Source organism: Nilaparvata lugens, chromosome 1 (genome assembly GCF_014356525.2).
Source record: "Nilaparvata lugens isolate BPH chromosome 1, ASM1435652v1, whole genome shotgun sequence".
NCBI classification, from domain to species: Eukaryota; Metazoa; Arthropoda; class Insecta; order Hemiptera; family Delphacidae; genus Nilaparvata; species Nilaparvata lugens.
Genome location: NC_052504.1, coordinates 25,308,787 through 25,452,197, shown reverse-complemented (window position 1 = coordinate 25,452,197; position 143,411 = coordinate 25,308,787). Strand labels below are relative to the sequence as shown.

The 143,411-nt window shown below is 34.7% G+C and overlaps 7 protein-coding genes across 11 annotated transcripts; 3 read left to right on the top strand and 4 right to left on the bottom strand.

The window, feature by feature from the left end:
• Positions 1–10,696: 10,696 nt before the first annotated feature.
• On the bottom strand, positions 10,697–33,991 carry LOC111047499. The gene is made up of 2 exons (XM_039423496.1): positions 33,096–33,991; positions 10,697–11,462 (listed from the first exon to the last, which is right to left on the bottom strand). Exons 1-2 carry the CDS (start codon positions 33,465–33,467, stop codon positions 11,070–11,072), a joined length of 765 nt encoding a protein of 254 aa, XP_039279430.1. The 5' UTR covers positions 33,468–33,991; the 3' UTR covers positions 10,697–11,069.
• A 4,596-nt stretch (positions 33,992–38,587) lies between these two features.
• Positions 38,588–98,527, top strand: LOC111047500 (solute carrier organic anion transporter family member 74D). Of its 3 annotated transcripts, XM_039423489.1 has the most exons (12): positions 38,588–39,061; positions 52,222–52,281; positions 79,815–79,870; positions 84,811–85,077; positions 85,822–86,887; positions 87,741–87,866; positions 88,748–88,817; positions 89,645–89,795; positions 91,449–91,686; positions 92,661–92,792; positions 94,095–94,225; positions 95,349–98,247. In XM_039423489.1, exons 4-12 carry the CDS (start codon positions 84,835–84,837, stop codon positions 95,406–95,408), a joined length of 2,217 nt encoding a protein of 738 aa, XP_039279423.1. In that variant the 5' UTR covers positions 38,588–39,061; positions 52,222–52,281; positions 79,815–79,870; positions 84,811–84,834; the 3' UTR covers positions 95,409–98,247. The 3 variants fall into 3 exon arrangements, with proteins under 3 accessions (XP_039279423.1, XP_039279415.1, XP_039279412.1); XM_039423481.1 differs by lacking the exon at positions 52,222–52,281; XM_039423478.1 differs by lacking the exons at positions 52,222–52,281; positions 79,815–79,870 and having other exon boundaries at positions 38,607–39,061; positions 95,349–98,527.
• Positions 98,528–100,358: 1,831 nt separating this feature from the next.
• LOC111047501 (glycine-rich cell wall structural protein) lies at positions 100,359–106,905 on the bottom strand. The gene is made up of 3 exons (XM_022333263.2): positions 106,380–106,905; positions 101,999–102,392; positions 100,359–100,672 (listed from the first exon to the last, which is right to left on the bottom strand). The coding sequence occupies exons 1-3, from the start codon at positions 106,462–106,464 to the stop codon at positions 100,654–100,656; spliced, it is 498 nt and encodes a 165-aa protein (XP_022188955.1). The 5' UTR covers positions 106,465–106,905; the 3' UTR covers positions 100,359–100,653.
• Positions 106,906–111,346: 4,441 nt separating this feature from the next.
• Positions 111,347–117,030, bottom strand: LOC111047502. 2 transcript variants are annotated; one of them, XM_022333264.2, is made up of 3 exons: positions 116,878–117,030; positions 114,949–115,386; positions 111,347–112,498 (listed from the first exon to the last, which is right to left on the bottom strand). In XM_022333264.2, the coding sequence occupies exons 1-3, from the start codon at positions 116,954–116,956 to the stop codon at positions 112,257–112,259; spliced, it is 759 nt and encodes a 252-aa protein (XP_022188956.1). In that variant the 5' UTR covers positions 116,957–117,030; the 3' UTR covers positions 111,347–112,256. The 2 variants fall into 2 exon arrangements, with proteins under 2 accessions (XP_022188956.1, XP_039279405.1); XM_039423471.1 differs by lacking the exons at positions 114,949–115,386; positions 116,878–117,030 and adding an exon at positions 113,466–113,913.
• A 5,119-nt stretch (positions 117,031–122,149) lies between these two features.
• On the top strand, positions 122,150–127,501 carry LOC111047503. Of its 2 annotated transcripts, none has more exons than XM_022333266.2 (3): positions 122,150–122,309; positions 123,334–123,592; positions 126,484–127,501. In XM_022333266.2, the coding sequence occupies exons 2-3, from the start codon at positions 123,487–123,489 to the stop codon at positions 126,744–126,746; spliced, it is 369 nt and encodes a 122-aa protein (XP_022188958.2). In that variant the 5' UTR covers positions 122,150–122,309; positions 123,334–123,486; the 3' UTR covers positions 126,747–127,501. The 2 variants fall into 2 exon arrangements, with proteins under 2 accessions (XP_022188958.2, XP_022188957.2); XM_022333265.2 differs by having other exon boundaries at positions 123,241–123,592.
• A 1,094-nt stretch (positions 127,502–128,595) lies between these two features.
• On the bottom strand, positions 128,596–133,825 carry LOC111047495 (putative lysozyme-like protein). The gene is made up of 3 exons (XM_022333257.2): positions 133,346–133,825; positions 130,933–131,266; positions 128,596–128,708 (listed from the first exon to the last, which is right to left on the bottom strand). The coding sequence occupies exons 1-3, from the start codon at positions 133,431–133,433 to the stop codon at positions 128,693–128,695; spliced, it is 438 nt and encodes a 145-aa protein (XP_022188949.2). The 5' UTR covers positions 133,434–133,825; the 3' UTR covers positions 128,596–128,692.
• Positions 133,826–134,559: 734 nt separating this feature from the next.
• Positions 134,560–139,061, top strand: LOC111047505 (keratin, type I cytoskeletal 9). Its single transcript, XM_022333267.2, has 2 exons — positions 134,560–134,797; positions 137,363–139,061. The coding sequence occupies exons 1-2, from the start codon at positions 134,644–134,646 to the stop codon at positions 138,679–138,681; spliced, it is 1,473 nt and encodes a 490-aa protein (XP_022188959.2). The 5' UTR covers positions 134,560–134,643; the 3' UTR covers positions 138,682–139,061.
• Positions 139,062–143,411: the final 4,350 nt, after the last annotated feature.

The following is a 143,411-nucleotide window of genomic DNA, read 5'->3' as shown; positions in this document are numbered from 1 at the left end:
TCACTCAAGGGCCACTATTTGATAAAATCACGATGTCAATAGATCTGAATCATTCATTCGAACAATTCCATTTGGTGATATTGAGTTATTTTATACCCCAAAGATTAATGTCAACTATAATTAAAGATCACTTCTATAGGTTGCAAGCTCCTTCAGAGCCCATTTCCGCGTACGTCGATTCGATCAAAGAAAGTGCAGTGTTATTGAAGTTGGATAAATTAGAATCCAAAATAGTATCAACCATATTAAGTGGAATTATAGACCCCGCGAGAGGTCAAGGTTTAACTTTCATGAACAAACCAGCCAATTTATCTGAGTTAAATGAGCTGTGCATACATTCTCAAAACGTTCAATTCGCTGATATTGAAAGGAATTCCATCTATCAAGTGAACAGAGGAAACACTTCTACCCAAAATAATAATAAGGTGACCCATGATAATTCAAACAGTAATTTTAGACGTGATATTAAGTGTCACAAATGCAACAGAAAGGGCCATATTGCCAGAAACTGTAATTCAAAAAACTTGACTCTAGCCTCCTCAACAAAAAAAACTTGAAACTCAAATCATAGATGAAGAATCCAATAAAACCATCAAATTCTCAATACAGATTAATCCCGTTGAAGAATAAAATCACTTACAAAGGTTCTATTGCTTACATTTCTGTAATGTTGTTTTATGGCCAGTAAAATTCTTGATTCTTGAATGCAATGGCAAGGCAGAGAATCGCCAACTCTGGTCTCGTATCTTTCACCACAGTCCTTATAATGTGGACCTCATTATAGTGCTATAATAGCTTTGAAAATCTAGGTGGTAGTGGTAGTGCCATGACGTCAAAGGAATCGGTAAGTTCAAGTGGGGTACAGCCAATAGCTTCGTAAAATTATTATTTTTGTCATAGTCATTCAATTTCAGCTGTTTTACATCCATGAAATCGAGCCGGTAAACAGCTGATTGTAGAACAAATAAACATATGATTCTCATTACAGCATACTATACTGTAATAAAATCATGTTTTCCTCCACCTACTGTCTAAAGTACTTACTTTACTCCCTGAAACCTAATACTAAAGTGTCACTTTTTCGCTCTCGGTAGTAGAAAACAGAAAAACTCCCTAGGGAGTGAAAGTGACTCCATTTGAATAACATGGGGAGCATCTCTATTTTGAAACTTACATTGTAATAGGTTAGTAGGTCTAAGCTCAGATGAGAAAGCATAATAGAGGTGTCTGTCATTGAGTCAACTGAATTCAATACCACAACCAGAAATTTGATTAACTCATGAAATATATGTTTGTATGATAATTATTATATTCTTAATATTAGTAGACGATAAAAATTTATACAATTTTTAAAATATTTTATTCTATTCAAAATACCAGCCAACAAATATTTTTGATCTGCAATTCAAATCTGAGCCGCGTGATCTGGAGTCAGCCATTTTTGGTAGCTGCTCAGCTGATATAATTGTTACAACTTTTGCCAATAGATAGCGCAATCGGCAGTGCCAATCAGACGACCAGTTTTTATGTTTTAGATTTAGGTTATGTTGTTAGGAATCATTGTCACCAATACATAAGTTATTAGAATGATTTTATTTGCAGTTTCTATAAAAAAATGTAGATGGAGGAAAAATGTTGTGTACATCACAAGCGAAAAATACTTTTTCCTACAGTTACCTTGAAAAGTGGCCATTGCTGCACTGATTACAGAACGCAAAGAATCACTTTTCCACTCTAGTGCAGGAAAAATTTTTCCTGCACTCCAGATTTGCAACATGGCAACACAAATAACTATTTCCTACAGATACCTTGAAAAGTGACCATTTGTGCACTGATTGCAGGCCGCAAAGAATCACTTTTCTGCACTAGTGCGCAAAGTGAGTACTTTGCGTACTCCAGATTTGCAGCATGACAATGCAAAATAGTTAGTAGGTTATATGGAGCACCAGTGCAGCAAAACCAAAATTAAGTTGGTAACACTCATAGTGAGGCCCACGTTATAATATGGCAGTGGAGAACAGCGGTGCCTTGCCATTATGTGCTTTGATTATAGTCATTTCAATGCTTACATAACATGAACCCCCTTCAAGCAGTCACATAAATTTTCAATTGAATTACTAATCATTATAATTCAATTATTATTATTCAATTTAAAATAAATTAAGGTTTTTATTAATAATAAAATTACACAGGAAAACATTTGATGGATTTCAGGGAATTTTACCCATAATTACCCACTTTTCATATTCAATGGTAACTGTAGGAAAAATTTAATGTGAAATACGTGCTATTTGAAGGTTTCCAAGTGTGTTCTGAATGTTCTAAAAGTTTTCTGAATTTTATGCTGATCCTTCCTTTAAATATTTATTGTTATTTATGATCAACTTCTGAGAAATATCTATGATAATTTTCAATTCTTTCTGAAATTAGAGTCCTTCAAGCTCCTTATGATGTCATCTAAAACGTTTTCAATGTAAAGCAGACAGAGTAGGATACTATCGAATTAGCTATATCGAAGATAATTTTCTAAATTTAGTGATTCTATTTTCGGTTTTCATGATGTAACTTCATTTTGTTCTATTAACTGTTGAATTTAACTGTAAGAGGTGACAATATATTTGATATCTTCTCTCTATTTCGTTGTCTCTCTTGTCATTTCTGGATTCCCGTTCTCTAGCACTAGGTATGTTTATCAAGCATCCCTTTTATTAAGTTATATTGTGTGTGCTTCTAAATTCCAAATTAACTCTCTAGATTCATAGCACGGCACAAAATTCATTATATTGCTGATAGCTCATATCAATTTTAACCTTAATATTTTCATGGAGAGATTCATCCCCCATGCTTAAGCTTTTACATCAACTAAACATGTTTTTCCAAAAATAAAGATTTGAATAAATGAGACACAGATGTTATCAATACCACTTTAATTTTATTTTAGCAAAAGTACAATGGTTTCGGGGCTACACCTGCCCCATCCTCAGCTAGACTGAGAGATGACTGCTAGATGGGGCAGGTGTAGCCCCGAAACCATGGACCTTTTGTTAAAACAAAATTCAAGTGGTATTGACATCATCTGTGTCTCACTTATTTATTATGGAGAAATACCACAATATCTCTTCAAAAACAATCAATTTCTTAATAAAGATTTGATTTGAAGAAACGAGCAATCCTTTTTTCTATATTCAAGAGCTGCAATTGCAATTTGCAGAGTCTGAGAAAAAACTTATAAACCATTTATATAGAAAATTCAGAATAAATTTTGAAAATTCAAGCACCCCGCTCAAATACAATAATTAATACAGCACCCCGCTCAAATACAAAAATTAATACAGAGTCACAACAATTAAGACTTTTGCACTGGTGAACTGAGTGTGATGACCGCATGGAGACTATAGATGCAGAACGTGTTGAGGTGCGCTAAAGAAAGGTTGTATTAGCTAGAGGGTTTATTGGGAAATAATGTGATAAGTATTTCAATACATAAAAGTATTCCAATATAAAAAAGAGTACCTATTTCAGTATGTTAGGGGGAGAGAAAGAGATTGATTGATTGAGTACTTGTTTATGTAGATTACAATATACACTTATATACAATAGCTTACAATACAGCAAAATTATAGATGAATTTACATAATATAGATTTAAGAAAATAATAATTATTGAACTGTATATGATATTAAAAAGCAATTTATAATATAATAGCTATAGATAATTATATTGTCATGCATCTAGATAAATTGGCGGAGCTTTGGACATATCAATGTCCATTCTTTGGAAAGAATATTAAAAATATCCTCCCCACTAACTCTCTACCAAAACGTTATAATTTCATTAACTAAACTAAGGATTTATTTATTAATGGAAATATTGTAAAAGTTTTAATTGATTTGAATATTTAAGAGGAAAAAAACAGAAAATTGATAAAGTAAAATAATTATATAGGTAGATAAGATCAAATTATTGATTAATAAAATGAAGTAGGCTGAAAGTAGATCAGGGTTATCAACTTCCAGTAATATACAGCAGTATGCAGTGAATAATTAAAATAACATGAGTTTATATTATATATAAACATGGTTATATATATATATATATATAATATATATATATATATATATATATATTATATATATATTATATATATTATATAAACAGGAAACACACGACATGGATAGATTAAAAACTTACATTTAAACGAGAATTTTCGAGAGCTGGGCCCCTTTTGTCAATCAACCAGGAAGTGAAGTGTTGATTGACAAAGGGGGCCCAGCTCTTGAAAATTCTCGTTTAAATGTAAGTTTTCAAGTGTTTTTAATCTATCCATGTCATGTGTATCCTGTTTATATTTATATTATAAAACTTGTGTTTTCTGTATATATATATATATATATATATATATATATATATATATATATATATATATATATATATATATACAATTCATTCTATAACAGGTTTAAAGGTTTATATTGGAGGTGGGATGGGTGAGGGATGGTTGTCATGTGATCGTATAAAGCTCGCTCAGCTCTCGATGGACCTGAAGGTAACGGGAAGTGCATTCCATGCTCGACAGGCACTAACTGGAAAGGATTTTGTGAAAATGGTAGTTCGATGATTGGGTATCCTTAAAGTACTTTCTCTGGTTCTAGTATGTGAAGCATCTATCCTCCTACCTTCAGAGACAAATTTGAAATCATCTTCAAAATAGTTCGGATTACCGTATTTCAAGATATCTCTAACAAGCTTGACTATTCAAAAAAGCCTTTGATCAGGAAGCTTTAATGTTGAACTAGCAATGTGGGCTGGGGTGATATGATCATGGCGTTGGAGAGAGTAGATGAAACCTAGACAATAATTTTCGCAACGCTGTAGTTTATCATTCAGAGTGACATGCATATCGTTAAGAACAGAATTACAATACATTGAATGTGGGAAGATGAGAGATTGAACCAATAATAATTTAATGTTTCTAGGGAGGATATCATGCAATTTCTTCAATGCATGCATGGCTGAGAATACCTTTTTACAAGTTTTGTTCACTTGTTCTGACCAGTCAAGAGTATTATTCATAATAATGCCTAAATTTTCAACTGAGCTACAGTGAGGAATGTCATTACCGTCTACACTAATTTTGTGAATCGATTAAAGGTCAATATTGTTTATAAGACAAGAATATCCAATTTTAATGGGTTGTGTTTTGATGGGATTAAGCTTAAGGCCATTTTTCTTTGTCCATTCCACTATCGAATTGATATCCTGATTCATTAATTTCTGTTATGGGACAGCTTGAATAGATTTGAAGGTCGTCTGCATAAGTATGGAAACTGGCGAATTTGATAATGGAAGAAAGGTCATTAGCATACAAAGTGGAGAGGAGAGGGCCTAAAATTGAACCTTGTGGTACTCCATGCATAACGTTTTTCCAAGTTGACTTTTTGTCACCGACAGATAAACATTGTTTCCTACCTAATAGATAGGATTTGAACCAAACTAATGAGTTGTGACTGAAACAAAGAATAGCCAACTTATTCAAATGGATTGTATAATCAACAGTATCGAATGCTTTAGAAAAATCAAATAGGGTGAGGATGGTGCATTTTCTTTGGTCCATAGCTAACCTTATATCATTAGTGACACGAAGCAGAACTGTCTCAGTTGAATGGAATTTCCTAAAGCCTGATTGAAAGTTATGAGAGAGAGGATGTTATTATATAATGGGATTTATTAATAGAGATTGCTTGAATCTATTTCATAATCATCTTATATACTTAGGACATTCTTAAGTGAGAGAGGACAGAAAGAGACAGACAGTTATACTTAGGACAGAGAGAGAGAAGATGTTATTATATATAATGGGATTTATTAATAGAGATTGCTTGAATCTATTTCATAATCATCTTATATACTTAGGACATTCTTAAGTGAGAGAGGACAGAAAGAGACAGAGAGTTATACTTAGGACAGAGAGAGAGAGAAGATGTTATTATATAATGGAATTTATTAATAGAGATTGCTTGAATTTATAAAGTTGTGTTTTATTTCATAATCATCTTATATACTTGGGACATTTTTATTATTAAAAACTTGAAAATATTTAAACGACTACTTTCGACCATAACTTAGGTCATTTTCAAGTTGAAATATAGAAAATAAATAAACAAGTTGATACTATCCAGAGTGGGTGAAAAGTCCGAGAACGGCTTAATATCTCATACACAAAGGTTATTTGAAGGTGGGTATGATTGGGGATCCTACTCAAATTGAAAATACTACTTTACTATGACTTCAAAAATCTGGTCCGTCATCTTGAATCTGCTATATTGAATGCAGCTTTATTTTTTCAAATAGGAAGATGGTCATGCGATACATGGTGTCGATAGGGAATTTCAAGAAAAAAAGAATGGCGAAAACCGCATATCGATATCTCAAACCGTTTAGAAGATATCCACATTATTAATCAATACTATTCAAAGCAGAAAGGAGAGAAAAAAGTCCTAGAATGGCTTCATATGGTTTTCACCCATCCTGTATAATATGAACATATTATGCTTATTTTCAAATGATTAATTCATTTCTTATTCATTATTTTTAGTTGAAGTTATTAAATTTTAATAAATTTAAATTTTATTTACTTTTAATTTCATAAAAAAGGATTATTCAAGTCAAATTGAATTATATTTATTAAATTATTTCTATTTAATTTCGCAGTTTTATAGATATAAAAAATTCTTCTTTTACATTAAATTTATTACTTTCATTAAACTTTACTTTTTTACTTTTATTTAGGATACAAAACAACAAATAATAATGCTTTTGAACTGATAAGGAAGATTTCTAATAAAAAAATACAACAAGAACAATGTCAAAAATCAGGCGTTTATAAACTGGAATGTAGTAATTGTGAAAAATTTTACATTGGTCAGACGCAAGGATAGTGTATAGTCTATAGGCCTATAAGTTACCATTCTTGGATCAGATGTAGATTTTTTCAAAAAAAGTTCAATGAACATATCCTATACTATTAAAAGAGCAACTTCTGTTTATATGTTTGTATTTCACCTGATCTCGAAAACGTCTCTAACGATTCTCACGGAATTCAGAGCATAGTAGGTTTATAATATAGAGATTCGATTGTACTAGGTCTCAACCCTAGGATAACTCGCTGAAGGACATTAGAAGGATAAATACGTACTTGGAAAAACAGCTGGAAATTTTGTCGTCTGTCGATACCTTAATGGAAGTGAGTGAACGAGTGCATGTGTCGGATAATTCAGCTGATCTCACGAGAAGAAAAATTCAGCAATGAAAACTTATTTTCGTTTATTTCTCTTTTTTTAAGAAAACATGTTTACTTCAGAAAGTCCAAAATAGTAACTAGATGCTGTTAGTGAATAATAGTACCGTACATAGTATATTAACAAATATTGTAGCAAACATAGTACATCATTCTAAATCAAATTAATAGAATATCTATTTGTGATTGATGATGTGTTTGTTTTTTAAAGTGTGAATAAATTGTTATTATGATGAGTGATAGTAGCTTAACCTAGATTTTGATTTGGACTGTAGTATAAATTTGAAAAGGGACAGATTTGGGCATAAGCCTGTTGTGCCTCCTAATATAACTGTAAAAATAATTGTACGACTGAGAAAATGGATAAATAATTCATTATCATTGAATTCTCATGAAATTTTTGAAGATGTTTTCCAATATTAAAATCCAGAATTCGATTCATCTTGGTCGAATAAAATAAACGAATAACTGAGTTTTTTACTATGAATTCAATCTATCGTTACAAATTTTCTATGCTTTTACACTCCAGAGCAAAGCTTGATCCCCCGATATTGAAAGTAATAAATTGAATGTGAAAGAAGAATTTTATATCTATAAAACTGCAAAATTAAATAGGAATAATTTAATCAATATGATTTAATTTGACTTAAATAATCCTACTTTTGATAAAATTAAAAGTAAATAAAATTTAAATTTATTACAATTTAATAACTTCAACCGAAAATAATTAATAAGAAATAACTTAATCATTGAAAATAAGCATATTATGTTCATATTCCATATTATGTAGGGAGCAGGGACATGGGTTTTGACAAAGAAGGATGAGGATCTATTAAATATTTGGGAGCGAAAGGTTTTGTTCAAAGGTATGTTCATATTATCATAGAGAAGCAATAGTGTAACTTATAACAATAGCAAAACTTATGCTATTGTTTCTCTATGATATTAAATTGTAGTCCAGGCAATGAATGCTCAAAAAAGGGTATAGAGGGAAAAGTTTGGAAGACAATTTTTGACCCCGCAGTTCTGTTAAGGGTAGTGAGGAGGTAAAAATAATATCAAAAGTCCCCACCCCTACCCACTGTGCTAAGGGGGTGGGGGTGGTTCAAATAAGGTACCATTTTTTGGTTTCTCGCATATAACTAGAAAATTATGCATTTTACAGACATTACTATTTTATAAGAAATTAAAGCTTACATAATTTCATACAATATTGATTTGACAACTTTTTCTATATCTCTTTCACTTTTCGAGATAAATCCGCTTTAAAAGATGTGAAATTTTTGAAAAAACACATTATCCTTCAACTTTTTTCTATTTTTGCTCTTATAACTTTTTGAATATCGATGGCAAAAATCCATGCTGATCATATGCTTATAGACCATCAAATTCTCTTCAATTTGATGTATAATTTCACAAGTTTACGCACATCCCCACGACTGTTGCAGCAGCTTCAGTGTTGAGTGTGAGATCTTCAGTTATGCAAAAATAGACCAATTGGCAAAGGAATTTGGAGAGAATGTTTTGAACACAGTTTTTGACTTTGCAGCTTTGTTAGGACCAGTTAGGGGGTGGAAATATCAGAAGTCCCCATCCCTACCCCTTGTGCTAAAGGGATGAGGGTGGTTTAAAAGTTGAATTTTTCAATGATTTGCTTACAGGCTCATATCTTGAGAAAAATGCGTTCAACCGACATGACTAACTATTCAGAAATGAAGCTTGATAAATTCTCTTCAATATTTGTTGTGTGGTGATTTGTGATATCTCCAGCAGTTTTCGAGATATACGCTCTTAAAAGTGTAAAATTGTTAAAATAACAGATTTTAATCCTATTTTTTTATGTTTGAGGGCCTACAATTCTCCAACAATGCATCGTAAAGATAGATGCTCACCGTAGATTTGTAGAGCTTTGTTTTCTCTTCAATTTAATGTATTATTACACTACTTAAATTTTTCCTTCCATTGTTATAGCAGATTCAATGTGGCGGTTGAAATTTTAATTTTGTGAAAATTGATCACTTGACAATGAAATCTGAGTCTGAAATATCTGGTACACAATTTTTGACTTTGTAGCTCAATGACGACTAGTTGGGAGGTAGACGTAGTTGAAAAACGCATCTCTAGCCCGTCTATTGAAGGTGTGGAACTGCTAAGTTGACACTTGTTGCAAAGTTGAAAATTTCACCCCCCCCCCACATTGAATCTGCAATAACAATAGAAGGAAAAAATTAAGTAGTGAAATACTACATCAAATTGAAGAGAAAACAAAGCTCTACAAATCTATGGATAGCTCAAGATATGAGCCTGTAAGCAAATCATTGAAAAATGCCACTTTTATACCACCCTCATCCCTTTAGCACAAGGGGTAGGGATGGGGACTTTTGATATTTCCACCCCCTAACTGGTCCCAACAAAGCTGCAAAGTCAAAAACTGAGTTCAAAACATTCTCTCCAAATTCCTTTGCCAATAATTGGTCTATTTTTGCATAACTGAAGATCTCACACTCAACACTGAAGCTGCTGCAACAGTCGTGGGGATATGCGTAAACTTGTGAAATTACACATCAAATTGAAGAGAATTTGATGCTCTATAAGCTCATGATCAGCATGGATTTTTGCCATCGATATTCAAAAAGTTATAAGAGCAGAACTAGCAAAACGTTGAAGGATAATGTGTTTTTTTCAAAACTTTTAGAGCGGATATCTCGAAAAGTAAAAGAGATATGGAAAAAGTTGTCAAATCAATACTTTAGGAAATTATGTAAGCTTTAATTTCTTATATAATAGTAATGTCTATAAAATGCATAATTTTAGAGTTATATGTGAGAAACCAAAAAATGGTACCTTTGAATCACCCCCACCTGCTCAGCACAGTGAGTAGGGGTGGGGACTTTCAATATGTTTACCTCCTCACTACCCTAAACAGAACTGCGGGGTCAAAAATTGTCTTCCAAACTTTTCCCTCTATAACACTTCGTTGACTGGGCTAATAGTATCAACTTGTTTATTTATTTTCCACATTATTTAAACTTGAAAATGACCTAAGTTATGATCGAAACTAGCCGTTGAGAAATTTTAAAGTTTTTAATAATAAAGGGCACCTACTACAAGTTTTTATTGATTTTTACAGAATTAGCCCATATAATTGAAGTGTTTTTACCATTAGTATGTTTTACACTTGCCATGCATACATTATAACAAAAGAAATTGTTATAATGTGTTAATTATTGTTATAACAATAGAAATTGAAAACATTGACTCTTTCTTATTATAAATAGAAAAATTAACTAACATTGACTTAAGTCATCTTATACGTTCTAAGCATCTTGTAATAACAAATATTATGGAAACCGAGATTCGCTCGAAAGTACTAAGGCACAGGTATAGAAAATACGAATCTTATAAGAATAACATTTTATTAAAATCAACAACTTAATCACAGTATGAAATACTTACGGTATTGTGTACCTTATTGCATATATTATTATAACCTCAACTCAGGGGAAAATACACGTAATGAGAAGTGTGAAGTTATCCAAACAGTAATGAATAAGTTTATTCATTTTATATGAGTACTAAAACAAATACTAGAATTTTATATAGTAAAATTTGTATTATAAAAAGATGAACAGAATAATTGGGAAAATTATTAAGCAATGCTCAGTTGAACAGTAACCACAGCATTTGTTTGATTGTCCTTCAAACAACGTCTTGCTTCATGCAAATGGAAATCGTACTAAGTTGTACTCTGAGAAGGACTTGAAATCATACCTCAGCTGTTAATTGTGCAGTCGAAGTTGTATTGATGTGTAGGCGCGTCAAGATCTTCCATTTCTGCTTCAAAAAGAATATCATTGATGTTTTTTTCAACAATGAGTCGCTGACGTTTATTTAAAGTTCTAATCCGGCATGCGATAGATTTTCCCAAAAGGTCATAGCGGTCTTCTACCTGAGAGGAAGAGTCCTTCTGAACTTTATCACTCACTAAATAAGCTTCGTTAGCTGCTTTGTCGTTAGTCGTTAGTAAACTTCTCAGTCGATTTGCTGTAGGCCCATCTGACGACAGAGGCGCTTCACACTCTGATTGTGTACGGCTTACAGGATTGGGAGGTATTGACGATGAGTTTTTACTTGGAGTTTCTTGGAGTGAGTATTCATCCCAATCCTGAAAAGAAACAATAATAATTTATTAGAAAAATAATATGTAATTCAAAACAGTAGACAAGTTTTGAATGAAGTCAAAATTAGACAAGTTTAGATTGAAGGAAGTTTTTCGATTGGCTGATTATCAGCTGATTCCCGAACGCCAACCCAATCAGCCAATCAGAGAGCTTCCTGCCCTGCCGGATCGTCTGAGAACGCCTAATATGGTCTCTTCCTAACTATGTTTTACATTTGCCATAAACACAGTGTGATGTTACATTTTCTCCATAAAAAATCGAATCTCCGATTTGATATTCAAAATCAATAAAACTCGATAGTCGATATCAATATCTGTATAATCGATATGTGGACATAACATATGCTTGAAATTTTTATAAGCTGTTCAATGATGTTGGAATCTATTTATATAAAAGCGAAATGGCACTCTCTCACTGACTGATTGACTGACTGACTCACTCACACGCAGAACTAAAAATCTACTGGACCAAAAACGTTCAAATTTGGTAGGTATGTTCAGTTGGCCCTTTAGAGGCGCACTAAGAAATCTTTTGGCAATATTTTAACTCTAAGGGTGGTTTTTAAGGGTTTAAAGTTCGTCTTTTAGCATGTATATTCTTTTTATTCTCTTAATTATAATTGAAAAATGTCCATACCATATGTTAATATAGAACTATAATCTAGAGAGAGTACCTCTTCGAAACAGTTGTTAATTAACTGGCAACTAAATTAATAATTTTGTCAGGTTGGCATTAAGATGAGTTGACTTTGTTAGGTTGGCACCAAGTTGGAGATTGAAATGCATTTGTCGTGGAAAAATTGAGTGAGCACTGCTACTTCAATAAGAGCGTTTACACCGGAGTTAATAACACAAGTTTTTAACATATTTGTTATCAACTGATGTTAATTACAAAAGTTAATAACATCATGTTGAGTTGCGTTTACACCGGAGTTGATAACATGAGTTATTAATAAAAAGTTGTCAACTTGACTGAATCGACAAAAAAAGTCGATTGAAAAAAGTTGATAACTCGTGTTTTCAACAGAAAATTCCTTGTTATTAACAAGATTCATGTTATTCATCGAGAGTCGGTAACTTTTGTTAATAACAGGTTACTATCTTCCCCGCAACCCCCTCGCCCAGCATCCCTACCCTACAACTACAGCTGTTCCCTAATATAACTACAGCTGCAGACAAAACAAGTGACAAAGTTATTAACTTTTGTTGATAACAAAACTAGCAGCCAAAAGAAAATGTTATTAACTTATGTTGAAAACTTTTGTTTTAAACTCTGGCATAAACGCATTATAATTTATTTACATTAGATCAGAAGATGAAGATCATTATTTTAATGATCACACACATGTTTCAATTCAAATTTGAAGACAATTTTTTGCTTTTTATTCCAGCTGTTATATCATATGAATAGTCTCGTTAAATGAAATCATATGGAAGTTGATTATATTGATAAAAAGATCCTGTTAATAACAAGGAATTTTCTGTTAGAAACATGAGTTATTAACTTTCCTCAAGAGAAATTTTTGACGATTCAGTCAAGTTAATAACTTTTTGTTAATAACTCGTGTTATTAACTCCGGTGTAAACGCAGCTTTAGTCTCCAACTGAAATCATTATTTCTAGTTTTGATAAATCCTTTGAGCTTATTCAAATGATTGACATATTCGTAATTCTAACGATGTTCAATCTGTGTGATTGGTTATTCTAATGTAATCTGAAATTTTCAAATGACCAAGAAATCATGAAATTATAATTTTATTTGCTCTAGACTGAAGTTTTTATTCAAGAACAGTAAACCCATTCATAATTTCTATCAATATTTAGTGATAGGAACTGATCGCCTTACTTTAGGTGAAAACTATCAAACCAATTTGGAGAAATTTGAGAGTATGCCAACAGAGGTAATGTAATAATAAATAAATGCTCTAACTTTAATTATTACATTTTGAGATCCATGGACAAAATTCAGATTATAATAATTGATGGATCAACTTGTACAGAAAATGCATTGAATAGGTACTAGCCAGCATTAATATTGTGTATATTTTTACCTTGTATGTGAAGCTTTTGTTCTTTGAAGAATTTCAATAAAGCTTATTTATCAATTTGTTTTGTGTTCAGTGGTTGTAAAATCAACTTTGGTATCGTGGATAAGTGTAAACGCATTACAAGAAACATTTTCATAATTTTGAACTGAAGTTATTCAATTCATTTGACATTAGTCTTCCATTAAGAGCTGCAGCTCTCAGCCTCCCTGATATCATTAGGCAAATTTCTATAGACGATTTGTGCAAGATAGTGTGGAGTCCTAAGTTCTATATCACGTAATAGAACCAGGTCCTTCCAAATACCGGACCTGAGCATACAAACAAGATGGCTGCCGTAGGTGGTGGACTAACTTACTGCCATCAGCTAGGTTCCAGTTCTCTCTATTAACTTATATTAATGCTCTAAATCATTTTTAAGAATTTGAATAAGGTTCCTATTAAAGAAGTAATTATTTGATAGGATAACTGGACTTTATTTATTCTCATGCACATAGTATTGAATAATTCACGTGCACTGAGAATGCACTTTACAAGTGGAATTCTCTCCACAGCAATTACAATAATTAGTGAAGTGGGCAACAAGCCCCACTCACCTAAAAAAAAAAAAAGAAAAGAAAATCCCAAATAATAATCTGGCCCCGGAGGACCAAAGAAGATGCAATACTAAGTTTGCTGGCCTGCCATACTCCAATATCTCCAACATGACAACATCTGTGAGGCCACATAACTTTGCAAATAGCAATTCCTACAAACTGAATACAATTAGAGCATTATGTCACATTTCTGACTCACTTAATTTGTCTTTGATTATTTCCAATTTCAATTAAGATTAAATTTGCAAATTTTATATCTATGTTTATTATTCATTCCATAGACAACCTTGTCTTTTCAATTAATTATTTCTCTCTCTTGTATGTGTTCATTTCGTGTTGGGCTCTATTCTCTCATTTCTATCTCATGTTTATTCTCTCTAATTTGATTATCTCATTGGCTGGCTGTGCGTTCACTCTTTCAACCTGATTCTGTTTATTGGCTGTGTGTATCTTCCAATCGTTTCACTTTCTCATTTTCCTTACAGTGGGGCATGCTGATAATAACAAATAATATACATTTAAATAACATCTAGCAAATATAATAATAATCTTAACAATTATACTAATCTTAATGCTAATAACAATAATAATACTGAGTTAGTTTACAATATATCACAGACATTTTTCTTTGGTTAATTTTTATTTATTTTTTTGCTTTGTTCTGTTATTTGATTTTATTACTTGATGCTTTTGTTCATTTAAGTAATTTTTTTCAATGTGTTTATTTATTCATTTTTTTTTGTTTTGTCTGTGTTGATAACATTTTCAGTTTATATAAATATAAGATCAATGAGTATCATTGTTCATTCATGCAACCATGTGCATTGCATGTTAGTTCAACGTTTTGTGCAGTTATCCAATGCAAAATCTTCACTAGTATTTCGAAAAGACAAATTTCAGATTCGAAATTAAAGCTTTGGTTCTATAATGTTCCATTTTTGAAAACCAGAAGGGCTACTCCTAACAGTGGAGCGCACTTAGGCTGCTGATAACTGCACTGGCACATGGTTAGAGAGTCCTGAAGCAAGAATTATCAGCCACTCGTGGAGAAAAAACGACATTAGGCAAGTCCAACCGCTCACAGACAGCAGGGCTTTGAAGAAATCACACTGGCTTGAAATTATAACAAACTACCGATTTTGCAGTTACTATTTGGTCCAAAGGCTGTAGAAGCCACGCGACGATTGGTCAAATTGATTCCTTTCGCCCAATAGGAGACCTGTTTCTAAATACAGTAGTGGGGATTCCCCAGTCGAGAGACCAGATTACGTTCCGGAGGACACTTGCTAGGAGCACTACAAGAGTAAAGATGTAGTCATTATGTTTCGCCCTTTTTGGGCAAGTTTACAAGTTTATATCATTAGTTAGTTTATTTTTATTAAAGTTTAAATTTACTCGTAGTGCCATGTCCTGAAAGGTTCAATTGTGTTTCTTCATCATGTACGAATAATTGTTTCTTCAAATAACCGCTAAGGTACGTAAAATAAGGTTAAAATATAATTTAGGGAATTTTCAATCAATTTTGAAACTTCCATAGAGTATTGAATTAATTAAGCCTGTTATTTTCAAGTTAATAATATTGATTGAGAATAATCCTTTGATTTTATTAGTGATGGAAGATAATTATAAATTTTTTTCTACAGAAGTATAGAAAGTTTTCAGTTATGTTACATTTGAGTTATTGTTCCTGGAGATATATTATCGTAGAGTATTGCTGAAAGTCAGGAAGATAGCTTTTAAATTGAAATGAAACTTTTAAGAATTGTTCATATTGAGTTTATGACATTTTTAATTATATTTTTCAGACTCTGTTTTCTTATGTCATTAAGGCTTTGAATGATTTAGTAAATTTTTTATGATAGAAATCTTAATAGATGAAGAAGAAAGTTTTTCTTCTCCAGGAAATTAATATTAATGAATGTTCAAATTTTAATATTTTTTTCTTTTATTGTGTTATAAAGTGTCTTGTTTTATTAGGTGATAAATTCATAATTTCAGTTGATACTAGTTTTGGACTTGTATTGTAGGTAAATCAAATCATAAACTCTGGAATGTTCATTTTTAATTAAGGTTCTGAGCAGTTTTGGGCGAATGCCCGTTATTTACACTTGGATTGCGTCCTATAGTTCATAAATAATAAATAAAATAAATGTTGGCTGGCGCACAAGTTTCCAACAATACTAGCCGAGCTACTATATGAAAAATTATATTGATTTTGCAAACCAAACGAAAAATATCATAAAAGTTAACATCATAATTAATGAAGTATTCATTTTTCTAAAAGCATTATATTAATTTATTACGAGTGTTTTCATAAAGTTGTTTGTATATTAATGACACTCTGGCAAGTAAATTTGTTTTAGATCTGTTAAATTTGAGAATGAAATCAGAACGTCAAGATAAAATCTAAATTGAATAACAGAATAAACTCCTGTTTTAGCTTTTGATGAATTGTAGGAAGAGTTAGAAATTAATGCTGTAATACATTTATTTACAGCGGTTCATGTGTGTCCCCAAACCAACTTCTTGTACTACCACCCCTTTGGTTCCGCAACTTTATGTAAAACCGCTTCAAGACACCCGTTCAGACGACAGGTCTAGGGACGTAAGAGGACGTCGCCGTCAAGCCAAATTCAACCGGTAAAAGCTCACCGCCAAAAACAAGGTACTGTAACCCCGACGATAAAGCAACGTACAAACCAACGAAAGTGCAGTGTAGTGAAACAAAGGTTCATTCGAGAATGTCAATAAAAAGTGGGGATTCAAAATTATTATGAAATGGGTTATATGGGTTACTATCGACGAAATTTGGGTTCAACGGGTTTTTTCTTTCTTGAGTAATTTCATGTTGAAATTGATTGGTTATTTTATGACTGATCTTGTTTGGTTTTGTGACGTATTGCTATCTAAACGGGGATAGTAATGCGCCCCCGAATCAGATGAAGAATGTCAACAAAGTAACATGATATTGTTGTTTCTGTTGTTCGATTTTAGCTGCCAATGTTTATTGAAGCTGTTTGTATTTTTCTATTATTTCAAATTGTAGTGTTATTCTATAGTATAAACCTATTAAATCAGGCATGGCAAGATTAATTGAAGTTTTCTTGACTCTAGCCCGTTCACCTGCATGAATTAGGTATAGACTCAGGTATTTTCTAGATGTGTCGGCCTATTTCTAAATTCTAAATTTTATTCAAAATTATCTTATCTATTATCTTTTAAAAGGTGCAGGCACAGAAGAAAGGACACACACACACACACACACACCAACACACACTTACGTTAAGATTCAGTTAACATTCCAGCCGAGTCCACCACCTCTGATCACCACCGCAAGACAGCCGCGCCGAACCGACGATGTCCCTCAACAAGCCTTAGCTCAGAAGGCAGAGAATTCCACAAACTACAGGCTGTCACAAGAAACGACTTGTTGTACATAACAGTCCTATGTGTTGGGACAGCCAGCAGATGGGATCCATGCCGCGTTCCTCCACGACCAAAATCACCAAGTAACGGTACTCTACAGCCAGATTTGGCCAGACAGCCAGTTTTCAATATCTTATAGAAGAAGCACAAAGCATGATATGATCTACTCTCACGCAGCTTCATGAGTTCAAGTCTGTTGAAGTATTCAGTTACATGGTCATCACGTCTCAGGTTGAAGATAAAGCGAACACAGTAATTATGTGCACGCTGCATCCTCTGCAGAAGTTGAACTGTCATGTCAGGAGTCACAATGTTACAGTAGTTGAAGATCAGGAAAATCAGAGTCTTGACCAACATAACCTTCGTTGAAAAGGGAATGAAGTCAGAGATCCTCTTTAACGTCATGATCCCCCAATGACCCTGTTACAAGTCTGAGTCACATGGTTTGTCCAGTGAAGAGTCCTTGTCATTATCAGTCCTAAATTTTTCACGTCAGAGCTGTATTGCAATTGTATGTTATTCAATTTTATATATGGTCCGTTAGTTATGTCAAGTGTGTTTAAAAGTCTTGAGTAACCTATTACTATTGATTTTGATTTAGTCTCATTAATTTTCAGTTCATTATTCTCAGTCCATCGTACCAAATGAGTCAAGTCAGCATTGACTTCATCAACTGTGACTTCGAAGTCATTTTTCTTACAGTGCCGGTATATTTGTAAGTCGTCGGTGTACAGGTGATGTCTGGTCGTAAGTAAAGTGCTTGTCACGTCATTTATGTAGATGCTGAACAGCAGAGGACCCAATACCGAACCCTGAGGAACTCTTCTGTTCACTTCACGCCACCGTGAAGAGGCATCCCCAACTCTCACACGCTGACGCCGACCCTGAAGATAGGACCTTACCCATGCCACAGTGGAGTTGGAAAAACCTAAGTTTCTGAGTTTATATAGTAAAGTAGGATGGAAAATGCTATCGAATGCCTTGCTTAAATCTATTAGGACTAGAACTGTTAACTCTCTACTATCCATGACTCTACAGATGTCGTCAGTGACTCTCAGGAGTGCAGAGGCGGTGCTATGACCGCCACGGAACCCTGACTGAAAGTCACCAATCAATCCAGAACCATGGATGAAAGTGCTCAATTGGGAGTGTACAATAATTTCCAGAACCTTAGACATGACAGACAGTAAGCTAATAGGCCTGTAATCAGATGGAGAGAGAGGATTAGGGATCTTGTTCAAGGGAATCACTATGGATGACTTCCAGTCATTGGGAAAAACGGACGTTAAAAGTGAGGTATTGATCAAATGAGTGAGGAAAGGAAGGATGAGAGGGAGGATAATTTCTATAAATTTGATTGGGATACCGTCTGCATCAACAGCATTACTCTTCACTCTATGAACAGCAAAAAAGACTTCCTGCTCTGTCTTCATTGGGATGGAAATCAGGCAGAGAATCGAAGTGGGCACGAGCTTGGTCCAAACTTACAGGGATGTCAGTGAAGAAATCATTGAGATCATCCAGCGAGTGAGCAACAGTCGGTACCTTCCTCTCCTTGCCAGCCCCAATCTCCCTTAGAGTACGCCATAGAGATGTAGTTTATGATCGTTTTGAGGAGATCAAGTTTTGGTAGAATGTAGCTTTAGCATTTCTAATTGTTTGCTTGCAAGAGTTTCTCAACCGCTTATAATGATTGAAGTCATTGGGACTTTTTGACGCTCTTGCTTTTTTGCACCAATAATCTCGATCCCTCATTAGCTGGCGTATCTCATCTGTGACCATGGAGCAGGATCCCTGGTTACTCTGCGATTTTTTAAAGGAGCATGCTTTTCAAAAAGAGAGATTATATTGTGATTTAGAATGTCCAACATAACATTAACATTGTTAGTATGGAATATGTGCAGCCAGTCTAGATTAATTGCATCATTGAACAAATTGTGGTAGTTTATATTCTTATAATCTCTGTAAGTGATTATTTTAGGTTTGGATTTGGGCCTCTCAATATGATAAACTAGAAATATCATATCATGTGCAGAAAGGCTTGGAAAGGGGATCTGCCCATGGCACACAGCTGCTCTCTTATCAGCAACTGCAATAAGATCAAGCAATGTGTCTGAAGTGGATTGGAGAGGCAGCTACTGAGCCAGCTGGTGACAGGACAATACGCTGGAGTCACAAGACGTTTGCTATCTCTTCATAATGAATGATTTAATTGAATGAACAGTTGTCAACAGTTTGCAATTGAATAATCACATTTTCTCGAATTTCAAGCTTATTTTCAATTTTAGGTAAAATGTTACTAAACATTAACTGTAGAGATTTTCATGCTCAATCTTCTCAACTTAAAATTTGTTGTTTAAATTGTATCTGAAGCCTGATTATTGAGAATCTAATATCAAACTTTGCATAGATGATTAAGATGATTAATAGAAACTTTGCACAGGAGCTCCTGAATTTTTTACAGATATAGGATTTGTGGCAGTTGATAGAGCTTATCAATGACTATTTTGGGTATAAATTTGATCAAAATCGTTGAAGCTGTTTTTGAGAAAATCACGAAAACCCCTGTTTTTGACAATATTTTCGCCATTTTAGCTGCCATCTTGAATTGCATTTGATCGAAATTGTTCGTGTCAGATCCTTATATTATAAGGACCTTGAGTTCCAAATTTCAAGGCATTCTGTTAATTGGGAGATAAGATATCGTGTAAACAGACGCCCATACACACACACACACACACACACACACACACACACACACACACACACACACACACACACACAACACACACACACACACACACACACACACACACACACACACCACACACACACACACACACACACACACACACACACACACACACACACACACACACACACACACACAACACACACAGACCAATACTAAAAAACCCCTTTTTGGGCTCAGGGGACCTTGAAACATATTATAGAAATTTAGAAATTGGGGTACCTAATTTTTTTCAGAAAGCAATACTTTTCTTACCTATGGTCATAGGGCAAGGAAAGTAAAAACTGATGACAGCATAGCCTGAGTTGAGACTCCACCACATATCGGCGCCATTTTACCTAGATCAGCCTTGTACACACGCCTACAAGATTCGGATGAACAATTGTATGGAAACATGCCTCAACATTCATTGTACGTCCTTGTGGACGCATTCCACGTATGCCTTGGCATTCAAAAAGTTATCTGATTTGCAGACGACACGAAGACATGGTAGATGTAAATTTTCCACATCATGACAACAATGGCGTCATTCCATCATTGGAAAAAATAACAAAATGCAGCTGTATCATTTATTTTAATGACTAGTATAATAAAATCGAAAATAAAACAACAAACAATGTTGGTAGATTGAACAATTGTAGGTTAATAGATTGAAGTAAGAAAATAAATTGCTACATGACATCCTATTATATTAAGCAAGCAATTTCTGTATTATTATTATATCTGGTTATTTATATTAATACCTGGTTATTTATGTTCAACAGATCTCGAAAACGTCTCCAACGATTTTCACGAAATTTGGAACATAGTAGGTTTGTGATATAAGGATTCGATTGCACTAGGTCTCATCCTTGGAAAAACTCGCTGAACGACATTAAAAGGATAATTCATCCTTGGCTGAAACAGCTGAGACTTTCGTCATCTGTGGATAGTAAAAAGTGAGCTAGTGATTTTGTGGAAAATCAAAATATTGCATCCCCGAAATTCATAAGCTGACGTATAGCCAGCTGTGAAATATAAACACAATCATTTTAGAGAATTGTGTTCTGTTTATCTATGAATAAAAGTAACAAGCAAAGCTCATGGTCACTAGATACTATACATGTTCAGCTAGAGGAATTAGATCAATAATCAACTATATCTTGGTGAATCAGCGAGTGGCAAAGCAAGTAAGAGATGTAAGAGTTTTCAGAGGTGCAGATATCCACTCTGAACATTATTTGCTGGTAGGGAAAATCGATGTGTTTGCTAAATGGTACCATTCATCATCTCCAAGAAAATCAACCGAAGAAATGGTTTTCAAGGTTGGTCTTTTGCAAGAGGAGAGTGTTGAACAATTGTACCAAAATCGATTGAATACCTACCTATCTAGAATGCCAACAAAGGACACCATAGATGAGGAATGGGAAAATCTACGGAAAGCCATCAAACAGGCAGCCACAGAAGCACTTGGCACAATCATGAGTAAAGCGACAAAACTGGAAAGGATTGAATATTTGGAATAGTGAAATCAGAGATGCAATAAATGAAAAGCAAAAATCTTACAAGAATTGGCTTAACAACTAAACATATATGAATAAGGAGATCTATAAGCAGGCAAGAAATTGTGCAAAAAGGATTACAAGACAAGCAACCCAACAAGCTTGGATGTCTTCATATCAAATGTTGAGACTGATATACATGGGAGACAAGAATTTGCTTATAAACTTCTTAAATCATTGGGAAAATCAAGGAAGGAGAATGTGAAAATTGATTTTATCTCTGAAGCGTAGGTAGTGGATAAGACATTTTAAGGATTTATGGTTAGATGAAACAGTGCTCAACAGTGTAACACTACAATGTGCTGAATGTCAAGTTGACAATATCACCATTGATGAGTTGTTGCTAGTGATTGAACTGTCAAAGAACAGGAAAGCAAGTGGTCTGGATGGAATAAATATGGAACTTGTGAAATATGGAGGTATTTTCCTGCATTTGAGACTACTAGCTTTGTTTGATATGTGCTGGAAAACTCACAGGATCCCTACAGAGTGGGAAACCTCAAATGTGGTGTCGATACACAAGAAAAATGATAGAGCTAACCCAGAGAATTATCGTGGAATAAGCCTCTTGAACACTGCATACAAGTTATATGCTGACATCCTGAATAGACGCCTGAGAGTTATTGCAAAAACACTGATAGGAGAAGAGCAGATGGGGTTTCGTCGAGGAAGATCATGTATGGATGCTGTATTCACCTTAAAGCAGATCATTGAGAAAAATCGTGAATACAATTGTGAAACTCACATGGCGTTTATTGATTGGCAGAAAGCATTTGATGTTTCAAGGGCCAAATTGTGGGACATAATGCTCGTAAAAGGATATCCCAAACATCTTGTTGCTGCAATTGCGGGTGCATACACCAATGCAGATATCGTTATCACGTCCTGCAATAATAGAAAATCGGGAAAAATCAAAATAAATAAAGGTGTAAGACAAGGGTGCCCAATGTCGCCTACTCTCTTCAATATATACACTGACGAGATTCTGGAAATTTGGAATCGATATGTTAACGAAGGGATAGAGTAATAATGAAAAATGTATGTACTCTCTCTGCAATAATGTTTTTATGAATTCTCTACTATATGCTGATGACACTGTGATCATTTTCAACACGGAAGATGAACTACAATATGCTCTTTTCAAGTTAAACGAAATTGGGTTGGACTTTGGCATGAAAATCTCACCTCAAAAATCCAAGATAATGGCATTCAGGGGAAAGTGGCCAGTCAGATCAAAAATCGTGATAGACAATCAAGCATTAGATCAAGTGAGAGACTTCAGCTACTTGGGATGCCGTATTTCATTCGATAAGGATAAAGATGTTGGTGAAAAAGTGGCGAGATTCAGTGCGGTCTGTGGCACTATAAGACGAGCTATAGGAAGGCGAACGAGACAAGATACCCAGCTGAAATTTGACAGGTATGTTTCTTTTTAAATTGTGCATCGACGTATATACAAGGTTTTTGGAAATTTTGCATTACAAGGATAATATAAAAGGACAAGCAAGAACCCGTGCTCCGCAAGGATATAATTTCAAACTTGACATAATAAAATTTTGAAGAATTGAAAATAGGCCTATAACCATCCTTGGTTAATTAAGAATCTATATGCGAAATTTCAAGTTAATTAGTCCAGTGGTTCAGACGTGATGATACACCAAACATAATTTTCCTATCCCGTACGTGTATAAGCCAGCTCTTTACTTTATTACAGATATAGTTAACGACTGCAAGAGATAGGACTGTGGAACAGAATAGTGGTAAAACTATAACGCCAGAAGTGTCTCAAACACAATAGTAGGTACTACATGAACTTTTTGAAAGTTTTTGAAAAAAAAAGTTGAAACAACAGAACTGAAAGTTGTCAACCTTATCATTCTAGCTCCATTTAGAGAGGCTCTTGTTTGAGCCAAATGAAAATCTATATATGTATAATATATATATATATATATATATAATATAAATGAATGTCTGTTTGTGTGTATGTTTTGTTTGTATGTTCGTTTGTTCCCTATAGACTTGAAAACTACTTGACAAATTGACATAAAACTTTGGGAATATGTTGTGTGAATATTGGGGATTGTTTCTTAACAGAAATTTTAATAGTGGGGGCTTTTGATAATAATTATTTATTAATCCATTTCACAGTCTTATGTTTTCAAAATTTTCGGCTGAGCGGCTAGTGAAGAACGGAAAGATGATCATGATTCAAGATTATTATTGTGATAATAATGATTTAGCACCTAAAGTTACCAGCAGCATGATAAACACGTCACCTTGTGATAAATTATGTACTGGTAATAAAACGGTAGTTTGGAGTCGAAATTAGTGTAGTTGATTGGTACCAGTTGTAGATAATCATTCCTTAGAAGACCTATACAAATAATATTATCACTCCCCTATCATTGAGAAACTGGAAAATGTTGGAGAAAAATTATTCACCTCATGAAAGAGAGTTGTTCATATTGCATTCATTATTTACTGAAGAATGACATACTAATTTACATTTTTTTTTTAATTTAGCTTAGCTTATATTCATCCTAAAATGGGAGATAGAAAGGATATGGAATTCTTTGTAATTCATCGTGCATTGCATATTTCCTGGACCATCTATTGACAATTAACAACTTTGAAAACATTAAATTCATCTTTGAAACACTGACTTAACTTATCTAATTTTTTTAATTCAACACTTTACTGATAGATATTACTACCAATTGATTGAGAAGAACATGTTTTCGGAATAATGAATGCTGCATGACTAAGCACATAGGAAGACAAAATTTTGATTGCTGTGACCCTAACTACTACAATATGAATAACCATTTGGATCAAATATAAGGAATTACTCACATCTCTGATCAACTCGTACTTTTTATTCACAATATATTAACAAAAAAATATATAAACACAGCTAGTACTCAAGTTTGTCTTTTTCTGGCTGTGCTACAAATAAATGTAGGTATATGTTTGACATTTTGTTTTTGTAATCTTGTTGTCTTTGAAAAAAGAATTATCAACAAACTCCTAACCAAAGAAAATCTCTGTGCTCTGTTCTAATCGGAATGTATGAGACTCCATATATACAGCTGATAGAAGGCGCAAACCGAACAGGCCAAGCATACAACAATGCAACACACACGTGGCAAGCTCGCGCACTCGATAAATGCAAAATTATTTCAATCAGCTAATTGATAAAATTATTTTAAGCTTTCCAATGATCAAAACATATGTTGGAATATCATGAGTCAATTATCTCAGTCCCTTCCATATGGCATTCACCTTACAATGTTCATATGCTTACTTAATAGGATCCTTTTTAATCCTTTGAAACCCTTAGAGACAAAATATCTCAAAATCTGATCTTAGTGCGCATCTAGCATTTTTGAAGAATATTTGTGCACATTTTCAAGTCTGTAGGCCAATTAGATTGAGCTGTAGTGTGATTTTACATCAACATTTTCAAAAAATGCCCTCTCCTGAATCCCCCTGTGCTCCTGATTGGAATTTTTCATGCTTAGATCTAATTTTTTTTGTAGCTGAACAAAAAATTTCCTCATGACTTTGCTGTACAATAAGCGATTGAAAAGTACAAAATTTTTGGGGGGCTCCAGCTCCATCAGTCTCCATCTATTTTTCCATCCTCAGAGAACCACACACCCAAATACTCATATTTCGACACCTTTGAGACTACCATCACTTTGCTCTTCCTTACATTGATAACCATTCCTTTTTCTTTCAGTTCTTCTGACCATTCCGTCACAGCTTTCTGGAGTTTTTCTGAAGACTCAGAGATCAGGACAATATCATCAGCATATAGGAGGGGGCTCTTGTACCAATTGGCCTCATATTCAATATCCTACTATCATGTTCTGTAACCTTCTCTTGCATACCTTGTGCATATCATACATCACTAAGATGAATAGAAAAGTACTGAGGCTGTCTCCCTGCTTTACACCCTTCTCCATTTGGAATGCTCATGATACATCTCTTCCAATTTGTACTTTGGCTGACATCCCTTCATTCACGCTTCTGATGGCTTTCACAAGTTTGGAAGGTACTCTTCTATTACTCAACACCTACCATATCCACTTCCTTGGAATTGTGTCAAATGCGCCCTCAGATCCAAAAAAGCCAAGTAAACATTCTTCCCTCTTTCAATGAATTTTGAGCATATATTTCGGAGAGAGGAAATATGCTCCTGGGTCTGCCTACCTTGTCTGAACGCCGCTTGTTCCTCTTCCATATCCTGTTCCACCACCCTGTGTAAGCGTTTCTCCAGAATGACTGTGTAAAGCTTCATACTCAGCTGGGACAAACATACAGCTCTATAGTTTTCACAGTCTGAAGTGCAGCCTTTTTTGTGCAGAGGAGTGATAATGTTTTCCTTCCATTGTGAAGGAACTCTTTCTTGCTGCCATATTTAATACAACAAAATCAGCAGTTTCCCTGTCAGCATATCAATTCTGGAGCAATCCTATCACCCCCTGCTGCCTTACCAACCTTTATTTTCTTCAAAGATTCTTCAACCTCATCTCTGGTAATATCTGATGTAATCCCATCAATTCCATCCAGCATAGGCATATCTTCATTTTCTTCAACCATATGCTCATTATTCTCCCGGAATTCAACTTCATAGAATCTTCTCCATCTCTCCAATACTTCATCCATCTGTGACACCAATCTTCCATCCTCATTCACTATTGTTCTTACCTTCTTCCCAAACTTTCCTCTCGCGTGTTTTACTGTTTTCCAGAAGGCTCGGCCATTATCTTGCCCATGCTGGTCCTGTAGATCTCTATCAAAATCTTCCCATGCCTGTATCTTCACCAATTTTACACTTCTTTTAGCATCATTTCTCCACATACGTTCTGAAATCTTCCTGCCTCTTAGAGATCATATATTTCTCATATGTTTTTCCTTCTCTTTAACCTTTCTCTTCACTTCTTCTGACCACCACCTTGTCCTCTTTTCAAACTTTCCAACTTTCCTCTCACCACATACCTCCTTGGCAGCTCCAGTCACGGCTTCTTTCAAGTCACTCCAGAATTTATCCACATCGGTGTATCTTTCTTCCTGGGTTTGCCAGTTCTCTATACGGGCTGAGAGCTCTGTCTGGTACCTTTCTCTATTCTCCCTGGATCTTAATTCTTCATGCTTGATTCTCATGTATGCCCTCTGCCTGCCGTCCTTTCTCTCTACAAAGCCTGTGTCTGCCACTAGAAGCCTATGATCAGTATCCAGCTCAGCTCCTCTGATCACCTTGACATCCCTTACAGCATACCTAAGATCTCCTTGATACAATATATAATCAATCATACTTTCTGCTTCTCGACCTTCTCCTACAAATCTCATTTTATGAATTTTTTGTGTATGAACCAAGTATTTCATATAACAATGAGAGGAAAACATGGAATAGTGAAATAATAAATCGAAATTAAAGATAGGCCTATAGTCCAGTCAAATGATCGTTTTTAAGGAAACAGCTCCAAAATAATTTTTCTCAACAGTTCTATATATGTATTTTTGGGCGCTAAATTCGAATCACAAATTTGCTGACACGCCAGGGGGCGGCTCCACCCCCAAAATTTCGGACTTTTCTTAATTTTCCATTCAATATCGAGTTTTTTGAGAGAAAGTATTCTCTACAAAATTAAAGATAAAATTTCCAATAAATTGAGTGGTAGCGCAGGACTCTCACATTTATGGCTCCGGAGCAACACGAGGTAAAAATGCAGGATTATTCCAGTTCCCTTTCCATAGACTGACTCTTCTCGAAAAGGGACCGTATTATTCAGAACTCAAGTGTTTTAATTGCATTCTAGAGGATGAAAGGCTGTGTAGCAGCTATAAGTTATTCGTATCAAAGATAATTAGGACACTGGTAGAGGCTTGTCCTTATACCATTGAGGTGTATTTTAGAGCATTCATGTGACTCCATTCTTGAAATGACATGTTGTATGCTACTTGAGCATTGCTCAGAATTTGTGGCTTCACCCAACAGAAATATAATAATAATAATAATAATATGTTCTATGAGAATCACCCGTTAGATACACTTCAGTATTTGCTAGTGGTGGGGGGGGGGCAGGCATAAGGATACATCAAGGATTCAAGGATCAAATATTTTAACACTTTTTACAGAATGATCAGATCTCCTCGAACTACAAGTAATTATTCTCAGCTCGTCAATGCGGTTCAAAACCATGTATCATAACTGAAATTTGATAAATAAATAGATAATTCCTCCTTGAGTGTATTTCACCCCTTATTACAATAGGTACCCAAAAGAGTCGCCGATTTCTATATTCAAAACTGTGTATCTCGGTAACCCAAAATGATAAAAAATGGCACTTGGTCTTGATTTGAAGAACAGAATCAACTCTTCCAGTGGGGTGGATGATTTTGTAAAAAAATAATCGTGAAGTAAGATACGATTGTTTCAAGAAATTTGTGATATTTTCCTCCTTTTTACAGTCTTGGCAGTTTTTCGATAATAAATAGTGATAGAAGATGGATTTGAGGCAACTCAGCTTATAGAGCATGACATTCTTCATTTGAGACCAATCGCAAATTTCTTTCATGTATCATAGCATACTCGTTTTTGAGACTTTTTATAACAAATCGCAAAGAAAATGTGAAAATAAAAATAATCATTTTTTTCAATTAGCTGAAACTTTAGAAAGGTATTGAAATCAGGAGTATGATTCATGGGAGTGAGACGGGGAGAAAATTCTCTACAACCTTGACTACTTTTTACTAAGTATCTTGAGAAACTCTTCAGATAAAAAATACAAAAAGTAGTCAAGGTTGTAGAGAATTTTCTCCCCGTCTCACTCCCATGAATTATACTCCTGATTTCAATACCGTTCTAAAGTTTCAGCTAATTGGAAAAATGATAATTTTTATTTTCACATTTTTTTGCGAACTGTTATTCAAAAGTCTCAAAAACGAGTAGGCTATGATACATGATAGAAATTTGCGATTGGTCTCAAATTGAGAATTTCATGCTTTATAAGCTGAGTTTCCTCAAATCCATCTTGTATCACTATTTATTATCGAAAAACTGTCGAGACTGTAGAAATGAGGAAAATATCACACATTTCTAGCAGTGAGCTAAAGACGAAAAAATGCAACTTTTAAATTGCCCTCATCTCCTTTTGCACAAGGGGTAGTGATGGGGACATTTGATGAATGTCAAAATATAAAATGTTACATTGCTACAACCAATATACTAGTTTTGTATTTTTTAATTCAATCATTCATGAACACAAAAATAAACATTTTTTTATGTAGATAAGCTGACTTTAAATTTCTCATTATTAGTTTGAAGTAAAGTAGGAAAACTAGCCCACATTGGGACAACAAATTTCAACCAGCTTGGGCAAAAATAAAAAAATCCTTCATTTTTAAATTTTATATTTATTGTATTTGCGCACACTTTAATCCTTGAGGATGGCAGCTGCATTGATTTTTTTATTGCAAAAACAATTTTTTGAGAGTCCCAACCTGGGCTTGAGATCAACCCACAATGGTACATCCCTTGCCCAGGTTGGGACATCGAATTAAAAATAAGCAATTTTCTATTTTTGTTGAATTATTAAAAACATATTTTAATTTACATTTCATTATAAATAATGATAGTAAATAATCTATTAGAAATTTTTTTCAGTAAAAACTATGCCTATAAAAGTCATGTGTACAGATGATCTCAACATGTGTTTGAATTAGGCTACCTCTGAAGCTTCATTACAGGTTATAATCATATATCATAATATTTATTACATAGATATGTAGCCTACTAGTAAAATAAGATTCAGAAGCAATGCTCATCATTATAATATGATCAATATTGGGGACCGACCTTTGCTCTGGAGTACAAAAGCATAAAAAATGTATTACGAAAGAAGAAATTATAATAACATTCATACAGAAATGTTATATCTAATCACAGTAAATTGAGATTAATTCCCAGAGGAATGCAAAAATTTCCCTCACAAAGGCTCGGTTGCACAAAAGCTGGTTAAATTTTAATTCTGAATAATTTCACGTGAACCAAATCAGAAAAGACCAAAAGATGGATCTACTGGAATTAATCAGGATTGAAAATAACCCAGCTTTTTTGCAACCGGCACTAAGTACCTGATTGAATGATTACAGATGTTCAACAGCTGAGTCATAATTTTGACACAGTCCCACACTGTGCTCACTCACTTCCATCATCATCAACAGATGAGGAAATAATTATTATCAGCTGTTTTTCAAAGGATGAATAATAAATAAATGAATAAGCTTCATTTGTCATAAGGGCCATGCCCCATACAAAGAGTTGCACACTAACAATACATAAATTACAATTACAACATCAACACAATTGATCAACTCCTCTTTGAATTCTGTATAACACTAATGAAGTGAAATAGTTTGTTGTAGACTCCTTAAAATAACAAGAACAGATTAAAAGCTATTAAAATATCCTTGATTGTATATGGGGGAGTAATTTTACATGTCACCGTGACATAAAAAACTGTGCTAGTAAAACAATAGACGATCTTTCAGATATTGACTAGACATTACAACAACAAAAGATGAAAACAATGACCTGCTTCTCAAAAGCACCAACAACTTTTACTACAACTTTATAAACAACCTGTGAAACCACCATTTCACATGTTCATCGCATTAGTCATATATTTGTAAATATCTCTTATTTTATCTGGTGTTACATTTGAAAGGATAACTAGAGCTTTATCGGTGAATAATAATATCCTTTTAATGTCCTTCAGCGAAGGACAGAGATGAGACCTAGTGCAATCGAATTTTTATATCATAAACATACTATGTTCAGAATTTCGTAAGAATCATTAGAGCAGTTTTCAAGATATGGTGAAATACAAACATATAAACAGAAATTGCTCATTTATTAGTATAGGATATATTATCATGATCACAGTGTCCCAATGTGGGCTGTCTCAAGGTGGGCAGATGGTGATGGCTTTGTTTTAGACAGAGTAACTGGATTAAAAATAAGAGTACAATTATAATGTTCTATTTATGTCAAAATATTCATAGAATAATACAGAATGCACATTAGCTCTGAAATTCAACTTGAATGGTGGATTTTTAGAATGAAAATTAAAATTCCTCTTTTCAAAAAAAAAAAACTTTGAGGTTACAAAAATATGTTTTTCCTCCACCTACTGTCTAAAGTGCTTACTTTACTCCCTGGAGCAAAATACTTAAGTGTCACTTTTTTGCTCTTGGGATGAAAAAAGAGAAAAAATTCCCAAGAGACTAAAAGTAACTCCATTGAAATAAGATGAGAAGCATCTCTACTTTAATAACTCACATTTGAGATAATATATGTTAGAAGGACTAAGCTCAGATGAGGAAACATGATAGAGGTGTCTGTCATTGAGTCAACTGCTTTCAATAATAATATGTTTGTTTGATATTACATACAATATTAGTAGACAATAAAAATTTAAACATATTTTAAAATATTCTATTTTATTCAAAATACCAGCCAACAAATATTTTTCACCTGCAATCCAAATCTGAAATGCGCGAACTTGATGATAGACAGCCAGCTGATAATTGTTACAAGGTTTGCCAATAGATAGCGCAATTGGCAGTGCTAATCAGACGACTGGGTTTTAGGTTTTAAATTTTAGGTTATGTTGTAAAAGAAAACATTGTCAGCAATAATGTAAGTTATTAAACTTATTTGATTTGCAGTTTCTATAAAAATAATGTAGATGGAGGAAAAATGTTGTGTATCATGAGCGAAAAATTCTTTTTCCTACAGATACCCTGAAAAATGACCATTTGTGCACTGATTGCAGGCTGCAAAGAATCACTTTTCCGCACTAGTGCGCAAAGTGAGTACTTTGCATACTCCAGATTTGCAGCATGACAACGCAAAATAGTTAGTAGGTTATATGGAGCACCAGTGCAGCAAAATCAAAATTAAGTTGGTAACAGTGAGTGGGCTGCTATAGTGAGCAGAGGTGCAATGAAGCACAACGCGCTAATTATTAAGTAGATATTATAACTGAGGACAACGACAGCACAGTGCCACCACAGCACACACCACACAGCCGCCTCGCCATTCAAACACTACTACATTATTCAGGCAATTTTACCCATAATTACCCACTTTTCATATTCAATGGTAACTGTAGGAAAAATTTAATGTGAAATACGTGCGCAAAGTTCGTTTGCTGCACTCAAGAAACCATTCCGCCCTCGCCTACGGTTCGGGCGTAAACGTTTCTTTCGATGCAGCAAACTGTCACTTTGCGCACTAGTTGCACAAATAACTATTTCTCCTTCAGGAAAATTGTTTCCCTTGGCTTCGCCTCGGGCTTCAAACTTTCCCCTCAGGGAGAAAAAGTGCTACTTTTCAATCTGGATATATGAATAACTATTTTTTTTTTTTAATAACAACTTTTGCTGCAGTTGAAATTATTATGTCTGTAAATAAGGCTAGGAACAGCTGATAAAATAATGCAGTTGTTGCAAGCCTAACACTCACTAATTTTCCACAACTTGAAGTGTCCCAGAGTGGGCTAGTTTACCCTAAAGTTAGGTAATGTATGAAGACAGTATGAACAGAAACTGTGGTTTAATAGTAGGTAGTTCAGGCTATACAAAAGTTTTAAAATAGGGGTATTTAAAGCATGAGTTAGTTGTAGTGTTACAACACAAGTGAGGAATCGTAGCAAGCAAACGCGTGCCTTAAACATCTCTCGTGTGCTTCAAAGACCATATAAAACTTTTGTATACACTATTTTATCTACGACCACTCAAACCAAGTACAGTAGGTACAGTATCAAATTCCTGTTAAAATTTATGTCTTAAAAAAGGCACTCTGTGTGGTCATTTTTGGGTATCAGCCTTGGAAGATGTCTCAATCTTTTCATTAGGTCTAGCATAATGATGATGATACACGATGATGATAAATCGAAAACACAGGCAAACACCTCAAAAACAAGATGGCCGCCAAAATTTCTAGGATCTTGCTATCCTATTGCTTGTATTTCAATAACTGTTCAAGATATTCAACCGTTTTTCAGACAAAAATATTCTACAAATTATCCTCTACAATTTCTGTTCTATAAATTCTGCTCTTAGCAAGAAGTTAAGGTCTTAAGAAGTCTGGATTTATAACAACCGATAACAATAAATGCACTGCTATCTAAATTGCACTAAGAAATATGCTATTATGTTAATTTTTTTAAACTGTGTCATATTACCTCAGTGAGCTCGATCTCATCGTCTGAATTATTGTCCACATTTGAAGAATTATTTTCTTCTAGGAAGTTGAACAGGTCAAAGTACCACAACTTTGGTTTGTAAATATCATCCCCAGTTGCACCAGATTTGATTGACAATTTGCGCTTTTTCATCTCTTTTCTTATGCTGCTTCTAAGGTTATTTATTTTTTTTATCACAGCATTCTTATCTGAATCGGGTTCAATTTCCCTCAGTTTTTCAACAAGCTTTCTATAAGCAGCTTCTTTCAAATGCTTTTTATAATAATCCTTACTTTTAACTTGCCACAAACAGGGTTGTTTTTCGTAAAGTTTAATAAATTCTTCTATAACGTGGTGCTGTGTTCGCAACATTACTTATTATGATAACTTGGCCAACTACTGTACAACTAAACTAAACTAACCAAGTTTCCAAAGGACAAACTGTACAGGCTGTGGTACACGTATCCAAAAATCAAACCACTGTACAGTTGTTGAAAAAATGGCGAACCATCAAGCCCAAGCTAACACGCTCGTCTCTCTGTAGGAATGTTCATGAAGCATAGAGGAGTATGCGCATGCGGTGGTAACAGCGCAGTTCCGTTCACTGTGATAACTGTTACTGTGCTGTGACTGGCAATCAGTGGAACTGCAACTTATTCGCCAATGCACGAAAACACAACATAACCTCTTTACATCAAATTAAGAACTTGTAATATAACCTCTTTATATAATTTAAAAACTTGTAACATAACCTCTTGAATCATTAAAGTCGGAAAATACTTTCATTGATCATTGGACCCTGGAAACATTGCTGGGTTTCCAAGTTTAATGTATCACATTTGTAGAATTATACACCGGCACATTTTATGCTTCTTTAATTTCTGTTGATGGCTATGATGCAATTTATTGTTCTATGTTCTTGAACAAAATAACACATCATGCTGTATAATCTCTAATGATAACAGCTGATAAATTTGAAAATTGGTGATCTAGAACCCCATAAAATGACGATTTTGCAATGCATCACGGGATTGTATCATGACGTGTATTATTGACCGTACCTTGTATATGCTCATTCGTTCACTGGTTCACGAAAACGAAATAACAGTTATTTTTCCAAGTGGCAGGTAACAAACTGTTCCAACGAATGTGTTACTCAACAGATACTAAGCTTGAGCAGTAGAAAGGTTCTACAGCGAGACTCGCCTGAGCATATGGGCTTGCAGTCGCACGTCTGTACACTGTTCGCCAAGGCATGTGGGCGAACCGGAACATGTCGGTATTTTGTCGAGCTCAAAGGCGCCTCGGGCGAGCATTGACTGCACGTGTGGACGCTTTTTGCTATACTGGCGAGGCAAAACGTAAACATAGAAGGCGCCATAACTCACTTACAATAAAATAGGTTATGACAAATCAAATTGTGATCCAATAACGAATATTGTAAATTGTATGATATTTGAAATTTTGTAGGATATGTAAAGTCTCAAATATTTGAAAGTGTTATTTCCAATATGCTATTATAAGTTTTAGATAGCTAGGGTATCTATAGTGAGATTTAGGCTCAACTCACACTTACGCGACTCTGTTCGAGAAGAGACCCGACTCTATAGTGAGGTCCACGTTTTAATGACAGTATTTGATTAACTTTGATGTTGCTATCCTTGTCTATAATTTGACAAGGCAGGTAGTACTATCCTTTTCTAGCTCCGCAATGATGCCAAATCTGTTTTTGACAGTGTAGAAGTATAAAAAATTGAGGCAGAGAAGAGGCAACACTGTTCTTCTATCTCTATCCACTGCCATTATAACGTGGACCTCACTATAGTCACTACCTCCGTAAACAAAGCCGTAGTTCGTTCGTGTGACGTCAGCACAGGTAGGGCTTCTATACCAATAAAAACTCTAGCTGATATAGATCAGCTGAAATCAAAGAATTTTTATTGGTTTAGGAGCCCTACCTGTGATACGTCACACGAATACACTACGGCTTTGTTTACGGAGGTAGTGCTCTAGAGTCGAGAGCAAGTGTTTTCAAATGGGGAGACTAGAATCGACTGGTCTGAGTGTCACCATTTGAAAACACATGCTCTCGACTAGAGTCGAGACTCTTCTCAACCTGAGTCGCGTGAGTGTGTGTTGAGCCTTATTCAAACTTTTAGTATTCCTTAAAGGCAAATCTTGAAGCTAATCTTTTGGAGAATATTGTTTCATCTTTGTGTATGAGCAGAGTTAGTTGAACGTGTAAGCAAAACATTGAAAAATTCAACTTCCAAACCACCCTCATCCCCTTATTAGCACAGAGGGTGGGGTTGGGGACTTTCGATATGTTTACCTCCTCACTACCTTAAACAGAGCTGCAGGGTCGAAAATTGTCTTCCAAACTTTTCCCTCTATACCCTTCTCTGATCATTCATTGCCTGGACTAATTATACAATCTCTATCCAATTGGAGAAATATTAGCCAAATAATTATAATTAGTAAAATTATTATAATTATTAAATAATATAATAGTCCATGCTATGGCTCAACTCTCACTTACGCGACTCAGGTCGAGGAGAGACTCAAATCTAGTCGAGAGCATGTGTTTCCAAATGTTGACACTCAGACCAGTCGACTCTAGTCTCCGCGACTGTCACCATTTGAAAACACATGCTCTCGACTAGAGTCGAGTCTCTTCTCGACCTGAGTCGCGTAAGTGTCAGTTGAGCCTTAGTATAACCAGATATGAACTAAATCTATTGTTTCACTATGGTATAGGAATACAACTCTATGGCCATATAGATTAGATTAGATAGGTCAATATTTAGATGAACTGAATATATGGGTTCTCTATGGTATTCTATGTATTTTTGGAGGAAATAAATTTGATTTGACTTGATAAGAAAAACTTGAACAATTTCAGGGCAATATCAATTGTGCCTGTGATATCCAAAGTATTTGAGGCCATAATGCAAGACCAGATATCAAATCATTATGAAAGCTTTGGTATTTTTACTGAAAAACAATATTTGGCTTCAGGCCATGTATCAATTTCGTACTAGTAATATTTTCCATAAGTTTAGTATTTCTAATACCATAAGTATTTCTCTAAGTTTCCATACTAGTAATGCAGTTACAAGTTTGTGAATAGGCTAGTATTGTTGGTGATTTGGAGAAGGGTCTTTCTGTTAGCTTTAGGTCATAATATCGGGGCACCGAGCTTTGTTCGTTATTTTTATTTATTGATAAACAGAACAGAATTCTCTAAAATTATCGTTTTTATATTTCACAGCTGGCTATATGTCATCTTATGAATTTTGGGGATGCGATATTTTCACATACTCACTCGCTCACTCACTTTTTTACTATCCACAGCTGTTTCAGCCAAGGATTATCCTTTTAATGTCGTTCAGCGAGTTTTCTCAAGGATGAGACCTAGTGCAATCAAATTTTCATATCATAAACCTACTATGTTCCAAATCTCGTGAAAATCGTTAGAGCCGTTTTCGAGATCCGTTGAACATAAATAACCAGATAGAAATATATTAAAAAATATAGAAATTGCTTGCTTAATATAAAAGGATTTATAACAATGAAAATGTCATGTCTAAAGCTTTCGATACTGTACTGTTAAGCATAACATACTCTTGGTAAAAAACTGTCTTATTATGGCTGCAATTCCAAATCAATCAATCTAGTTGTCATATTTAAAGGACCGCAACCAGTTTGTTCACAGAGATGGTCAATTCTCTAAGGGCGTGAAGGTTTATTATAGGGTCCCTCAATGAGGTTACTTGGACCAATACTCTTCAATATATATATATAACTTACTACTTCTGACCAGATCATCAAAAAGTTTGCCCCAAAATCCAATCGTGAACCCAAGTCTCTCCCAGCCAACCACCCTGTTGAAATATTCTGCAATTTACTCCTGAACAAAGTCAGCTCTAAAAAATTCATTGAATCCCTCAATCACTGAACACCACAGATTACATCAATGAAGCCAACCTTTAAAATTTTGAGGTATTGTTCTTGATCCCAAACTTAATTGGCAACCACGTGCAGAGTGCATCAGTAAAAAAATAGCAAAGGGACTGTACTTGCTAAGAAGGTTGAAGTTTAATGTAGACATCAATGTATTATTGAATGTGTATTTCTCTCAAATACAAAGTTTACTGTGCTATGGTGTACTATTATGGGGCTCTAGTACTCATGTCTCAAAACTTCAACAAAAAGCAATTAGATTGATTTGTAATGTTAATATGAGGACCCACTGTAAACCTTTTTTCGCCCCCTGTGGGTTGGGGGAGCTTTGAGTCGAACATCGTACTCAAGAATGATTTGAAAACCGGAATTTACTCACAGTATCCCTGCTTGCGTAGGAGGCTACTAAAAGGGACCCCAAGGCAACTCCAGAAGTTGCCTTGCCTCCAAACCAACTGGATCTGCCCGAGTTTTGGAGAGGCAAAAAGAAAAACCCAAGATACCAGAGATGGGTGAAGCTCCAGACACAAATGTTGGTCAATTGGATCTACTTGGGAACACAATAACCTTCGGTTGACATGTGGGGTTCTTTGAACCTTTGGATCCTTGAATCCGTCCCTTCAAAAATAATAATGATAATAAACCTTTTTTTACAAATTTGGGAATAACAACAACTGTCTATTCTTTCTATATATTATTTGGTGTTAGTTATGTACATAGTAATCTGAATTTTTAAAAATTGAATAGTGACTTTCATGAATATGAAATCAGAAATAGGAATAATATCAGAGTTCAACAGCTCAGGTTCACTACTTCACAAAAAATCTTCTGTAGGCTACACATCTGTTAAAACTGTACAATTCATTACCACTAGAAATTAAGGCATCGCCTCTTACATTCTTTAAAAGGAAATTAAAAACTGTACTGAAAGTTTATATAACGTACAAGAATTTTATGTAGGCTAGTTGACAGGACCAAATATTTGTATGTATTAATTGTATTATGTATTATCTAGTACCTATTTTTGACGTTTATCAATGCATTGTTAACAATGTCTATGTTAATAAAGATTCTTATTCTTATATCCTTATTCATTAAAAATTAACAAAAAATCATCATCATCACGATCCTTATTATGTTAGACCTAATGAAGAAAGTGAGACACCTTCCAAGGCTGTTACCAAAAATTACCACAGAATGCCTTTTTCATGACATTTGCGCCCGGACTATTTAGCGAAGGCACACAGCAGCAGACGGACGTCTGCAGAGGACTTCAGAAATTCGGAGGACGAAGAGAAACTTCCTCGAGTGGAATTTCTCCTTGAATTTTGCAACGCACACAGACGTCCATCTGCCTCCATAATATTTCCTCACTGCCAAATTTGTGCTGAACAACATTTCGCGGGCTAATCTACTGAAGCAGTTTGCTTTGCATCCGCTAGATGGTGGCAGCGTGCATCCATTGAGTGGTGGGGTGGTGGCAAGTGGTGCCAACCTAATCGGCCGATACGATAAGAGCAGCGCGATTACGTAACGCGGCGGAATGTCGTTCTGGAACTGGTACGGTTGGTGAAAGTGGCCGGCCCCCTGTCGTAGAGGGTAGAGCTTCTCACTGGCGCACCGCGCTCACACCAATATTCGTTTATCGGGATCGGGCTGTGGAAAAGGTGACAGGGGGTGTTGCGGCGTTTTCCGTGTACCAGTGGCAGTGTGTGAGTGTGTGTTGGTGATTGATGCGGGATCGCGCGGCCGAGATGGATGCCGCCGCCGCCGGCCCTCTTCAATCTTCAGTCCTCCTCCTAATCGCGAACGCGCCGCCGGCTAATAATCGATCCGCCACCCTAACCTAGCTGTGCCGTGCTACAAATTATAACTGACTATTTTTTACACATCTCGTTTCTTGTCTTACATCGTTCTTCTCTTATCATCTGTGATCAGCTGGTGGTATCAGACTCCCACCACAGTCATAGGGAGACCTGCGCCAACTACCATATACACAACAGGTAGGTGAGCGCATCCCTCGACTGAAAAAACGTCATCCATTTCACTGATTTCAAATATAATACATAATGCATTCTCGGCTCTGCAGCTGATGCCAGTACTCCATTGCAATGGAATTAGTACTATCATCTCGTCATCAACAACCAATAAATTTTTATTATTCAAATTATAATCTATACTTTATGAAATTGAACTCTTATTAATCATGATTACTACGAGTATTTTCAGTGCAAGGGAGATTAGTTGAGGATTATCTCATTATGAAATTGCTACGATTCAATTTGTATTTATGTATGAACATTAGTTATTTGTATAATTTTTCCATCACATCAATAAAATAATCCTTATATTAATGGGAAATGATTACCTTATCATAGAAGCGATTTAATTTTTAAAATCATCAAATATGTTATTAGAGTTTGTCTAATGTTCAATTCTTTTATTTTCAAGACGCAGTTGAATATATGAGCCTAAATTAGTAATCAAATCAAATAACTTCTGGCAGGCTACTTGCATCATAATCAATTTAGGGACCTGACATTTTTAAAATTGTCACACTGTGTTATTGGATGGCCACGTTAAACTGTCGGTCCCGACTGGAGTATGACACTTGTAAGGTTTATTGACGGCTTAATGGATCTTATATTAAGACAAGGTGGGACCCTCCCGCAAGGGACTCCCCATCAACAAAAGCAATAGAAATTTACGTTTTTGCTAGGGATCTGATGATATACAATAGCATTGTGAAAATACATACATCATATTAATGAATACACACACCATGATTTTATGGTGATAGGAACTGATTTCCGGCTCTCATGTCATTGCAGAAAATTCGCAAAGTAACGCATGAATGATAGCGACAAGCCAGAACTCTGCTATATAAATACTCACACGCTATGATACTCTATAGTATTTTTATAGCAGCTTACATGAAAATAGTTTTTCGAGTTTGATGAGACCATCATACATCGATGTTGAGTTTCAGGATCCCATTTTTATTGAAAAGGGAAGAATGTAAATTATTTTCCTTATTCAAGCATTCACCACCGATCTGTAAACTACTAGAAATTATTAAAGTTTTTTCAATAATGATGATGCCGGTATAAGTCGAAGTAAAATGAGAAAGTGACTGATCATAAAAATTTATACCAGATGAAATGGGAATTAAGCCCATGTGTGATTTCTGGCTGAAGTTACGAAGCTGCAGACCTATTTCTAGGTTAAAAACCGGCTCTTCCATATAAAGAATGACATAATTCTTACTATGATATGAGAAGAATGATAACCTTTGATGAATATGTGAAAATATAAATAGGAGATTGCAGTCTTGATACTCCTATTAAGAGAACTTTCCAAAGTTTTTGATGTTACAGACAAGAAAAATCAATTTGAGCTTCACTCAATGCTCGTTCTAAAGAAGGTTCTATATCTGAATTCAAACAACCTTATCTTATATACACACCCACACATGTTGAGATGTGAGTAGGACTAAACTACGATCTTATGAAAACGGATAAAATGCTCGTATTACTGAAAACACTGAAATCACGTAGCCTACAACCCAAAATTCATTATATTTATGCTTTAATGCAGGAATTTCCTCATGACACTATATATTCAATGTAAGTGTAGTCAACTTTTGTCGTAACTATCGATATAGCGTACTTTATAGAGCTAGATCAGCCAAAACATGAAAACAACATTTCTTGTTTTTCAATTTTGATTGAAATATCCTCTTCAACTAGAGCTTCTTCAACTAGCTAAGGTACCACAGCAATTATTTCAAGGAAGGGTACGTTAATAAATACGAACTAAAATAAATTTAGAGTTGTCTGGTAGAAAATTCCTCTAGTAATATCTATTTACTGTATAAGCGCATCGAATTTGGACAGCTTTCGTGAAATGTACAAGTGATAAGGTAAAACCGTACATAATTTGATTATATGCTGGTACGCTTGATATCTTGCTTTTATCGCTGAACGAGTAACTGCACAATAAATACTAAATCGTATTGATTTCTCACTCTCGTGTCATTCAAGTAATACAGCTAATTCGATACAGTATGCTACTTCAAGCTGTTTGGTTTATTTGAAAAATTACCACAAGTCTAGTGTAATTAGAGAAATAGAATTTTCTCACGTTCATAAAAGTCAAGAAGAAAAAAGATTATTCAATTAATAAGCAAATCCAACACTTTTTCGATTCTGTTCAGAACCCAATTTTGGGCACAAACCCCTTCCAATCCTAGTCGATATAGCACAATCGATGAAAAGTATTATATGAATACTTTTGTTTATATGGTAGGTGTTTTAGCCTGGACCAGACTCTAAACTCATCTCACCTTACCTTTATAGTGATTGGTCAAAAATCATAAAACGGATGGTTCCCATCGTAAAAACCGTCAGTTTAACGATCGAAACAGCCTTCTACTTGATACCTGATCATAAGGTTGGGTCAATTTCGTGATTCCTGGTGCAGTATACTGGGTATGAAAATTTAGAATTTATTTCAGATTCGAGAGTTTAGATGTCACTCACTTTTTCTGATAGATATTTTGTGAACCATAGTGTTATCAAGAGTGAAGTATTAAGGCGACAATCGACAACTTCAACAGCCACTTGAGAGATTTTTCAGCGAGAGGCGATGGCGAAATCGTTTGCAGGTATTGGCTGGTTGAGAGGCGGCTAAGTTGTGTATAAGTACGAGTATCAGAAAGAGATACATGACCCACATTCGTCGAGTGCTGCTAAGTGAAAGTACAAGGCGTTTTATTACAGCGCGTGAAATCCAGCGAGTTGCCCAGCAGAAAAGAAACTGTCATCGCCGGTTAACGCTTGCTCACCAGTTGCCAGTTGGCCTAAGTCGATATCGATCATATTCTGTCCTCAACAACTCTCTCCAATGAGGGCCGGCCGTTCGATCAGTGACATTTGAAAATGGGAAATATGCTGGGCTGCGTTCACTATGATCAACTTTGACCTGAAAAATGTTTAGTGGAAAATGAACAATGTTTAATCTACAAGATGCAATTGATGAAATTATTTTTATTTGCATAACATTAAGAAAACCTAACAATAGCAATACAATGAATTGAGAATATAGAATAATTGATTAGCCTACTGATCGAAAATGGAATCAATAGAATGAATTGTAGAAGAACGACTTACAGACTTAGAAGACTTACAGTCGAAGAACGACTTAGAAGCCATTACCGGTAGTGAGAATCAAATGGAATTTTGACATTCAGTTATTTACTTACTTTATCCGGCTCTGAAGTCCTGGGTGGACTTTGGCCTCCTCAACATAGCACCTCCATTCTTCTTTATCCTGTGCACTTCGTCGCCAGTTTGCCACGCCCAGCTCACGAAAGTCACCAATCGTATCGTTCAGCAATCTTGTCCGTGGTCGACCCAAGCATTCTTTATTCCAGCAGTGTTGATGGCACCCTCTCATCACTCATTCTGGCTAAGTGGCCTAGCCATTAAATCCTTTTGACATTCAGTTATCATATCGAATATTGGATTATTGCATATCATTCATTTAATATCCACCTAGCAAATTATATCATACAATGAAATTAAGGTTTTATAGTAATATGAACAGCTAATATGCGTTGTAGAATGCTCTCATATATGATGTGGAAGTGGATGCTAAGAAGAATAATTACGAATCGTGGTAAGCAGGTTCAGCAGCTAGCTTAGATGATGATGTCAATGGAATGAATGGATTAGATATAACGAATATCTCTAAATCGATCTCACGCTTTGTCAACTGCTTTTCTTTAGAAATGAAGGAGATGAGCCACAGAGTAAACGGAGGATATTGCGCACTGAAGATGAATCTTCTCTCATCTGAAGGAACTTTTTCATGCGAATCAAGAACATGAAGCTTTAGAACATATTAGCGCTTTGATTTTGCATGGTGCCCAGTCTTGGTTGCTTACTGTTGAACTTGGGAAAACACTGGAGACAACTAAGACCAATGTAATGTGGACAAACGGTATGGTCTTCGCCTGTATCAAACAATAAGTGCATGGTGCAAGATATTAAAAGTATCATTCTTTCTTTAAACTGTATTGAATCCTATTTCTTCGTTGAATAATTTTTTGTTCCTGCATGTTAAATAAAATATTCCAATGTGGCTGAGGTTGGACCAATCAAGCGAATCATCGTTCTGAACAAAGTTTAATGTTAATAAAAGACAGTTTAAGAGATCTCAAGCTATGTGAACTAACAGTGGATTCATACAGTTTTGGAAACATGATTATTTATCATGATTATCAGAAGTAGGGAAGTCTATATATATTTTATGTTCTAGCTCTGTGCTCGTTTGGTCTGACGCTCTGACCCCAACCTTACAAGAAACACTATGCGTAATATAGAAGCTTATAATTCCATAAGGGTAATATAGCCCAAATTATACCATATAAAAGGTCTGGTGTAAGTTTATGGATGCTCTCAGATTATGAAATGCCACCCATAGCTTTATCAATAGTCTAAACGTTTTTTTTTAAATCATCGCTCTCTTATCTTTGAACTTAATTATTTATCAATCCACTTTAATAAAACATTAATATTCATCGAGGATATGATGAGCTTTTTGCACTTTTTTATACATCCTGTAAAAAACTGAGAATGTCATGCTGATCGCTGTATCTTGTGTACCTATTTTTTATTGACAGCAAAAAGAAGCAGACATTTGGTAGATTGTGCTGTCCTCATGCTGCTTAATCTGTGTCTTGTACATGCCAAGTAGAGATGATGGCCCAATGAAGGCCAGATAGCACATTGAAAAGCCTGATTGTAAACAGACAATGGCCACCGCTCAATCCAATCACCAACTCAAACAATAACGAAAGAATCACCAATGAAATTCTGTTCGACAAAACAGCACGAACATCAAACAATAGATGAAATCCATCAGCGGACGGTCTGATCGCTCGACTTCCATCACGGAAGAAACAATCAAAATTCGTGTTTGCTTCACTTACGGCGAGGGTTGTCGCTTCGACTAAGTTGATCACTCTTTTCCCTCTTCAGAAACTCTTCTATCTCATATCTTTCGAGTTGATATGTGGCCAAGTCAGATTGTACGATGCACGGGTACAGAGGGAGCAGAAACAAGTTTTCTATCGGTTAATAATAAAAAATGAAAGATAAAACTACGAAGAAGATTATTCAACGTTTTATTCCAGACTCATTGAAGAATCTTAACATCCACATAAAGGTCCAATTCCTAAGAGACGATTGTAATGACTTTAGCCACCCACGCTTTACCAACGGCTGGAGTCACTGTTGTCAACATCATAGACTGCGATAATAATATATTATATACTATAGTAATACTATTATTATAATATTATACAGAGTGAGTCATATGTATGGGAACCCTTCAATAAATTGAAGACTGTTGTAGATATAATACTGTAACTTTCAGGATAAGTTATTGGTCAAATACTCTACCTATAGACGTACAACTGTACTTCAACCCCTCATAAGGGGGTGACTTTGGGGTTATAACTCGAATATTTTAAATGTGAACACCCATTGTTTGGTACATCATTTCAAAGGCATTTCTAAAACAAGAGAAAAGGCATCAATGAAAATGTTCTATGATACTTTTGTCCAAAATGGCGGCTGATTGAAGTATTAGTTTTTAGAGAAATGAGGGGTTGAATATAACTTTAATCAGCCGCCATACCCACCAAGGAAGGGTATACCAATGGCAGATTCGCAGATATTAATTTACAATTCGAGCCTATTTTTTCATATATATATATATAGCATACTATTTTTTTCTCTTAGCACAGATCCTTTGAGTACTCTTAGGCTTTCAGCTCAGAGAGAAATAGATTCAGAGAAACGTCATCAACAAAAAATATAAACTAATTAGGTAAGATGGAAATTTCAATCCACGCTTGAAATTGAGGTGAACAAGTTTGGATTCGGTGTAAATTCCAGCTAAAAACTGAGCTGGAAAAAGAGTATCGATATCTCTAATACGAGCAAATTTACAAGAAATCAATTAATCATGAAATTCTGTAATTAAATTTTGATGGAATACAAATAATATATAATTGGAATGACATTTCGAGAGGTCAAAAAACTTTGGTTTATATTTCTTTGAATCAACCGGAAATTGATCAGGATGGCAGTAAAAGTTTCAAGATGATGCTAAAATTGAGTGTGGATGCCAGTTGAGTTGAACAAGATCAAAAAAAGAAGACTGATATCGACGGATGATGTGGATTTACAAGTAGACAACAGCCACTGCGGTACTCAGGAGGAAGGCAAAGGCAAAGGCAATGTCGATGATTACCAACGTTAGGTGAGCCGGTTGAAGCTGCAAAACAAATAAGAATGATGAGAGTTGGAGGTGAACTGAGAAAAGGCGGCTTCTGGATCAAGGTTATTCTGTGAGGAGGAGAGCTCGTCTCTCCTTTGCTCGGCTGGTAGGTCAGGCTGGACTTATTATAGCTACTCCTACTGGAAACTCCGCAGCAACCATAATTTCAGTCATCTGAATCTTCACCACCATCAATTATCCTCTAATTATTAAGTTTTGGTCAACGGATAATTCATTTGCCTACCCAACGAACATTGAGCGTTAGATTTGCTCACTCTGTTGTTGAAATAATTACCAAATCTACAAACAAGTAAATTTCCAATCGAGGCTAAGTGAATGAAGAATTTTTATAGAATTGAAAATAAACTATGATGAACGTACCTTCTTCGAGCTAGTTCTACTACTATATTGAGTTTTTAAAGTTGTTAATTGAGTTGGTTTGAAGATTGAGTTGTCGAATCACCTGTGCCGTATGTCGCCAATGCGTCTTACAATACAAGTTTGGAAATTGCAGTAGGATGAGAAAAGAGACATCGGAAGACCGAGGAAGCGGTGGACACTGGAACAGGCTTCCCACGCCTAGTCCATGATGGATGGATGATGATGATGATAATTGAGTTGTGAAATCTTTAAATATAATTCTTATTATGCAAGGGGTGGAATCGTTTTATAATTGGCTTTGAAAAATAAATTGGAGAGAGACCCGATAACCGAAAATTATCACTCGTTAATTTTGACTTCCTTTAGATTCACATCGATGTATTGCAGTTATTTATAGAGAGTATGAAACACTCATAATACCTCAACAAATCAACAATAGACTGTATCACTGATTTTGAACTTATATTTTCCCTATTTATTCATGCTTAATCTGCGCACATAAAACAATGCGAATAAATGGTCTGAAGGTGAACATAAACCATTTTGAATTATGAAACAGTCTGAGAGAGAAGACATGTCACACATTTCCGCGTTGATGATCAATCTATCAGCTACCAGCCACAAAAAGTCATCTTCAGAAGGAAATAATAATTCATTGCTCTGTTCTCTGTAACACATTTTACTTATTGATGGTGATATATGAGTATCGTAACGGGAAAGCTTCACAAGTGACAGATGTAACAAATCATTTCAGTCGACAACTGGAGTTAGATATTTTATTCAAGAGATAGAGCAGAGTAAACAAATTCATTTTTAAATTCAATACCAAATATTCAGTTGTAGAAAAATGTTCGTGGAAACCTAGCATCATTTTCCCCAAACAGTTCCAGCATTGCTTCAATACAAAGTAAGTAGCTTGTAATAATATATCTTCAGGTCTCATAATTTTAGAGACTGTTTGAATATATTTTCAACATTCAGTGAGTTCTGTTCCAATGAGACAAACATAAATAAGTTACAATTTTCATCAATAATAATGAATTGTGATATTTGTTTACTAAAAATTACTTGATAAGCGGGTAGAAATAGAACGGTCGTCGTCACGAAAGCTCTGATTGAACAAAAATCAATAATTAGAAAGATGACTCTTTATCGTAATATGGGGCAAACTTGAACTTATCATTAATATGCGATGACCCTGAACATCGGAACATTTCAAATGTTGAGCAAGCGTAGTGTATCCTAATGCTTACATTATTAGGTAGAAGGTCAACTATTATTATTATTTATGCTCGATAATTTCTTCTTTAATTGCTCAGTGAAAGATTAATCTGGCATATTATTATCTCAAAAACACTCATTTCAAATTAGAATATGAATAATCATTTTTGTTTAAAATGGAAACTTGAAAATGGGAAGATAATGAAGAAAAATAAAAAATAATCTGGCAATATTTACTTGAATTAAACACATAGAACAGTTTTAGGGATTAATATTCAGCTACTATGCTGAGGATGTTATTAAGAAAAATGAAAATCATGATAGTGAATTATGAAGAAAGTCGGTTCATCAATGATAGCCTACGAGCATAGGATTTTCAAATACTGATTCCCATTTTAGGACATACATTGATGAAAGGACGAAAGGCAAAGAGCTAATATTCACGTTAATGAATTTCTCTCACATTTCGTACTCTAAGCAGAGTTGTTGCTAGTGGTCCAGTCACTATACAGTATACATTGGTGCATGCAATTTATATTGTAGTTCTGATTTTATTCTTTAATATATTATTTGGGTACATAAGAGAAGTCCAGAACCAATTTCTTCATGCAAAATTTCCTTGTGCTAGATACAGAATGGCCCAGAAACCTCGTATTTTCGGCTCATTTTCCAGTTTTCAGCTATTTCTGCCAAATCTCGTAATCGGACAGAAAAATTTGCTCTCGCCTTTTTTTAGATTATAAAATGATGAATGAAATGAGATCATTCGGAACTCTCTATCTCCAATGAGTATTGAGTAATGATTTTTCAAAAATGAGTGAAATTTGAAGAAAAGATCAATTTTGATGAAGTTTAGTTTTTGATCAACAGTATCTTCCGATTGTCACCATTTTGTCCCTCTGGGCGTATTTTTGTACTCTACAATGTGAGATCAGGTAGAGCGCTCTATCTCATATAAAGTTCCATGCACACCTGACAACAATGCTCCTTGTATTGTGAAAAACACCTAATTTTCAGCTTCAACCACTAACATCAACTACATAGTCTTCACATTGATATTTCGCACAATGACATAAGTTCATGAGATTATGTTCTATGAGAATCACCCGTTAGATGCACTTCATTCCAGTATTTCCTAGTGGAGAGGCGCGCTTAAGGACACCTCACGGATCAAAATTTCAAACACTTATTACTTTTGACACAATGCTCAGATTTCATCGAACTACACTTCATTCTTCTCGGCTTGTCAAGGCGGTCCAAAATCATGCATCATAAGTCAAATTCGGTCGAAAAGTGGAAAATTTATTGTTGAGTGTACTAAAGCCCATATTCCAATACACAAAAAATGGCCAATTTCTATATTCAAAGCTGCATGTCTTCTGAAATACTTCTGTTAAAATTTCCAAAACTATTTAGGATGTGAAAATTATACCCATCTACCCACTCCAATAAATAATACTTTCAATTCCAATATCATTACAAAGTTACATAAGATTTTAAAAATGGCGATTTCAGTTTTTACATTTTTTTCGTAATTTCAATTTAAAGAGTTTCTAAAACGAGTCTGATATATCATAGAAACTCTCGATTGATTCCAAATTGTAGATAAATTCATCCTCCACGAGCTCAGTTGTCTGACATCCATCTTGAATCACTTTTCCCTATCAAAGTACTGCCAAAACCGTTCATATGATAAAAATATCTACAATTTCCGGATTTTTTCAACAATCAAATCTCACTCTACGAAAATATTTTACCATAAATCGTTTACAGCAGGTGAAACAGGAAATTTTATTGTACATTTCAAGATCAATTAATGATTTTTATATTAAGGGGTTATCGAGATACATAGCTTAGAATACAGAAATTGGCCATTTTTTATGTATTGGTATATGGGCTTTAGTACACTCAACAATCTACCTGATCTCAGATTGTAGAGCACAAAAATTCGCCCAGAGGGATTTTGAATTATACATCTAAATGGTGACAATCGAAAGATATTGTTGATCAAAAACTAAAATTCATCAAAATTGATTTTTTTCTTCAAATTTCACTCATTTTTGAAAAATCATAACTCAGTACTCATTGGAGATAGAGAGTTCCGAATGATCTCATTTTATTCAGAATTTCATAATCTAGAATAAATGCGAGAGCAAATTTTTATGTCCGATTACGAGATTTGGCAGAAATAGCTGAAAACTGGAAAATGAGCCGAAAATACGAGGTTTTTGGGCCATCCTGTATCTAGCACAAGGAAATATTGCATGAAGAAATTGGTTCTGGACTTCTCTTATGTACCCAAATAATATATTAAAAAATCAGAACTACTTTATAAATTGCAAGCACATCCATTTTTTTATGTCTATATTGACTGGACTATAGAAGCAATTACATTTTCACCCTGGATCTATGAGTAATTCGTTCAATTCCTCATTTATCATGAATTTGTTCAATAAATGTACTTCATTTGAACAATATAAATATTTCAATATCATTCTCCAACTATCACATTGAAACGTTGGCTTTTCAATCAATGAACTCAACCTTCAAAGTTCAACATATTCCTGACTAGTATTGATAGCTCATTCAAAAACTTTTAAGTGCTTTTTTCCAGGAACATTCCTTCAAAACACTGTTTGAATGTGCAGGTGCTCATTATTACACCCGCATTCGGATAGGACATTAAATAGGAGCAAGATAGTTTTAAAAGTATGAGAGAGATGGAGAATCCAAAGAAAAGTGTGTGTGAGATAGATAGAGCTAATAAAGATGGTTGTGTAAGGAAGATAGGAGAAGTAGAAAAGAGTGACGTTGTCGTCATGTAAGTGATAGTTTGTGCTTCAGCCTGGACTAGTAAAGACTAATATTGGGCAACTACTTTGGGGACATTGCTCCCTTACTATACTCCTCACTCCTTACTCAGCCTTATCGTCGAACGACGAACCGATAACCGAAACAAGGGCGTGATGAGGAGGGGGGCAAGAGGCACAGGGGGGCTCATGAATATGGAAGCTTTCAAAATTTCACCTTTTCGTGGCTGGCAACTATTCGAAGGTCATTCAATGTCTACGCGAGAAAATCTCTTGCTTCGGTAAGTTAAAACATAATGTCAGACATTTGAAATCGAAGAAAGAGATTAGAATCTCGCTAATTCACACATAGTTCTGAAAAACATATGGAGAATTTTGACGCATTTTTTGAAATTGAGTTATTGAATTGAATTTCAATTTATAACTACTTACAAACGCAAAAACAGTTTTTAAAATAGTTTCTATTAGAGAGAGATGTTGGAAACTGATAAATGCGTTTATCCCCCCACACACACATCGGTTTTGGACGATCGATTTTTTGCCGTCCTTACGAATTCTACCAGATCAAACGAAACTTGACAAACATAACTTGTTTGCAATCATCTGTTTTATCTAAAAGAATTTATAAGGACGACAGAAAATCGTCCGTCCAAAAATCGATGTGTGTAAAGTAGCCATACAGCTGCATTAGGGAGCAGTGTTATACTGCAAGAAATTTTGTAACCAGATTTTCATGATATTGTTACAACTCGTTCAGAAATTATCAGTATCCCCTTGAATTGTAGGAATGAATGTCGGCGTTTGAGGACTCTATAACAACACTTATCCTTGATTCCTATATTACTGATTTTAATTATTTTAGTAACAAGGGTATTTCTTCTCAATCATGAACACCGAGGGTGTTACTGAAGCATGTTTATCATAAGAGAAATGAGCACTGGGTCTGAATACATGAGTTTTGTAATTCTCAGAAGTTTCTATAAACTTCTGTTTAGTGATAATAATTGTAAATAAAGCCTTTATTTTTCGAGAACCTACAAAATTATCAATGCTTGAAATAATATAATATTAAATTAATACGATTCACAATTTGAAAAAAATGCGATAATCAAATTTTTCAACAGTCTTTTCTTATTACATGCTTTTGAAATTGAACCCGTCACCTAGCATAGAACTTCCCCAGAAGTTCTGTCCAGTGCTAGCAAATTCTGTCAATAAATATTTTTTATTTTTTCGAAGATCGATTGAATTCTCTTATTTTCAAAGTATGAGTACTTTTAGGACTCCCAGTCTATCAATCCAAATAATCAGTGGCGGATCACTTGCTTAGGTAGATGGGATAATTCGGCAAAGGAACACACAGTCTTCCTGTGTAGATTGATTTTCTCAGCTCGTATTGGGTGACTGGAAGAGTGTGACACTAATTAGGCTAATATAGAGAGCGGGTTAGATTTTCTAGTGCGAGTGGGTTGTGTAACCATTTCTCTATGAATTCTAGGTCAGCCGATACGCTTGCTAGCTGCTTTGCTGAGAGCTAGAGTGGTCTAGAGTCCAGAGGCTGCTGTCAGCTGATAGCTGAGCACTGAGTTGCACGAGTCCTTTCTGTTTCTATCACTTTCTGCGCGACCAGATTTCCTTTCCGTTCCATTGTTACTGGTGGGAGTGGGAGTGAAAGGGTGAATGAGAGTGTTGCTGTAGGTCATGCACATCAGCCATGCTGGCTGGGAGAAATCAGGATACGTCAACGTCTCTTTCTCTCTTCCTACTTGCCTGCTGGTTAACCAATCTCTTAATACGCCCAGCAATCAGACGCAAACGCTCCTCCTCGCCATCTCTCAATTTACAAAGACAGTCTAGATCCTCAACAAATTACTGCTGCTCTACACTGCCCCAATGACATCCAATTGTGATTTTGTTCTCGTATAAAATAATATGGGGCTCATCAAGGTGAATTTTTGGTCTACTATGTCCTTCTCTAAGCTCTCAGTCAATTCTATTCTCTAAAGAATCACGTATATCTCATGATATTTAAATGATCTTGAAGAAATTACATTTTTCAGTTACCATTACCAATAAAATATTTGCTCAAAAGATATAAAACCCAATTCAATCGTATTCAATTATTTTTCTTGCACCTCCGTTAAAAATATACCTCTATTCAATGTTATGTTAATAAATGGACAACATCAAGTGAAATTTTCATGTAAGCCTACTTTAGGACTTTTCATGATTGATCCTCTCTGCTAACTCCACTTCATTTCACAATAATAATTGTTATTTCTCTTTAGGCACGAGCTATGCATGATGGCTCGTAATGACAGTGTTCATAGATGTATGCTGCTAATTGAATTTCATTCGCTTTTCTAATCTACACAATTGAATAAAATTATTTTTTTTTCCAGGTAAAGAAAGTTACATGCCTCTGCCGATCAGAATGATACTTCTTACGTAATTGATAGATGGTAAGAGAAAAATAGCTTCATTTCATATCATCTCGCATATCATCCCGGTCGTGTGTTAATGGGAAGGATATTTTATATCCTTCTTAGAGAATCGACAATTATTTGTTGAAACACCGCCGATTTATGAAGTTACATCACATTATTATATTATCGTTATTTTAATTGCATTCAATCTTCATTCTCATTGATTAATCATTTATACTTTGTAAAATTCTTTGAATTTCTCTGACACACTGAGCTCTGAATTAGAGAAGGGTTTTTCTGAGTTCAGAGAACTGTGAACTGCTGGAATGACGCGGTTACCAGTGTATAAAGCCTATGTTATTTTGTGGCGCTATCAAGACCAGTCTGGAGAGCTGTGTTATAAGTTCCAAAAATACCCTGTCTCTATTTCGAGTCTTGAGGCTTGAGAGATGCATCCACGAGACGAGGAGATGAACCAGAGACAAGCCGACTTAGACAAAGATAAAGGGTTGGAGAGGGTGAGTAGGCCCAGACAGAGAGGGACGACTCTACAGCAATGAGAGAGATAAGATGATCGCAGTTGGAATGAAACAAAACGCAGAAGAACCTCGACGAGAAAAGAGACGATAACAACAACAACAACAGAGAGCGAAGAAGAAGTTAGGTATGTAGAGAGGAAAAGAAGATAAAAAGACTGCTTTTGATGGGAAGGCAACAGCAGTAACAATAATTCTCTCAAGTCCTCTCAGTGGCTCAGTGCAGTGCAGTGCAGTGGGTTCTGACTATCTGTCTTCTCTTGTGCTCTGCTCTGGTCCTGCGTAAACGTTCCTAATAGTATGCGAGTGTTATACAACTTGACTCTACGTTCTAAATGGACTCTAAGCTATAATCCCCAATAGTTCACAAGCAAATAGATGATCAAAACTTTGAACGCATTCAACTATATTATTCGAAAGTACAAAATGATGAATGAATAACCATCACTTGAAAGAAAATTACAATATTACTAAATCCAATTTTTCCACGGATTTGAGAAACATTTATCAGCGCACTTTCACTATCATCATCCTACCCTTATTATAAATATTAATTGATTGGATCACTGTTCAATAACCGTGAATTCCCCCGAATTCACGTAGTAAAGACTAATCCTGTAGCTATAAATATTTTATATTTTGATAAAGTAATTTCCAGAGCTCCTTAAAACATATTTGAAAGATTATCACATTCAAATTATCAGTTAATAGTTATGAAATGTTTGATATGGAAATTGGAAAATCATCTGAGTATTGGAGAAGGCCATTGAAGTACAGAGAATGGAATATTTTACTATCTCAACCCCCAATTTGTAGGAACATGATGGAAGCCCACCTATTCTCACCACAACATGTTACTTTGTACATGTGACACAAACCTGAAGCTTGGAAGGCACTCATTCTATTCCTACAAGGTAACATTATGGTAATAAACACGTACTTAATGGTTTCCGCTCACTCTTTTCCATTGAAAATAAATGGATTCTAGTGTGGGAATGTTTTCAAGAATGAAAAGTGATTAGATGTTGGAAACATGTCGAAACATTTGATTCATTGGACAAAGGATTGAAATAAGTCAGTAAACTGAAAGGAACTGGGGGTTTTTGAGTAGTATCCTGCAGATTGTTGTTTTAGAGAGGACCTGTATTCAGTAACATTGCTTTGTACTGAACTATAACTATATGGAAAGGATTCGATAAGCTCACGAAAATTTCAATATTCTAGACTATACTAACTTTCATTTCAAAGTTGAACTACTTGGCACAATTATTAATAATAAAAAATCACTAGATTTACAGAATTCAGATTATTGCTTCAATCACTTGATCAATTTCAACATGAACACGGGATTTAAATCAATCAGTGGCTACTGTTTACGGATTTCTGTTTCAATGGCTAAATCGTAACCAATAAAAGTCTGATTGTAACTTATTCATCAATAGAATCCTCAAGCATATACATTGTTGAGAATAGACTCCTGAACCTTTCATAATGGTAGGTTATTCAAGGCATGCTGAATCCAAACTTTCTAAAATCACTGTTTGTATAACTCACTACACAAATCACTAGAATAAAAGGCCATTCTGAAAAATCGTAATAATATATTCTATCTGATACTTCTATATTATTTCATGTGTTTCAATAATATCTGATGCATAAAACTTCAAACATGTAGAAAGCTTCTGCTCGATTTTGCATCCATTGAAGCAAATACGTTTATACATTTTTCCTTTTTTCATTGATGCTCTCACTCAAATCAATCTTTCACTTTGTGAACTTCATTTCACAATACTGTAATTAATTAAAAGTGGAAATACCTTTGTTCAAGTGGATTCATCAATCCAATTTCGGGACAATCATGGAACTATCCTCAGGAATATGATCTAAAAAAATAATGTGATTGAATTGCTTGTTTACAATCGTATTCACCTTATCACATCTATAGCGTTCAACGAAAAATTGACGTGAATTCCTTCCTAACCTGGAAAAATCCATGAAACTTGAAACAGTACAGTATCATAGCTCTTATGTTGCCGCAGACAGATCGCATTACTTATGTATGGACCGTCTACCTCTCTCATTTAGTAGGAGCGCTCTCTCACTCTCTCAGTCTCACACTCAATTCCTTCCTTCCTTGTCACTGCATTCCTGTCCCGCTGCAGACAGGGAGAGGAAAGGAAGCAGCAGGTTATACGATGCTAGTTATTGCTTTTTTACTATCGACGACGACGACAACCACGAGTGAAGAGCGAGACGGACGCAGTGATGGAGCGAGACGGACCGAGTGATGGACCGCTGTCTAGGCAGGCAGCTGAAGAATGCACCGCACTGCAGTCAGCAGTCTGCACTCTGCACATGTAACCGCATGCGTCCCGGTTTCTCACGCCACCACTTTTCCTTATTGCAGCAGCTAGTTCTCCTAGTCCGGTGAAATGCATTGTTGCCAAGTGAGCCGCTAACGATCTGCTATTTTCTCTCACTCTTATAGGATTTAGAATGGTTTTTGATTCATTTTCTTCTGATGAACTCTTTCAATTTTTTGTTGGAACTATTTTATATTAGTAGTATAGTAAGAGTTCTGGAGTGATCCGTGGTCTAGTGGATAGAGTGCTTGCGTAGCAGCATAGAGATTCCGGGTTCAAACCCTCTCACAACCAAAAGATTTTTAACCAGATCACTCCCGCGGTATCGGATGGGCACGTTAAACCGTCGGTCCTGACTGAATTATGAAAGTCGTGAGGCTCATTGACGACTTAAATTATATTTTCAGGCGGTGGGATCTTCCCGCAAGGGACTCCCCACCAACAAAAACCATACGAATTTACTTTTTACTTAGTAAGAATTCTCATTTAGTTGATTTTGTAATCCTTTTTCATCACTCTACACAAAATATCTAAAGGTGCGAACAAAACGAGATAGTCGCTATGGAGATGAATGACACTAATGCGATGATAAAAACATTTGGAGTCATTGATATAAATGAAAAATAAGCTTAGATGTAGAACACTAGCGACTTGGATCACTTGAACCGATCGTTCTGATCGTACCCTTAAGGGTCCATAACAAGTAAAGGAATATTATGAAAATTAGTATACAAGCATCAATAAAATTCTTCTTCTCTTAGAATATATTTCAATTATCTTGTTCTAAAACTTTGGTACGTAGTGCTCTATATTGTGAATACTCACAATTTTCACTAAAGACTGTAGTCTGTATTCTGTATTATATTATTTAGGCTGTATTTCCACCTAGTCCGTTGACTTGTAGTTGTATTCCATCTCATAGTTAGCTTAAAGCATGACATTTGTAATTCAAGGATTATTTCAGCCTATAACTTAATTGAACATAATTATCTAAAGACTAATAGATCGAGTTCAATGTTTTTAGACGTGAACTAGGCGCATATTGACAGGTTGTTGGCACTCATGGAACTATAGCTAGACCAGTGAGAGTGATGATCCAACATTCTTATGAGATACTACTCTGAGCAGGCAACATGTTCATCACTAAAGATCCATTCAATGAGTTTTTTAATTGATGAATTTATCATTAAATAACCAAACAATTCAATGACTTATGGAAGATTTGATACAACCTAGTGAATTATAATAGTTGGAAAGTTGTAGTTTCAAGAATTGAACTAGCCACGAACCACGGTGATATCATGGAAGCCAGGCCGACAATCCAACTGATTGAGTTCTACCTCCAGTTCTCAAAACTTTTTTCCAAATTACGTGGCTTCTTCATTGGTGTTGCCATCCTGGTAAGTAGTTTGAGTTCATGGAAACCATCATGACTTCATGGGAACCGTGAATGTAACTAATGCCAAGATGCACATCCATTTGCTGACCCAGTCGCAAAAGCTGTTGTTGACTGTCACACGCGCTGCAGCTAACAAGGCACGTGGTAGGCACTCAGTGGAACTATGGCCAGGGCAAGCTAGGCCAGTAAGAGTGAAGATCCAACATCCAAGCACGAGTAGGCGAGTCAAACATAAAGCATTACCGAACTTGACAGCCTTGACTGTACTGTCATGGCTTCCCTCACCTGGCTTACGCGAACAACCGCTCCCAATTGCTTACCACACTCATATATGGAGACTCACACACACACTCACACAGACGCATCTCACAACTCCGTCTTCGTTTTCCACTTACTATAGCCAGAAGGCACGCCCCGTCCCCGTCCCCGTCTCATTGTCGATTCCAATAAATTAATCGTGACCTCTACAAATTGGCCGTAATTTGTACACGCGACCCCGCGCGCATCCACCTCCTCTCTCACTCTTTCTTATTTTCTCTTCAAAGGAAGAAAGATCAGAAATCGAGAATCTTTCTTGTATTGACCTCACTATTATCGTTGATGTTCAGATAAGTTGTCTTTTAAAAGTGTTCACCTTTTCAATCCTAATGGAAGTAAGTGTTGAATGAAGTGTTCTCGATGCGTAGTAAATGGACACTGAGCAGCAATCACAGCCTTTATTGATTGATTTATTGATTCATACAATAAGTACATCAATGATAGGGAAAGAAGAAATGAGGTAACCTATGTGCTATTCCTCTCCCGAATTTAGATAAGGTTACACATAGTCCGAATTAGGTTAAGTCTTGTTGTTGTTCACTTGACAAAATTTTAAACCTAAAATTGGAATTGATGTATGTACAATATTGAATTGATTGTGAATGAAATAGAGTGTTATTGCTAACTTGGAAAATACGAAGATCTTATTTCTACAATTAAATTTATTTAAAAGACGTTGATTAGATACTGCAGGTATGATCATAAACGCTCGAACTGCTATTGTTAGATTCACTTAATACTGTTACAATTCCTTACGAATTATATCGACGACTACTATTCAAATACTTCTGACGGTTTAAAGTGAATATCAATATATATACCTGGTTCCATTGAGAAGTATAACCTCTCTACTTCTCCTTTTAGAATGTATGCCCGTTACGAACGCTGGTGATTTGCTCTGATATCGTAGTATGTGCCCCGAGTGTTTGAGCTTTCTAAATTCGATGAGACTGAGCAATTATGCGTGGTATTTGTCACTTTATCGGTCCATGATATCCCCAAGAACCCTTAATTCTTTGTTAATTCTTTGGAGTCCATGATTCAACACCACACAAGAACACCGAATACACAGAGAACTTTGGAAGCCGTAGCTTAGTATGTAAGGTGAGCTAATGGCTCCGGAACTCTCAGTCACTCACCCCATTGTCAAAAAAGTATTTTTGTCAATCCTACTGCGGATTTCCTGATAATTATCCAATGACTCAATTGCGACTCAATCAAGTAACTATTGGTTTATCAAAACAGCTCCCAGGTATATGGGAACAGTTTCCAGGTTCAAAAAAGGAATTTCAGGTCCATTCACCAAAGGAATTGATTAGAGAAGACGTTTCTTATGATCTTGACTTAGGCTTCTTCTAATGGTCGGTAAAATGTTTCAAATACATGTATACATAGGAGAAATGGAGGATTCGGTTGAATTAATTACAGTAATAAGTTGCCTACTTGGCAGATTTAAAGCTCTATATACATCATCTAACAAGAATCCTACACAATATATCCTCACATTGTAATCTTACTATAAGGCATTTGCCTTATTCAATAAACCCAAGGCAAACCGAATGCAGTAGAATATATTCAAACTCTTGAACTCATCATACATTCACTTTGAACACAATCAACCCAACTCCTTTGAACATAATTAGAAAGAATCTTGGACAGGGAAAAAAACTTTTGGGTGGGGAAACAAGATTCAGAAACAATAACAGAAGAAATTTTCATTAATAATTATTGATATTTCAATATTACATTGTCGATTCTCTCTACAAATATAGGCTAATAGTTCTCTACAACCTGCTACCTCTTTTTGTCTCCCCCGTCTCATCTAGCATCTTCTACTGCATAAAAGTATGTTTCATCCTTCAAAACTTGATCTGGATCAAATGATAATGATGTTATACATGCGAACTCGCATATTCTCCTCACTTTTTTCTATGCCTACAACTGAACACAGCCCACACATAGATAATAGAGTGCTCTCTTTTTAGCCTTTCACTATTCAAATACACATACGCACCGGAAGAAAGGAAAACAAAGATCATGGCGTTGCAAGGTCAACCAGTTTACTAGGGACTATTTTGTCCTCGTGTTTTGTTATTCAAGTAGTTTGAGCTGTTCGCTGAGAGCTCATCCTTGTCTACTTTGTTATCTTCAAAAGTATTTCTGTTGTTGAGCTGGAAAAATCATACGAAGTTACCTATTCTTCGTGATCTAGGTGCGTCCCCAACTCGAACCTCAATTCAGCCCAGACCGAAGTGAAATTTTAGTTTGTGAATCCTATACAAAAAAGGCATTCACAAGTTTTTTTCTAAAAAGAGATTTTGAAAGGAAATGATTAATAATTGTGAGGGAGATTGATACCGATCTAATAAAGGTGTTTGAAATTTTGAATCCTTAATGTGATTCAATCCAAATTTGAAACGATATTGGCAAAATTATATACTTGTTACACGAATGATGATATAATAATCTTCAAATCCAGTTGTTATGAGCTTATAAATATGGAGATGGAGAACCAACTCACAGAATGATAAGAACTACATGAGAAAAATCGGAAAAGAACATCACTTCACTTCAAATTTGAATGAAAATATTATTTACCATTCTAATAAACAAAATGTTAAGTATTGAACTATAAGCTCATTTCTGTCACAACAGTCTTATATCAATATCTACTAAAACCACAAGCCTCAATGAGGAAATCCTCTCAATAACACAGCTTTTATCGCCTTCCGATTTTTGGAACAGCAGAGATGACTTATACAAAGACAATCCTTGTTTGCCTAGACATATTGTTCGTAACAAGAATATTACAAAATGTTTGTTTACAGCTTCAATCATTAACTGAATGATTTCCAATCACTTGAAATGAGTGTAAGTGGTGGTTACTTATGAAATATATTGGAACATTTGACTAGAAGTTTATAATCCTTTTACAGTAATGGATAGATTATAACGATTGATTGATTGATTGATTGAGTACTTTATTTATGTAGATTACAATATATACTGGCTTATACACTTATATACAATAGCTTACAATACAGCAAAATTATAGATGAATTTACATAATATAGACTAAGAAAATAATTATTGAACTGTATATGATATGAAAAAGCAGTTTGTAATATAATAACTATAGATAATAATCATATTGTTATGCATCTACATAAATTGGCGGAGCTTTGGACATATCAATGTCCATTCTTCGGAAAGAATATTAAAAATATCCTCCCCACTAACTCTCTACCAAAACGTTAATTTCGTTATTTAAACTAAGGATTTATTTATTAATGGAAATATTGTAAAAGTTTTAATCAATATGAATATTAAAGAGAAAAAAAAACAGAAAATTGATAGAGTAAAATAATTATATAGGTAGATAAGATCAAATAATTGATTAATAAAATGAAGTAGGCTGAAAGTAGATCAGGGTTATCAACTTTCAGTAATATACAGCATTATGCAGTGGATAATTGAAATAACATGAGTTTATATAATATATATATATATATATATATATATATATACAATTCGTTCTATAACATGGTTTAAAGGTTTGTATTTGTGGGATGGGTGGGGGATGGATGTCATGTGATCGTTCTAGGGCCGGACAGTTTCAGTCATTTGTTCCAAAAGATGTTTTTTTAAAGTTAGGATGAAGCTCGCTCGGCTCTCGATGGACCTGATAGAAACAGGAAGTGCATTCCATGCACGACAGGCACTGACTAAGAAGGATTTTGTGAAAATAGTAGTTCGATGATTGGGTATCCTTAAAGTACTTTCTCCGGTTCTAGTATGTGAAGCATCTATCCTCCTACCTTCAGAGACAAATTTGAAATCATCTTTAAAATAGTTCGGATTACCGTATATCAAGATATCTCTAACAAGCTTGACTATTCGAAAAAGCCTCTGATCGGGAAGCTTTAATGTTGAACTAGCAATGTGGGCTGGGGTGATATGATCATGGCGTTGGAGAGAGTAGACGAAACGTAGACAATAATTTTGGCAACGCTGTAGTTTATCATTCAGAGTGACTTGCATATCGTTAAGAACAGAATTACAATACATTAAATGTGGGAAGATGAGAGATTGAACCAATAATAATTTAATGTTTCTAGGGAGGATATCGTGCATTTTCTTCAATGCATGCATGGCTGAGAATACCTTTTTACAAGTTTTGTTCACTTGTTCTGACCAGTCAAGAGTATTATTCATAATAATGCCTAAATTTTTAACTGAGCTACAGTAAGGAATGTCATTACCGTCTACACTAATTTTGTGAATCGATTCAAGGTCAATATTGTTTATAAGACGAGAATATCCAATTATAATGGGTTGTGTTTTGATGGGATTAAGCTTAAGGCCATTTTTCTTTGTCCATTCCACTATCGAATTGATATCCTGATTCATTATTCCAACTGTTTCATTAATTTTTGTTATGGGACAGCTTAAATAGATTTGAAGGTCGTCTGCATAAGTATGGAAACTGGAGAATTTGATAATGGAAGAAAGGTCATTAGCATACAAAGTGAAGAGGAGAGGGCCTAAAATTGAACCTTGTGGTACTCCATGCATAACGTTTTTCCAAGTTGACTTTTTGTCACCGACAGATACACATTGTTTCCTACCTAATAGATAGGATTTAAACCAAACTAACGAGTTGTGACTGAAACCAAGAATAGCCAACTTATTCAGAAGGACTGTATGATCAACAGTATCGAATGCTTTAGAAAAATCAAATAGGGTGAGGATGGTGCATTTTCTTTGGTCCATAGCTAACCTTATATCATCAGTGACACGAAGCAGAGCTGTCTCAGTTGAATGGAATTTTCTAAAGCCTGATTGAAAGTTATGAAGCTTACTATTGTTGTCTAGAAATTTTACAACTTGAGCATGAATGAGTCTTTCTAGCACTTTGGACAATGCAGGTAAAATACTGATTGGTCTAAAATCCTCAACTTTATTGGGTGATGGAACTTTATTTAGAGGGCGAACCAGAGCAATCTTCCAGTTTTCAGGGAAAATGCCTTCTTCAAGTGACTTGTTGAAAATGTATGTAATGGTTGGTAAAACAGCAAATAACATCTTCTTGATAAATTTAATAGGAATTTTGTCTACACCCGTAGCATTACTATGAATACGTTGAATTGCTCTGAAAGTGTCTTCTTCTGAGATTGGATGGAAATGAAATTGATCAGTGATTGGTAAATCTAAGTTTGTAACCTGCTCTTCAAGATCATCGATGTGATTAGCAATGACAACTTCGTCGCGTTGGTTAGAGTGTGAAACGAAATGGTCATTTATATTATTCAATGGTAAGTCAATTTGTGGATTCGATTTCTGTTTGCCAAGCCCGAATTCTTTTATTCCCTGCCAAAGTGATTTAGAGTCTTGTCTATTGTTTGTCATAAACGAATTCAAGTACCTAATCTTTGAGTTCCGTAATTCCTGTTTAACCCTATTTCTAAGGCTCCTATACTCTATCAAACTGTCCAAGTCAAATGTCTTTTTAATTTTCTATGTGCTTTGTCTCTACGTCCCATCATCTTAAGTATGTCTTCAGTCATCCACGGTACTCGTCGTTTTCTATTAATCCTCCTTGTCACATAAGGTGCATGTTTGTCATACAAAGTCAAAGTCCAATTCTCGAAAGTCTTGACCATGTCATCAACTGAGGGTAATGCTTCAATTTGATGCCATGGAGTCTGAGCCACATCAGTCAGGAAGGCGGCTTCATCAAAGTTTTTGAAGTCTCTATAAGTGATAATTTTCTGTTCTGGCTTGGGTATCTTATGGGAAAGTACACAGTAGATCAAATCATGTCTAGAAATAGCTGGGACTGAGATTTGGCCTGCTTGAACAACCTCATTGGGATCACTAACAATGAGAAGGTCAATGAGTGTGTCTGATTCATTAGTATGATGAGTTGGATCGAGAGGTAAAATAGTCATGTTTAGGCATTGGAAAATTGTAGTCAGTTGAAAGTAGTCAAAGTTACGATTTGTCATGTTCAAGTCGGTGTTCATATCCCCCATAACTAGTATACGGTTATAACAAGGCATAAGAGAAAGCAAGGCACTTTCGAAATCTGTGAAATGACCTATTTTTGGTGGGCGATAACAGATACCAACGAGTAATTTATCAGTACTAGATAAGGATAATTCAAGTAGCATAAACTCTGGTCTGGAACAATACTCTTGTTTAGATGTGATTAAAACTTTTGTTTTGATACCTTCTTTCACATAAATTGCTACACCCCCACAAGCTTTATTTAATCTATCATTCCGGAAAAGATTATATCCAGGCAATGCAACAAAATTTGATGAAATACTAGGCTTCAAAAATGATTCGGAAATTCCGATTATATTGAAGTCCTGAAAACGGAAGATTGCTCTGAGTTCATCAATGTGGCAACTGAGGGATTGTACGTTAAGGTGAGCAGCCTTGAAAAGTTTTTTGAAAGAGTGGAGCTTATTTGCTAGAAACATACCTGCGTCATTATTACTATTATTGAAATAATCATACCTACTTGAGGGCGAGCGAGCTGACGTGTCAGTGAGAGGCATCATGGAAGCAGCAGACCAATCGTGAACCGACCTCAGAACAACACATGACGGGGAAAATTAGGATGAAACTGATAAAACTTAACCTAAATGAAAAAGTCTCTTGATTCGAGTGCATTTAGCATGCCTTGACAGTTCGGCTCCCTTCACTATTTAAAGCACTAGTTCAAAACAAAATTCACTAAACACAATAAGATGTAGATGTGTGGAGTTCCGGTGATGAATAATCCTAATGGTGAATAAGACGAAGATTGAGGAAGAACTGGTAGTGGGAGATCTGGTCCAAGTGGTGATAGAGCGAGTAGGTATCCAGTAGTGGAAGAATCGGGTCCAAGTGGAGGTAAGCGAGAAGGAATCCAGTAGTGGAAGATCGAGTCCAAGTGGAGACAGAGAGAGATGGAATCCAGTGGTGGAAAATCGAGTCCAAGTGGAGATAGAGAGAGATGGAATCCAGTAGTGGAAGATCGTGTTCATGGTGGAGATAGAGCGAAATGGGATCCAGTAAAAACTGAAAAAGAGAAGAAAAAGCCAGCAGAAAAACGAAAAATCTTTGAAGAAAGTTATCAATTGAGAAAAGATACATAATACAACTGATAATGAATAATATCCCCATAAAATTGAAGAGAAATAGTATGATTCAATGTGGGAAAGAATCGAATATTATATGGATAAATATATGGATATTATAATATAATATATGGATACTAGTAGAAGGTAATCAGATAGAAAGAGAAAAGGTAGGAAGATAAATAGATATAGAAAGAGAAATAAACATTTGAACATGCTGGATAGCTAGTGAAAAAATCACAGGGAAAATAATGATAACAATGGGGAAGAAAAGAAGAGAAAGAAGGAATGTGCACAAATTGAGAAGAACTTATGAAACTGAACTATAGAATAAAAAATAGAACATCGTATTGTGATCTTGAATTAATCAAGGAGAGAAGAAGAAGAAGAAGAAGAAAAGAGAAAGAAAGAGAAGAAGAAGAAGAAGAAGAAGACGAAGAAGAAGAAGAAGAATAGAAAAGAATAATAATCATCATCGCAAACAACAATATTCAAGTAATCATTATAAATATGAGATCAAGAAGAGAAATTAGAAAGAAAAATAAGAAGTAGAGGAGACGATTGAGAAAGTGCTAGATTATTTTAGATGAGTTTTAAATAGGATTGAACGGTGAAGTGTGAAAAATATTATATAGTATTAGAAGTATAATTAACTATTGGGAGTTGCAATAGCAATAAAAGTAGTAAATTGAGAACTGTAATATTTTAGTGATGAATGTCTAAGATAACATTAAATGAAACACAGCCCCTATATAAGCATATGAACAGACTACCCACCCCTCCGTTCTATCAATAATTCTTCACACATTTGCTTCTATTGCTCGAGCTGTGGCAACAGTAGGAGATATCATTATGTACACCTAATATAGAAGAGATTACTATCTTTACCTATAGATTACATCCATATCTATAACGTATGTTAATCATCCAATTTATTTGAAATTCAGCATTTCGAAAATTATTAATTATGGAAATAATTTTGGTAAGAGATGTAATAATTATTAGTAAGAATAGAGATAATGATTCTCTAAGTACCCTCTGGAGTATAGTAGTTGATGCATTGAACGTAGTTTTGGGAATTAATATCAAGATAAATTATTAATCAGTATTAACAAATGTGGATCTCCTTAGTTTGAAATAATTGCCTCATACATAATCATAAAAAGCAGTGGAAAGATTGATTTATAGAACAGAAAGCCAGCTCATGAAAAATGCCAAGGTATATCTATTGTGAAATGTTTTAATACGAATTTCCTATTTTTGTAGTGAAGGGCACCTTAGTAATCGAATCCTGAAATGATTTAATTTACCTTTATTTTTTGAAGGTCGGTCATCCTCTCGACTGTGTGGACCCTCTTGGATCCTCCCTCGCCGATAGAGATCTTGATCCTCCCGTCCGATGACCAGACATTCCTATGCCCATGACGGTCGGCCGCAGCGTTGAGGATCTTGAGGCGCTCCGCAGTCAGATCCTCGCGAATGGTGACGCCGGAACCCTTCAGCTTCCTCTTAGCGTCGAAGATCATCTTCCTGGTCCGGTAGCTGCAGAGTCGAACTATGATGGGTCGGTCCTTGGGTTTAGCTTGCCCTTGTTGAGGTGGTTGACGCCTTCCAACGCGATGCGAGCGGTTGACATCCGCCAAAGTCACGGGCACGTTCAGCTTCTTGTTAAAGACATCGAGCGCCAGCAGGTCCGTGTCTTCTTTGTCACTCTCCGGGATCCCAAAAATACGTATAGAATGTCGGCGCCCATATTGCTCGAGGTCGTCGACCTTCAGGTGACAAGACACCTCCAGCTCACGAATTCTATCGTGCAGCTGTTTGTTCTCCTCCTTCAATGCCTGAAGTTCCTCGAAAATAGATTTCACAGCCATTGATACAGCACTGTGGACAGACTCTTCGATTTGCTGTCGAATAATGAGGAGGGTCTCTTCGGACAATGCTCCAGAAATAGCTGGCTTCGGAGCATTGACCTCATTCCTCGGTGTGCCTCTATTCGGTCGAACCATCGTGTACCGTTAGGTGGATTTACACTTTTATAGGCGAGAAGGTGAACTGAAGATTTAGGAATGTTTTTTCAAGATAAATAAAAAGAGTGTGAGTTAATCAAAAATATAATTTCACTATTGAATTAAGCTCGAGAAACTGAATAACTAGATGTATAATTTGAAGTGAATTGAACTGTATAACCCTACGAAATATCTGTTAGAAGACGGAGCCGAACTGACACACGTTTACTCACTCGACATAACCGAATGGAGAGGATGGATATTATTAGTGAGAAAATTTCAGAGCCCGTTAATAGCATCTAGGTCATTGCTCTTATGCGCTAAATTTAATTAAAGAGAACTAATAATTATATCTAGAATGTACCCAATTATTAGACTACACAGTACGATTCATTCATCAGTTATGGATTCATTTGAATTCCTAGAATATAAAAGTACAGAATAATAAGGCAAATAATAAACAGCTAATAACGAAAATCAATACTGGTTTATAGATTCAACTAAAAACATGACGTTTAGACTTATGGAACAAAAAATATGAAATTTTCTCTAGTCCAGTAAATATAGACATAAAAAAGGGGGTGTGCTTGCAATTTATATTGTAGTTCTGATTTTTTTATATATTATTTGGGTACATAAGAGAAGTTATGAGATAGAGTGCTCTAGCTGATCTCAGGTTGTAGAGCACAGAAATAAGCCTAGAGGGATTTTGAATTATACATCTAAATGGTAACAATCCGAAGATATTGTTGATCAAAAACTAAAATCTATCAAAATTTATTTTTTCTTCAAATTTCACTCATTTTTGAAAAATCATAGCTCAGTACTTATTGGAGATAGAGAGTTCCGAATGATCTCATTTTATGCAGAATTTCATAATCTAGAGAAAATGCAGGAGCAAATTTTTCTGTCCGATTACGAGATTTGGCAGAAATAGTTGAAAACTGGAAAATGAGCCGAAAATACGAGGTTTTTGGGCCACTCTGTATCCAGCACAAGGAAATTTTGCATGAAGAAATTGTTTCTGGACTTCTCTTATGTACCCTAATAAAAATAATATTAAAAAATCAAAATTAGAACTACAATATAAATTGCATGCACCAATGTATATAGTGACTGGACTGCTCGTATTATGTCAGAAAATAGAGTTTATTCAATTTGAACTATAGAGATTCACTTTTTGTATGACCTTTCAAAGATTATCATTTTCCAATAACTGTAATTATTCGATTATTTTTATTATCAATCCAGTAATAAAAACTGTTCAGTAAATATAGAGAACTCATAATTCATTCATTTCTATATAATAGTGATTTGGCTAAGTAATGTTCTATATCCTGTAAATTTGATGAATTAGGATATCCAACCACAAGAAGAAGATGTCCAAAGGCTTTTCACTAACTTGAAAATATTTGGAAGCTAAACTAGAAGATTAGGAGTCATTATCAGCCTATCCTTGAAATATAATTAGATATAGAGTAATAGGTACAATATTGTCAGTAATAACATTACTTTTTTATAATATCCACCTCTCGTATACAAGTCATTTCTTTGAGAATATTTGTAATACTGTTTTAATTTGGATAGGCAACCAGCAACACTATCATCAAGCCAATACTATGTTCTCCAGTACGTAAACGTATAAGTAGGCTATGCAGGATGCGAATGTGTGGACACTCCCATAAGAGTCTGAACTATTTTCAGCCATAGATGTAAAAATAAATGATAATGCTCGATAACAATAATTAATAGTAGCCTCTTTTACAGTTACAATATAGTAAACGAAGGGTGAAATTTTCGCAAATTTTCATGGTGTTGTCGAGTTTTGCTATTACGCTCCGTCTAGCATATTGTTAAATCGACCGTTAACTAGGTGACGTATTCAAATAATTCCATGCTGACGTGGGACTTATACCAAGGTAGCTAATTACTTGTTGAACATATACTAATTGAGCTCACAAACAAGATTGGAGTCATTGTACGCCAAGTATTATTACCAACTAAGCTAAGCCTAAACAACTTATTTGCTAACAAAGGACTGGTATTCATTGCTAGCATCGTTCATTCTGAAATTTAATTATTCCTGATCATAAATATACCGTAGGCATTCAATTTTTACAATAGATATTGACAACGAAATTCTTATTATTCCAAGGAGAAGGCTATAATTATATCCACCTCCAGGCATTAATACCTTTAGGTTATAATTTGATACTCATTTGTATCTATTTTCATTCACTAAAATATTCATACATCAACCGATAATATTATCAATTTATATTAGTGCCGATTTTAAAGGCAAGATTTGTATAATACGCATATACGAGGGGTAAAGTTGTTAGGATTTATTTTCAGTTGTATTCAATTCATTATTTCTTGGCCACTTGGGTGATTCATGTACTTGAAGGCTGATTTAACCCCCTTCCCTTTGATTTTCCCTTCCTTCAATCGATTTGTTTATGTAAAAAAAATGTTCAGACCAAAACTTAAGTGTTGAATAATAATTGAACATGGCATAGCCAAGCTGAGAAAACAATTATCAATTTCAAGTGAATCATTGAAATTGAAAGGGATATCGATGAATACAGAACAATCACAATAGTGCGAGGTACTGCTTCACACATTTTAGAAAAATCTTTCTCATACATTTGTTTGTTAGTGTTTTTGTTAAATATTTCGAAATAACTTTCTTATAGTTGTAGGTAATTGCAGATTGATTCCTTGAGAACATACAAGAGGATACAACTTTTTAGCTCATTAGTAAATCAGTTGAGCAGTTCACCGTGACTTTCCCACAGGGTGTTCTTAGAATAGACAGACACATCATGAGAGATTCCAAACCGGGATCTGCTAAAAGATTCATACAAGAACATTTTCTTATTGGTAATTATTGTCTCAGGTACATCCGCACCCGCATTCACCGTCTCGACAAAACATGCTCAGCATGATTCTGTACTTGAAAATTTCAACTCATCATTGGTTCGCCAGCCGAGACGTTGTTTCCTTTCCTTTCTATTGTTACAGTTTGCTGGCTGGCTGAGGAGCTTTGTGCTTAGTTCGTGCCGCGTTCGTTGACTTTGCCGCGAAGAAAGCGCACCGCATACCAAACTAAGCATCATCCCTTCTCTAGGCTTCGCTTTTCAATCAAACGAGAGTGAAAATCTCTACACAATCCGCCTTGTATGTTTTCCTAATGAGCACATCACTCGAAGCATCGCACAGACAAAATTTACATTCACAAAAGATGATTCCACTCAGCATTAACTGTGGTTACATGGTTGGTATCCAGCTCTAATGTATCGTGTAATGATTCATCTAAAGTTCACTTGAATTATCATTTCTAATGAGCGTGTCCTACCATCTCGAGGAGAGCAGAATGCAGTGAATAGTGAGGTAGAATAGAAGAGTCGTAGATCAACGCTGCTCTGCTAGACCCCTCATTCTTGGATACTAATGATTGCAATCTCTGGTCATGAACCAACCCTATTCATCTTACTAGAGACTATGAAGTAGTCGTTGACGTTCATCCAAATTTTATTATTTGGAGGAATTAGAATCTCAACTCAATCTATTCTACTGTCTTATTACTCAAATAACAACTATCCAATTAGGATTGAAATCGCGTCAATCAATTGAAATTGCTTCACTGCTATTGATCAACTATTCATCACGTTCTTCTATATTTAAATTCAAGACAGCTTGTCTAGGTGGTAGAGACGAAATCCATTCATCGAAATAGAACGTTAATTATTGAAATTGATAATACTTTTTTTGTAATTTTGATTTTACATGTAAACTAAGTGTTGTAAACCAAGCAGTGCTGGATAAGAAATTGAATCGACATGCAGTGTGAGTATGTGACTAGTAGCTAGGCTAGGCAGTAGAAAAAATTGATTTCCCAAGCAGCGGCAGTCGCGTTGCCGGCGTAAACGTTTAACCTAGTCCAGTAGTGAAATGTATTGTAATGAATTCATCGAGCGTTCATTGATGTCGAGCCATTAGCATAACGCTATCTAGGGGTCGGCGACCCCCGTTTTACGCAATAACTTTTGACCTAGCTTTTCGGGCCGACATGTCACTCGCTGCTCTGCTCTGCTCTGCTCTGCTCGGCTCGGCTCGCTTTCGACAGTCTTTTCGTCAACTGTTTTAATTCGCCGATTAAGCTCGAGTGATAACTGAGGAACAGTTGACGCCTGTGACGTCACGGGAACACGTGAGTCGGGACTTGAGACTTGGATGCTTCTTCCGCTTGATTGTCGCTGCCATTCAGAAGGTCTCCTGTCTACCTGTCTGCCCGAGGGTGAACGGCCCCAAGTCCCAGCTCTTCACTAACTCATTCAACTTGCTATTCATTGTGCGTGTGCTTGTAAAGTTCTCCCCTCACTCCCTCGTTCAACGTCAATTTTCTCCTTACATGCCACTGCACGTGCTCAGGTTAACGTGGCTTATGAAACCAACAATTCATTCGCAAACTACATTAAATATACCAAGCTCCATCAAAACAATTGGGGCTGAAGCCACTTTATTATTCCATAAAATTTGGAAAATTTCCTTCGTTCTCTTGAATTGATCACGTTTTGCTGTTGCGCCACTCTGCATGTCATTAGATCAATTGTTTGATGGAAAATTGTTAGATAGGGGAGTAGTGATGAAATAATTTTCAAAGATTGCTTTGCTTGAACCCTTTTTATGATGTTGAAGAGTTTCTTCAACTGCCTGAATCCAGCAGCATAGACCTGCAATGTACATGTCTGATGAATAAAGATTTTTTTATTCTTTTTCTATTCTATGCTCTACAACCGCTGAAACCATGTAGGCATAATACCATTCATTGATATTATTACTTATTGACTTGGACTCCATCATATGTGTAGATGTTCTAGTTTTTGGCGTGAACTTATGCATTTATATATGCTCATGAATCAAGAAAGTTCTCTATCTATAAAGAAAAATCTATCTATCTTTTCATCCCGAACAATGAGCAAAACTTTGTTTATCCAATAAGTCTTGATATCGTTCTATGAGGACGATTGAGTAGTCGAGGATAGTTTGATTATTTCAAAAAATATCTAGAATATTAGAGATCGATTAGAATCTCTTCATTACTTTCTTTATTCAAGTAAGTAGATGATCAAACTTCTAGATACAGTATATTCATTTGCATTGATCTTATTTGAAAAAATGAAGAAGCGTCTTGGAAGAATCACTGTTGTCTATTGAACTGTGATTCTTTCATGTACTTAAATTCCATAATTATAAACTCGTAGGAAAGACTGACTATTCAATGCTATTTGACCTATCCTCTCCTTCTCAATCAAGCTTAGTAATAATTGTACAATATTATTCTGTGACAGACATGTGACCACCCTGTGTGATAGGAGAAGTGATGATGAGAAAGCTTAGTTCTTATTATCGAAATAGATAATTTTTGAAATAGAGCAGGTGTTCTCTGTGTCCTCATTTCAAGACAGCTGCATCAATTTCATAATAGCTGTTGATTAGTATCGTATTACTTCCGTTCCACATTCTATTGGCATGTCATTACTGGTAGCCTCACCAATTCATCCTAGATCCTTCATATATTCAGAAATTTCTTATTTAGCTTCGACAATTATTCGACGATTAGAGCTACATTGTCTTGATAAAAATTCTGATAAAGTTACATGACTAGAAACCTTAAATGATTTCCTGGGAGAGAAATGGTTCAAGGTTCTTGCTCCCCAATCTTTACAAAGATAAATGTCATTCGTAAAAATGGATAACGAATCAAATACAGTATTAAAGTTGCATTTCAAAATTGATCATCACACTTGAGCATGATGTAAGTAGGCCTACTTATTGATTTAGAAAATGAAAGCATAACCATTTGCCGCAGCAGTGGGCTACAAAAGTCCTGCAACGAAATACGCTGGAAAACATGTCAATGAAAACACTATTTTCCCTGGCAATGGATATCAATTAGAACCTGGAAGTAGAAAGCAAGTAAGAAGCTCTAATGTTGTTTGCGAACCGCAATACTGTTTTGAGACACATTAGTATGACCTTATTACGCTGTGTAATTGAGTTCACCGCTGTTGGCAGAATTGCATAATTGACGCCCACATCAGTTTGCTGGAATAAAGAGACTTGAGTCGCGTTTGTGAAAGTTTTGCATGCCTGGCCTTGATTGGCAAAGTGGATCCGGGAGTCTTTACTACTGCTACTTGACATATTCTAAAAATAACCTCTATTCATTTCTGTCTATCTGTTATCTCTGTCATGATGCTGGAGAATAGTTCGACCAGTTATATTATGACATATCAATGTTTGTCCTATTTTCCGAGAACTGACAAATTCGTACTTTCATCCATCATTTTCATTATTTTGTTTGTATGTTTTCCTGATTTGGCGTAAGGATAATTACACCTGATTGGACGTTTCTCTTCTAGGAACGTGATTGTTTGAATTATTATGAAAATTCAAGCCATTGGTAGTTTTGGAAGTGTTTTCCATTTTCTTTCAAGACTCGAATAGACATTTTTTTGATACCTTCATACCATACTACTTTGATACGTTGAAAGTTGCAAGACAGCTAATCCCCCGCACTGATAATATTACTGGAACTGGAAACTCAACAGTAAAAATAAAACAGTGGTGTCCTCATCTGAATTATCACAGTTATTGTAAATTGTCATCCATTTTCATAATCATGTGGAAAGCTATTTTCTTAGTTGAAGCTGTATGGAAAACTGAATTAAATATTTATAAAAGCATTTTCTCTGCTCAAATTATATTATCAACAACCTTTGACATAATGAACATTCTGAAATGATTGATCCTCATTGAATAATTCATCAGAGTCAACAACTACTCATTCTCTGAATCTTGATTGAATAGTTCTGAACATCTAATTACTAATCCTTTTGTTGGAACGGAACTCACTCTATTCACTATCCAGTCATGAATAAGTTTTACTATGAGATTAAATAAACTTGAAGTCTCAAACATCAATCAATAACATCAAATTATCCTCATAACAGATAAATTCATAGAAATGTTCTAAAAACTATTTCATAGAGCACTAATCCAATTTCAGTTCAACCATTTTCTGTAGAAACTTTCCATTGTAGTACATCCACTAGTAATAAAGTGCCTTTGAGTTTCACAATTGGAAAAAGATGAAAGATGAATCTATCAATAACTTTGAATTGATTTTAACTTTGAATTGAATTCTGTAATTGATTTTTCAAGTAGAAAATAAAGTATTCCATTCTCTTCTCTCAAATAAGCATTCTCTCAACATTTTTTATTAGTACAAGTTCATTGTCCTCCTGGATGATCAGTAGACGCACGGTACAAACAATCGTCAGACTCAGCTGGAAATTCATGTTGTTTTCCGCAGCACAGGAAATTGCCAGCTGACCAGACTTGGGGTGGAAATTGGAAATGTAGCCGGCAGAATGTCAACAGCGTCTACAGTTCTGTATAGTCGGCTATCGACCGGCGTTTCCCTCACACACAAACGCAAACGCACCGTGCTCCAAGAGGGTTGATGGAGACACGCAAACGCGAATGTTCCTCCTCCTTCTCCCTCATCGCCTCATCCTTCTCTTCCTTCTTCTTCATCTCCTCCTTTATCCAACCCCCTCTTCCTATTTCTCTCATTCCCCGAATTTTCCCCTCGATACCTCCTCATCCTCATTGCTTTCATGTTCTGAGGACTTTAAATAGAGCTGCTGTTCAAGATTATACGTTTTCTTTGCGCCTCTATTCCCCTCCTCCTCATCCCAACACACGCAACCCAATCCCCTCCACTGGCCAAATCCCAAGAATAGACTAGCAACTGAACTATCTCAACTATTCACTGAATGAAATCAACAACTCAACTCATCAATTGGGATTCTAGATTTCTATTTCATGTACAATTACTAATATTATCAGTTTCGACTTGTGTAGTCAAACGTCATCAATATTTCAGGGAATTCTATATTTGAGACTCCAGTTCAAACGAGAAAAAAATGACTTGAACAAAATGAGTCTTCTGAGAAACCTTTTACTTTTGTGATTTGTAGAGGTGCTCTGAAAGTCCACCTATTATTTTTATTGCATTACATTTGCATTTGCATATTATTCAATCTAATCAAGCTCAACGATGGAGATCTCTCTTCCTCATCTTCGAAAAGGGAGAGGATTAACTCAGATTAATTTATGCTAAGATTGAATTCTCGCTCCACGACTCCACCTACATAACAGTTATCAAAGCACCTACGTGTAGTCTATGATTTTAGTACCCTCCAGTGAATTCTAACTTAGCGGGGTAAATGGTGCTCAATTTTCTATGCTGAATTTGAATTGCGAAGCATTTCTTTTTCGTGAGTCTAACACGAGTTCAATACGTTAGGTTCAATATTAACAGTTCACCATCAGGTTACCTAAGAGTGCCCACAAGGGATGGTGAATACATTTTTTTTGGGGGGGGGACTAAAAATCGAATGAATCTTAGGGGTTTCCAAAAAAGTAAGCATAACAGAGTTTAAGATGACTACTGACATTATTTTGTAATTGAGGGAAAAAAACTTAATTTTTCCTAAATTTAGGGGGGCGCCCATTCACCCCTGGGATACCATCAACAACTGTGTGTAAACAGTCGTTTGTTTTGTTCAGATTTCATTGTAACAAAAATGAGGCAGAGAGGCGCTTGAGTTGGTATTGGACAACCTATAGTTACAAGGAAAGTTGTAGAATGGAAATGCCTAAAATAAATGGAATGCCTCAACTGTCAATGAGAAATGATCAGCATCATGATCAATGAAAGTTTGTTTATAACAACTCAGATATCACAGAAATGTCAGAACTATTTCAATCTTCTTATATCAGCTTCTACTGGTTCTACTATTGAATCAAAATCAAGCATTATGAATAAATAACTTGTCCAATTCACACATTTAGATAAGAACTATCATCATATTTATTATTGTTTACACACATAATTACAAAATTCTGGGATTGTATATTTTTTCTAAACATTCATAATAAATTGATCTTAAAATTGTTTAGAACTTAAAGATGATCCTTCGAATCGTATTATCTTCGTCTAACTCATAGGATATTCCAATCTTATTTCAAAATTCTTGAAAAATTACTAAAGTAGGCTGCTATCACTAAAACCTTACATTGTTGTTATCATCTTGAACATTATTTTCTATAGAATATCAAACACTCAAGTTTGATGTATGGTTTGAATTTATTCTATAACTATAAAGTTTCCGATAGTACCTATCGACATTTTATGTTCCATCTCTCCACTTTTACTGAATCTTGAAAACAACAAACATGTCCCCATTGAAACTAAAATATTACGACTTGACGACAGTAAAATTTCTAATTTCAAAAACATGTATCTGTTTCCGTATCCTGCATCATACTGGGCCTATAAGCTGTAAAATAAATGCTTCTTGCGTTTTGTTGGTCTGGGAAGAGTAAATCTCGTGGATGGGAATGGAACACTTACTGTAGGTGGTCTCCAGTCTCCACCAGGTGGGCTTTTGCCATCGTTGTCACATTCGCCCACGCCTGCGTTGTGCCTGCGTTTTGAATTATGGAGGCGCATCTCATTCGGAGAAGGATGCTTACAGCATTTTCAAACTTTAAAACTGGAAAAGTACAGGTTTCGTAATTCAATACGCTTTGATATTATCAACCTCAGAGATCTAGACGATGTTGGTGATTGATTGACCATTATTACTATCGTTCGAAATCGCATGAAATTTGTTCCAATTGAATGTGAAATGAGAAATCTGATCATGTTCGCATCAAATTAAAATCTCCATATTGAAATTGATGGCTAAGATTGAGACTTGATATTGAATCGATACATTTTTTCTTGAATACGCTTGAATGAATTGTATACGCATCTTGAATCATTGCATGAAATTTCTTAAATCTATCGATGAGAATATAATTTTGATTCATCTTCTATCTGTTTGATGTGATATGTTATCTCAATTATATACTCATCTATGATACCCTAACAACCAACGTCAACAAGTTATTGTTCTATTTCTTAATTACTGTCGATATGTCGATATCACAGGGGAGTATATATACGAATAATCGTTTTCCAGATATATTGAGAGGTAAAAAGAGGTGATCAAAAATATGATTGGAAAGATTTGAAATATAATTACTCCAAAGAGAATTATCATCTCTAATAATCCTCGTTAGGATAAGACAATAATTTGGTGAAATAAGTGATGAATTTATATTTCATTTTTACTGAGCTCAACGTTCATTGATCAACATCTAATGGCCAATCGTAGGGCTTCACCAGTATTCTATATATTTTTGCTGCTTAATGTTTATTTATTCACAAGCAAATAATAATTTTTTATGGTAGTTCGGAACTGCGTTGATTGAATTCAATATTGAATAATAAAGTTGATGATTTATATTTAGGGATAAGATTAAAAAGCGATCGACATCAGTGATTGTATATTTTTTAGACATTTGTCAAGCATTCCAATTTATTCTCGAAGAACCAAATTAATTGCTATCAACTACCCGGAGATCTCTGCTACTGCAAATCAAATAGGCAATTCACATTACTTCCCTCTTCCCTGTTATTGGATACATTCGCATAAACATGCGTGCAACAGCGTACTTTATATCCTCCAAATTCGCCAAATGATATTTTTCATGGGAGGTCAGTTTGATGAGGCACTGATGTGGAGCTCATGGCAGGATGCACCACTTTGCAGTCGGACATTAATGCAGTGTTAACATCCATTCGTCGCAGACTTCAATGTCATGAGTGAAACCATTGTCATGGTTATACTTGAATAATGGAAGGTTGTCTGGGAAGGAGAGGGCAGGCCAGGGGGAGAAGAGAAAGAGTGCTATTGGAAGTCGTAAAGTTTGTGCGTCCAATTGGTGTGTTGGGCCAGGTCAGGGATTTCCAGACTTCAAGGATGTCTGCTCCACCAAATGGGAAATAAAAGTGCAACTGGAAAAAATGTCCAGGAATAGGTCGGCGCTAGGCTTAATGTCTCTTACACATTGTTCGTTTATTCTTAACCTTTTGCATGAACGTGAACACTCAGTGCAGAGTCATGCCTCCTCATAAAATAATTCACATGTTTTAAAATACAGTATTCATTTTGAAATAATATCGCTATTGATCAGAAACATTCTGTTCCATTATTTTACAGAGTTATACTTCAACATAGTGATACTATTGTAATACTTTAATGACCACGCGTGCACTTGCATATATATATATATAATATATATATATATATATATAATATATATATATATATATATATATATATATACGCATCCAATGTGACTCAGCCACAGAGCAATTTTCCATAGACGAACAAAGCTATCTCTTCTTCTTATTCCTTTCACGCTTAAGGCATCATTGCCTGTTCCAAACCTCTTCGCCACTATAATCAGACCATCTTTTTCTTGGACGTCCTTTATCTCTTTTTCCAACTTAATACTGGAATAATACCACCATTAACTTGGCAAATAGAGAATTATTGAGAACTTTTCTGTCCGTGTTACGTACCGTAGTAATTAGACTGCATACTGGATAGCATGGTTTAATAAATGCACCATTCTAGATGAATTTCAATTTTTCATGAATATTACAGATAATAATCTTCGGAAGCTTCCAAATCCGCTTTTCTGGGGAAGATCCCTGGTGCAAGATTCTCTATATACGTGGCCCCCACTTTCTCAAATTTTAAATTCTGATGATTTAAATATTTTCTTCATTACAACCATTCAATTCACATCACTCGATACCTCAAAGGCGCTGAATCTGACAAAATGTTTCAGCCAATTAGAGGTCAAAAAATCTAGAGGATTAGAAAATGAATTCAAGATCATATTGAATTCAACCATTCAAAAGAAAATTGTTCTATATATCTTTGTAAATCGATTCAATCATAGTTCATGGCATGAATGAAAACTTTTCGAGTGACCCCATTCATATTGTACATTTTTTCGTTTCCACCACTTGAAAGCTATCTCAGTTGATTCAACTCTCTCATCTCGTGGCTTCAGATAAGAGCTATGACGAGCCAAGTTTTTGTGTAATCGAACATGTAATTAGGTGAAAAATACATATTTGAGATATCCCCATTCTTGTTGAGTTCAATGACCGTAGTTGGCATCATTTTTGTGTATTCCATAATCAGTCGTTTCTTGTTAAAAATATTGTTATCGAATAAAACAGTTTTCAACATCCGTTAAATACTTCGTACGTTGTGGAATAAGATAAGTGGATTATGAAAGTAGTCAATGTGTTTTAAATAATCAAAATAATTGACTGAATGTCAACTCATTCTATTTGAAAACAATATGATTTATTGTACTAATGATATTGATGCACTCTATTTTATTCATTACACAACCACCTCTTCTTTTCTCGTTGTTTGTATTACTTTTTCTCTGTATGTTTTCTGTAAATAATATCATTATCCATTATTATTCACAGTTTCAACTTATAATTATGTGCATTATTCAAACAGAGAACTTCAAAACTGGAAAAGCAGAAATTTAATCTACTAGTTTGAGAAAATCGTTCATGTGTCCTCATGGGGTCCTAACAACCGTTTGTGAAATCAGATTTCACAAGTGAAAAAGGAAATTAGAAAGAAGAAGTAAGAATATGGCCAAGGAAGGCCGACAGATAGAAAAAAAGAAATAATAACACACAGCTAACACAATCGTAAAAGTGCCATTCTCGAAATGAAAAGTTCCAAAACATATTATGAAGAAGAAGAATGGTTTTGGAAGAAGGGCTTTGGAGAGGGGGTCCCTTTACTCGCCTCCTACGATAAGCTGGGATACTGTGGGTGTCTTCTGGTTTTTACCAAAATCTTGAGTCCAATGTTCGACTCAAAGCTCTCCCAACCGACAGGGGGCTACACCATTATCAATTGATTTATTCAATTATCTCATACACCAGTATCAAACGAATTGAACTTGTCATAAATCTCTGTTAGTTCAAATTCTTGGCTGATAATAAGATTATAAGAATAATAAGATTATTTGACGCTACACTTTCATCGATGATCTGGAGTTGTTTCCATTGAATTTGGTATTTCTATTATTCACTCTTACAGCTCTTGTATTGAGTGAAATTCTTGGATAATGCTGTTTCTATCCAAAACTAGAAACGCTCAAATACACATCAGACTAACTAAACAGATACTTCATCAAGTGAGAAGTGATCCTCTTTTCTACTCATCAAATGGCAGCTGGGGTCGGATAGAATATTTGTGTTAACATTGACCCTGACCTTGAACAGAAACAAGGGAACTAGAGAGCTCTGTCACAGCCAACCACGCTCACGCTCTTTGGCCTTCATTGTTGTTTACCCTGAGGAATACACATAACTAATGTTATCGATTGCATCCCTTATCCATCAAACCCTTCCGAATTCCCCAGACAAGCATCAGAATACTAGACAGACTATTGATATACCAGACAGATAACACACAACAAAGTCTCATATTTTATAGATGAGCCCATGTATGTAAATTCAAAAGACTACAACAGGAGGTATACTTCACCTATAAATTTGCTCTTAATGTGCACATGAGAATTGTTTTTCTGATGCTTATACGTTACTTATCGATTAATTCCGCCTCTAATAATATAATCGATTGATTGTTTCCATTAGGTCACGTGTTGATTGATATTGAATTCGCCTCTAACAATAAAACTGTGAATTATAAGTGATTGAATGTAACTTCTGTACGGTATTATAAAACTATTAAAATTAATTCTTCATTTTTTACGTGAAATTTTATTTGTTACAGGTAAATTACTGGGTGACGGATGTCAAACGATGAATGATAAGCAATGATTAATTGGGGTACGTAGGTTGGAAGATAATATATTTTATCAAATTGAAGAATCATGTAGAAACTGTCAGGAAAATATGTGAATCCACACAGATATAAAACTTAAAATCACAACATTTATAAGATGTCATTTATGTAGACTTGTATGTTTCTGAGAAACGATTCTACTACAGTAACACAAATTTTAATCCCGGTTGAATTCCAAGAAAACCAATCAGGGAATCTTCCTTCTCATAAAAACCTTCTCTGATTGGTTCTTGTGGGATTTAATCATGATTAAAACTCAATTTGTGCAACCTGGCCTAAAACTCCAATTCTCCGTACTCCGATTATCCGAATCGCCAATAACTCGAATTGCTTGTAGAAGAAAAAAGGCAGAGTTATCGCAAATCTCTGATATTTTCAGAAAGCATCCACCCATTTAGCAAAGTTTGATCCATATAATAGAGTATTCAACCTGTTATAATCAAAGTAAATACTGAAATATATTTAATGTAGGATTGTTTTCTAAATGTCCCGTTTTTGTTTGTGAAAAATCCAACTATCCCAATATCTTGTATCTATCAATTTATAAATAAAAAAAAATTCTTACCGGATTGTTCCTCCGGTCCCGATTAATTCGGATGATTGGAATTCTACTGTACTTCAATTGCAAATGAACGTTCTCTCATTCCACGTTCAGATCTAGTATATACAATTTATATGAGTCTTTGCATCCATTTATTACTTAGGGCTGTTTGAAGTATCTGTTCAATATCATTGTTTTTTGAGCATTTTTGACCTGAAGAGAGTTCATTGTTCTAATGCGATGCAGTCCTCCAGTGAAGTTGTGTACTGACTTGGGAATAAAAAAAGCGTGTTCTTGCACAACCAAGTCAATTCATGCCTCACTGGTGACTCTGTTTAACCCACTTGTTCTGATCTCGGACTCGGTTCATTGATCTTATAGCCAGCTGAACTCTCACCCATAAAAATCTTTGCTCTGTCTGCAATAGATTGTGGCCAATATGACATCCAATGTGAAGGATTGATTACTTCAATTACACTTGAGCAAATGTGGCTCTTTATGATTATGAAATCTTCCTATCGAAAAGCAGAGGTTGGAAGTATATTAGAGAAAATAGACTCTCAATTGTTTTTCACAAGAATTTTTTCTTTACAGTTAGATTTGTTACAGCAACAGCATCACATTTTCATTTTTTAGCATTCTTTAGTCAATAGCTTCATATACCATACTCCCATGAGATTTATCATTCATACGTTATTTTACCAATCACCAATTTCACCACTCCAGGAGGAAAATCACATATTATTGGTGGTAATTACTGGAATATCGCAATTATTCAAATGCTAATGAATTAATTTGGATTTTCGTTTAATAATAATCACATATTATTGTTTCACGAAGGACTAATAGAATACTCCTTGAAGTTTTACTCCGAGTTCAAGTTTCTATTAAGTGAGATAAAACAGTGGAGTTGATAGATCTGAACCATCAAAATAAAGGATTTAGAAGAGAAGTAAGATCGAAGAGAATTTATTAGTATATCTTTTACGAGTCCAAATAACATATCTAATATTCAAAACATCGTAATCTATCCAAACAATTTGTTTATGAGATTGACCTACACTCAATTTTCAACACTGATTGACCATTGGCGTCACTGATATCCAATACAATCATTGTGGTATAAAACTAATATCAAATTGAGAATTGGAAATATATATCGAATAGAAGTGACTGAGAACGCAAATAATTATTTGAAAATGGGAAGTAGCTATTGGCTCCGTGGTCGCTCGGATTTAAATCGCTCAGGCCCGTTTGCACAAGAGCCGGTTAAATTTTAACCGTGATTAACCTGATTTCACGAGAACCAATCAGAGAAGGTTTTTTTGATTGGTTCTTGTGTCATCAATCACAATTACAATTTAACCGACTTTTGTGCAACCGGCACTCAGATTTGAAAAGAAAGTAACGTGCGCCTGCTAAACCCGTCCCATGAGTTAACACTAGAACGTCCCAGTGAAGAACCCACGTAACTATATAGTATTGTAAGAGAAACTTCGAAAACACGTAAAGCTGTATAGGTCGTTTCATTTCTTATTCACATCATTCCCAACTCAAACACAAGCCTAGAACTCATGTTGAAATAACCCTTAGCAAAAAGTTGCTATATTACTATTTATAGATCAATCCAATCATTATCAGGAATATGATAATGTTCCTAATAATAATACGCGTATAGACCATAGTGTTTTCTTACTTGCTTCCTTACATATTTCAAATAATGAGAAATTCTATTTTCTTTAGTTGTATCGATAGAAAGTTCATGCAATCTTGAGACTCTCGATAATCTAGCGAATTTGATGAAATAATCTTGATTGAGTCCTGTAAAAGTATCAAGTAGACTGCATGCTAGTGCTAGGAGGATGAGAGGAAGCATCTTCCAATAGTTCAACAAGTTAATTTACGAAAACGTAAATTATGATAAGGGTAGTTTTTTAAGGGTAGTAAATTCTCAATTTTGAATACAATATATCACTGACACAACTTCTTATATCTCATAGAGGTCATTGTAGTGATTTTAGTAACAGAGTTCTTCAGTGAAAAATCAAAAGTGAAGTGCGGACATCACTTGGCTACAAAAATACTGTAATTATTATTATTGAGCGTTGTAGTTGTAGTAGAGCGTAGTAGCTTGGCTGTAATATGACTTGTAAGCTGGCATTGAACTCGATCAGGGCCAAGGTCGTGAGTCGGAGACGGCGCAGCGCACTCAATGAGCCTGCACAACCGCCAATAAACATGTAAATAGATAGCTTTTTTATTATTTAATTCGGAAGAAAGCTACGTCATCACTGCTAGGGGCGGTTCCACCAGTCATACATCAATTAACATTAGTGTATCCTTCATCAGAGACAGACACAACAATGATGAACAGTAGTGAGCTAGACATGTCTACTGTTTTTTGCATTTGTTGAGAGCTTAACATGATTGTCTAAGCGCTGTCTTCTAGGCAACTGGGGTTTCCCAGAACATAAACTTGTGTGATATAATTCAATTTCATGAACGCTGTATTTTATTCTCATTACTTTGCAATTCATTGAACACCGTATTATGTATGTTAGATTTTCTTCTCAACTGTGTACTGAATGGGTTATTAAAATATTCTGAGAAAATGTTATCATAGAACATGAGAATCTCCGATTTGATAATGATGAAAAACGAACGTCTGATATTTCCTGGAATTATTGATACCTATTGATTATTGATACTCCTGGCTCTTACAGTATTTGCTCCATACGAATCCATCAACAAAATATATTATTGAAAGAAACTGAAAGAAATGAGTGAACTCACTGACTGGTAAATGATGAATTAATACTACCGTAAGTTATCAAGTGCGACTGCACTTGACTCTAAACTTCTAGTCCTTCCCACTGTAGTCAATTGTCATTAATGCGAAGATTCACCAGTTCATTAAAAGAGAAAAGATGGTCATGAGATAGGAATTTGCCTAGGGGAACGCATTCCATAGTGTCAGGTGAAGAGGCCTCTCTGGCAGGCAAAGTTGGCTTTGCTGCGAGTCTGCCAATATTCTACACGTGCATTCAGGACCAGCCATCAGCCAGCAAGCTCATTGATTATCTCCAGCCAGCAGATCCCCACAAAGGATTACCACCACTCACGCACATCATCACCACACACGATAAACTTCATTTGAAATTCTTCAAGGTGATGTGATGGCACTGCTGCAAGATCATCGATTTTCTTCCCCTATCACAAGAAACACAACTTGGACTTCTAATACATAAATATTATCATGCATACTTTGATGTCGATTCAACGTAATATTATTAGAAGTGAGCACATCGTAATTTATTCTTCTGGGTCCTTGACTATTCATGAATGTCTGACCAGTTGTTTCTGGTTATAAAGATTATACTTTGAATATTGAAGAATTATGTAACTTTCATCTTAACAAACGATTTCATCCAATGTAGGATTTTTGAAATGTCCTATTCAATAGTGAAAAAAATACTCAAAAATTGAAAATAATAATGATGTTAATCAAGACTTATATTGTAGCTTGGAATAATTATAAACCCTTGAATACGTTCTCTTACAATAATATGAATAATAATAATATTTGTAAAATATAATTTGTAATATTTCTAATAATAGTTGTCAAACCAACATTGAAGAATAATAATAACTTATCATAACTTGGTCGTCAAGTTGAAACCTTCTCTTACAATAATGCCTCATCCTTATACACCTATCCTTATACCCTTATGCCTTATCAGATAACAATGTAATCTTATTATATTAAAGCTGCAAATGACAAAAATTGGCTTATAAAAGTACAGGATAGGAAATACACGAATGACGCATTATCACGTCTGAACTACTTAACTAACTAAAACTTACTACTTAACTAAACTAGTTAACTTAGAATTTTGCAAGGAGACTCATATTTTTTCCAAGGTTGGTTATATGTATATTTTCAATTCTTCAAGTTTTCAGTCCGTCAAGTTTTAAATTCGTCAAGGTTTCAGTTTGTGATATTTTTCTTTAGTTGTTATCCATCTATCTTTGATATTATAAAGGAAGGAATTGGCTTATACATGTACCAATCCAACTCTTTATTTTTTTCAAGAATGACGGAGATTATTCAAGTAATTTCGACAAAATATAGATTTTTTCCATGTTTCCTGGACATAAGGAGATTGCAATTTAAAATTTCCTCAGTGCAAAGCACGGGATACCTGCTAGTGCCAAATGAGGTATTCTAGTTTTCAGATAGCCAATAAAATCACATTACTGAACTTTATTTCTTCATTGCCCATTTATATTACAAATATGAATTAGATAAAACAAAGACATACGTAGTTATACATCACTTGATTGGATAACATCTTAATTGTAGGTCTAAACTGTGTGTTGCAGAGCCTGACCGAATGGTAGGCGAGAATGGTGACGAAGGAAGCGGTAGTCGAAGTGATCAAGGATCCGGTGCAGACAGATGTGTCGCTGTGGAGCGGCGACAAGGAGGCGGTGAATGGCAATGGAGGCGGTCCACTGCTGGCGCCGCAGAACGGCTCATCGGGGGTGGCAGCAGCCCAGCGCGGGGGCGGTGAGCGACTGCCCCTCGACACTGAGGACGAGGACCAGTTGCAGTGTGGACTGGGACCATGCAGTCCCTGGTGGATGCAGGTAACTTCCATTTCAATATTGTCCAATATTGTCCAATATACTCAACGAATGAAAGGATATCCCCATAGATCCAAGAAGATGAATATATCTTATATTATCCAAGATATACGAATATATATATATATACTTAAATCCCATATATATGAATAAAGAAATATAAATATAATATTTACCCTATTTAATAAATAAATAGAGATATAGGGAAAACTTTAATATTTTTCAACTACCCCGTTTTGTACTATTATTGTCGATTCCCTCATAATCATGATACAAAATATAATACTATGGTCCATACACTTGTCATAAAATTTTATATAGAGTGGCCTAAAAGAACCCATAAGGTTTGCTTCAGTTTGACCTTGTTCAAATATCTAATTTGTCGAATTCACCCATAGTATTCCTTGAGAGATTCCATAACTCTATAAAGACGAAATTAATTTAAAATTATGCGAATGCAGGGAACTATCAATACAAACCAAGCTACGATAAGAATTTCTTATCATACTTATATTCCAGTATCTTTTCTGAATTTATAAACTGATAAACATACTTGGTGACACTGTACCAATGTGTCACAGTATCACTGTTATTGTAGGTACCGATATTAGAACCCATACGGAGAATGAAGAACTCTTTTAAATTATTTAAGTGGGTTACAATAACAATTTTCACACAATACATACATTTAATTGCTTGTAATAAAGTACATGCATTTATATTAAACTAATTTTGGTTTGATTTCAGATCTTCGCGTCGAAGCAGGCATTCCTGGTGACATTCTGCGTGACGTGGGTGCTGCAGGGCATGTACTACACGTACTTTGTGAGCGTGATAACAACGATAGAGAAGCTGTTCCGTCTGCAGAGCAAGACGACGGGCATGATAATGAGTGCGACCGAGATCGGCCAGATCGGCTCGTCGCTGCTGCTGACCTATTACGGCGGACAGGGCCATCGGCCGCGCTGGATCGCATGCGGCATGGTGCTGTTTGCAGTCTGCTGCTTCGCCTGCGCCACGCCGCACTTCATCTACGGCCAGGAGCTGCTGCAAGCGAATGACGCACTGTATCGCGCCGCGGCGCCGCCGGTCAACGCAACCTTTGACGCCACCGCCGTGCAGCCGAACGTGTGCCGCGCACCCGAGTTACCCATGTACCAGAACTCACAACTCACCAACCACGAGACCTGCGAGGACAGCACCCGTGCTCGCGAGGACGCCCACTCCAAGATCACCAACGTCGTCCTCGCCATATTCTTCGTCAGCCTGCTGGGCGTCGGCATGGGCCAGACAGCCGTCTACACCCTCGGCATCCCCTTCATAGACGACAATGTCGCTTCTCGGGAGTCGCCTCTCTACTTCGCCATCACAATCGGCGTGCGCATCCTAGGTCCTGCCCTCGGCTTCATCCTGGGCTCGCTATGCACCCGACTCTACGCCGACCTGTCGGTCACCCCCCACATCACCCCCAAAGACCCCCGCTGGGTGGGTGCCTGGTGGCTGGGGCTGGTGATCGTCTCCTCCACCCTCATGCTCGTCTCGTCCGCCATGTTCATGTTCCCCAAGCGACTCGGCTCGCACCGACCGACAACTGCCCTCGCCAAATCCGTGGAGCCGAGAAGTGGCCGCCGAAACCCTAGTCTCAGAGATTTTCCCAAGGCAGTCAAGAGACTGCTGAAAAACGATATACTCATGTTCAGAACGGCAAGCAGTGTGCTGCATCTGCTGCCCATTGCCGGCCTCTACACGTTCCTGCCCAAGTACTTGGAATCTCAATTCCGACTGGCTGCTCACGATGCTAATCTAGTTTCAGGTAAATAACAATAAAGCGCTCTCGCTCTCTCGATGAAATCAATATCAAATAGTTTCCACTATTATATCCGTTCAGGTTTATTTTTGCTGAGTATAGGCCTATATACCCCCTACGTAAGTTTCATGAGTTGAGTATCATGTGTAATTATCATCACCATTGAAATGGCAATGCGATGATTTAATAGGGTCTTGAACTTCTATACCTGTAAACTTATTCATTGATTTTATCATTCATGTGCAGAGTAATCTGAGAGATTAGATATGGCAGTACCTCCTCCCCGAACAATTTGTTTGTTGTAAAATTTCAATAATAATTTTCAAACATTAAATAAAATGGTTGTCAAGTTTTGTTATTCCCTGTGTGTCTAATCACTACAGGTTTAAGGTATGAAAAAGACTATTTATGGTGAACGAATGGAATTTGAACCTAGTAGGCCTATGTATGGAGTATTGTTGTTATGTGTTAGTTAATTTCCCGTATGAACTAAATGATCTTCATCAAAGTTGAGTATAGCGAAGAAGGTGTCATACGATTATTGAAAAATATATACGGTAGCTAAAAAAGCATCCAGTCACAAAAATTCATTTTTATAGACCCATATTCCAATACTTCTAGAGGTTGAACTATCTTCATGAGTTCCATTTTGGGATCATTCAATTCAAAAGTTTACATAATTTTTGGGATGTTCTTGAATCAGTGAATAAGTGCATGCTTATGTATTTGAATAATAGGATTGATAAGTACAAACTATTCTGCTAGTGATAGGCCCAGATTTCCAGGAGAACAAACAGTTCAGTGTTGTTCATTTCTGGTTTCAAAAACGTTTGTTTCTCATTGTTTTATTTCTTTACAGGAACTGGAGGAATATTGGTGATGGGCCTGGGAATTATCCTATCAGGAGTATTTATCTTGAGAGTGAAGCCAAATGCGAAATTTGTTGCTGGATGGATTGCATTCACTGCTGTCATTTATGCTGTTGGTAAGATCATCCATTACAGTACACAAAAGTATTTCAGATTGAATAAGCACAAATTTCTTGGTAAATAAATTCATAGTTTTGAAACTAGTTGTGTATTGAAGAAAGAACAGCTTTTTTGTAGAATAAGACTGAAACTCAACTTCAGTTTGAGGACCTCCCTTCTCTTAAGTTTAAATCTCAATAGTAAAAAGTTATTGGAATTCAAAAATTCATTTTGAGTACCGTTCATTATAATTTTTCTTCTGATCATTACTTGAACACCTTCCGAACATGTACGTCCAGCTAATTGAATAGTTTTGTAATTATTATTCCTTATGTGCAGTTCCTACAAAAATCATTACCCTTTAATCACGGCATTCACTACAGATAGCTCAGAAATTAAATATATACAATGATAACTCCTTCCGAAATGTCATTCTAAACAATTTGGACATCCATTTACTCTAATAACGTTTCAATTTCTGTTTCAATTCTTAGATCAAAGATCCTTGAAACCTTTCAAATAATATGACAGGAAAGACTCATTCAGGATAATATCTTAGAGATTGAAGAAGAATGCGTATATTTGGCTATGCTTTCTCTATGATGAAACATATAAAATGCGTATTCGCCTATGCTCTCTATTATGATAAAATCAACAATTGATTTAGAAAACCTTTTCTTTTTCTTCGACAATCGATGGGTTCTTTTTCCAACTTGTGTCAATATGCAATTTGAAATAAACATAATTATTGTATTGAATGACGAATAATTGTTATTTTTGTATATCAATAATTATTGAAGAGGAAGTTATTTTATTCAATTCAGATAATTTTTTTATCAAATCTTTAGTATAATACAAATCGGTACAAAATCTTTGAAAATTAATATTTATTTTTCAGGAATGGGGATACTAATGGCTGTTGGGTGTCCAATGAATGACATTGAAGGTCTACATGAGACCGATGATGGGTGAGTTATTTTTCCATTTATTTTGTATGTTTATTTCATGAATTATTTTGTTTCATTATTCATTATTATGATCAATTCACTCATTCCATATTTGAGGCTTAGAGTTCACAAGAAATCACATTATGCGCAATCAAATAGCAGGAGAATTGTGAATAGTGAGAAAAATTACAATAAAATAATAATAAATATAATTTCCTTAAGAAATCTCAAAGTGGATGTACGAATATTGATGTACAAGAAATACTACAAATATTGATGATAGTGTAACACAATATTGAATGAGACTGTACTACAAATATGTATTGATCGATGTTTGGATATTTTTCTAATTTTTAAAATGCTTCATTTATTAAGTGAAAAACATTTTATAGGAAAACAATCATTATTATACTGATGTTTTATTTATTAAGAGATGTTATGAGTGGGGTTCTGTGATTGTCAATTTTTTCCTGTATTTTATTTTTGCTATTGTTATGATTTGTGTATTGTTGGTGTGCAACTCGTTGTATGGGGCATGGCCCTGATTGATAAAGCTTATTTGTTTATTAAGAGAACATGAAACATGGTAGACTAATTTAACACAATTAAAATCCTTTGCAGAACAACTGATTGAAGAGCAGGTTTCATTTTTTAATTTTAATTTTGCCAACATTCTGAAAATATATCCTTCCGGGAAATTTTAATAATTTCCCGGATTTTGGTAAAATCTTTCAGTCAATATAAGTAGGCTAAACAATATATTTTTTCTATCAAGTAATTGACTTTATAACGGCGATTAAATGACAAAAATGTGTAAATAACCTATACTTTTTCTTGGTTTCTTTCAGAAGACTCATGCTACAACCTGTTTGCAATACTACTTGTGCATGTGACCGCAAAAAATTCAGTCCAATTTGTGGCTCTGATGATCGAACCTATTTCTCAGCATGCTACGCGGGATGTCAAGATGTCACAATAGAACAAGGAAAAGTTACAAATGTGAGTTTACATACTATTTGTTTTAATTACCGTGTAGTCTATTGCCTATATTGCATAGAAATTTCAATTTATCTCTTGTTAAATTCACTCCTAATTTCCAATAATTGATAACTCTCAATTTATTATCTTTATAATTTTCACATTATATTTTTGCAAGTATCTTTCGCCCTCATTTCACTGCAGTCATCAATATTATCATTGTTGACTGAGTTTCTCAATTGGTGAAAATTGAAACTTTTTATTGGCAAAAATTGTGTAGTTCACTATCTTGAAAATAATACATGAATTATTAAATGTTGATGTATAGTTAATAACAATTCTCAGAATCATTTGGCAAAGCTATTGAATTAATCACAACCTAATTGCATGAATTTCATTCATTATTATGTTATTTATTATCGAAAATAACTTATTTGTGAATTAATAGGCTAATAATGGAATTATCTCAAGGTCATACTCTTTCTCGAAAAAGGAAATGAATGTTACCAATATTTTTATTTTCCCAGTCAAACACGATATCATAGAACCACATAATAGAAAATAATATTTTTTTATCAGATAATTTAGTTGATCTGTGTTCGAATGAATATTGTTTTCACTCATGATTTGAATAAAAATTTATTAAGCAATTGCTTGATTGCAGTATTCTTTGTTTTCATATCAACATTCATTATTCCCCGCTTCCTATTTTAATCAATATAATCTGCATTATTTGATTCAATTTAAGTTTGTTGAAATTAAGAATTAAAAAACTTGAATGATGAATGCATTTTTGACTGACTAGTTCAAAAATTGTTATCCCAGGATTTATTTATTTACATACAGAAATCACAGAATAAATCCATGAACAGCCTTATTGACATCAACTAGCGTAGTCACATATATTTGTTGCAAAAAGAATGAAAAAAAAAACAATAGTAAACAATATTTTTGAATACTAATATGATAAGAAGAGGCGAAATGAGGCCAAATGAAAAAAAATCATGATAATAGTAAAAATAAAAAATAAAATAATAACAGTAAAATAAAGTTAATGAAGAATAGAGAAAGGATAGGACTTGAAAAGAAAAAAAATTGAGGGAGTTTAGCATATTATTTTATTTTTCATCAATCATGAGTCAGCTATAGAGCGATATGCTAGGATTTCTTGAAGGTTTGGAAACGGTCTGCAAACGGATCAATGCCGTGGCTTTCTATTGTAAAAACCTAAAGTTGGATTCATAGTGATGAGAAGTTCTATTCACTACTGTACCATTCTAGATATTCATGAAAATATCTTTCGAAGTTACAATATTTCTCGGAATTCAGTTCTCTCTATTCCTTTGAAAACGTTTAAGAAATCGCTATTATGATCTGCTGAAATACTAACATATTACTTGAAAAACGAACAATTAGATCTCAATAATTCAAAATTATTTATAAGTGAAATAAAGTATCATATAAATAAATCTATTGAATAATGAGGTACTAGTTTTACGAATCAGTATCAAAAGCATATAAAATTGCTGTCACGCAGTGTTATATTGGGCTAATCTCTCTGAATGAAATCCCATCAATAAAATAATGGATTTCCTCTAACTGTAAAAGTATCATACACTGTAGATTGTACCTACACTGTTCATTTCTTACCTAACATGTTGATTTTGATTGTAGTTCACAGGCTGTTCATGTATGCAGCCGAACGAGTTGAACAGTAGCAGTGCAACGGTGGGGTACTGCAAGCAGAGTTGTCATCAGGACACATTCGTGCTCTACATAATGCTCTTCTCACTGTTCGTGTTTGTGCATTCCACATCAGAGGTGGGCAGTATGCTGCTCATTCTCCGCTGTGTCGATCCCAGGGACAAAGCCATGGCTTTGGGTCTGATACAATTCGCCATAGGATTATTTGGTAAGCATGGGCAAATTTGGTAATTATGCTCCAATCAATTATGAGCAAATTTGGTAATTAGTTTTTATTAAGTGCATGTACTATATTATGATATATGTAGACCTAGTGACTATAGAAACTCCATGTATATTTAAAAATATATACTGGATTAACACGTGTATGAAGATGTATTTAATAAATATAAGATTTTTGCTCACATATATTGTCTGATATAGGACACGCCTATCTCTATTCTAGTTTGTAATAACCTAGCAAAGGGAAAATTCATTTTGTAATGTTTAGTAATTTCACCATTTGACTGAGCCCATTGTATATATTCAGACCACAGTCCTCCATTGCTGAAGTCTTAGAGATATTGTATAAATTTCAATTTTTTCTGTTAATAAAAGTTATTGAAGCAAAATGTATTCAACGTGATCATATAAGCCTTAATATTCATGTTGATTGCACAGGTCTAAGAAATATCTATCTGATTTCTTGGACTGCAAGTATACAGAGTGAAGGTAGATTCATATTGAAAGAAGATACTTCCTATCGTGGTATCTAATTATTTCAACCACTGCAATACTATAAGAGTGACAAATTCCAATATGTTCATTGAATATCAATAGGACGATGCCACCTTCACTTTTATTCAGAAAGTCAACTTTTCACAGATCTTTCATGAACTAAGAACTCTCTGACTGATACTATTTTTTTATAACTCAAAGTAGCCTCGAAATTTGATTATATAGGATATATCTGGGCTTCATTGGTGGGTTATATGAGTGACTTCATAGGTGGATTATACTAGAAATAATACTCCACGTATGAATATGTTTTCGAACTGTATTCTCCAGATGCGGATTATATAATTTAGAAGCTCCATAGTGAACGGAGAAGGCCTTATCATAATTCTGTACCAACAGTATTTGATTGATTTTGCTTGCGTGATATAATGTGTACGGTATTTGATTTTTTGTGTGTAATTGCAGGTAACGTGCCATGTCCAATAGTTTATGGAGCAGTAGTGGATTCCACTTGTCTCTATTGGGAGGACATCCCTTGTAATAAGAAAGGAGCTTGCTGGCTCTACAACACTAAAGTGTTCAGGTGGTTCTACCATGGTAAGTGAAGTAGAATTTAAAATCAGTATAATAAACACTATTAAGCTCTCATACTAATAACATTAATAACATGGTTACCCCTAAGCCTATAATGACGCACCCCTTCCAAAAGTAGTACCAGCCCCTCATAGATAAGGTACTCTCGCAGTCAATCTTTTTTGGAACCATAAGAATTATTTTCATTCCCCCACTCCCAAAATTTTCTCGCCTCCCAGCCTCCCTCCTCTCTTCTTATACTGTTCTCTATGTAACGTGTAGAATGTTATAATTTATTCATAACTCCACAAATATTTGAATATTAATGTATTTGTAGTCCTACTGTATTCATTGATTTTTCAATTAAAAAATCGACAGGAATTCAATCTTCTCCACAATTTGGAAAACGTTTATAACAAATCAAATTATTCATCTCTTTCCTGTATAGGGCTACTTGTAATATAAATATAAAGAAAATAAAAATCTCAGTACCCTTTTTTTAAATATTTTATCACAACATGTTTCGGTAATTTATGCCATTTTCAAAAATAAAAAAAAATAATAATAATTATATATATAATATAAATATATTTTAAAAAAAGGGTACTGAGATTTTTATTTTCTTTATATTTATATTACAAGTAGCCCTATACAGGAAAGAATTCATATCACTTGAAAATGGCATAAATTACCGAAACATGTTGTGATAAAATATTTTAAAAAAAGGGTACTGAGATTTTTATTTTCTTTATATTCAAATCAAATTATTCTAATATTTTTCTCAGCATGCTCTGTTCCAAAATCTTAAACCCTTAACGTTTATCTATAAAATGTTTGGAAAATCAAGCAATCTAGTTGAAAGAAAATAAGTGAAAGTGAATTACTGTAATATTTTAATGAATCGATTGTGATGATACATGAAATGAATATAATACAATAGAGAGCTTGTTTCACAAACTTCTCGGTTTGTAATTATCAGTTTCTGTTTCTCTCATATTTTTTCTTTTACGATACGACTCTGTGAGTTATTCGCCGTCTATTTATATGATTATACATCATTCCTCCGTGAATAATTTTCCAAATTATTCATTCTCCTAGATGAAATCAGTAATGCCATCTCCATCTATTTTTTCTTCATCATGAACCCTAAAATATTCCAAGTTTTTGTGGTGTTGTCACTCAAAGATATTTTTTGGACTCGCCTCCATCAGAGGTTGTAGCAAAATCTTTCACGAGACAACACTGATAGCAATAGGACACACACTCATCTTAATGAGAGGATAGTGTGCAGGTTTACTTATAATTATCAAATCTTAATTTCTACAGGAACGACGGGTGGCATAATGATGTGTGCTTTCCTTGTGGACATAATCGTTTGGTACAAGGCTGGAAACATCAACTTTGTGGACGAGCAGGTGCCTGTCCAAGAGGAGGAACTCAACCCAATAACTAGGAAGGTAATATCGCATTCCAATCTGAGGTTGTAGTCTTTAAGTCAAGAAAATTTTTGGGAGATATTCCGCTGGCTCAATTTGGCCAAAGTTATAGAGATTAATTAATTTGGATAAACAATAAGATATTTGATCAATTAAAGTAACTTACGGTATAAATATTAGTCTGAATATTACATGCATGTGAGATTGTGGTATGAAAAACTATAAAACTGTTGGTTAACTCCAGATTGTTCAGTAAGCACATTGCAGAATAATTATCATTGTGCAAACTAATGCCTCTGTCTCTCATTCTGTAGGCGGTGAAGCTATTTCGTATATTCACATCCAGGTATTCCTTGATTGACGACATTTTTTGAGTCTAAGACGATATTCTAATCTTGACTATCTTGATATGATTTATCTCCTCATAGTCGAATGTTCATCCACAAAAAATCGCTGAAATGAATAAATTTATAGATACAAAAAAATATTATATATCACTTTCTTTCATTATTCCGGATGATGCCAACATGAGCTTTCCGCTTGCACATGGGTAATGTAATTTTGTGCGAGAGTCATTGATGAAATAATCAAACGTTCATGCCTACCGGCGGGATTCGAACACGATCAGGCAGAGCGTGGGAGGCTGAAATTGCTACACCACTTAAGCTATTCCACCACCCAAACTCTATTCATTTATCATATCTTAAAAAATGGGAAAATGGAAAGTAAGCATCAATAGAAATTGTAGCAACGATTTATTTCTTCTTTTGTCTTCATCCTACTTGAACTGTTGATATACGGTATATTTTGTAAATAAAATTTATCAAAATAATTAATAATAATCTTATACATTCACAAGCCGTGAGTACTGTTGTAAAAGTGCAAGATTAATATTAATTATTTTAATGAATTATTTACAAGATATGAAATTTAATATAAACATGTATGCCTCTCTACTGGTGTAGGCCTAACCCAGAAAATGATTGGGTTTCAAATGAATAAACAAACAAGAGGATAAACCACTTTTATATTTTGTATTCAGGCTACATATAATATTGAATTTTATTATTAAAATGTTTATATGTATTATATAATTACCATTATGTTTATTGATGAATGATAACATTAATTCGTTATCCAACAGGAAGAGGAAACGAACAGCTCAAAGTCACAAATCACGTACCTCGCTGAGTCGACTGCCTGACATTAGAAACATTTCTCGATAGATAATCGTTGACTACCTCAAACCATTTCTACTTGCTTGAGATCACCACATTAGATGGACCAAAGGAGGACTACGAGCAAATGAGAATCGATTCGTATAAATTTGATACTGGCTCCATTGATTCCGATGTTTCTCAACACATTGATGTACTAGTCATGATGAGGGTAGCCTGAATTTGTTTGTGAGAAATTATCGTGGATCAATTGAATGGAGACAAGTGCTGATAGAGGCGTTATCCTGGGTGAGTCTCATATACCCACAACGACTACGGTACCATTAGTGTTTCATTGAACGTCAAAAAGTAATTATAAAGCTGTGCTATCAAATTGGTTGTGCTCTCAAAAATGGAATGCTGATGCTGAATTTCTATCTAAGACCTGATTAACTTATCATGAAAATTCTGATTGGAATAGATTTCAAATTTCATATACGGTAAGGTTTATTGAGTAAAGGGTTACCTTGAGTAAAGGGATAGAAATTGAAATCTTCAGTAGGCAGGCCTACTTGACTGATTTGAATCTCTATTGAGGTGTGAATAATAGTAAATTTATTTCAAATAACTCAGTGCTCAACTTTGAAGGCCTAATATATTGATGATCCTCTACTAGAAACTAATCAAGGATAATCAACTGTTTGAGATTTCCAGAAATCAATTCAAGAGAGACCAAGTACGAAATTGATTGGTGTAAATACCGACTCTACAATTGTATAGAAAAATACACTATTTGATGCATATTTTCTTCAAATGACTATGTGCATGATGATAATAATATTCATTATCATTACTAACATGATTTATCATCTTTCAATTTTGGCGAGACAGAAATTTTTAGCCTTTCCACTTTTGAGGTTGAAATCTATAAAGTAAGCCTCTGTACCAAGCATCACACTTCTTATCAAGACTGTATTCTGTTCCACTCAAGGCTGGATTAAAAAAAATAGGTGCGAACCAACTATTTAGAGTTTATAGGTACTCGAATAATTTATTATATAATATTATTATAAATTAAAATATGTTTATATTAGGATGTAGGCTCTTAGTCCAGAACTAGTTTGAAGAGAGCTAGAATAAACAAATTTTATCAATATTCTACGATTTCATATATCATGAAATTGTTATATTATTCAGCTCTAGATAATATAAAAGTGTGTTTTTCAAATTTCAACTCCGAAATTATGAATATATTCGTGGGATTAGAATTATTTTAATATATCCTTGTTCAATACGTAGTATGTTTATGAATTAGGTACCACACAGTATCAAGGAAATATTAACCGATATTTGAATTAATTAATCAAGTTCATTCTGGAATTGCCTTCTGAAAGCCTCAAAGTTATCAATAAAAAGGCAGCTTTTATTGCGTTTTGTAGCTAATGATTACATTTTCTTAAAATTTGCATTTTCATTCAACAATTAGTTTTTTATTGAAAACTGGAAAATGGCACTAGTCTATCAAATTTACACTGAAAATATATTTTTCAATATTACCAAATACTATCAAATAGTAATCATAAGAGTCATAAATTTCTGAAATTATAATGAGACTTGATATGGATGAATTCTCATTCATTCATTGATTTAGATACCGCAGTATAACTCTATATCTTGGGGAGATATTGTACGATTTTTTACAAATTGACCAGTTTACATTTCAAAATTCGATTTTCTAATATATTTTTTAATTTGTTGGTGATCACTACAATGATGTTAACAAGTGCCTTTCTAGAAAGATTGAAAAAGCTTTGCTATAAATTTCTAGTGTCAAGAGTAATAGAGTACTCTTTATTGTTAAATTTCTATTGCAATTTGTGAAATTCAGTTGATTCAAAAGAGCAGCTTTGTCTATCAATTATTTAGAGAACAATTGTTATTTTCCAAGTTTTCAATTCTACTGTACTGAGAGCTGGATTCATATTAGGCTTACAATAGTTTTAAAGAGAATAGAATGATGGAAATCATAATTCTCATAAATCAATTGAAGAATACAAATTTAGACGTAAAAATTATTTTTGAAAGGCTTTAATGATATGATTCCAATTTCAAACTATTAAGAGATATTATTATACATTTTATTATTTCAAAAGTTATTTTTATTTCGAGCTCCAGGTCTTTCTTAACTCCACAAAGCTATGTGTTTTGCGCTGTGTGAGTCAGTAATAAAAAATCATTTTTGTCTCTCATAACTTGTAATCTGATAATTCATTTGGGTAGAGCTGGCTGGCATCAAAGCAGGTTATACATATATGGCAGAGTACTTTTTCAATAGGGAGACGATGACTGATCTAGTTTGTCCCAACTGTAAATTCATTTCTGTAGGGAAAATGTACATCAGGGATATTTTTATCACTTTTGACGTATTTTGATAAATGCTAACTTTTATATTTTTATATATACAATGTATATTATCTAGCTTGGTATAATTTTAGTCATAAACAAGTAGGAGATACTGCTGAATCTGTGATTGTAAGTAATTATTCTTATGCATAATACTGTAGTTATATTCTAAGTTGAATGTTTAAAAGATGTTCTATTCACATAAGGTCATAAAATTAGATCAAATGCTTTATTCGGTTGATATATTGTTTATTTATTGTTAGTTATTTGTATAATAGGTTTTGTTGAATAAAAGTGATGGTGGCTATTAGGAGTAAGCTGCAAAAAACATATATTTAAATTGCATGTGAACATTTCAAATGTGCTTCATTGTTCATTAATATATGTCTTATGTAGTAGAGTCACTTCTATGATTTTCATAGGAATGTCTATAACTTGAAAAAAATCATCGAAGATATTTTTCACCCTTCAAAATTATTTATACTCATTCTATCAACTATTGTATTTCTCCTGAATTATTTCATGAATCTCTGTATTGACTATACATAGTACAAATATTGCTACTCATAATGTTTATTATGTAAAAAGCTCATTACAATGTTTTTTAATATCTTGCTGTATATTCGATTAGTAATATCTGTGAATGAATACTATGTTGAATGTTGAAAATTATATTCTATAGCCTATTTACTTGAAGTAAATTCTATTATAGTTGTTTTGATGTTATATATAAAGAGATTATATATGATGTACCTTCAACAAAGCTGATTTTTTTTCGCCAATTTTCTACTACTTAACTTGATACGTCAACTGACAGTTTAGTCCAGTCAAGGAAAGGTTATAGAGCGAAAAGTTGGGAAGAAAATTTTTGACCCCGCAGTTCTGTTTAGGGTAGTAAGGAGGTAAACATATCAAAAGTCCCAACCCTTACCCCCTGTACTAAGCCACCCCCTTAGGGTGGCTTAAAGGTACCATTTCTTCGTTTCTCGCATAAAACTCAAAAACTATGTATCCTAAGGACTTCACTGTCATATATCAAATTGAAGCTCACATAATTTCCTGAAGTATTCATTCTACAATTTTCTCCATATATCCTCTAGTTTTCGAGATATCCGCTCTTGAAGGTGTGACATTTTTGAAAAAAACACGTTTGCCACCAATTTTTTTCTATTTGCGGTCTTATAACTTTTTAAAAATCGACGGAAAAAATCCATTCTGATTATGAGCTCATAGAGCATTGAATTCTCTTAGATTTGATGTATAATTTCACACATTTACGAATTTCCGTACACCTTTTGCAGCAGCTTTAGTGTTGAGTGTGAAATCTCCATTTTTGCAACAATAGACCAATTGACAAAGGAATTTGGAGGGATTGTTTTAAACAAAATTTTTGATTTTGCAGCTTTGTTGAGACTAGTTAGAAGGAGAACATATCAAAAGTCCCCATTCCTAACTCATGTGCTAAGGGAATGAGGGTGGTTTAAAAGTTGCATTTTTCAGCGTTTTGCTTCGACGCTCATATCTTGAGAACAATGCGTTCAATCGACGACATAACTAACTATTCAAAAATAAAGCTTGATAAATTTTCTACACTTTTTGTTCAGTGGAATTTTTTGATATTCTCAACAGTTCCCGAGATATTCGCTCTTGAATGTGTGTAATTGTTAAAATAACAGGTTTTAATCCAATGTTTTGCTCTTTCAGGACTTATAACTCTCCAACAATGCATCATAAGAACTGATGCTTATCGTAGGTTTGTAGAGCATTGAATTCTCTTTGAAATGATTTATTATTTCACTATTCCAAATTTTTCCATTCATTATTTGTATAGGGTGAAATTTTCAATGCTGCTACAATTGATCATTTGACAATGAAATTTGAAGGGGGTGTCTGTGACACAATTTTTTACTTTGCAGCTTAATTTGGACTAGTTGTCAGGTGAACATAGCAAAAGTGCGCATCTTTATCCCCTCTGTTGAAGGTGTGGAACCGCTGAGTTGACACTTGTTGCAGCAATGAAAATTTCACCCCTACATTGAATCTGCTATAACAATGAAAGGAAAAACTTGGACTAGTGAAATAATACATCATTTCAAAGAGAATTTAATGCTCTACAAACCTACGATAAGCATAAGTATTTTCTCAATTTTATTTGCTTCTCCACAAGTGGAGACTCAATAGCATGTTTATGTATTGTATTATAAAAAAGCGCACAGACAGCTATGATCTCTTTATATTTGAAGAATGAAAAGGCAACTGCAGAGAAAACTCTGGCCAGAACCCTCACTGAGTTGCTAATCACAAAATGAGTAATGTACCGTAGTTTGTCAGCGAGTCTCTTGACCCAGAGTGTAAAGCCTACTCTTGTGGTTCTTTATCATAATTATATATTATTGATTAAAAGATACAATACATAATAAAAAAATGTAGAATACAATACTATATATACGGTAGTACTCGAATTTACCAAGAGATTTGAATGCAGAGGATTGTAGCATGGAGAAATATAATTTAAAATTGCATCCTCTTTGATTATAGTGAGTAGAATATCGAATTACTACAGGGTGAAGGGGGATGAAATAATAGAAGTTCAATCATTTTTAAAATAATTCAATGTCGAGTGGAATCTAAAATATCTATGTACTTATTCAAATATCACAAGAGTAGAAAAACATTCACACATGTACAGTATTGATTTCCATAACATTCGTTGAATGTACCAACTTTTGGAAGTAAGAAATGCTAATAAATACTATCTTTTAGTGTCCAAAATAGCACCACTTCTTATAATCGTATTTCTGTGTTCTGGTAGATTCTCCCAGCTCTGCAACTATATAGTGTTGTGTCATATGCCATTGTCAGCGATCCAGATAATAAAGCTCAAGCAATTCATCTCCTTCTCCATCTTCTGAAAAAGTAAAGGATATTGGGATGAGAATCAACATACACTTATAAAGAATGGTTAGGGCGGAGGTAAATGGACCTTTGGAGAATTGGATAGTTGAGACCTTTTTCTTTGATATCAAATATATTCTACAAATTTTATTCTCCTCAATCTTTATCTCGTTTTTTACATTTTCTCCGTACATTGAAATAACTAAATGAACTGACGATACTCGCTCCCAGTGGACAGGTTTTCCTTGCTTGGTAGCCACCATAGGAAAATATAAAAAAAAGGAGAAATATTTTAATTAACTTAATAATATTATTTTTAAGTTTTGACTTTTAGTATTGTTTTATTTCTTATTTTACTTGTGATTGATTTGAAATCTAGGTTATATGCTTCTCTTATTAAAAATTCTATATTATTTTTGTTCAAATGGCAAATAAATTGATTCGATTTGATTTGATAGAGATTCTACAGTAAAAAATATAATACAATGTAAGGAGTTATAATAGTGTTTTCAATAATGTTTAAAATATTTCATACTTTGAAATACTTGCAAGTTGTTGTAACTTCCACATCATATGACTCAATTACTTGTAAGAAGGTTTTTCATAAATAATAGATTTTAAAAATAGATTACCTAATTTTTCCTCACTTCAATTCAACAACATCTAAGCGTACACATCCCGCAATTATTGCATTTTTATACTGGAGAATCCTCATCATTATTAATCATTCACATTCCTCCAGAATCAACATAATCGTTCATATTCAAGTGGGTATTTTTTGAAATAACATTATGAAGTTCAGATTCAGAGTTTAAAATAGCTAGATAATGAGTATATTTGGAAGAAAATAAAAAAAGGATGGAGAGGGAGGAAAAAATCATTCACCTATTTATTCACCTATTCATTTTTCATTTATTAAGTACAGTACTTGAGTACAATATTTATTTGTCCACGTACTTATCATAAATAAAAATGATCAAGAGAGAAAAACAGTACTTGAGAACAGTATTTATTAGTCCTCGTACTTATCAAAAAAATGATCAAGACAGAAAAGCAGGCGAAACTCTATTTCTCTAACGAGCTCACATTCAGTTTCAGGGTCTGATTTACTTTCCATGTCCTCATTCGAATTTTTCTATTAAGAAGTTTTGAATTATTAGATGGGAAAGAATAAGTTTTTGAAAATACGAGTTGAATAAACATTGAGAAATATCGAGTTAACAAATATTCAAAGTTTGATAGAAACACAGAGTTTTTGTTTTTCAAACACTTTTAAAATTTGAATAAATCGGAGGAGAAAAAATGAAAGAGGTTGGAAAGAGGAGGTGGCTGAACTCACCCGAAGTTGCCGCCACTAGCAGACGATCCGGCCGAAGCGCTGGCCTGACTGTTGGACCCGGACACTCCGCCCAATCCGAACGGGAAGTCAACGTTGAAACTCTGACTCTGCGCCTGGGCCTGCGCCTGTGACTGACTGCCCGATCCACCAAACCCGCCTCCGCCATGGGGGCGGCCACCGCCCCATCCGCCGTAAGGGCCCTCGTTGTATCCGCCTCCATAGCCACCTCCGCCTCCGTGGTGATGGTGGTGGTGCTTGTGACCGTAGCCGCCTCCATAGCCACCGCCTCCATAGCCGCCGCCTCCATAGCCTCCATAGCCTCCATAACCTCCGTAACCTCCATAGCCACCCGTTGGTGACCTCTGGACTCGGGCCGCGTAGATCAAGCCTGGAACTGTCCACAACAATTCCTTCATCAGCGAAAATGGTCGATATTGACTATGCAAAGAAATTATCTCGCCAGAGATTGAAATAATTTTTAAATAGATTGTTTGTCCCCAAAGTAACGCACTGTTGTTATGAGTAGGCCTACACTATTCTTTCTCAAAATTCCTCGAATATAATATTTCTTTCACGTCCAATAATTCACTGTTGTGCATATACTACTTCATTATAACGCTAAAGAAGCACTGATGATAGAGCTGCACAAGGCAGGTGAGCAAGCTATTGAATTGAATCGATTCTCCTTAGCACTTACCATGCTAATATCGAAAGCCATTGATTTAATATAATCAAATTAGTCGTACAGTATTTCTATAATACCATTTGTTATACGTAGTGTGCCCCCTGTGGGTTGGGGGAGAGCTTTGAGTCGAACATCGTAGTCAAGAATGTGTTGAAAACCAGAATTTACCCACAGTATCCCTGCTTGTCGTAGGAGGCGACTAAAAGGGGCCCCAAGGCAACTCCAGAAGTTGCCTTGTCTTCAAACCCACGGGATCTGCCCCATCAGGGCAGTTTCGGAGACAAGAGGCTGAGTCAAGGGTGGCCGGATGCCCTAGAGGCAACTTGGCCACCTCTTCCCCATAGCCTCCACCGGCGGAAGGACTTTCAAAGTAGGCCAGGAGTGGAGCTCACGTAGCTCACGAGGACTAATCAGTCTGAAGAGACTGCCAAGAATATCACACTGGATTGCGACAAGCAACCAGGTGATGAATGGGATGTTAGTATAGTGAAAGACTCCTGGTTCTTGTAATAAAGGACACAAAACTCCTGGTTCTTGTATAAAGGACACAGGTATTGGTTTGCCTAACTAACATACAACTTGGGAACACAATATGCTTCCGTTAACGTGTGGGGTTCTTTGAACCTTTGGATCCTTGAATCCGTCCCTTCAAAAACAATAAACAAAATACGTAGTGTTGAAAATAAAATCAAGGTCCCCTTTCCATATTTCATTATTGCATGACATGTTTCAGCTCATTAACAAAATGTGAACTGAAATTTGAAAAAATATGTTAACTTTTCATAATAATTATCATACTTAGCCTATTATGTGCTATTATATGCTATTTGAATTTAGAATTATTAATTATATTTTTATTATTCATTTTTGTTGTGGATATTTTAAATATAGATTATCAACCTCGAATATCAAAAGATAAAATATTGAAAAAGCATTTATCCACTTCATTTATTGTATCTTTGTTTCTTTATTTATCTGTATTATTGTCTGTTTTTAAAACAGTCATCACAGATCTACCAAAGAATAGATGAAGCATTTGCCCCGACCTGTTGCAACTACTCTTCATTTGTCTATTTGAATTCTCTTATTACCATAGAAAAAACCTAACATGAAGATACGGGGAATTCCACTGACCAGTAAGCTCTCATACAAGACTATCCACGCGTAATTAGCATACTATGAACAAAAACAGTACTTTTCAACCTTGGCATGCTCGTCTTCATTGTTGTAGACTAGCGTGTAAATTATTATTCGCTTCTGATTTTCCGCGTTCAACTCACACTCTCAGCAGCTTCCAATAATAAGACCAATTTTCAACTGATTACAAATAAGTATGAATTCTTTGGTTCTGGATTCTATGACGTCATTCCAAGTAGATATATTACTGTTCACTCCTAGTATCATTCACTCCACAATTTTGTATCATCGACATTGGAAACGTATTATCCAAATTCATCATCAGCTATACGTGTCAAATGCAATTTTCCTTCAATTATTGGGAATGGCTGTTATGAAAAACTCATCATGTGATGCAAATAGGTTCACAACTGGTGAACTTCGGTAGAGTTATTTGGTAAAAATAACTTGAAACAAGCTTCAATTGTGAAGCTGTTTTTCAATTTGAACTATTTTTTTGAATTTTGTTATCTTTGATAAGAATTAAACAAAGACATAAAATATTATCATTTTTTTGGCCATCTCTGCACTCTCAGAATGACCTTCAATATCTCCGAATCCAGAATGTACCTTTATGATTTTCTAACCAAAATACGAACATGTAATAAATAATATGATCAAAATCCATCTAGTCCAGGTAATGAATGTTCAAAAGAGAGTACAGAGGGAAAAGTTTGGGAGACAATTTTTTACCCCGCTATTCTGTTTAGGGTAGAAAGGAGGTAAACATATCGAAAGTCCCCACCCCTATTCCTTGTGCTGAGGGGGGGAGGTTCAAAGGTACCATTTTTTGGTTTCTCACTTATAACTCGAAACCGAAAGGCTTTATATGCGATAAACCAGAAAATGGTACGTTTGAACCACCCCCACCCCCTTAGCTCATGGGTTGGAGGTGGGTACTTTTGATATGTTTACCTCCTTACTACCCTAAACAGAACTGCGGGGTCAAAAATTGTCTTCCAAACTTATCTCTCTATAACCTTTCCTTGACTGGACTAATTATTATCTCGATAAAGAGATATTATCCCTCCCAGCTTTTTAATTTGTATAGTTCCCATATATTTTATTTATGGTTCAATAAATATACTTCAAATAAATAATATACTTCAAATTTTGACATCATGAGATGGTAAAAAATACTAGAAGGTAAATTTAAAATAACCAAAATCTGGAATAGTCTATTCTATTTCACGTATTTTAGAATAATTCTCTCCCTATTCCCTTTTCTCGAGGGAGGCTTTAATATTACCATCTTCGATTTTAAGCCAACGCTTAAAGACAGAATAGATTTTACTAAATTTTCCTTTGCTCATGTTTGATAATTTTTCTTTATCGTCAATCTTTGTATTTTATTATCATTTTTCTACACTGTCTCATTTTTGGCAAGATCCAGAAACTTATTGTTAATAGCAGATAAAACTCCTATAATTTTGTATTCTGTGCTAATAGTCTTCCAAGAGCACATAAAAATCAGTTGGCACTACCTTCAATACTAATAAAGGATTCTTATCACTAATCTATCATCTCGATTGTAATAAAATATTATCACTGTGAATATAGATAGATTCTACATGACTACGTCAACTCTATTCTCAAATCAGGTATAATGTACTCTTCATTGACTCTCTAATATAGATATTTCTCCTCCTCAAGTGTGGACATTGTATTGGAAGACGAGAGGAAATGTAAGAATGAGTGGAATGAGAAGTGTGAGCCATCGAGCTATGAGAATTGACTTTGGCTTTCTTGGGAAGGCTAGCTATCCTGAAGATTCTTCAATCGGGTATCTGTTTCACCATTCTGTTTAATCCATCTGTTTATGTTGTTCACTGTAAACTTTGACATTCACGTGCTAACCAGTTCACTTATTAATTAATACTGGCTGTAGTAACCTTTTTATAAAATAATCTGAACTCTTTAAATATTTTGGGGAACACTTAGTATCTTGGACTTTTATTAACTTACAGTATATTATTCAATTTTGTTCATTTAGTGTCAACAAATAACATCAAATGGAAAATTCGACTTCAAATTCATCATTCATCACTTTGCTGCAGTCGATACAAATACAGGAGGCTACTATCAACTCAGTTCTCACTATTAGATCTTCATAAGAGTTTTCTCAAATTTAGAAAATAAGGGATTCCAATAATAGTAATAATCAAGGATGAGATTCTCTGGTTAATTTGAAACAACAAGAAAAATCATCAAGAGTGAAAGCTAAGTCGCTGAGTTAGACTAATATAAAACATTTTGGTGTTTGAATGATACAGTTCACAACATCAATATCAATAAATACAATATATATTAAGTTAATTGAGATTAATGCTGGATAGAGTTACTTGTGTTATTGATAAATAATCCCACAAAGAACAGTAATCACTTAGATACATTATATTAAATCAAGGGTTGCTTTCAAACAAGATTTACAATTGAACTGAAACTCGGTGTAACTTATTTCCTTGGAAACGCTTGAAGATGTATGAATCACAGTGTTTATAGGTAGTGATGATATCTCACCTTCAACAGGTTGATCGACCACTAATTGACATGATGCCAGATGCTGCAGCACAGCTATTCCAGACAGAAGCAGAACACCCTTCATGTTGGCTCTTGAACTTGACAATGACTGAAGCGGCTTCAGACCGAGCCAACTATATATCCAGCCTAAGCTTTGAAAATGGATTAAAACAGTCAACAACCGTACAACAAAAACGGTGAATCCCAGACCTTGAAAAAACTGGGATCGGAAAGTGGAAAAGGATGAATATTGAAGAAGATACCCCCTCCTTCTTTCTGAGCGAGCGTGGAGACTGAAAGGGGAAGATAATAATGGGCTAGATATGTTGGTAGTGGTTACTAGTTAGCACGCACCTCCTAACCACAAACCGGTCGGAAAATTTGCACTAGCTGCTCTCTCAATAATCCAATTATTTTGCTCCAAGATCCACCTATGGGAGGTTCAGATGAGAAAGAGTAATATTCTTCAGCCTCGTGCACCGTGAACGTCATCCATCTATGTTCCTCTTCTCCCTCCCACAAATTATTGGCGAAAGTGTTTTTTATCCTTTTTTGTAACTCTCAGACCGCCTTCTCTCCGTATATTCTCAAATTGATGCCCACTCATATAGTCAGATTCACTTTAAATTGTCAGCATTCCCTAGACATAATATCAATGCTTGTCATTCAACCAATGTTGACAGTGATCTTCAAGAGCATTTACGATAAGAAAAATGTTGCCCTGAAGCATCTGTGGCCGGATTCAAAAAACGGGTTCCATGTTGTTGAACAATCATTTTTTTCTTCTACTACGTAAAAATTAAACGAAACACAACCGAAATGAGGGGAGAATCTGCACAGATCTATAAATATCCATGACGTGAATTACGTCAAAAATGCTATTTTTCAACTCTAAGAAACCATAAGTTACGTATTCTGGAAAAACCTATGAAACGTCAAAATGTCTGCCTTCTTTACAATCCGGTTTTGAGTTCAATCTACTCCAAGAGGCCTTGAGTATTTTTGACTAGAGTTCTTGGAATTGGTGATTCAATTTCTTTGTAAGACTATAAAAATATTTATTGTCTGAAATCTCATATGAGATACTCATGAAATTATAAATAGACACCATTTTTCATTGGACAACAATAGAAAATTTCATTTGATATTGATGCAATTAATTTGTTTTGATTCTTGTTGTTAAAAACTTGTAATTGTAATGTATCTTGAGTATTTGTATTATTTTCCCAAATGAGAAATCTTACCTGTCATGTAGAAATAGTTTCATAGTTTCAAATAATATTCCAATAGTTTATTTTGTAATAATATGAATCATGTGACATCGAGATCTTATATTCAATTCAACTGAATAGTAATTGAAAATTAAATATTACTCTATTGTTATTTGACTTGATTGAATTTTTCGGTTTTCCATGAGAAATTTCTCCCATCTCATTATAAGGATTCAATATTACTTTTACAAGAGGTGAAATATTAATAAGGCATTTTTAGACCGATTTTAGTAGTGAAGAACACCCCAAAACCAACAAAATATCAGTTGTTCAATGCCGCAGTCTGCAAACGCAGTCTGTAAATATCCCTACTTTTGCTTATCGAAATTATGAGATGATGATGATAAGACATGAGTGCCTCATGAAGAGTTGGGGAAAGCAACTTAAGGTAGAGCAATTGACATGAAGAGTTGGGGAAAGAAAGCAGGAAGGACAGTGCAGAGGAATCGAATCCGACGACAAACTAATTGAAGAAATAACTATGAGCCTTGGTTGATCAAAATTATTACGATTAAGCATTGAACATTATGCATTGAACATGCATTAGTGCTGTATTATTCGAACAATTTATACTAAACACTGAAATGTGCCACTATTTTGTTGATCATAAGATAGAGGTAGTACGGTATAATTTTTTAACGAAATTATAGCTGGTGAGCCTAAGTAAGAACCAATGAATACATTATTTTAATTCAAAACTCTGGTATGGATCAAATCTATGTAAATCATTAATCAGTTTGAAACTGTTCATATTAGTTTGAAGTCTAGTTTGAAGTAAATATTTCTTCAGTCTTTCAATCGTAAAGATTCAACACTCGTAAAAAACCTGTTACTTATATCTTTTGCATCACCACTTAATAGTTATCTTGTCATGAAATCTTGAAGAGTCCCACAATACGATGTATTGATTTTCTGCCAACTACAACTGTAGGATCCTCGACATAAACTTCAGTACAGTGGATTATTCAAACTCGTTGGTAGATGCTACTCCTAACTAGAACACATGAAAACAAAAATAAATGAGGCAGCCACTGTACTCGATCTTATAATATAGGTAAAATATGAAAAATTGTTCAAATATTGTAATAATTTATTCTTTTATGAATGGCTAAATGATAATGAATGTGCTCGTTTATTTTGAAGGCAATTTGGTTCTGTTATTAAATTTTCTCGTGATGTTGGCTAAGAGTCGAAGAATCATAATATATATTACAACACTCACAATTCTTGAAAGTTCAAATTCTTAATTTTTATATAAATTTGCGAGTGAGATTCAAGAGTTTGAATAAATTCGAAAACGATTGAGAATTGAATAAAATATGATTAAATTAAATTAGGATATACTCGTGATTGATAAGATGAAAACAACATTGGTCGATGCATAACTTAACAAGCATTACACTTGATTAATTCCGTAGGTCATTCAACTCTAAGGGCATCCAAGATCACCCCCTCTTGATGATCACCTTTTGTCGTAGATAGTCCGACTGAAGACGGTCAAAAATGAGGATATAGAATCATAAGCTTACAAATGCGTCATTGAAGTTCTCAACTTTAATTAATATAGAAATAGTAATAATTGAACTAATGAGATCAACCTTGAATATTTTACACTGTAATATTCAGGAAAAATGAATTTGTTTTTGTTCGGAGATGCAATACATCTTGATCATACTCAATCTGCCAACAATCTCAACACATTACCCACCAATCCCCTTCAATGATTGTTCTTCAATTGGAATGACCAATTGAGCTCTGCTCAAAACAGATTCCTTCTTAAGTTGACCTTCGCTTCATCAGATAAAAGCAATTTTGCCCGGCCAATGTACACCAGGAAGAAAATCTTGTGCAGGATCTAATTGGCGGAGACGGACAGGAAACAAGATAATCACCAAACCGTGATGTTTCACGTGTTTTCAGATGTCTGCTGCTCTGGTCGGTCTGGAGATGAGCATTTCTCACACCATTGAACTACAATGTCGATTTTTGAATATTACCTATATGGATTAGCTCAATATCATTTCAAAAACTAATACTATACTCGGCCACCTCTTACAAAATCAAAAAATCATAATATCTTAAACGAAGATTGTTTTTCAAACCATTGTTCTTCAATTGCATGAAACTGCAGGTGATCTTTTACAATAGAATGACATTTGAACAACACAACTGTAAAATTTTACAAGTTCTCTACAGTAACAGTGTAACTAAAAGCAAATAATCGATCAGATTAAATCAAAACTCATCAAACAATAATTGGGAATGAATAAGAAACCACGCCTTCTTCAGCTGCTCTAATAATAGACAAGATATATTTATTGAACATGAGTATTCATATAATGAATGAAGTCTATTTCCAGCTCCAGTTATTTCATATTAAACATTGCAGTTCTATTACAGTTGTGTTGATTTTATCATTCCAGAGTAGATTAAAATTGATATATCATTTTTTTTAATGAGGCTATTCATAATAATGCTGGATGTCTTCCTTCATAAAGAACGGCAGCTGCATTTACGCACAGATATGAGCTTAGCAAGCTATTTCCACCTTGTGTGGGACTCTCTATTCTTAAGTTAAGAGCCAGTCATGTAGGAGGCGTTCAACATTGTTGAGTATCCTCGGCATAGCCACTCTCTATACTGGATGCATACCCACTAATCTGCCTAGTGTTCCCAAAAACTGGCATCCTCACAGATAGAGAGAAATTGATTCAACTATTCATAGTATACCATCCATCTGGGGTACAGATAGTCTGCATCCTCTCGCCTTATGGAGAATAGGTGTCTCTCCTCTTCATAAGGCAGTGCGTGCACAAGGCTTCCAGAAACCCTCCAACAATCACCAATACCAATGACCCTTCCCAACAAACCCTTACCCGTTTACTTCCATACACTAGTAAACAGATCTACAAACACCCAGTTGTTTGAAAATGACAAAATTTCTCCAATCATCAAATGCGGCCAACTCAACTCAAATCACTCCTGCAACTCAACTCAAATCGAATCAAATAGAAATCTCTTCTGCAATTCAAGAACCACAAGATACGGCAAGAGCATTATTTTACATTCTGGAATTTTGGCAAATGATGAATTAGAACACTTCTCAAACTTTTAGTACCTATTGTGTGATTGCGCCAATCTTCTCTGAGAATATTCTTCAAATTTTGAAAGTTTCTGCTGTAGGCCTAGCAAAAAACGATCATTGGAAATATATATCAAATGCAATCAATTGTTGAATATTGCATTAATAAAATTGATAGTGAAAAAAATCAAAAAGTCTTTTTGAATCTCAATTCTATTACACTGGGGACGTGCAATGTAAATCATTGGAGATACTTGAGATAAACTTTATTACTATACAAACTTTATCAATGTAAATCAGTCTGAGGATTTCCGTACTTCCCTGGCTTGAAGTTATACTTTTAAATCTTAATCCTGGACTTTTTACCAAGAAATACATGTCTTCGGGTTTTCTACTGCAGTGATGACACAACCAATTAATAACTTCATAAAATTGAACAGTATGATTCCGAATGAAATTAAGCTGGAATAGTTAACTATGATGTAACAAGAAATACCTGCTGATTATATATGTGACTGAATCACACATGCAAATTATCCTTGTGATGCGCATGCAAAGAAGATAAACGACTGCATTGTTAAAATTGGTAGGTGACCACAAACAACAAGGTTAAGTTGACAACAACTATAATTTATTCTTTATTGCACAAAAGTAAGAACAGAACAGGTGAATAAATAGAAAATTAATTACCAACTATTCTTGGTGTTGCCACCAGGTGGAAATTCTAAATCAATAAGAGGATCAGGAATATAGTTAAGATTAGAGCATATAGAAATTGAATAAGCGAATATAATTATTATAAACCATTATCACTTTGAAGCTTTAGAAGCATGGATTATTAAACTTATCGTATAAAATAATTGGATAGGAATTAGCACAACATTTTAAAATTAATCTATCATTTTATTATACACCTCGATCTTCATGGATAATCTCTTTCAAAAAAATTTCATAAAATCTAAAATAACGTAAAGAAGTTTATTGATGTGAAGAGTGAGTACAAAAATACAAAAGGGTAGAACCTTCGACATCAAAATCGTATTAGGCAGGCACATATTTTTATGCCATTCTAGGGTACGGTATAAATCTACATGTTCCAATCATTTTCAAAATCTTGATAAATAGATTTAGATCTATTAAACTAGTTTACGGCTTTGTCTTATAAAAATATTATAATGTCAGTCAATGAAGATAGTTTATAAAAAACTATCCGTTCGTTAATATTTGACTAAACGTACAAAATAGCGTTTTCCAAAGCGCGTCATTCTAATTTAAGGGCCCTTAAACTTAAAATTCAGTCAAAATCCATATGAAATCCACCTTTTTTATTTGGCTCCATCCCAATCGATGCTGCTCTTGACGTATCTTGTTCCTTCTATATTATGGCATCCATATACGTAGTTGCTGTGACGCAATCACTTATCCATATCGGGGACTTGTTCGATACGGCAGAAATAATATCATAGATCAAACTATATCTATAATGATATAAGTTGCTCTATGACAATATCAAGTGGTTTGACGTCAACGCTGCTGCTTTCGTTGTAGTTGCGGCGGCAACCCGTAGATGGCGTGACTGGTTGCGACGCCACCGGCGCCGTGACTGACGCTGTTCGCCATTATTGTGGTCCTGTGCAGCTGCTGCTGCTGCTGCTGACCTCTTCTCGACGAGTAGCCATCGTAGTCGTCTCTGTCCTCCCTCGACGGAGGAAACATGCCGAACACTATTGGAAACCACGCGTTGAAGGATGCCTTGGCGTTGCCACCTGTTGATTGGTGTTCAATGTTATTAACTGTTCAGTTTGGTTTAAACTATTTATCATATTATTCACTTTCAATTTCCAATGACTTGTGAGGCTTTTGTGATTTTTTCCTTATTCTTACAACAAGTACCTACATCATGAGAGAGGAATAATAAGTTGGTCTTGTCCCAATATAAAATCAATAAACGAGTAATAAACGCTTTTGTAGAACATAAACCATCATCAGCTTCTATATTATATTACAACCATTTGAATAATATGAAGCAATTGAAACAGATAAAAAGTATAAAGAAACCTCTGTCGGTAGGCAAATTCAGAGGAATACCGTACCGTATTCATTTGCTGACTCCACATTTAATTATTACGAAACCAGAAAATGTAGCATTTACCGGTGACAGAGACAGAGATTGATTGATTGATTACTTTATTTATGTAGATTACAATATATACTGGCTTATACACACTTATTTACAATAGCTTACAATACAGCAAAATTATTGATGAATTTTACATAATATAGACTGAAAAAATAATTATTGAACTGTACATGATATGAAGAAAGCTATTTGAAATAACTATAGATAATATTGTTATGCATCTACATAAATTGGCGGAACTTTGGACATATGAATGTCCATTCTTCGGAAGGAATATTCAAAATATCCTTCTCACTAACTCTCTACCAAACAAGAGAGAGAGAGAGAGAGAGAGAGAGAGAGAGAGAGTGAGAGAGAGAGAGATTCATTCTTTTCAATAATTCTCAAAAACCATTTGCGCATGGATCATAAACATGGATGTGTGCATCAAGAAGAGGGAGGTTGAAAGAGAGAGGAGACTGAGAGTTAGTAAGACAATTCAATAAAAATAAGTTAATCCAAGTAATCGAAAAAATGAAAAACGTGAAATAGTTTTTTCTAATCTTCATGAGATTAGTATTAACGACCTTTGAATTGATTAGAGGTTTGCCCACCTGTGCTTGCTTGAGCAGAACCAGCTGACCCATCCTCCTCCAGCCCCTCCTCAGCATCCTCCTCCTGTTGGTGGTGATAGCTGGTGGCCGGCCTCCTCCTTTTCGGCTTTTTTGCGCCATTGTCTGCGCCAGGCTTATCGGCGGCATCCTTATCCTTGGACGAGGTCTCTTCCTGTTCCGGCTTCGACCAACCCGATGCCTGGGGTGGGGGTGTGAGTTCGGTGTGTCCTTGGTTGTCCTGAGGCGTTTTCCAAGCCTCCTCGTCGTCGAGGAAGTAGGTGGGTCTCCTCCTGTTGTAGGCCCTGTTCCACTGCTCCAGGTCGGCGCTGCTCGCGTAGCTGGTCATGCCTCGGTCGGGGAAGTAGCCGCTGAACAACATACTCCGGCCAGGTCCGGCATCCCTCTTCGCCCGAAACAGCACAGTCTCCTTCATCGGTCCTGTCGAATCAGAAATATTCCATTAAATACTTTATATCTTTGTATACTTCTTCAATTATTTGGGGTTGTTTATGTCTTTTTCTATTATGTACATTTCTTAGGATATTAATCAAATCAAAACAGGTTTCATTCAATGACATCACTCACATAACAAAGATAGCGTTTATCAATTTATTTATTACTAATTCCATGCGTTATACTAAAATTAAAATGAAATCGAACTTAATTTTACACGATTTTTAGTTAAAGTATAGTTGTCCAGAAATTCAAATTAGGATTAAAAGTTTAGTTGGAGTTTTATACTGTATTAAAATGTCTAATCAATGATTCCCCAAGGAATAATACATTTCATTCAAATACAAATCAAATAATCCACTTAAAGCTTACTCGAACTCTCGTCTTTCTTCCGTGCAAACATTGACTTTGGAGCAATTTTTAAAAGAAAAATTCCTTTAATAACAAAACTTCTAGGATCTCATATTGTTAATCATTATCCTCAATTGTCAATTCTCATTTGTTCGAGCTTTATTAATAAAGATATCAAGTACTCTTGACTGGATGATTATTCTATATGGGAGATAGATAAATAGTAATTATTTGCTGAATATTCTTCAAATTGTATCAAATCACACAATCTAGACTGATACAGAGGTCGAAGCCCTCAGTGGAGAGTGGAGTGTGATTCAAAATAATGACATGAAGTTTCTATGAAATAGATCCGATGAAAGAACATAGATTCAAAAATGGAAAATAGAAATAGATTAATATAGAATTGATTATGGAAATACTTATTTTTCATAAGTATTGGAAAATAAGTATCGGGCACAACCCAAAACTTCCTCTTTCCCGAATTTTTCTTGATATTAAGTTCCAAAAATTAAGATAGCCTACGTATCACAGAGAGAGGAGACTGAGAGTTAGTAAGACAATTCAATAAAAATAAGTTAATCCAAGTAATCGAAAAAATGAAAAACGTGAAATAGTTTTTTCTAATCTTCATGAGATTAGTATTAACGACCTTTGAATTGATTAGAGGTTTGCCCACCTGTGCTTGCTTGAGCAGAACCAGCTGACCCATCCTCCTCCAGCCCCTCCTCAGCATCCTCCTCCTGTTGGTGGTGATAGCTGGTGGCCGGCCTCCTCCTTTTCGGCTTTTTTGCGCCATTGTCTGCGCCAGGCTTATCGGCGGCATCCTTATCCTTGGACGAGGTCTCTTCCTGTTCCGGCTTCGACCAACCCGATGCCTGGGGTGGGGGTGTGAGTTCGGTGTGTCCTTGGTTGTCCTGAGGCGTTTTCCAAGCCTCCTCGTCGTCGGGGAAGTAGGTGGGTCTCCTCCTGTTGTAGGCCCTGTTCCACTGCTCCAGGTCGGCGCTGCTCGCGTAGCTGGTCATGCCTCGGTCGGGGAAGTAGCCGCTGAACGACATACTCCGGCCAGGTCCGGCATCCCTCTTCGCCCGAAACAGCACAGTCTCCTTCATCGGTCCTGTCGAATCAGAAATATTCCATTAAATACTTTATATCTTTGTATACTTCTTCAATTATTTGGGGTTGTTTATGTCTTTTTCTATTATGTACATTTCTTAGGATATTAATCAAATCAAAACAGGTTTCATTCAATGACATCACTCACATAACAAAGATAGCGTTTATCAATTTATTTATTACTAATTCCATGCGTTATACTAAAATTAAAATGAAATCGAACTTAATTTTACACGATTTTTAGTTAAAGTATAGTTGTCCAGAAATTCAAATTAGGATTAAAAGTTTAGTTGGAGTTTTATACTGTATTAAAATTTCTAATCAATGATTCCCCAAGGAATAATACATTTCATTCAAATACAAATCAAATAATCCACTTAAAGCTTACTCGAACTCTCGTCTTTCTTCCGTGCAAACATTGACTTTGGAGCAATTTTTAAAAGAAAAATTCCTTTAATAACAAAACTTCTAGGATCTCATATTGTTAATCATTATCCTCAATTGTCAATTCTCATTTGTTCGAGCTTTATTAATAAAGATATCGAGTACTCTTGACTGGATGATTATTCTATATGGGAGATAGATAAATAGTAATTATTTGCTGAATATTCTTCAAATTGTATCAAATCACACAATCTAGACTGATACAGAGGTCGAAGCCCTCAGTGGAGAGTGGAGTGTGATTCAAAATAATGACATGAAGTTTCTATGAAATAGATCCGATGAAAGAACATAGATTCAAAAATGGAAAATAGAAATAGATTAATATAGAATTGATTATGGAAATACTTATTTTTCATAAGTATTGGAAAATAAGTATCGGGCAAAACCCAAAACTTCCTCTTTCCCGAATTTTTCTTGATATTAAGTTCCAAAAATTAAGATAGCCTACGTATCACTTCATCAAATTGAGTTCAATTCTCATTTGAAAAATAGATTACATATACCAGAGTTTGTTTAATTCAATTCATATTTCCATGATGTCTTTATTGAGATAATCTCGATTCACCAAATCCTGAGATTATCCTTTATGAAGAAACAAACGCAAAATAAATAATATTGTAAGATTGCCAACTTCAGCAATCGATATAAAAGAGATTAATTGCATTACAGAATATGAACTTAGACACTCAGATTTCTATAGCTAGTTGAAACTAATGAGAGACTCTGTCACTTGTTAGGAGAGTTATAGTTAGAGTCATTTTTATGGAGTATCTTTCGTAGTCAGAGTCCAATAGATCAAGGGATTGTACTAGGTACCTAGAACACTTTGATAAATGCAGTAATATGAGAAGAGAATGCTCTTATGTTTCAACTAGAAATGGACAGGATTGGAAATATAATTCAAACTGCCAAAACCTAGTAGCAGAGTTAGCGTAAGTTCCAAAATATATTTCAAAATGAAAAATCTCTAAAAAGATTTGAAGATTCAAAATCCCTGTATGAAAATAATTATTTTTCAATCAAAATGTAATTTTCTACAAAAACTCACCATAAATGTAAGCCGTTGCGTATGCGTTTGCAGATAGGACACAATAAGCCAGAAAGAACAAACAATCGAGAGGGGCCATTCTGGAGTGTGACTGGAGAGGATCTTCTCAGCCACCGGCATTTATAGATGTTCAGCATTCAACAGCCCGTTATCACTTCGGAATATAAACAAGCTTTTCAGTTGTGGGGCGGGCAGGGATCTGTTCCAAACAAAATGTGGACATAGGACGCTTGTACGCGTCTTGAATTTCAAAAATTAGCTGTGAGAAAAAGTATGCTTCACTTGCAAAGGGGAATAGGATGAGAGAGTGAGAGAGCATGAGAGAGACATTGGTGGGAAGATGATGGAGGGAACGATAATCAAGTGATTTTGATTGACAGAATACCACTTTGAATCAGTATGCTTGAGGATGATGGAATTTATAAGAAGAAAAAGTAATATTTCATTATTCATTTCAGATATGTATTGAAGAAGTTAAATAGCTTTATTTACACTTGCAAACATACATGTGCAAGCTATTACAGGCAATAGCCTGTTTTTTCTTTTCCGATCATTGTATTGTTAGTAACCTAATAAATAAATAAATTACTCGCAATAGTATTAATTTGAAATAGGTACTAATATTCATAACATTTTCAATTATTATAGAAATTACTTTGGTACTCTTTACATACTTTTTCACATAAACACATATAGTATTTTATGTGGAACGTAGGATAATGTTATTGTAGAAAGGTATGAAAAGGGTACTAGTAATTTCTATAATCATTGAATAGTTCTAGTAGCCCTATAACAATACTTCATCATGATATTTCAAAGAAACTGTTTAAAAAAATAGATTGTTTTCATATTCTTCATATATAGCTGGACTCTCTCAACTCAGGAATGGAGAATCCAACACAAAGTGGCCTTATCTTGCTAAGCTCATATCGTGTGTGCGTGAATGCACTCTGGCATTCGAAGAAAATGAAGAATTATTTGATGGATTCTTTTGAAAATTATTTTGTGATAATGAACAAAAGCAGAAGGTTACGGTGGGCGGGACAGGACACATTCTGAGGAAAGAAGAAACGCTCTGACAAACAGTTTACTGAGAAATAATCCTATAGGAAGGAGACCAGCTGGAAGGCCAAAAACTAGATGGTGGGACCAGGTCCGGAAAGATATGAGGAGGATGGGCCTAAAAGAGGAGGACGCGGGTGACCGAAACTTTTGGAGAGGCTTAGTTGACTGACTGGGGTACGAGTGGCCACCGCAGTAAGTAAGTAAGTAGTAATTAACAGAAATAATCTCAGTTCAATCATATAATTTTTCTATGATCTTTATTTAATCCATCACTTTTAGTTCAAGTTTTAGTATTGCGAATGTCACCCACATAGGCTCTTTTTCTGTGAGGGTAATGGGTGATTGATCAGATGACAAGCATGCAAATATCCATACCACCGTCGGGATCGAGCCCAAAAACCAGGCGTTGCTAACAGACTGTAGCAAGTTTGTAAATTCCCAGACCACTAAACCAACCTCTGGCCTGCTTATCAAGCTCATCTATTTCTCCATGGTTTGATATTAAGGTGCTAAAAATATTGACACGTTCATTTATTACAAAGTCCTACTAGAAATCGGAGGCATCTCAGATCGTCTTTTATTTGCTCCACCTATATTACACCGATTTCCCATAGATCTGATCTATTCCTTATCTAAACTCTCTCCAAGAAACATATTCTAATATCTTAATGTGTATAAATTTAGAAGTTTAGGCCTATTTTTACCCACTATTGTCATTATTCTAAGTTGAATAAAAAGGGGTTTGACATGTGCTAATCTATTAGAACTATTTAATATTCTGACCACATTTTTTTCTAATAATAAAACTCTTTCAGTAGGCCTATGCCTAATTGTACCCCACAATAGTATGCCATAGGTTGCAATACTCTGAAAAAAGCGAAGTATGATGATCTCAAATGGTGCTCAGGGCCTTGAATTTTCAATTGCTTAATCAAATATATAACTCTAGATAGCCTGGAAAAGATATTATTGATATGAGCCCCCCACGTTAGGTTTCTGTCAACAAATACACCTAAAAATGTTATTATTTCTGACCCATTAGCATTTTCTAAGCCTTCCCTAAGGGTGAAGAACATGGTTCTTCAGAACAGGTGAAGAACAAACCATGCCGCTGTCTGTTTCATTTTGGAGTCAGTGAGAGATTCTGTGAATCAGTACAATTATTATAAAAGGTGATGTCATCAGCGTACAGAATTGAGTGGCCTTCAATCAACTGAAGGTAGATAATATGTAAAATGATTTTTTCTTTAGAAGATTACTCGAGAAGCCATAAATGTCAACACTATCGGATGGTTTGAGGCTGAGAACAACATTATGAATTTCGAAAACGGAGACTTCCAGGAATGTGAAATTGGGCTTATCCTGATATCTGAAGGAAAAACAAAATTGTGCTTCAGCAAGTTCTGAGCTTTTACATTATGCTGAACGATTTTGTCATGAACTTCAGTCACAGATTCCAAGAAATACTAACTTATTCAACTCATCAGGTGTCAATGGGATGGGGTCTTTTTTAGCATTTCCCTGAACTGAATTTATGATCTTCCAAGCAGCTTTACATTATTACTTTCAGACACAATTATTTTAATATGTGTTATTAGCCTCATTAACCAAATTCTTGTAGGATATTCTAATATCTAAGTATGCCCACCTTGAGTCCTCGGCTCCATACCTCCTAAAATCCTGTGATTACAGTATACTTATTTAAATAGTGATGAAATTAAGGTTTCAATTAATTGAATGCTCATATACATAGAATCGGTGTTTTCAAACAGTATAGGTATACAGTACAGTATAGGTGGCATGATGCAGGAGAGCTTCTTGGATGGAAAACAAGGTATTCGTGATCTTGAAGATAAGTTAGCCTACACGTGAAACAGAGCTTTATTTGTATTCAAACCGTATGCAAAATCATGCGCCTTTTCCAATCACCTGTATTTGCTGAGACATCGGCAAAGTGTGATTTAATTTGGGAAGTGCGTCCACAAGAAGACACTGTCTCATAATGACAACCATTTCTATGCAAGACAGCCGGAGTCGGGTAGCTAGCTGGCATGGACGCTGCTACTGAATCTGAGAAATAGTGCTACTTTTCGCCACTGCCGCCGCTGCTAGGGTTACTGACAGCAGAAGTGCTCTGCACATGGCACATGATGAAAGGAAACAAGGATAGGAACGAAGTTGGAACAACTAGGAACAAAGTTGGAGCAAGAGGAACGGAGGGCGGAATCTGGATGAAGACTGAGGAGAGATGCCAGAGCACGAGCTCATTTCGTATTCAATTCCATCGCATCCTGCACGAGAAGTCCGCACAAAACCTACGGAACATTCATGTAATTTCTTAGTAATCTTTTTGTTCGATGCCAAAACGACCTCTTGCTATTCAACGAGAGGAGCGTGATGTCATTTCCATTGTCCAAGTACTTAATATGATGCAAAATTGTTTGATTCATTTTAATATCGTTTGCTGGATAATAATAAGTTAATATATTGTTCTAAGCTATCAAGTGAAGCTAAATGTGTAGCCCAATATTACTCTGATTTCAAAATAATGGATTTCAATTGAATGTCCACCTTATATTCATTTCACTGCAACAAATAAAAATATAGATTGATTGGTGTGGCACTAGTCTACAGAAATATCTTGCTGGTAATATTATGTATTTTTTATATAAAAATGTATAATCTTATATAATAATCATTATAATCTCATATAATATAATCAGTATAATCTTATAATGTATTATCATTATACCTAGTTCATGTACACTGATATAGTTCATAGAAGCTTCATGCCATCATAATTGTTTCTCAAAGATTTTCCTCCTAGTGGTTCGAGAGATTTCTAATGTAACAGATCCCACTTACATCCTGGAGTAACACCGAGTGCTATTAACCCCCTTCCGATATTGAAAAGTAATAACGTAATAGGCTACTACTTTCATAGAAGGCTACGAATAGAGCAACATACAATGATGATACAGTTATTATCTTATAAAAGACAATAATGTCCTCCACGTACTGTTGAAACGTTGTGCACACTTCTGCGATTCGCTAGACGACGACGGTAAGACTGCGACGATTTCAACCATTTAAAAACTCTCCCACTCCCACCCCTGACACTATCATGCAAATCGCAGTGGTTTGCACGAGACTTTATGCACTAAAAATAGTCCCTAAACTCAGCGTTTCATTCTTTCAATCTTTTCCAAGTTATAAAAAAGAAACCTCTCCCTGAACCATTCGGTACTATGTCAGTCATCTCCCCAAGAATAAATGACTGAGTATCAAGATGGATTTACTCACTTTATTTATAATTTTTGATGCTACAGGATTGAGATCAGTATGAAAATCAAATGAAAACATAATGCCTTCAACATTTTCACAAACTCTTTTAAAATATACTCTAGTATTCCTATAGTTTTTTCTTTATTCGTTTGTTTTCCCCACTTTTCTTCATTCTCTTTCCCACGTATTGAATACTGTTAGATCTACACAAATATTTTTTTCTTCATATCCATATTCATTATACATGAAATCAACAAATTCATCTTTGATTCCAATTCTTTCTGTATTAATTTTCTTCAGTAGCTTTGTCTACTCATTTGTTCTAATTTATTATTTTATTTTTCTTTCAGCAGTGAAGTGATTGAGTTTATTGGAAAACACTTATTTTCTAAGACTTTATTATTCAATATTGAACTCTCATTTTTATTACATTTTATTGTCATTTTCTTGCTTCTATTTTTTTATCATCTCTGCACATTCTGTATTGTATTTTTTGCTAACGACGTGGTTGAATGGTAGAGTGGACATTACTATCCAAACTTCGCCACGTCAACAAATAAAGAAGTCATTCTATTCTAGTTTGAATGTAGCCTTCTCTCACTTATCATATCTATTCAGATTAATACAAAGACATTATCTTGATATTATGCTTCAATAGCACCATACAAAAATCTATCAATTCACTTTCTGCTTCCAGCTTTTATCATTGTGTGAGAGTTTCACAACACACCTCTTTCGAGAGATTTAAAGGCTTTAGGCTTTAAGCTAGACAAAAGTCCGCTAATGATATCTTCACTGTAATTAATAATTAACAGTAATTTGAAAATCATCAATTCATAACATGGGTACCGCTGCGAGACACTGACACTAGAAAGAGTGAGAAGGACAAGATCAGAGTTGTGCAACAGGTTGTCAGTGCAGTTTTTTGGTCGCAGCTCTCTGAGTGCCGAGTTGCAAAATGCAATCAAGCCGATCATTCAGCTTTCTCTTGAAGCAGTAGCAAAAAGCTTCATTCTGTGGTTGGTTCTGGCGACTCAGAGGACAACGAACTATTCAGTCATTCACTCTCGTACGAGTCTTTGGTGAGTATCATTTTCGTTGACCAAGTTTCTTATCAAGTAATACCGTTCACCATCAATCTAATTTAAGCCATAACGTTTCCAAAAATCATTTTTTTGTTGAGTGCACTATCCTTAGAATAATTGTTTAGATTAATCAATTTTAATTTCAAATAATACAAGAATCATTAATAAATCTCTACTCTATTAAATTAAAACTTCATTAACAATTGATCATAAATTATATCAAAAACTGATGCTAAAAATCAAAATGATTCTCAATAAGCATGGTGCGAGATAATATTTTCGGTCTAATCATGGTAAGTTTACTGCGATGTGATCATTTTCACGGTATGTTCGTTAAAACAATAATACACTTGTTAAAACAATGAAATATTTGAGCTCTATGGAAAAAGAATCTACTCATACAGATTTGTCACAAAATTTTCTTGACTCCAAATTGTGATTTTAATTGACTTTTAAATATTTAATCGATTCAATTGAGAGGTAGCAGTTTTCCATTCCATATCTTCATTGTATTTTAAAAAGACGGGAATGTTTTGAACATGCATCTAATTGGATTGGAAAATATTATCGATTATTAGTCTGTTACCTCCGATTTACAAACCATCCTGGTTTGTACAATTTACATTTCCGATTAATGGTCCTTAAAAGTATTATCATCAATTTAGGGAATTCATTCCTCTCATAAGGGAAAAACTCTATAATTCTATCTAGCATGGTTTTGTTTGATAAAATTATCTAAACCTTTCCATGAAAAAATGGTGTTGGTGTAACAAGTTTAACAAGTATTTGATATGATACAGTTCTGTATTGGACAATCATTCTTCTAGTATCGAAGTACTAATGAACGTTCAGATCACAAAAACAATATAATGTATACCTATGCTAGATAATGCTATGAGGCTTGTTTTCTGTTATATGAAAACCGTAGGCGTCTCTGAGACAACGGTGCATAACTTGTTGGCTGAGTTGTAAAGCCAAACTTGTCATCGGTAAATCACTGGAACAAGTTTTCTACACGCAGGCCTTGATCAATCCAGTCAACTGAGAAGTGTCAACTTCTCCAACAAACGGACCACGTCTTGTGTGGAGGCGTCACAGCTCAGCATCTGTAGGTACTGAACTTGAGTCATAGTTGCGGACTGACTCAACTGCAGGGCGGTGAGAGAGAATCATCATGGAGTGGTCGATCATCCTTCCCTCGCTTCTGCTGCTCTTGGTGGTCGCCGGTGCCTTTCCCACCCCAGCCAACGACAAGACCTCCACCGGAACGGCAAGCAAAGGTAATTTCAAGTGCTTCTGATTTATAAATCTTATAGAGTTGTCATTATAACTTCTTCCGATACCGCTAAATAACATATTTCCAGGAAAACTAATAGACTTCCCAGTTTATCATACCTAGTGAAACTTAAATTTGGAATCGAATGGTCATTCAAGGTTTATAAGCTTGTAAACCTCTATGCATGTATTCCTATTTATACGCGTATTCCTATTTATAAATCCCATCCCACTGTACGTCAGATTTATTATGAAACATATTGTTCACAACGAATTTGTATCGTTTATATACCATGTACTAATTATTCATTAATAAATATTCATAAATCCATATACTCTGTGCTCTACAATGAGGTCCGCGTTATAATGACAGTGTTTGATTAGCAATGGTATATTGCTATCCTTGTCTATCATTCAACGAAGCGGATAGTGCTATCTCTTTCTCACTTTGCTCTGTTGCCAAATCGTCTTTTAACAAGGTAGAATTAATAATTGATTAACAAAATAGTTCATCTTAATTATAAAAATTCATTATGAAATAAATTATTGAAAAATATAATTTCTTGTTGATTGGCTTGTCTTTGTCTGTCTATAGGCATTGACAAGACAGAGGATTGGCAACGTTTTCCTCCTATCTTTCTCCACTGCCATTATAACGTGGGCCTCACTGTAGTCTATAGAATATTTAGTGATTTTTTTCAAGTGTATTATAGAGTAAGCTGGAAATCAGGAATTCAATGTGTAGCCTTAATAATATTCACAATTCACAATTAATGTGTAGAATTACACAAATCACAATTTTTTTATTGCGAAAATACCAGTCTAGTGATATTTCTTCCGTAATAATTCGATACATCCAACTCCATGCCCTATAGGTATATACGTATATAGACAGCTCTAATAGAACTACACTAGTTCTGATAACTTTTTCAATATATACGGTACCGTTAAAATTTCTTAGAATAATGTAACGAACATCTCCCTCTCACCAGAGAAAAGATTATATTTGTACTAATTGAATTAATGGGCTTAGTTATGGTCATTAAAATCGATTCCCAATGGTTCAGGACCCACATTAAACTATAACTATCGTGCATTTATCAGTTATTTCATACCATATGAACCACTTCTTCATCCAGCGCAATGCTCTTACCCAACCAATATTTTCAAATAAGTTACTATGAGATATGCATATATACAAATGTCTTCTCTTTTCCATAGCAAGGTGAATGGCAAAGTTGACAGTTGACAGCTATAATGAGATCCACGTTATAATGGCAGTACCGGTATTTGATTAACATTGGTCTTGCTACCCTTGTCTATCATTCAACAAAGCAGATAGGGCTATTCTTTTCTAGCTCCGCAACATTGCGTTTTTTTCAATGTAGAAATGTAATTAATTAACAAAATATTCAATCTCAATCATTAAAATGTATTATGTACCATCATTTAAAAATGATTCATGTTCTTGAAGAATAAAATATAATTGATTATTTTAAACAAGAATGAACAGTTAATATTACATATACCGGTATCAGCTATATCCTCTATAAAGAGCAGTGGAAAGGCAGAGAACCGGCAACTCTGTTCTCTCACCTTTATTCTCCTCTGCCATTATAACGTGAACTTCACTGTATTGTTTCATACGGTCAACACTGCAGTTTCATCAGGATTTTCTTTTAATTAGGAAAGTTATTTCCTGTACGGTACCTCTACACTACGTAGATAACTCTACGAGTATATTAGCATATTCATATCAACTGGAATACATAGTATAGGTGCTGTTCACAGTACCAGCTACAGTAGTTGCTACGTTGCAACTAAATTTGCATGTATCAACTATGGGAAATGTGACCATTTTCATGAACAACATGAATACGAATACAAATTCAAATTCAATTCAGCTTTTGAAACTGAAGTAAAGAGTATGCATTGCAGAAATTACTGTTGACAAGTTCGCAGACAGGTGAGCAGATTATTATGATTTTAGTAGCCTATAGGTAGGCCTACTGAATCTACTACTGGTTTTATTGCCTTCCTTTCGGTGTCTGAATATCAAAGTAGTAATAAAATTGCAAAGGAACGATCATAAATGTTGATGATGTTCATGCTGGGTCTACTCTTTGAATTCTAACTAGCTCAATGCATTTTTCTGCTCAGCCAATGGTAGTTGCCGAGTACTACTGTGCATGTACAAATTTGCAAAAAAAAATTACCGTGGGAAACCATTACAGGCTAATTGAAAAAAGGATGCTATTTCTGTTATGACAGTTTTTATTGATGTTATTATGTAGTAAAATGCATTATATTGATGAAGTAATGCATTCATAGATCATTGAGTGATTGGGTAGAAGGTTTCTATTTCAATCACATTGTTACAAATAAAAATAAGTTGGATCAACAACTAAAAGCCTAAATCATTATAAAAAGGTAATACAATAGGAAATTAGGCTGATTAGAAAATCTAATGGACGTAATACCCATATTAAATAAGTTAATAAAGTAATAATCAATAAATGCATTTCACCGAGATTTCTAAGATAAAGGGATGAAGTCAGTATTTGATTGTTATAATAATACAAAATGTATATGAATGATTTTGATAAGCATTCGACTGCTATCAATTATTAATTTGATTTTGTTAGTAATCTGAACAGTGAAAGCATAGTCTATATATACTGCAATATGGTACGGTAATTCAAAGTATTGTTGCTTGAAATTTGAATGTTAAACCTCAAATTTGTCAACTACTCTATACCAAGTCAAAATTCTAACATAAGAATAATTAGGACAAAATTTAATTTCCCAACTTTGCCCCAATAATTGTTACAGTTCCAATTACTGCTGCAAAACAATTCCGGTGAGATTAGTTTTGAGTGGTTTGTTTATTTTTCAGGAGGAGCGTTCAACCCGTCGTTCGACGAGATCGTAGTAGAATCCAGTTTGACGGTGAGAGGCAAATCAAGTCAGCGACAGGGCAAGAAGCTGGTAGTGGCTCCAACCGTTGACCCCGTCACCATCAAAATCGCCAGCGGGGTTCCACTGTCGACTGCCGCCTCCTCCCCCCTCTCTACCACCCCCACCACCCCTGTCACCCAAACCACTGCCACTGACTCTACATCATCAACACCATCACCGTCATCAGACAAACCTAGCTGAACTATTTAAAAATTGTGGGGAGACTAACAATTGCGTACGGTGCAATAATGCCCTATCATCTCAATGCGAACTTTTCAATAAATAATAATCAATCCAGATTTATTTTATACGGTAGCATTAATGTAGCATAGCCTACCTAAAGATTCACCAAACATTTCTAAAGAGACTTTGAGAATGTTTAGCATACCGATGAAACATTATGATATTATGTTGATGGTTCACAGAAGATGAAAAAGTGACATGGGATAACAGTAAATAAATTATAACTTTGAACGTTTTTATGATTAATAAGGACTAGTATCAATTTGATAGCAATAAACTATCGTAAGTTTTCCTTCTGAATCTATTTATAATATTATAAATACAAATTCCAAAGCGAAAAAATTAGCTGTTTACTTGTCTGATGAAGATGAATTCGAAGTAATTTAGCGATTGTTCGATTCAAAAAGTATAATGTTATATTTCTCAATAAAGATAATGCATGATGTGTTTCATGTTGATATTTTTCGTATCGAGAACCTCTCCCTTGTTTCAGAATAGAAATACAGTAGTCTACATGAGGTTGTTTTTAAAACAACAAATTATTCCAATTTTGATCAATGATTGAGAATATATATTACGTGACTGTGATCATTTATGTCGTATATTTCAACAACAAACTCGAATTAAATTCAAAATGTTTATGAAAAAGGACTATTATAATTTTATATTGATAGTTTTATTCAATAATAAAGATGTGGATTATTTTACTGTCATGTTCCGAGTAAATTTATTTCCATAGTTTTTATCCCAAGTTTTATTAATCATCAACGAGGTAATTTTAGTTATACCGTAACTAATGATATTTATCTTTTTTGTAATATTGTGTTCAAAGTTTGAACATCAAACTAAAATCATATTATTTTTCCACTGAATTAAAATATTCTAGTATTGGTCATAAAATAATTCACTTTCACTCGATCAATTCAAATATTTCTTCGAAAATTAGATGAGTCATTTCATAATAAAATGTGCCACTATCTTCTTATGAATACTCTGCTTGTCACAGAGGTAGCTTACCATCCATCCATTGTGGTCTCAACACTAGTAACATTTATTGAAAATGTGGATTAAGTCACAAAAAACTTCAAGGGAACAACTCTCTACATAATGAATTTTCCAATGCCATTCTCCAAATTACAGAACCAATGAATGATTTCCATTGAAATTTTTCACAGAAGTATAAATTAATGTCATTTCATTCATAGAATAACAAAATAATGCTTAGACTACTGTCGCAGACGATTATTTTCTCACACAAATCATACAAGCCGGATTAGCAGGATGAATCACTGCCATCTCAGAAAACACTCCTCTCCAGGACCAATGAACTCTAATGTTGGATAGTACTGAGACAGGTGGCTTTTTGGCCAAAATCCAAACAACGTACTTCGGAAGAATTCGCAAACTTGGCCCACAACTTTGTAGACAGTGAATTTCACTGAATCCATCAAATCCAAATGAATGAGACCTCCATCTCACATTTGTCACGTTTCAAGTGAGAATAAAAATACTGAGTTTGACGAATTTTTAATTTGTCATCCTGCATCATTAAGGAGATATGGTTTGGTAATTCCAAGTCGTTCATTCGCATTTGAGTAGATTTTCCTATATCATAATTGAGCTTAATAGAAATAGGTGAAGATATAATATCAATATTACGGATTAAATATTTGCAGTTCTCATTGAATACCGATAGCCTTTTTGAGATGAATTTCAGGTTTCATCTCCAACTTGTCACCAAAGCATGGGTATCCTATCGAAAAACAAAGTAGGCTATTTGAAGATCAGGAGGAAAAGAAAAATCGCATTCCAGTTTCAAATCTGTAAAACTTTTACGGGAGATCGTTGTAAAATAATAAATAGTATTTCCGAATTCCAGTTGAGGATGGAAGATTCTTCTCAATTTAGCGGCCAAAAAATCTGTAAAAAAGTGTTAAGAAGAATAAGCTTACAGATGAATAATAATTGTATAAATACACATAACATCAAAATTTTTTTGAATAGCCAATATATATTGCAGTGTTGAAAAAACACTTTGTTTTTTATTATTTTCCAAAATAGGTTCAGTTTGTCAAAGACAAGATATAAATCGCGAGTGGATTATAAAAATGTCTGGCGCTCACGAATATAATTGGAAAAATGTTAATTTCATCAAGTTAAGACATTCAAGAATCTTTACAATGACTTGACCAGAAATAGGACATCATCATAAACCGATCAATATGAATCCTTAATCAAAATCGTTAGAACTGCTTAATAGAATTCTCAAAAACCATCTGAAGTGAGTATAATAACACAGAATATCCAATCTATATGGATATTCTCTGCTAATAGAATATTATAGTATAATATATTACTCTAGTAACTTACTCCAGTATCACTGTATGTATTACTCTAGTATCACTTATATTCCACGGTGATAGCTATAGTGATTCTGTAGAGATTGTTTGCATACCAAAATAAAATTTGTTTTCAATACTTTCCTTCGCGTAATAGTTACTCTTGAACCATATACCAAGAAGGCCTAAATTATTTCAGGTATTTAATCTGATAAATTGTTTTGGGTGGTTTTGTGTATAGTGTAGAAAATCATATGAAATGAAAATCGTAACATAAACGTACGGTATTTATACGAAATAACGAGAAACTATCAAACTGGATTTCAGTGCACTAGAGATTTACGGAAACTAGTTCCTTTTGTTACTTGATCGAGAGAATTTTAAGTCGTTTTAATCAGTTCAATAAATAATTTATATTGATGAGATTCTGGTTTGTATTTGTTTAAGATTATACGAAAGTTTTTTCAGTTGAATAGATAAATTAGTACACTTTTCTGTATTCTCAGAAACACATTACCTATGAAACGTGAAGGAGAATATTTATTCATTAATTCAGACTATTACACATTTTAATCAGTTTCAATAAATAATTTATATTGATGAGATTCTAGTTTGTATTTGTTGAAGATTATTCAAAAATGTTTTCAGTTGAATAGATAAATTAGTAAACCTTTCTGTATTCTCAGAGACACATTACCCATGAAAGATGAAGGAGAACATCAATCTATTAATTTAGACTAGGTACCCTACTACACATTTGTAATGAATTTCGACAATGTTATCCAAAAACTGCCATATTTGGGAGGTTCTGCATGTAACTGGATTGCCACACAACAGTGACTGTGAGAAGTGAAGATATAATTCCACGAGTTCTAATTGGAGTAGGCCTATTCCCACTCAGCCCGGCCAAGCGTGCATCAATAAACCCATTAGAACTTATGGCAATTATATATTTTTTTCAAATTCAAATAATCTTTATTCCTTCTTTACAACATAGGTACTTTACAAAAATAGCAAGCGAGATGCATATAGTACACGGAATTCCCCCACAAAGACCAATCGTCTGCGTGTGGAGGAGAATTCCATGGATAACACATTTGCAATCACAAAATATTTATATAATAATTACAAAGTAAATGAATATTTAAAAAAATAAGAAAAATAAAGAAAGATAACTTATTCATAATGAGAGAGGATGGCTCTGAGACCGTGTCACGCTGGGTTACAAATAAGAGAAAGGACTAATTTATCATTAAAAAAAAGGAAAAAATAACATTTATATCGTGTCCAGAAAAATCACTTAATGATTTCAAGGAATTTTATCTCTACAAGGGTTGTTGGCGGGTGTAAGGAGAGCAGAGAAGGGCTTCAGCTGCCTCCCAGCCAATGCTATATAGCCACCTGTCGACACCCCTTCTATACACGGCCAAACAGCACACTTCAGCCTCTCTGATTTCATTTGGAATGTTTCTATATAAAATGTGTGCTAAGTAATATGAATTTGGTAGTTCCGACCTATGTGTCAATTGAGGAATTTCATAATTATAATTGGACCTATGGCGAGTTTCATAACGGGAATTCAGATTTGTTTCGCCGATGATCTGAGTTTTGAATTTTTTTATGTGAATTAAAAGTGATTTGATAAAAAGTTGTCTGATATTTAAAACCGGAAATTCTGAAAAAAGCAAGATAGTCGGGTATCTGTGATTTCTTTTCAGCATTTTCTCTGTTTACTGTCACTGGTGTGTGGGAATGGGAATCCAGCTTAAAGCTATTTCCTTTAGTAGTTTGCTAGAGATACTCACCTTTGTAGAAAAGCGGGAATTGCAGAGAATGTCTGACTGCCAGCGTTGGCTTCACTGGTAGCGATGCTGCCTGAGAAAGGTCCATAGGAAATGCTCTGCGCCTGGGCGGCGCTATTGGCAAAACTGCCACTTCCGCCACCCCCATTGCCGCCCCCAAAAGCACCTGCTTGTGCCGAACTGCCCGCAAAACTGCCACTGCCTCCACCTCCGATGCCGTTACCGCCCCCGAAAGAGCCCGCTTGCGCCGAACTGCCCGCGAAACTGCCTCCGAACATACCCCATGGATTGAACCCTGCCGTATTGTTACTGGTCTGTGGTGATCTTTGGTGTCGGACTGTAAATCAAAAAATTGATTCAACTTTGACGAGTCCAGAAACGATGAAAATTGGAGAAGAGAAGATCTGGAGAAACTTTTATGGAAAATTTTTATGCAGGTACTGTAATCAGAAAATTGATCAAAAAATTGTTCAAGAACAATGAGAATTGCAGAAGAGAAGATCTGAAGAAACTTTTATAGGAAATTTGTATGTATTGTAAAAGCACAACCAACTCATGCATAAGCCACCTTTGTGGCTGAGATGGCTGCTGTAGTAAACATGACTCATTCATGTTCTCATCTTCTATGTTTAGTCTCAGAATAAGTTACAAAATTTTCCAAGTAGAAAAATGAGCTATTCTCAAACTAATTATTATTATCATTCATTTATTAGGTTAGCAAAAACAATACAACGATTGGAAAAGAAAAAAACACGCTATTGCCTGTTCTGGTTATTTTTCCAAGCATCCCAAGAATGAATTACATTCGCCTTTATTTATTACATCCACATTCGATGGATCAGTTTTTTAAATTATATTATACATCATACTCATAGATTTTTTTCCAAATGCAGACTCATTTTAAAACGTCTAATTTGAAAAGTAAATTTCAAACAATCTAATTGTTTGCATCATAAACCTAATCTTGGAATAGATCAATTTATTTGTCGTACCGATAGAACAATGAGTTTCGCTTCATAATATTGTAATAATACAATAATTTGAGCTTCTTAATATTGTCCTTATGATTATTTATTTTAACTGTCAATGTTTCTATTAAGTTATTATAATATGCTGCCAGTATAGCTAAACACAATTATTATTTTATCAGTTCTTATGATGTTTTTTAATACACATTCTCGCAAATAAGCATCGACCTAATTTATGACATTATCTATTTTCATAATAATCATGTGACTCATATTTTTCTTTTAAATTTGAAGCCATATAGTCACACAATCTAATAGGTGAGTATTTCTAATCCTTTAGTATTTCATATACATGTTTTTAAGAACGGTATCATGTGCAAGTGTCCCAAGTTTTACTTCAACAAGTTACCAGTTGAGCTTGTTTTATTTCAGTTAGACTACGTCCTATTACACCTAATTTCACATTGTAGCCTGAGAAAAATAATGACCTTGCTGATGGTACTGATATCATGCTTCGATGAGTAAAAAATAGCCTGTAACAACTCAAAATATATTTAAAATAAAACATCATGACCATGGAACTCTCAAGTCGGTAGTGCAGTTAAGTAAACTATATATCGTACTCAATTTCTTAAGATTAAATTCAAAATAAACAAAAATTCGTATTTTAGGAAGATAAAAAATTCATTTACAATTATCACATTTCCTTTCCAAAAGGGGCTTTTTTTGAAATCGTTTATATTTTCAATATAAAATATCGTAAAATAATTTAAGCATTTTCTTTAATATCAATAGAATCCACCCCAATAGGTACGGTACATATTATGAAACAAACGCTATTCAATATTTTTCAATATACAAATATAATATTTTGAAATTGAATTATTTTATGCTTGAAAATTTCTGAAGAGTTATTCTGCTGAGAAAATCGTCTGCAAAAGTGAAATGAATGATCGGTAAATAGCCTATAATAATTCTCAGTTGTTTCAAGTGGGATCTATCGCAGCTTCAATCAAGAAATTGAAATAGGCTTATAACTGAATATTTTTTAAAGAACAGGCTACTGAATAGTATAGCTAATTAAAGATCATTTATCCTGGTTGATAACCCTTATATCACAGAAAAAGAATAAACGTACTGCAGTAGGGTAATTAAAACGTTCAACTTAAATGGAAAGGCATAAAATGAAGTTGAAATAAAACACTATTTATAGCTTCTAAATCGAGGAAGATGATTCACGAAGATGGTATCCTTCTAGGATACATCCAATATCCTGCTTCACTTGCTTTCTATATTTAACTCATTGAAAATAATAAATTTAACCATTCCACTACAAATTCCACTGTATTGATTTATTAACCATATTCGGCCAATACTACCGCGTAAATCCCGTGAATGGATGATGAGTATGATTTAATGAATGGACTCTATTATTGATTGGTACTGACCGTGGTGACTTGGAGCTGTGAGAACAGTGGCCAGCAGCGATATTGAGAAAACCAGTGACAGAAGTGACGAGTACTTGAAGGTGTCCATTGTTTGTCAATTCAGAAGCTGTTCAACTCTTCTACTACTATTCTGAGACCACCGGAGGCTGTTTATATGAATCATTTTCTCAGTTCACCCTTTACCTCCCACTTTTGTTTATTACACTTTTAATGAAGGCCATTTTTCCGGAAGTGGAATAACAGGGATTTACCTGTAGTTGATGTAGCAGGTGTTTCAGCTTCTCTGGATGTCAAGGAAATCTCTCGCTTGGAGGACTTCCCAACTGGAACACTATTACTGTCATATAATTACCTTAATTTTCAATTTGATGTTGTTAAAAGAGCTGTGACAATAAATTCAGAACATGGAAGTCGACAATTTTAAAGAGTTTCATCATCATTACACATTTATTCCCACATCTTAACGACCAAATACAGAAGAAGTCTGAACCTTCAAAGTCAGAGTCTGGTTTATTTGATGCATTTGAAAAAGGATAAACAAAAACACTTCAGACTTCTATTTTAGTAATTTGAGTCATTCGTGAGAGGTAATGGACAATGCAGATTTGACATCAACCAGTCAATGACTGTGTAATTAAAAGTCACTTTGTTTTTGAAGTTCAACTATATATAGGCACTTTATATTGTGTGGTATACAAAACAGACATGAAACATTCAATGACAACGACGATACATTATGAAAATTCGATAAGCGAATGATTCTAATCTATGGTTTTCATTAATTAATATAATAAATAAGCTGGACACTAGGCCTATCATATAGCATTTCCAACAATCCCAAACTCTAAAAATAATGTCACCACAACTCATAAATAATGATACATGAGATAAGATCAACAAAAAATCGACATCATCAACAAGAACACGCAAATAATGACTTGCAGGAAGTTCCAGAATCAATCCGTACTGATATCAAGTAATTATTACAATAATACATCCGAGATTTGTTTGTATCATCATCACTCATGTTAGTTGCCGACATAGCGTGTGATTGTCTCGAGTAGAAACTCGCATGCGTATAGGGCTGTAGGCAGACAAAAACCAAACTTTGATTCGAAGAAGTGGCTTGAAGCGGTTTCTTCACTTGAAAATGATCATCACTGGGGAATCCGATCGCATAGCCGAGATAAGACAAGGAGGAAAGTTGCTGGCTTTTATGCGAATGTTATGCGACGGTTGAACTCGTCGTGGTGTATATAGGATGGCACACAGTAATCACCAGCTCCAGTCGGATCAGGATGGTGTTCGGATCAGTGGCGAGGAGAGACCTTGGGATTAAGACGGCGGCGGCGGCGGCTTCACTGCCAATGCCAAAGTCATCCACGACCTTTTACCTACTGCTGTTGCTAATTGCCTATGTGCTTGTGCATCCCTCCACATCTAAACCTTCAAGTAAGTAAATTCTTATGATATAGGCCTACCTATAGTGAGATTCAGTTCAAACTTCCAGCCTTGGTCCCTTGGTAATCATTGATTTTATTTATAAGGAGTTTGTTATAATATAACTAACATAAATTTCTCACAATGCTGTCAGTTTGAAGTTAATTTTCTATAGATTTATTGATTTTCCTTCATTAATCAAACAATAGAAAATTCACAATAGATGTGACTCGCATAATAATTGAGTCCTTCAGACCCATATTTTATTCCCATTAGTTGCATTGAACAATCCTTTACATCTAGACCTACATGTAATCCTACAATATTAGTGTTACAAAATGCAAGTTTATGAATAATTTTAAAATCAATTAACTTACGTGCTTCATAGCTATATGATTATTGAATTAGTCACATAGAGAAATTTATTATTAATGTGAGCATCCTAATATATTGAGAATCCTCTATCATACTCTTCTTTCCATCAGTTGGAAATATGATATTTCTTTAATGATGGAAATGGGATTAACTAATTTTTTCATGCCGTTTTATTAGTTGTAATTACGTTTTTTATCCAGGAAATCACGATTATTCCATATCGTAGTACATTGATAACAGACGTAGGCAATATTGTTATGAGGTCTCAATAAAATGTTTTCAGTTGAATATAGAGAGTGAGATTGATCAATTAACTTTGAACTAATGAATAATGTAGATAGCTACATGATTTTTCAATTATTGAACTAATGCTCTTTGGTAGTATTATCATTTTCATCAATATCATATTTAAAATAATTATGGGAAATGAAACTTATTACTAAAATTTTTAAATCTAGGCTTTATTAATGATTGATAGATTAATGCATAATCTCCAACTATTCTTTCTTTTATTGTACATACCGTACTTCATCCTTTCAAGAGAAACATATTTTAGAAATACGAATTCACAATGATTAAGGGTCAATATAGGCTAAATGACTTAAGAGTCCTATAGTAAAATTTTCTGGTGCATTATTCAAACTATTAAGCAAAACATTAGAATTCATTGAAGAATGGCGTATTCAAAAACATTATTTTAATCATACTTTGAATGATATGTACCCTATACTATTGTAGCCTACTGGTCAATTTCAATTAGTTGAAAAATAGTTGAAATATCAATACGGTACCTATTTATAAAACAGTATTGAATAATAATATTCAATTAATAAATTTATAAAATAAATAGAGTTTATTAAATGCAATAATATTGAAAATCATCCTCAGTATGATAAAATTATTATTATTTATTTTTGTTGGGAGCACAAATTATACCGGTATAGTATCCCTTCAATATCATCAAGTTTTCATTCAGTTTGAGGTTACCATTACATTTTCCACTATCTACTCTGACTTAATTGGTTCAATAAAATATCGATTTTAATAATATTGATTTGTAAAAAGCTGCTTTGATCTATTTTAATCGATTCTATTGTTTTAAATTTAAGTTTTGGTTCTCATATCAAAAAAATGTAGGTGGAATGTCCCAAAAAAGTTTTAAATTTTTCAATAAACTAATAATATAAATAACACTGTAATACAATACTTCAAAATTTATTTTCATTTATTTTATTTATTTATAATTTTTACAAAGAAGCACTGATTTAATATTTACTGAAGAAAATGAATGAATTTTACATAGAATAAATAATTTCCTTAGTCTACTCATATAGTCTGAATTTTTGACTCTCTAGGAAATACTTTTTTATTAATTATAAGAAAACTAATACCATGAGCAGCTCAGTTGCTTTCTCAATGTAGACTTACCTATCTAAATATGATTTTTTTTTAATTCGATAGTCTTTGACAAGATTAATATCATATTATGATATGAAGCCTTGTGTTCCTGTAATAAAACATAACCTCTGATCATCTATAATATAAAAAAGCAAAGGATTAATTATACACGTGGGATAGGTAGTATACACGTTCGCGATAGGAAATTCAAAAATGACGCATCATTACGTCTGAAATACTGGACTGATTAACTTGAAATTTACACGTTCGCGATAGGAAATTCAAAAATGATGCATCATTACGTCTGAAATACTGGACTGATTAAATTGAAATTTTCATAATGATTCTTCATTCACCGAGGATTGTTATAGGCCTATTTTAAATTCTTCAATATTTCAGTACCTCAAGTTTTCAGTTTGCTCAATTATATTGATAAGTACTATGATACAATGATGTGAAGACTATAAAGCGGCTTGTTGATAATTCATTATCTCCTGGTTAATCAACTTCCAGTTAATCTTTTCATTTCAATTACAAAATAATTTTTTAAATACAAAGTCATGATTTCTTATACAGATATCCTGTTATTATATTCTTTAATTATTATTAAACTGATTTTCTTGTCTATTTTGTAGGATCATAAAAGCTATTGAGGATAGTTCAATTGAGGAGCTTCATCAACTTCTAACTGCAAAACATTTAAATATTTTGTGTAGGCCGAGCACAGTCATGATTGTGCAAGCAACAGTATGCTATGTCATGAAATGAATTTTTCGAATGATTTCCATTGTTTTCTTGTTTCAGATCTACTTGGAGGCATCCTTGAAGCACCAGCTAAGCTGGTGGGTGGGTTTTTGGGAGCAGCCTCAAATGCCCAGAGTCAAGCTCAGAGTACTAGCATTGGGACAATGTTTGGACCGTTTGGCGTGACATTCTCCCAGTCAACAGCCAGCAGTAATGCGGGAGCAAATGCAGCAGGAAATGGAGGATATGGCGGAGGACCAGGATATGGAGGAGCTGGAGGATTTGGAGGAGCTGGGTCAGAAGCAGGAGCTGGAGCTGAAGCAAGCTCCTCTGCTGGAGGTTTCGGGGGATCTCAGGCAGCTGCAAATGCTGGCAGTGGATCATCAGCAGGGCTAGGAGGGTATAATCAAGGAAACGGGTTTGGAGGAAACTATGGAGGGGGCTACGGAGGTGGATTTCCTCCATCCAATGCAGCCAGTAATGCGGGTGCCTCAGCATCATCAAATGCAGAAGGTGGATATGGTGGCTTGGGTCCACTCTATTCAGGTGGTAAGCAGGGCAAACCATCTGGCTACTCACCACATCACAAACCCCAAGGGCCACCCCATCATGGCCCCCCAGGGCCACCCCATCATGGCCCTCCAGGACCACCCCATCATGGCCCTCCAGGACCACCTCATCATGGACCACCACATCATCCACCATCAGGCAACTTGTATGGAGGACATGGTCATCACCATAACCATGAACATCATTCAGGAGGAAGTGGATACGGACAAGGCAATGGTGGTTATCTAGGGCAAGGAAGCCACTCATCCTCTCAAGGTGGAGGTATTGGACATGAGCAAAATTCTTATGGGGGAGGATCTTTTGGTTCAGGTTCACATCACAAGAAGCCAGGCTCCAATTACCAGGGAGGAGGTGGTTCATCTTATGGAGGATCTTCAGGATCTGGAGCAGAAGCATCAGCAGGTAGCTCTTCATCTGGAGGAAGTGGATCATCAGGCTACAATGAAGGTGCTGGCTCCAGCCATCATGAAAAGGGTGATAATTATGAGCAGAAGGTAATGGAAGTGTTTGGACCAGAAGGAGGTGATGGTCCATTTTCTTCAGGTAGTAACTATGGTTCATCAGGAAGTGGTGCTTCAAGCCAATCAGGAGCCTCATCGGCTTCACATGAAGGTGGACATTATGGGTCATCAGGACACGAAACTGGATCTTTGAGTTCTTCATCTGCATCAGCAAATGCTGGAGCAGGAAGTTATGGTGAGGGAGATTCATCAGGTAACACAGGAAGCTACACAAATGAAGAAGGACAGTTTGACTTAGATGTTAGAGAAAAAAATCCAAATCTCACAAAAAAACTCATTTTTACATAATTTACAGAAATAGATTTGTTTGATGAATATTGTAGATGGATTTAAAAATGTGCAATACTTTGGCTTCGATAAAATCAATATCAGGAATTTTGTATTAAAGTATGGTATATTAACTAAGATTGATAAGAAAAGAAGTTGAATTCTATTTAAGTGGTGAAATTCATATTTGCTGATTCAACTGAGTTGTTGGAAATAATATATCCATTTAATAAGAAATAATAAATGAGATACTGAGTAACCTAAAAAACACAAGCATTTATACTCCTCAAAAATTGGAGTGTGTCAGAGACTGAATTTTTTGTATTAAGACAAATGAATCCCATTATTTATTTAACAATGCAGAAAAATCGATAAAAATTAAAAGAATATTAGCATAGAAATATATATTTTTATTCAATCCGCTTTTTCTACCGTTTCCCTAATCGAAAGTCTATTACTATCATTGAAAGTAAGATAAACTGGATTATTTCAGAAATAAAAATAAAACTCCAAGTACCCTTTTCTAAAACTGTTTACTTACGACATGTTTCGGCTATGATGCCATTATCAAGTGGTTAATGAAGTTAACAGTTGTTAATATTCAGTTGTTCACTTGATAATGGCATCGTAGATAAAACATATGAGTAAACAATTTTATAAAATGGCACTTAGATTTTTATTTTTATTTCTGTTCAAGAATAGGTATCGCCCTAACGATAAAAGACAATTTGACAGGATTATTTCATTATGACTGTGAGTTCTGTCGATACAATATTGCAACATTTGATAAGTCGAAGGAACTAAAAGTATTCATGAACCTTTTTAGAGTATATTAGCCTACTTTATAATTTACTATGGGATGCTCAATAGTATAGTCCTGTATCTGAAGAAAAAAATCCCGTGCCGTACCATATTAAAAACTTCTTGCTGTACATTAAAAATTTACATTCGAGTCGCGGACGCGTTTTGAACACTTATTTTCACCTCGGCGTTTAGGGTTGCTACTGAGCAGTAGCTTCCACGACTCGAATTCAAGTTATATATTTATACAGCAAGTATATATTTATTTATTTTTATTACTTATAACCGCAATGCACAAAGCAAAGAATATCCAAACAATATGAGTAAACCTCCTTTGACTTCCGACTATGAAATGCGTAAGATCTTTGATTAAATTAGTCAGCTCGGATTAGAATAAGGCTACATAAAATAAAATCGATTTCTCGTTCTGGATCGCAGTCTGCTAAAATGTAGGCTACAGTGTGAATTATATACCATTCTTGAAAAAGCCAGTGACCTTGTATTCTATTATTACAGGATAATTCCCTCCACTACTGTTAACGATTTCTGTAATGGAGAACTGTCAGATTAATCTTTCCGTAATGAACAGAAAAGTCTACTTTTTGGAGCAAAAAGAAGATTGCCTTTAGCTTGTTGAACAGCAGTTCATGTATCACGTGTGGACCCCATCAAATTATATTTGCAATTCAGGTTTAGAAAAACGTGATAGTTGAACATGTAAAAAATACTGTACAGCGAAATGTTTCCAACCTATTATTATCGTCTTCAGTCACATGGAAACCGGTTTTCGTTCTTCCAGGATGACTCTTTAAAAGTCTAATGAAATAGTGAGCTTGACATGAAGAAGTTGTGTCCACCCATGTAATGACATGAATAGAGTTTTCAGTAATAATTCTATTGGTTTTTCCGACTCCATAATCTCTCACTATAGTTCAAATTTGACAGCAATATCACATCACGATTACCATAGTTTTATGTTAATTGCCAAAGAACATGAAGTAGATGCTTGGTAATAAACAGTGTCCTACTCTAGTATTTGCGGGTTCAGATCCAGTCTAGACTAATCAAGGCTCAAAACGAAAGTCAAGAAAGGGTAAACGGGAAATTCATAAAATGTATCATTTAGTATGGAAATGAGAATTGTAGGTCAATAGAAGGGCTTTGGAATTTGTGTTGTAAATATATTTTCATCAACTTCCAAAAGCTCCATGGCACTTTTTAAATACACTAGAACTTGTTTCAATGCTGGGTGTTGCTCAATGCAACACACATAATGAACAACATAGAATCAGTTTCTCACAATGAGCAAGACCTGTCAATTAGCCATATATCATTTTTGACTGTCGCACAGTGGTTCGTTCATGTCTCATTGTGAACCAGTTTACTATAGAGCACCATCTTCTATTTTAGTAAATGATTCAGTCAATAAATTTGGCAAAGAATAATCCAAGAGAACATTTTTAGAACAATCAGCAGTCCGGATTAGAAAGACGATGGAATTCAAAATACATTTACTGGATGTTACATTGTCGGGAAAATTACATGAAAAAGTAACAAACCATAAAGCTAATTAATTTAGAATTATGCTACTGTACTCAAGAAATAATATTCAGCATTCCAAAGATGTTTTATAAAAATATATAGAAAACATTTTTAGCATGATCCCTCCCGACTCTATAGTGAGGTCCACCTTTATAATGGCAGTAGAGAAAGATAGAATGGCAACGTTGCCGATCTGCCGGTCTTGTCAATGCCTTCTAGCTTATTGTTAGCTGATATAGGTTTATTGATGTAATATTAACTGTTCATTCTCGTTTAAAATAACCAATTATATTTTATTAAGCAAGAAGTTATATTTTTCAATAATTTAATAATGAATTTTCATGATAAGAATAAAATATTTTGTTAATCAACTTAATTATTACATTGTTAAAAGACGATCTGGCAAAAGAGCAAAGCGAGAAAGAGATAGCGCTATCCGCTATCTTGAATGATAGACAGGGATAAAAATATTATTGCTAATCATACACTGCCATTATAACGTGGACCTCACTATAGTTTTGTTCTGAATAACCAAAAATGTTTAAAAATTTTGCTCTCAGTAGTCAAAATAATTTATAAATAGGCTACTTTTCTTAAATTGAATAATATCAATAAGGAATCGTTACAGCTTCATAGTAATAAGCATAGTTCAGTTGTTCACTGTAATAATAATTAGATTCTCACGTCGAAATGATAATTATAAATATGGCAATTGATTATTTATCATTAATGACAGGCGTTATCAATATTGGGGTGATACGGATCGTCGTCTATCAAGACTACAATGAATAAAATTTCGCTTTCATCTTTTCATCACCTCAGGTAAGGAAAGTATTGTAATCAAGTTACTAATTTGTATTCTGCCATTGTTCAAGGCTAGAAAGTGATCTTCAAAGACCCCAATGTGTGATTGATGAATAGGAGCTATGAGCACGATAAGAGAACTGCTTGATTGAATTAAAAATTTATTTTAGGTCACAAAATAGCTTCAATACTTTCCTAGCATAGTGATAAAAATCTAGAGAATAGACAGTTGAAATAATCAATATTGGAATGCATTAATTCATAACTGTTAGGAATAGCAAAAAATACAGCTAAATTAGGACCATTTGACATGACTTTTAAGCGGTCCATTCACTATCTGATTTTTGTCAAATCTGTTTCGACGTCGGACCGTGAATGGTGTTGTAGTGGGCGGTTCGAATGTTTCCGGACGAATTTGACAAGTCGGGTAAACAGTTCATCCGACTTATCCAATCTCGCAAGGTCAGCCGCCTAATTAGGTTCGACTTTGAACGTGAGATGTTGTACTAATCAGCCGGACATAGGTGGTGAAAGATCCAACGTGGTGGCTCAACGTAGTTGGGTAAATTGTCGGATAATGGATGGATCGCTTTAAAACCTTACAGGCTCGTTAATGATTATTTCAGCCTCGCTGACAAAAAAATCACTCATTCTACTACACTTTGTCAACACTATAGTAACAGAAATCTTCTGTAAGCCATCTTCTGGCTATTTAATGGAAACAGCATATTTATAATATAAAAAACCACATTGGATTAAATTCCGATTGACCAAAACCACTGTAAGGTTGAAGACTTGTAGAAAAATTCAAATTCAAATTAGTTGCTTCCACCTAATACAAACTAAAATTACAGTACTTGGTTCAACATATTGTGTAATTAGCCTCAGAGAAATAACCTCAGGTTCGCCTTATTTTCTCTTTCCCAATGTTATTTACATTTCAGTGTTATTTTCACAAATAAATAAAGAATGAAATAAAAAATATTCATTATAACAAAATACTGTAAAAGCTTCAATGTCGATTCTAAAATGAGAAACATTCAATCTCGTCAAATTAGGTGAACAGTTTCTAACTTTCCACTTCACTTTTCAAGAGTATGTACTTTCAAATAATGTTAATCACTGTAATCAAGGAACCTCCAACACAAGGTAATATTTCAAAATCTGAACCAAACCAAAATAAAATACCTGATAAAATTATAAAACAGAATGGTGAACTTCAAGGGTTTGATCAATGCTGAAATTGAATGTTTCATCTACCTGTTAAAGGGAAAGTGTCACTTTAAAAGCGACACTTCACAGAAACTATCTGTCACTTTTCCCCCTTTGGCTCAACTCACACTTAAGCGACTCAGGTCGAGAAGAGACTCGACTCTAGTCGAGAGCATGTGTTTTCAAATGGTGACAGTCGCGGAGACTAGAGTCGACTGGTCTGAGTGTCACCATTTGGAAACACATGCTCTCGACTAAAGTCGATTAGGTGTGAGCTGAGCCTTAACGAATGCTCAGTGTGGACGCAGTATAAAAAGTGGATAGGGAATGTGATGAAGTTGCAGTTGGAAGAGTTCTTTTCAATGTCACAATACGTGAAGATTCACTGTATA

What these genes read in the sequence shown, in the direction of transcription:
- LOC111047499 (XM_039423496.1), bottom strand. Translation starts at nt 33,467, where the DNA reads ATGTTGCGAACACAGCACCACGTTATAGAAGAATTTATTAAACTTTAC. An exon ending in ATGAGATCGAGCTCACTGAG is followed by an intron (nt 11,463 to 33,095) that starts GTAATATGACAC and finishes GTTTCTTTTCAG; the next exon opens with GATTGGGATGAATACTCACT.
- LOC111047500 (XM_039423478.1), top strand. Translation starts at nt 84,835, where the DNA reads ATGGTGACGAAGGAAGCGGTAGTCGAAGTGATCAAGGATCCGGTGCAG. An exon ending in AACAAGGAAAAGTTACAAAT is followed by an intron (nt 89,796 to 91,448) that starts GTGAGTTTACAT and finishes TTTTGATTGTAG; the next exon opens with TTCACAGGCTGTTCATGTAT. An exon ending in TCAACCCAATAACTAGGAAG is followed by an intron (nt 94,226 to 95,348) that starts GTAATATCGCAT and finishes GTTATCCAACAG; the next exon opens with GAAGAGGAAACGAACAGCTC.
- LOC111047501 (XM_022333263.2), bottom strand. Translation starts at nt 106,464, where the DNA reads ATGAAGGGTGTTCTGCTTCTGTCTGGAATAGCTGTGCTGCAGCATCTG. An exon ending in GGTCGATCAACCTGTTGAAG is followed by an intron (nt 102,393 to 106,379) that starts GTGAGATATCAT and finishes TGTTGTGGACAG; the next exon opens with TTCCAGGCTTGATCTACGCG.
- LOC111047502 (XM_022333264.2), bottom strand. Translation starts at nt 116,956, where the DNA reads ATGGCCCCTCTCGATTGTTTGTTCTTTCTGGCTTATTGTGTCCTATCT. An exon ending in CGCAACGGCTTACATTTATG is followed by an intron (nt 115,387 to 116,877) that starts GTGAGTTTTTGT and finishes CTGATTCGACAG; the next exon opens with GACCGATGAAGGAGACTGTG. An exon ending in TTCTGCTCAAGCAAGCACAG is followed by an intron (nt 112,499 to 114,948) that starts GTGGGCAAACCT and finishes ACCAATCAACAG; the next exon opens with GTGGCAACGCCAAGGCATCC.
- LOC111047503 (XM_022333266.2), top strand. Translation starts at nt 123,487, where the DNA reads ATGGAGTGGTCGATCATCCTTCCCTCGCTTCTGCTGCTCTTGGTGGTC. An exon ending in CACCGGAACGGCAAGCAAAG is followed by an intron (nt 123,593 to 126,483) that starts GTAATTTCAAGT and finishes TTTATTTTTCAG; the next exon opens with GAGGAGCGTTCAACCCGTCG.
- LOC111047495 (XM_022333257.2), bottom strand. Translation starts at nt 133,433, where the DNA reads ATGGACACCTTCAAGTACTCGTCACTTCTGTCACTGGTTTTCTCAATA. An exon ending in CACAGCTCCAAGTCACCACG is followed by an intron (nt 131,267 to 133,345) that starts GTCAGTACCAAT and finishes TTTGATTTACAG; the next exon opens with TCCGACACCAAAGATCACCA.
- LOC111047505 (XM_022333267.2), top strand. Translation starts at nt 134,644, where the DNA reads ATGGTGTTCGGATCAGTGGCGAGGAGAGACCTTGGGATTAAGACGGCG. An exon ending in CTCCACATCTAAACCTTCAA is followed by an intron (nt 134,798 to 137,362) that starts GTAAGTAAATTC and finishes TTCTTGTTTCAG; the next exon opens with ATCTACTTGGAGGCATCCTT.